Genomic DNA, 128633 nt, shown 5'->3' with positions numbered 1-128633 from the left:
TCTCCCTTCTCAGGGCTGGACATGACAGAAGAGCAGAGCAAAGGAAAAAAAATAAAGAGAACAATATAAAACAAAAGAACCACCTTGGGCCCCTTCATGATTCCATACAATTACAAGCTTGTTATTCAGGTTAGCCAAGCCTGGCGGCCGCAGCAACACCCACCTCATACCAGCATGGTGGCAGCGCTGGCCCCATCCTCCTCTGGAAGGCAGACCAAGCACCTGCCCATACCATGCCGACAACAGGAGTCTTTGCTTTTCCATATCTTCCTCAAAAACTCTTTCTTCAGTTTCATTTTGCCAGTCCTTTGTTGTCCTTGAACAGTTACACCATCTGAAGATCCAACTCTGAGCTACACACGCTTTGAGGTGAGCCATGTGTTGGTACCAGACGAGATGTACTTTCAGAAGGAGCCACAAGACAATCACTTTAAAATTAATTTTATTCATTACTTCTAGGCATCTCCTTTGCTATCAACAATTTCTATCTTGAATTCCAAAAACTGTAGAGAATCAAAGCAAAACACGCAAGGGATGGATCCTCTTCTCATGAAGAAATTGTTATTTACTCAAGAAACTGTTTTCTACAACGAGCATGGAACTGTGAGTTTAAAATTAATAATCAGCAGAAGTAAGCAGTGAGCAAAAGGAGATGAAATATTAGTTCACCTCCGTCATTCAGATAGTCATTTGTTGTCTTCTCCTATGATGAACCCTTGCTTCTGACCTCATCCCTTCAGTAAAGACTAGCTAGAAAATTCACTGACGCAGTTTTGAAGCCTTGCTTTGATCAACTCCAATATGGATTTCCAACAGGAAATCATGAATCAATGTATTGGATTATATTTATATATATGTATAAGTATATATCTATTTGTCTATGTGCGTGCATACACACAGAGGATTCTTCTTATTTGAAGAGTCTTTCAAACTTTCATTCAGATCACATTTTAAAGCTTCTCTCTGACATTATGAAGACTTAAAAGATATTTTTTTGCCTCACTCGTTTAATGATCTTAGATTTGAAGAGTCAGAAAAGTGCTCTCCACAATTACTCTCTGAAATTTCACTCAAACAAAAATTTCCACTCAGATTTTTCACAATGATGCCTCTTTACTGCACAGTGGTATGCTTTCCTAACTAAACTCTTTGCTTGTGTCTCTATTACCTTCTTATGAATGCTGAGTGGGATTTCACCTTCTGAATGCAGTCACAGGTGCCCCATGAGCCCTACACCTGCATGGTCAGATGCCTGTAAGATGTGAACTGGACAAAAACCACTTTGAGGCACCTGACCACTGATTCACCTGATGGCTATTTGGTTCTGCAAGAACATACATTATTTAATTTTGGGGATGTTTAGGCTGTCTCTGTATTTCTGAGCCTGTTCTTTCTTCTTTTGAATTGTAGCATATGGTGTCTGGGTCATAATCAGCCCAGACGGCACACAAATATTCCAGCCTTCATCCAATCTCTGGACCATCTGGATAAGAACTGGTTAATTGAGAACCCTAATGCCATTTTGAGCTCAGCATAGTTAAAATAGCATTGTGCCTTCTCCCACAAGTGCTCTCTACTTTATCTATTACACTATTATCTGCCTGTACATAATCACCTTGGACTCAGACTTTTCCATAGTCCTTTATGTTCAGACTGTGTCCAAGTGTGTCCATATAGCTAAAACTCCCATCTTCTCAAATCTCAATTACCTCAACATCCTTTCCTTTGCCCTTGGAAAATATAACCTTGTCTTGCTCATACCTATTGAGAATGCTGCTACAAAGCCTATTTTTCTTAGTCTGTCATTTTCACCACATTATTTCTCTCTTTTCATCCCTCTACTGGCTCAGCCCACTCTATCATGTCAATCCTTACCAAGCTGTCTTTACTTTGAAAGGCCTGATAGCTGGTCTTCACCTTACCTGCCATTTCCATTCACTGCTGAGGCCTAACTGCAGCTCCCGTCAGCTCGTGACGTCAGTTTTCACAGCCCACTTGTAACATGTTTAAACAACTTATTTTGTGCTTTCTTTTACCTGCCTTTTATTTCCAGGGATGCTCTAAACAGCCACAAAGTTGCTGATCATTTGTCTTCAAAACATGGCTTAAAATTTCTCTTTCCTGTAACGTCTACAGTAGCATCACATTTCACTGTGCTGCCTCTCCTGTCTGTTTTCCTCACTTATCCCATTTCTTATTTTGACTGTAAAGCTCTTCAGGGTGGGAATGTCATTTGTGTCGATTCTGATCCATAACAAGGCTTTGTAGCACTAAGGTAATGCAAATAATAAACACACATACAGAACTGAGATGCCAGGGAAAGCCTAGGTACTTGATAGTAATATTAAACTTGTTTTCCTACTATTTTAGGGGGAAGAGGAACAAAAACAATTGGAAGTAGGAATTCTCTATCTTTAAATCAAGCCCACAGGCCAAGGTAAAGATGATTTATATCCACCTACCTAGCAAAAAATTTCATTTGGTAATAGTTGTAACATAAAACAGAAAACACAGTGTAGTGTTAAATGTGTCATATTTTTATATGTATGCCCATATGTTCACGTGTACATTTCCCCCCCACACACACTTTTACAAGTTAGATATTAGAAATGATATGGTACATCACTGATTCTTTTGCTTTCCTTACACTGCACCATTTACACCCTTTGTTTCCTGTTATTGTCTTTTGTTTGCTAACTTGATGTTTATTTTTGTCCCTGCTAAATAAAGACTGCCAGATTTAATTATTATAAGCTGTACTTTAAGACCTCTTTAACCTATTTCTATCTAGCTTTTCCCTTCAATTAGCCTAATCATTTCTTTATCAAGTAGCATGTTACCAAATAAAACACCTATAGCACCCTAAAAATAAAATAAAAAAAATCTGCCCCTTGCTGCTTGACTCACAGTAGCAATAAGGTGAGTTATGTAAGACGCCCGTTGTATTTCTGGATCCTGCAAGTCCCGAGGCTGGAAATAGCAATTGTATTTTGGGAACCATTTTCAGAAACACTGACTGAATGTACATACTTGTTATTGTGAAATCAGGCAGATGCAGGCTTTCAGATACCTAGGTTTTGCAAGCACAGTACTGCTGATGCCAAAAGTTGACACATACCAACTAAAGGATATATGTACATATAACGTATGTGTACACACACACACACACCTGCTGTGACTAGTAGACAGACATCTCCTATTAGATGCCAATTCTTTGTCTTCAAGGAGAGAAAATTAATATTAGGCACTTGCTGTTCCCGTATTCATGTTAAAAAACACACATTGTTTTCCTCATGCAAATATTAGAAGCTGTTAGTATGTTTTATTTGAGACGTAGCTGCATTTCAGAGGAAGGCAAACTCATTCTCACATATTTCATAACTAATTTGCATAGTAAGTAAAAGGTTTTAAAAGCACTGGAATGAATTTGGATGAAAGGAACCAAACAAATGGAAGTTAGTAATATCCACTGAATTACCAGAACTATTAGTGGAATTAATTTTAGTACCATCAGAACAATGCCCCAAATTAAGAGAAATAGAAGAAAATCCTCTTAAATTAAATAGCACACAAAGGAATAAGCTTCCAGTGCACTTAAATGTAAATTGCAATAGAAAGTGACCTGTTAAATGTGTAAATATAGCTCATAAAACAGAAGTACCTTTTAGACTAATACCCATTAAGTGTTTTGCTTTTGGTCTGTGCAGAACTGAATTTCTCTGAAGGACTGAGGTTTTACTCAAATCCCCAGAGAATTTTAGTGATGCCGAGCAGCTGAGACTGCAGCAAAGTGGTTAAAGTTAAAATACCTTGTAAAAGTCTCTCACGGATCCATCAAACAGTTTTATCAGTGTAAAAAGTCTCTGTAATATGGGACTGCCACGTCCCCTTCTATTTTTGTCAAGGTCCACACATGTACAACTTAAACTACAGTAGCATCTGTCTGAATCTCTTAAAATTCAGCATGTAAAAGTTATTTTAAGCATTATTTTAAGTATGCCAATGGACACAACATGGGCTGACAGAACAGAGTTCATACGTATTCTAAACAGAAATATTACTTGTTTTATAGTACAAGAGTCACATCAGCTGGTGGGACAGGAAGGGGAACATTTCCACCACCATTTACTCACAGTGATATATTTGTGCATTTTGGAAACACAGCACAGCCCCTCTCAGCTGCCATCCCCACAGAAGAGGGGTTTGCTTTGAAATTCAGTCAGGCTCCGGGCAGCAGTGGCTGAACAGTGACGAGTCCAGAGATCCCAGGGCTCAGCCAGAGAGTCTGTAGAAAGATCAGTACTGGGAAAGCCCTTCCCTCTTTAGAAATGTTCTTCTATTTAGATCAGAATATACCAAACACTATCACAAAAATCAAGCAAAAAGCTCACATCAGCAGCAGAAGTAGCTACTTATGCAGGACAGGAAATCAATGAGCTGGCCAGCTGTCCTGGGCACCACTACCCACCAGAACATTACTGATTTCCCTCTCCAAAAACCAGGTGGTCCATTACTCTCTGCACTCTCAGATGCTGGTGACAACCTTTAGATTGGATTCAAGCCTGTGTCGGCAGAGACTCCCAGTGCACAGTCTGGGGAATTAAGAACCTGGTTTCTTTTGGCTTCTCCAAAAACTCATGCTGGATTCATTTCGGTTTAATTCACATTTCCCCTGACTAAGTTTTGTAGGGAAAATAGATCTAATCTCATTAGATTAAGGTGTTATTCTTTATAATAAAAAGAAAAGAAAACCCTCCACCATAGTCAGTTTGCCTAAATATATCACAGTGGGTGAGGAGAAACCAGGTTTCAGATGTAATTTTCTTTCCCGTTAGAGGAAATCGCCATCTATTGGCAGGGTTAAAAACAATCTGGCACTCAGGGTATTATCAGGCATCTTCTTGGGAGCAGTGGTTCTAGCCCACCAGACGGAGCAGCTCCATTTACATGGACGTGCTTATTCACAGCTATATGAGAAGGAGATGAAATTTAAATGAAACAACTAAGAAATCGGTGTACTTTACTTAGCCTCAACTGAGTAAGTGATCAAAGTTTTCTTCAAGATGTTCTGCCAGGGCAAACACCACCCCTCCCCAGGAATATTCAACATAACTAGGTATGGCTGGAGTGCTGAACAGCAAAATGGGGAGCACAGGGAAACTTTGATACTGTGAGTAACAGGAAGGGCCCCAAGTTTGATGCTTACCTTTCTAGATGGTGCTTTAAGACCTCAGGTAATCCGTTCAGACTGCTGCGGTGTGCAATGGAGGTTTTTCTGTTAACTCCCACGGGACCAAGAGTCATTCCGGTGGTACTGAAAGAGCCAAGCTGCTGTGAATCAGCTTGCCTGCCTCATCTGGGCACTCCGGTGAGTAGGAGAAAATCATTTTATTGCGAAGCAGAACTTCTTTGGTTGATCTAATGAGTAAAACAAAACCCCTCTCAGCTCTGCAAAATCAATGGGACAAGCGGGGGCTTGGGAAGCCCTGAATACCGCATCAGATGCTGATATAGGTTTCTGCAGGCAATTAGCAAAGCTTCAAGCAGCCACCTGAAAGAAATAATGGCTTTTATTGGAGTTAACGCAGTAATTTCTTCTACGAAGCTTCTTGTGAATAATTCTTGCTGGAAAAATTGTACATGATTTCTTTTCATTTATATTTTAATGCAATTTATTATACAACAGCGACCTCCATTCAGGGTTCAGAAGATCAGAGTACTTACAGTAATCTTCACAGCACTTTGTATCTCCAGCTACAGCTTACATTCACAGCATGAAAAGAATAAGAAGTTAATGTACCAAATCAGAAAGTCTCTCTGTGACAGTGTTAATCTCTGTGTTGAGTTATTATTTATTAGTAGTACTGTGGTAGCGTCTGGAGACCAGGGCCTCATTGTGTTGGGCGCTGCATAAAACACACAAAGAATATATTTGCTTTCTAGAACAGCTTACAGTTTATGTTTGAGGATACGGACAAGAGGTACTACAGCTATCATTATTGCCACAGCCAGAGGCAAAACTCTCTTCATGCTTATTGTGGATGCTGACACCAGGAATAAAATTACCTACAGACAGACAATTAAAATGAAAACATTATTCTGGGATCAGAGCTCAAGGTGCAAGAAGATGAAAAGAGCCTCCCTGTCTGATTTCATGCAAGGCCAAGCACAGCTGCAGATAGTATCTCGCTGCACTCCTGGGTACATTAGCCATCCATAGGAAGCTCAAGAGGTATCGGGCATTTGAGCTTCTAAACTGGTCAATCAGAGAGATGTCTGCAAGCTGAAGTACTGGGTAAATGGGGACACATTTGCGTATCCCCTTGAGCTAGAGAGTGCTGGGAAAGGAGGCACCTATGATGGCAGAGCTACACGGGGCTTGGCGTGTCAGCTTTTGGCGTAGCAGCTGGAAACATAGGCATGTTTTTTTTGGCTTCCATACTGGTAACTGTTCCAGGATGCAATGACCTCTTTTTGCTCCCTCTAGTAAATAATGTTTAGTTCTCTGTTGAAGGCTGTATTTTCATCACGACTAACTTGTAGCCAGTTTCTGAGCCTGATGCAATCACTTTTGAGTGTCTTACCCATGACCCCCCCCCCCCCCCCCCCTCCAATTTTGAACTGCTGGCTAATTGTACCAAATTCAAAAGACAGTCAGACAGTAGAGGTGTCAAGATAATTAAGTTTCACTGAGTAGACAGGCAGGGAGAAGAGGGCACCTTCCAAATACTCACAACTGCACCTCTTACAGCCCTGGATTCCCATCAGCCTTCTTTACAGTCAGACATGTCAGTCCACGAGTTACTGTCTTGCGTGTGAAAGACTTTGTAGAGAAAACAAAGGAAATGTAAAGGTGTGTGAGGAGATTTAAAACAAACCAACCCTAAGCATACCTTAGTTAAAAAGTCAGAAGAGCTGAAGGACAGATCTGTCAGAAATCACTTCCAGTGTTCAGAGAAAAACTGGTCAAGGTAAATGTTAAAGCAGAACAGGGACACCAAGAGCAGATGCCCCCCTGATTTAAAGCGAAGAGCACACCTCTGGGCTGTAAAGCCTCCCCAGACAAAGGAGTGGGTTCTGCAGAGTCTTATGGCAAATCATAAGCCAAAAACCTTAGCAAAGAGCTGTGGGTTTGAAGCAGAAATCAGACACCTGCTCTTCAAGACGCACAGGTGGCAGTTTGTTGGCAGGAATACCGGCGGACAGGAGCAAAACGCCCAGGTTTCTGCTGTGAGCCCACGGCCCTCTGGAAAGGCGAGGTGTGCTGCGTCCCAGGTTGCTGGAAGTCAGGTGGCGAGGGAAGAGCAGAGCTTGTGCGGAAGACGAGTGGAATCAATGGCTCATCCTCCACTGCCTACCTGTCAGGCTGCACGCTCTCCCTGGCCAGGATGAGCCGACTGGCTCTTGAGGTTGGAAAATGAAGACACCAAGGGGCCTGACTCATGGTCACATTTTGGCTGCAGCAGGCCGTGCTGAAACAACCAGCTTCTCCTCCCAGGTCTGTAAAACAAAGCCCAAACGTGTGTACAGCCACCGAGGGTGATGCAAACCACTGGCTGCAGGACGTGGCTACTGGTTCTGCTTAACTACGCTTAAAAAAATCCCGCCGGTGTCTGCCTGCCTCATTAGGTACTTAAACATCTTTGGGATTCGAGTCCAGAGCCTTTTGTGCTTCACAGTCACCCACTGCTAAGTGGACATCATAATCTCCCTAAAACGGCACAGGAAAATATATATATTTATAAAAAGATTGTGAGGTGTAAAGAGGGGGTTAATGGGAGCCTCCGAGACAAACCGCACAGCCAGCTAATAGGTGAAAGAGAATAAGAATTTATGGGCTGAGAAGAGGAAAGGAGCACAGGTCCTGGTCTGCAAGTTAATTCTGTTTCCCCTGCTGCCATACAAAGCAGGCAGGGCTGACAAGGAGCAGTGTGTAAACTGGAAACAAAGCATGTTTCTGCAGCTGGACGGAGTCAAGCACAGCACTATATTAGCGAAGAAAAAAGGGATTTCACAACTTTATAGCTTAGGGCTGATTTCCCCTCAGGGAGTGAAAATAGGCTGTCTCACCACCTCCTGCTGCTACCCTGGTCTTGTCTGTCCCAGCCATCCATCAAAGGCAGCATGGCTCAGGACGTGAAACCAAGCAGGGGCAGAACCGGGTCCCTTTGCTCCTTGAAAATGGATGAAGGCAACATCAGAACAACCGAAACATAGCATCTTTCTTTGATACAAATCCAACTTTGAACATAAAATGACGTTTTCTTTTTTCCTCCTACCAAATTACTTAAATCGCAGACATTAAATTGCAGCATCGTAAACCTTTGTAAGGATAAAAGACGTGATACACAAAACCCGGGAGCTCCCCCTCTGCTTTCTGGCTCTGACACTTGTGAAGCTGGCAGCAGAGTTCAGCTGCACGGCGAAGGGCCCTGTGGGCTGGGGGGACACATCTCTGCTGTAGCTGTGGGTTATTTTAATTGACATGGAGCCGTGATGCAAGCCAGACCACTGCCATGCCAACCTCCAGGAAAAAAAAAATAAATTAGAAAAAAATACAAATCCAATCCAATCTCTACTTCCTGAGCACAGAAAAGCAAAGCAATTGGGCTCCGTGTCCCCACCGCGTGCACGGTCATGTGTTCTTGGCCGCGCAGCGGGCGTGCAGCACGGCGCAAACTGCACGACCCGAAGCGCACCACGCAGGCGGCGCGAGCCCTCCGTAGGCACATGGCTGCCACGGGCAGAGTGGGGACGAAAGCCAAGTCCCAGACCTGCCGCAGAACGGGAAATGGATTAAGACGTGCATAAAACAGCGTATTTGTTCTGAGCAGTGCTACGAAAACCAGCCAGTGAGCTGGGAGGGAGCAAAGAAACCGGCTGTGATTAACGGGAGCTCTCCTGGCTTGAGCGGGGTGTCTTTAATCAGGCGCCTTTCCCCAGGTCTGTGTGGGATTGTACACAGGAGGCCTCCTGACCAGACAGAGCCTTAAGTTCTCCATAGCTCCTGCAGCTGCCAACCTCTGCTTGGCTTTTACCTTGCCCAGGAGAGACCCTTAGTGGTATTTAAAACATTCCGTCTTCTTCCAGACTCTTCTCTTTTTTTTGGATTTGATATACACGTAGCAGGGAACAGAAGTTGAAACAGGCATTCAATTGCTGCTAAGCACCACAACCCGAGCTCAGCCCGCATCACTGGACCAGGCAGACGTGGCAGGGACAAGTGTCCCCCCAGGGCCACGAGCCACCTGCCCCCAGCACACACACGGCAGGAGGGGCAGCAGAGCTCTCCCTCGCCCTTGCCTGCCCTGCAGCTGGGCACCGCTCCAGGCCCTCTCCCTGGGGCATGGGCACATCTGCAGCGCCGTCAGCAGGTGCCAGCCCCCTCGCCAGGTGCTCGCTCCTGCTCCCAGGCTCGTATAAATCAGGGTTTACCCTGCCGCAGGCAGTGGAATAGCTCCTGATTTACAACATCCTACACAAGAGGAGAACTTGACCTTACACTTCAGCATCAGTGCGGCTTCCTTTGTTGAAAGCTTCTTAAGCAAGATGTGTAATCAATCCTGGAGAGCCACCAAGCAGCACGGCTCAGGTTCTGCATAAGTCAGGGCTAGGCTGCCTGGGGAAATTGCCTGATATGGGCTCCCATGACACCTATTCCTAGGAGCTTTCTGGATGCTTTTTTTTTTATAGGAATGAGCATGTTTTTTTCTGTTTTGCCTTTGTCAAAAACGGTCTGGTTTAGATTAATACAATCCACAAAGAGAATTTTTCCATGGTAAGCATAGAGTTTTAAAGTCTGACTTACCTATGCCACTAACCTTTAAGACAGACAAGCTCTTAGTGAGCTCGTCTTTGGAAATTCTGGCCTTTATAGGGACTTGATGTTATTTTAGAATCCAAGAGGAAAAATCTTACTGCCTTGCCTGTTTTCACGGCCATAATTATGAGGGCAGTCTGGTGACGTAACTTGTTTGGGAAATAAATGATAGCTTTCAATAGTGAGCGCTGTCAGACACTTCGTTCCTTGTAGCTATTTTAGACATCTAGATTCATTTTGCGCTTCCACAGCACCAAATGCTGCTCTTATTTATGCCTGTGTAAATCCCGCGCTAGACCACTGACTTCAGTCGACCGAGTCCATGTTTACACCAGCCCGCAAGGCAGCAGAATTTGGCTTGTAGCATAAGTCTACGTACGCCTTGTGGTGTGATCCTCCTGCTCCAGTAAGCGTGGTGGGTAAGTCGTGTGAGGTATTTAGCCTTATTCCATCACTAGTCACAACTATTTGCCTTAGCGATACGGACCATGAAAGCAGGATCAGGCTTCGGGCATTTTCACACTTGAAACAGAGAGAAGAAAAGGGGAGGGCAAAGTACAGAGAAAGGTATTTTTTGCAGAATAAGCCAGGCAATTTGCTAGGATAGAGGCATTGCTTGTTACAGCCTGATACTGACCATAACTGCAGTACTAATGCCGCAGCTGCTGAGATGTGCCACGTGCTTTCACCCTGCACTTTGTGCCCTGGTCGGAGCCACAAGCCTCCCTGTGCACCTGCCCCGAGGAGAAAAATCAGCCCAGCTCTTCAGCTGCAACCCAGGCAGGGCACTTGCCATCGAGATTATGTGCCAAAGTCCCGAGAGGTCAGCAGCAGGGGATTCAGCAGCTACAAGTACCACCAGAGACATCAAGAAAATAATAATAATTTTCCGTCTTCAAAGCATGACACAGCTGTGACTCCTCACAACGCCCCTGTGAGGTAAGGCAGCACAACCGCTCCCAACTGAGACACGAGGAACGAGAGATGGAGAGGTGAAGAGCTCTACCAGTTCAAGCACTAAACAAAAAAAGAAGAGTGAAAACAAGTGGGTACACAACTTGGGTACAAGACAAACAGTTTTTCATAAATTCAGTGGCAAACAGCTGGCTTTTGAAGACATCCCCACCCAGTGCTGGTAACCCAAACCCCACAGACCTGAGAAGCTGAAAGGTTCATTGCCAAAGACAAAACGAAGAATGAAAATGGGGTATTTTTGTAATATTTATTAATATCCTAAATAAATGTGTGTGGCAGCAGTCACCCCTTCCACCTGTGACTGCCGTGCGGCTAACCCAGAGGGGGCCAGGCGCTGGCACTGCCCAGACCTGTGGTCAGAGCTGCTGCCCCGGAGAGGACCCAGCTTGCAGCAGAAAAGCTGCTGAAAGGCTGCCAAGTTTCATAGCCACACAAACTCACCTTTGTCCCCACCACAGACGTATTAAGAGGCATTTATCGCCTCTCTGCCGTCTGGAGGCGGGTAGGCATTTCTGTCTCATTCGAAGACTTGCAGGGTTTTACAGCCTGTTTTGGGTGGTTGTTTGGCGAGGCCGGTTTCTTTGGCCTGAAAAACTGGCTTCTTTCTTCCTCGCCCTGGTTTCATGCTCATACGTATCATTCTTGGGATCAGGCCTGTTGGGAGTTTACTTGGATTAAGCTCCTGCCTTCACCGTCACGAAGCCTCAAGGATCTCCAAGAGGTGCAGGGTGGTGGTGGCTGAGAGAGGCCTGCTGTCTGCAGAGCTGCTACCCCCCTGCTTTATACACTGACTGCCTCCTCATGTTTTTTCACTTCAGAAACTCTTTTCTGCCATCCAGCTCTGTAGAAAAAGGTTCTGGAGAGGAAGGGCTCACACCAGGGTGGGGACGACCTCACCCAGCCCCTCCCTCCAGCATGGACCATTTTGAGGAAAATCCTCCCCAGGAGATTTCCTCAAGCTCATCATGCCCACGGCGTCTCTGGGATGAAGGGCAGCACTACATCTCCGCCAGCCCTAGAAAGCTGGGGTGGTGTCTGCTTGTATTTAAACAAGGCAGTTCTACCTACAGACTCTGTTTGTGCATTTATTTACGGCAAAAAACGTCCTTGTTCCTCCTGCTGTTCCTTGTGCCCAGCTCACTGCCCCAGAGCAGGCACGGGCTCTCCCCTCAGACCTGTGTTCAAGGAGTGAATGCCACCGCAGGCACTGCTGAAGGAGCAGTACAAGAGCCCCAAAATCTAGATTCAGTTCTATTTCTGAATAATAAGCACTGAAACCTAAAAAAAAATGGAGCTATGTAAAAAACCAGAGACTAATTTGTTCATATTTGCCCACAACTGTACTGGAAACGGAGAGTGGGCCTAGGAAAGCCCATCTTAAAACAAAACTGAGGCCCACTTCAATTCTTTGTCTAGCTCATTTTGTCTATTAACAGCACATACACATTTGTACACGTTATTAGATTGACGTCGTAGCATCCTGGACAAATCAAATTAATTCAAATATCTGCAGGTACAAAATGTTGCAGCTAAGAAACGAGCACATAAAATATATGCAATTTTCCCCTGGCAGTTTATTATGGTATGAAGAAAAAAACATTCTGTGCTTGAAGCTGACGTTATATTACAAATGTATTGCGAAGTATGATGTGACTATTAAAATATGATTACACAAAGTATGAACATTTTAAGAAGTTTACAGTACAGTGAATCTTTTATAAACAGACTCTTAAATATACATAGGACAATAGTAGCTGACAGAAAAACATCAAAAATTAACTATTAATGTTTATAGACTTTTCCCCTGAAAAAAAGTCTCACATTAAAACAGAAATTATGAAAAGCCTTAAAACCAGGAACGAATCACCTGTACACTACAAATATACATGGCAGAGGTGTGCAAACCAGAACCGCCTTTTCGCTGCGGGATGCAGTGGCCAGGAAGCCTTCGCGATGTCGGGCCAGCGCCTCTTCTTCAGCCTAACTCACGTCACACCGCGTGTTCCTCAGCTGGCTGCGACGCATGGACACGCACACACACCGCAGTGTCACATCCTCACTGCAGGACACCGGGCGACGCGCTGCCAGTGTCGCATCAGCGTACTGGAGTGTATCACGTCGAGAATTTCCACCTGATCCTGCAAAAGGATCCCTGCCGGCAGGTCCCTGACTGTGCTGGGAGCCCTGAGGGGACCGACACGCCACCATCAGGCTGCAGGATTGAGCCGTGAGTCAACCAGCAGTTCCTTTTATGGATTTTTTTTTTTTTTTAATGCAACTTTTCAACCTTTCCTCTTGATATGGGAGAACAGATTTCTGCCTAGTCTGGCTGCAATGACACCCCTAGTTCATGTGTTAAGTTATGTCAAAAACATAAGTATTTTATGCTGTAATACACAGTATTACTGAAACTAACAATATTATTTGCATATTTATAACAAGGTATAATGAAATCCCTATAATAAAACCAAAAGTTATGCTATAGATTTATTTACAAACAGTCCAGCAAAGAAGTATAAATACTTCTACATTTAAGGTTTAGGAAAACATAATTTACAAAATATTCAAATATATACAGTCATCTGAAAAACTGCCAATATTAAACTTTGATGCAGGCAAAGAATTGGCTGAGTCTAGTCTTTCTGTACGGAAAGAGGTGGCGGTTTTCATGGGCCACCTGTTGGTTTTAAAAGCCACACACACGTTATTTACAACGCGACCGCTTCTCCCCGAGCTAAACGTGTCCGGAGCTTTGAGCGTGCTGTCCCAAAATGTCATCTATCATTGTCAGATTGTTCAACCACTCTTCGTCGTTGCTGCTGCTGCTGCTCTTCATGAGCGAGTCAAGGAAGTCAGTGTCGCTGCAGTTTGCGGGCAGGATGGAGCCGCTGTGCTGGGCCACGAAGTCGTACTGCGGCAGCTCGGAAGCCGCGCTCATCCTGCTGAATGCGTCGGGCGGCTGGCCGGTGGCCGGGTAGCTCGGCGGGCCGAGGCCCGAGGCAGGACTGAGCTGGTTAAAACCAGACACTCCCTGTGGCATTGATTTCATAACATTCATAGCTGGCAACGGTCCCCTGGTTAAATTGTGTCTCAAGTTCTGAGTACTCATCGAGCTCAAGCCCTGGCCAGCCTGTCCCATGCTTAGTTTTTGCATCTGTCTGACCTGCACTCCGGGAGCGATCTGATTTGGCGGCACTACAGCCTGCTGGGAGAACTGCTGACCCGACGCGTTTGGCCTCGCGTTCTGTTTGGGGAAAAGAGTGTTACTGGAGAACTGCTGCATGCTGGTATCCATTTGGCTTTGATTTGGCATTCTTGGCACAGCAGTTGGCGTCCACATCTGGGCAGACGAGTTGGGATAGACGTTGGGGATTCTTGGCACGCTCGGCTGTCTTAAGTGCTGCTGAGTCGCGGAGTGATTCGCCAAGGACCCAGAGCTAAAGCCGGCCATCGGCATTCCCGGCCGCACGGCCGCGTGGCTGTGCACAGTTTGGCACCCTGAGTTCATGCCCAGCGAGTTCTGGCTCGGCCGCAGGGGGATGTTAAAGTCAGAATTAGGCGGAAAAACCCCCTGCTGCTTGCCAGGGTTGTGTGGAATCATCACCATGGTCCCGCTGCTCTGGCTGGCAGTGGCTGGGGCGATGCCTGCGCCCAAGGTGCTCTGGAGCATGGCTGGGTTAGACGGCAGCATGCGGTGGTTGGGCGGAGGGGCCGGCATCGGCTGGCTGCACTCGGTGGGAAGGGGCTGCTGCACAGCTGCACACAGAGAGACACGTTAGCCGGGAGCACCTTCACCCTGCCAACACGGCAGATCCTTAACAGGCTGCCTCGCCGTACTTATCTTTCTCTACATGGGCCTCTGCTCCGTGGGCTGTGTAACAGCGTTGTTACCGGAGCAATAAGGAAACGGGTGAATCTCATGATACGTAATAAAATGGGAAATGCTTTTATTTCAGGGCAGAGAATCATTAAGCGCCCTGTATTTAATCAGATCCTAGGCCCTGGCTCCTCGAGGCTTTTAATAGCATGCCACTTCCCTCCTTACCTTGAAACTGATTCATCTGCTGAGCCGCAAACAAACTCCTCTGCTCAGACGTTACTCCCAGCATGTTTTGTCTCTGCTTTTCCTGGAAAACAAGGGGAATAATAGTCAAGTTGCAGTCTCCTGACAAACAAGACTAGCAGCAGGCACTTGAATTGTAGCCACTGTCATCATTAACAACCTCTCCAGCGCACGCACACACACATACACACACACACACCCCTCTGACGAGATTCAGCCCAGACAGTTCATTTCAGAGCGAATCTTAATTGCTCACATGCCCTTTCCTGCAAAGGTGCCCTTACAACAGCCCCGCATTAGGAAGCGCAGCCTTCAGCAGACGCTGTGCAGGCAGCCCAAGGCCAAAGGGGGAGCTGGACAAACATGCAGCCCCTCGTGTTCACCAGCTTACGAGTGAAGCGCAGTGCAGCCAGAGGCTGCAGGAATCCTGGCGTCTCCCCAGCGCCTCTTGTGCTGACTCTTTGGACGTTCTCTGAAGTACCAGATCCGGGGACAAAAGGTGCCCGAGAGTCCATTAGTGAACAGAATCTGTGGCAGCATTTCAGGGACACGGTGACAAGCAAGGGACTGCTGGTGGCCATTACCCTGCCTGGCTCTGCTCATGTGCATCACCTATGGTGCTGGTTGCCACTTCTCATCAGAACACAGCAACGAACCACAGGAAGCCCTGGATCCTGGATCCTGCTGGCTTTCTCCAAGTGACCCGATTCATATCTCCAGCCATTTGACCCTGGAACCTGCCACCGCACTTGCATCCCTGCCGCAGACAGCAGCTGTGACCTGGGGAACTTTCCACGCGTGGTGCAAGCTGAGGCCTGGCTGAATTCCTGCTGTGCTAGAGCAGCACAGATAAGCTTAAGGCTAACGGATGACAAAGAGGTACAATTGTTTTTGGAAGGGAATTTGATCAATGAACAGGATAGTATTTGGTTAAGGGTTTTACTGAACTCCTTCTCACACCATCTCCTATCCAAGGAAACGAGCCTGCTTGCCCCAAACCCAGCAGCATGCTGAGAAAGTCCGAGGCACAGGCTCGGTGATGCCTCACCCAGCTTGCCTGTGGGATTCCCCCACCCTTGCTCCTTCACACAGCATGTTTCAAGCCTCACACAGGGACTTCTGTCCCTCGAGAGACCTGCCAAGTCCAGGACAAACTGGAGTTTATCATCTGCTCTGGGATATCCCTGGGGAACCAGGGAGAAAGGCGAGCATGGAGAATCTCTCTCCTGGGGCTGACTCACTCTTCAAGCCTCCCTTCTCAGCGTCTTCCCTCCCAGCTCTGAGGCTGACCACGGATGATGGCAATGATACGGAGGTGACTGAATTCTTCCCTTGCACATGAGTGGGCAGAGCTGCACTCGGACTTGCTGAGCAGCACTTGATTGTGGCCTCTCTTAGGCAGGACAGCCCTGCTCTGACTCAACCCAGCAGCTCCTGGGTCACTCCTTAGTGTTTGCTGACTGTTCATTTCCCCATTCCTGTTAGTCCTGTCCCTCCTGGTGGGGTGGACGGCACAGGAACCCACAGAGGCTCTCGGCATCATACCTGCATCAGCTGTCGTTTCATAATTTGCTGCTTCAGTAAATGGTTCCTCATCGTGTACCCATTCACTGTGGCTGGTGCCGGCACAGAGCCTCCACTTGGGATGGAGCCCGGCTCCTGAAGTCTGGCAACAATTCCAGGATTTTGATCCTGCCAAGAAAGATGAAAAAAGAAAATTAATCTCATCAGGGAGATAACAACAGAAGCCTTTATCCTCTCTGCTGATGCCCTCTCTCCAGTCTTCGGCTGTCCCATGCCAAAAACACCTTGTGGATCCACATGGACCCACATGTCATGGTGGGCGTGGTGAGGGGCAAGGGGACTGCTCCGATTTCTGAGGGTCAGCACAAGAAGAAATGAGAGAAGCAAAAGGTTAATCCAAAATTCTTTGTGACTAGCCCAAGGCTACGGGACTGATTCACTAAGATTACTGGTGTCACATGGCTGCCTAGCTGGCAGGAGGGATGTGAGTAAAGCGTCACATTTCCCACCAGTTCCCCAACTGTTACACTGAAAGACATAAGGAAAGAAAAGTTGCATCAGGGTAGGACTTGGCAATTGGATATTATGGAGAATCCACAGTAAAAGGAAGCAGCAGACCAAAGGCAAAAGGAGAGAAAAGGAGGAATCAGGCCAGGGACCCAGAAAGATGGGGAAGATGCGGGCCTGGATTGAAATGCTTCTCAGGGGTTCCCCAACGGGAAAATGAAGGAGAGCTAGTTGTGAAAGTTGAGGAGAACATGCGATAACACGGGATCAGATCATGGCCAGGCACAAATCAGAAATGCAACCGGCTTGATTCACGGCCGGTGAAAACTGGCCTTGCTGTAAGCACCCAAAGAAAGATCCGTGTTGACTTTCACCAGCTGAGGACTTGCCTCCACAGAAAGAGCATTGTGGGGAGAAGAAGAAAAAAATAAATCACAAAACCACCATGAAGACACAACCCAAAAGAGAAAAAGAATTAGAAAAAGTCAAAAACATCTGAAGAGCTGGCAGGCAGTCAGGGAAATCTGAGAGAAAAAACAAGGGAAGAAGTCAAGGCCTCGAGGAGGCCAAGAAGGCAAGCAGTCCCCCAAGTGCCATGCTCAGGCACAGCAGTACCAGCGCATTCCCCTTTCTTCATTTTCACATCCAGCCTCTACATTATTTATGATGTTTTGTTATTATTGGCAGGGAGAAGTATGTGTATTATATCCAGCAATCTTAGCCGGGCCGTGCTTCCTTTGTTTTCAGAATGGAAGCCCACATCCTTTGTTTGAGAATCAATGTTATCAGGAGATAAGCACGAAGAAAATGGTTGTTGCCTTTTGACATCTGACAATTAGAAGCATGCTCAGATGGAGAAAACAGGATACAAGCCATGCTTCAGAAAGCGCTGGGAGGCGTTTGTCACCAGGCGGGCTCCTCACGCCTGGGGCGCCTTTCTCCAGCAGCTCGCCACGAGGCATGACCCACCACCTTCCCAGATACTGCTCGTGCGAGCCATTACCAAGAAGGTCACCGAAATTACTCATTTTTATGGTGCCTCCTTTTGTTGTAGCCTACTTTGGCCTATTATGCAAAAGCCCAACTGATGAAATGTAAATGCCTGCTAGATAATTTACTAAAAGACACAAACCTGCAGCTCATCACCACTCATTATCATTCCCATTCATGGGCAGTCTCATAAGGCTAGGCTTTATTAGTGGTGCTTTGCTTACAATTCGGCCGGACATCTCTCCTCCTCCCTCTCCCCTCCTACCCATTTTATTCCCTCTCTCCCACAGAAAAAAAAAAAAAAAGGAAAGGAGGGAGGAAAAAAGTAAATATGATTTACTACAGATGTAAATAAAGTTCATGTAAAGCTAGCGTTCTGCTTTCATGTCAGACAGTATTCTGCAGCCACAGTTAAGCTCTGAATAATGCAGATTGCCTCTAGGGGAATATTTGAAAGTGCAGGGATTCAGTTTGTGTACTCTACACATGAAAGACACTGAAATGTTCATACCACCAAAATCCCTGCCATCTATCCAATTTCCTCCCAACTTGTCTTGTTGCGTGCAGAGGGTCTGTGCTTACTGAAGCAAATGAGTTTAGTGCAAGGACGATCATTCTGATGTCTAGCTCAGGGCTATTGCATTAACAAGTCATAACATTAAAGGCTCTTTTCCTAATCATGTCCACCTCATTCCAATTCTTCCTAAACATCATCAAGAAAATAATGTTGATTTTTCCATATTATTAATGCTAAAGAAGTGTAAATCACACTACTATTTGTGGCTCTTGTGCTGTGGCAATACAACAGCTTAATTGTATGGGATTTTCTGCAGGCACCCTATAGCAATAATGACAATCAGCGAAGTTCATTTGCCAATACAGAGAATGGGCTCCCGAGTTTTTCAGAGCAAAGTTGTATAACACTTCATTAGCCGGTAAAGAAACAATCTATAGATATAAATTTTGCCTTTGGGGAAATTAGGACAAAATAGCCTAGATGGGAAGCCAAGGAATGAATTCAAAATCTTTCTGTCTACAGTTCACACGTAGGTTAATCCAAAAAAAAAAAAAAAAGTTCTCTTTTCCTCTTTTCACCGCTAGTGGGAACTACTGTATTCCCTTACAATGAGAAACACCCGTGTCAACGTCACGACTAAGAATAGCTCTGGTGTAGTCTAAAGGACGCTGCTATCTGTACCAAAGGTTAATGAACTTTAAGCATTTTTCCTTTTCATCACTCCCCTAGAAAAGTCACTTTTCCCATAGTAAGGCCAAGCCAAACATGCCAGAGTCTTAATTTGTCTATAGTTTGGACTATCCCGTTTCAAACCCCGAAGAGAGCGAAGAGAGGGGGGTTCTGGTGTCAAAGCTGGGAAGGATGGAAGAGGGTGTGCACACTGAGGGGTCGTAAGGCTGAGCCAGCTGCAAGCTGCACGGGGGCATGCAGGTGTCTGTAGGGGATTCTTAATCTTTGACATCTAAAATAAATGCATTTGCATGTTTGGATTTTTTTTTTTTGGTCATTTTCCCCTCGAAAACCTCCTAACAAAACCTGAAATCGGCAGAACCCCCAGCCCAGCAGCAGGCTACCCGGTGTGCGATTTGGGCCGTGCGTTTGGGAGCACGTGCTCGTGTTGCGGGGTGAATTGCCGCACAGCGGTTCGGAGCCCCTTCCCTATCTGGGGGCTTCCCAGCTTGGCAGCTCCACCCGGGAAAGCACTGGGGCTGCTATCCCAGGCACCAGTTTCACGAGCAAGGAGAAAAGAACTAGGTGCAGGGTTTGCAGGAGCGTACACTGTCTGTGTCAGTATTCAGGCACCGACTGGTTGCAAAGCACACACCAGTGAGACCCGTCCTTCCCGACAGCCTCGGGGGCACACAGTGGCACACTGTTGGGACAGCACAAAACGCATCTGCAAATTACTGTGTCTGACTGTAGCCAGCATGGGGCCGGGCCAAAAAAGACATTCAGGCACACACTTAATGCAAAGTGTGCAAACAGTCCCTCTGGGACCTACCGCGTGTATTTATGCATCTACATCCTTCTAAAATCCTTCGCTGCTGAGCTCGACCTACCCCGCCTCAACATCTTATCACACACGAGATGCACAACTGCAGTAAATAAGCACGGTGATGAATTGTTCTGTGTGAATACAGCTGATAAACTCCAGTCCTTACCACTTAGTTATACATCCAGTAATCACTTCTGTGGCTTCACTTAAGTGAGAATGAAGAAATTTATGGCCCCTAATTCCTCTGAATCCTCATTAACAAACAGTCCAAAAAGGATTTAAAAGCAAGACTTTCTGAGGATCTGAGTTAGAGCTTTAATCTCCCTTTGGCAAATATGTAAAAATCCCTCTAATCTTTAATAAAGAGCATTCATTGTTTTTTAGGACTGTGTGAAAACAGTAAACTCATTTATCATTATCAAACTTTCCCATCTGCTCTTACAGTGCGACTCTAAAGAATATAACAAAGAAATGTACATGTTAAATTGTATTGACTTAAGCCCAGAGCTATTGGAGATGTACAATTTATTTCAGCGAGGGCATGAAGGGGACTGCAGGCTGCTAGACAGAGTCATTTGTCCAATGTTGAAAAGACAGTTATCTGCACCAAAATGGCTCTTGGAAAAGCACATTTGCTTTATAAGAAATAAGCTGCCAGGTGAGACCATTCAGCATTATGTTACAGACCCAGACAATAAAACTAAGCCATGAATTTCAATAGTTAACAGATGGACTAATTAGAGACGGAATTCTTTGTGGTTCTAACAGATAACCAGGTCACAGCAAGGTTACTGAGAGAGAGACATTCAGCTTTGCAAATTTCAGTAGATATTTGCAGAGTAGGTGAAGAACTGTACTTCCTAAATGAAAGCGTTAGCAGCAGTGGAAGAATGGAAATGCATCTAATTAAAAATGCATATCGTAGCTGCATTCAAAAAGTTTCTGCCATTTCAGAAAGCACTACTGATCTGAGAAATATTCCCTCCGCTTTAAATGGGGAACCCAGCTGACTCCAGTAATTATATATCTGAAAACAGAAGGATCATTGAAACGAGCCGCAGCACCGCAGAATAAAAGGAAAAGACAAGCCATGGGCAGGTCAGGGTAGATGTTTGCTGTAAATAACAGGAAGGGACAAACTGCTTCTTGCCACTGGATTTTTTGCAATCAGAGATAACTTAGCTTGAAATATTTACCGGGATATCACACAGAAAAATAATAAAATAAATAGCGAAATAAAATTAAATTAAAACAAAAAAAAATGGAAAAACGTGTCTACAAGACTTAGGGGTAGCTTGTGCTGCTGATCCACTCAGAGGCCGTGGCTGCACAGCCGGGGATTTTTGGTGGATCCGTACTCACTGCAGGGACAGATACTCTCTAGGGGTGGGGTGAAGTTTCATTAACTGAGTTTTGTTCTGTATTTTAAGAACATCTGTTGTGTTATGTATGGGGAGTTCTGTACTCTGCTGAGGAAATGCAAATATTAGTTTCAAACTCCTGCTTTGCTGTTTCCCTGTGCTTCCGCCTGCCTGCCCTATGTTGTGATGTTCTGGCGGGGCTTTCATGGCGGGGTCGCCCTTCCCTCTGAAGTCCATGACTACGACTCCTAGTACAACCACTCTACAAATACTACAGACTAACCAAATAAAACACTAACACAATTAGAGTTGGCTCACCCATAGAATTGCACGGCTGTAAGAGTTTTGTGTCTTGATTCACAAAGCCACGTGTAGGCTTCTGGTGCCTAATAATCCCGGGTGGCTCCAGAGCAAACCGTGATGCCACCCTCACTAAGGAGAACCACTGCCTCCACAGCTGTTAATACATCTTGCTAGTTCAAACTGTGAATCTGTTTGGCCAAGGCAAACAAAATTCATGTTCACGGTTTAGCAGGACGACCGTGTCGCTCCATTCAACAGCACAATGTCTGTAAGGTGCCACGATCATTTGCTTCACCCCGAAGTCATGGGTTATGTATGCTTCTGGCCTCTGCTTCGTGCCTTTACAAAACTCTCCGTTTGCTCTTTGGAAGTTTTCTTTCTTTTTCCCTCCTCTATTCTGCTCCCAGTTCAGAGATGCTCTTTAAGATAAAGCTGAGCCTTTCAGTTCAGAAATGCTCCACAGCTTTTTGTTTGCTTGTGTGTTCTAACACAATGTACGAACATTGATAAAACAAACTGTGCAGTTCAGTGGATCTTTTTTTTACCTGTCTTTCACCCATTTACTTGATACACAAGCATGTGAAATACTACCAGCCTCAGGTTTCTAAGCTTATCTTGCAGGCTGTCAGTCAGGAATAGGCTTTGTTTGAAGGCTGTAAGTGATCCACGAGTATATGGCTTTGTTTTTAAAAAAGTTCTTTTAAGCTTTTCTTTCTTTTCATATGGCACACACATCTTCCTTCAAAGGTAGTCCTCCTTCTTCGTGGGAGCAGTGACAACATCACCACAGCTGGCTAGCAATTATACCAGGAACTCCTCTCTTCAAGTGAAGCAGATGAAATGCTCATTTCCCTATAGCTGCTCCCACCCTGCATGCTGTTTGGACTCATCCTCCTATTATATCTTTATATCAGTCTTTTTAACACCATTCTTTAACATTAACTGCACCTGTTGTTTTTACGTGTAAGGAACCAAAGATGCGGAGACAGGTGTTTTGTAAGTGTCTATATAACATATAGCCAAGATCCAGAATTGAATTCTCTGCAAAGAACAAAATATTTATATTTGCTTGTACAGCCCTCATGATTCTCCAACCCTTGACACCCTGCTCTCGTTCCCATGGAGGGCAGCTCGCCTATAAATTCAATGAGATAATCTAAAACTGTATTTATCTCACCCAATTTCGGCTGGTAGTCCTTCTGACTGTCTCTACAAGGTTGCACTCGCTGCGATGACAAACTACGATGTCTCGTATCTATAAAGTGGTTTGACTCAAGTAATCCTTGTGTTATGTCAAGGCACGCTCTCTAGCAGAGGTGTCGATGAGATTCAAAAGTCGGCTGAGCTCAGCACCCGGCGGGGGCTGCCCCAGAGAAATGCAACAACCGAGTGGCGAATTTGAGAGAGAACAGAAAAGATCCAATCACAAAATAACAAAGATTTCACTCTAACAGAGTGAAAACCAGGAAATCTCGAGATCTTTCCTGATTCCCAGTGAGATAAATCAGCTCTCCGCCTGCCCATTTCCGAAAAGCTCTGCAAACTGCAGGGCGGTGGTCTGGAGCACAGAGCTTAGCGAACACTTCATTTCTCTAAGCTAATGTTTCCATGAATTCCTTCTTCCCTCTCATGTAAAGGTTCGATTTGTAGAGGCAGATGCCTGAGTCTCATCCCTTGCAATAGCAGTTGGCTGCCCGACCGCTTCTGAGAAGCCCTTTGCATGAAAACCTGCCCACATGCAAAAAACAACAGCACATGCTCCTGGTTTCTCAGGCAAGCCCATGAACACAGCATGCTCTGGCACAAAGTATCACATCACTTTTTCACTATTAAACCTCTCGCAAGCTTGCTCTTTCCTGACGGACGAAACCATTCAAGCACCGAAAATGGTTACATCAGATCATCTGCCCAATCGGGTGCCAAAATCCTCCCCCCAACTTACAGAACAAAATCCAGCGACAGCAATGAGCTGACATAATGGATAGCAAGCGAGCTGTGACTAGGCAGTCCTCATCATCAGATTTTTAAAACCAAGATATTGACATGTGAAAAAAGAATAATACATTAAGGTGACCTTGAGTGTGGGGAACAAGGAGCTATCCCATTATTTTTTTTTAAATTAAAATTCTTATTAAAGCACCCAAAGCTGAACTGCTGTAACCAAGTCAGCTCAATCTCCCCTTAAAAATTCCTTTTCTCCCCTTCAATTCAGATTGTATTTACAAACTGTAGATGTCTCATTTTTTTCTTGTGTCATTTCATTATTACAGAGTTGAGATCACTAGCCATCTGCAGCTTCATTTCATCAAGCTCTGATTTGTCCTTGGAGCAAGGTCATCCGGGACAAGAACATAAAATGCTGCTTTCCTCAACTGACAGTTCTTTATGCCTTCCTGTAAATATTCCCCACTAATTTTAAATAATTTTACCACTTCATACTCCCCCTCACACGCACTGAAAAGGCTGATATACACGCATATTAATAAGGATCTTGTCATTTAACCACTGCATGACATATTAGAGGCAATTAATGGTGTTTATTTGCTGATAACACAGGCATTTCAAACTCCAGCTCAAGAATCCTCGATGGCTTCATGTGACTTGTAGGATATTAGCGATGGGTCAGAAGTTGGGACCCCCCCGCTCAGTATTAGCATACGGTTGGAGCGACTGCTTTGCATCAAGCAGAAAGAACCTGCAGTCGGTGCACAAAAATTACTGGCTGTTATGTACCCTATGGTGGGGGCCTGATAATAAAACATTGCTAGGTGTACGTGGGTTCATTCATCGAAATCAATAGAGCGATAAGGAACGATTTTCAGAAGCATCGCACAAAGTTGCAAGCTAAAACCAAACACAACCAGAACAAGGAATTTTTGCTCAAATTAGATTTGACACAGCAGAAATTCTGGAGAAGCCTTCTCCAAAGCAAAGGCTGCTGCTCAAGATCACTGCAAAGCCAAACCACTGCCACCACCCAAAAAAAAACCACAAACAAAAAATACGACCAAGGTAAAGTAATTTGAGAGTCTTCATTAGTAGAATGAAGCAACAGGGAATAACTGAGCAACTGAGAATAGCCAGCACTGGGTCGGGGGGTCCTCTTCCCCCGGTCACCGGCTGCAGATACTGGCGGCAGCAGCCAGAAGGCCCAGCCCTGACCCCAGCCCGAGGTGTGTACCTTCTGGCACCTGGGGAGCTCTCTGCTGGGCTCACGGCGTGGACATGGAGATACGCTCTGCGGTGTGCAGCCACCTGGCTCACAAGTAACAGTGTGAGAGGGTTTTTTTACCTGCGCGCCTTTATTAGCCCCAGCAGTCCCACACGTTAAGATGTGCACATCACGGAGGTCTCTTTGCAGACGCCGCTGCACGTACCATGTGCAGGGGGGCACACGAGCCTCTGATGATTTTACTTGCACAAGCAGACATCCCTTTGGACGGACAGCAGCGCGTTTGGCTCGTGAGACTGTGAGCATGCATTTTGTCAGAAGGAGATGCAGAAAATGCGATCATCAAGGGTGAACTCCCAAGCCACCCCTAAAGGAGATGATCTGGAAAGGTGAGTTTGTTTCATGACTTAGTCACAGGATAAAAGCTGGCCCTAGGGACCAGGAGTCACATCACCAGGTTCGGTTTCCAGTTCCACCACACATAGTTTCTTTATGTGACTATGGACAGGTCGCTTCATTTCTGTCTCAGCTTCCCCAAAAAGGAATAAAAACTCCTGCCTGAATACAGGAGGTCGAGGACCAGTTCCTGGAAGAGCTCTTCAGCCTCCTGGGACGGTGCCTCCACCACGCTGCGGGCAGAGCCGCGCTTCGTGCCTCTCCCCAGCGAGAGGCAGAAGGGGCTTCGCCTGGCTCACCGCGCAGACGAGGTTTTGTCGCGTCCTCCTCTCTACATCTGTCCTCTGGGTCCGGCCACAGCTGGTTGCATCGCAGAACGGCACTAAACTACACCGACCTGTAATGGTCCCCCGGGGCCTCCGACCTGGCTGCGCGGCTCAGTGGAGCGCGGCGTGTCCCGGCCGCACGCCCCGCCGGCCCGCACTCACCCCTTGCGTGCCGCAGGAGGGGCAGCTGCAGCAGCCACGGACATGAAGAATCCCTCGGTGCCCAGCTGGGAGCTGGCGGAGGGCTGTGTGCTGCGAGAGGGCAGCCCCGTGCGCTGGCTGGTAGGAAAAAGCAGAAGAGGCTGGCTGAGGTAGCTGTGGGTGAGGAGCCTAGGGTTTTACTGGAAGTCCTGCTTGATATTTTATTGTGAGAGCTTTCGTTGCAGCGAGGACAGTCCTGCTTCGCTCCGTGTCCTCTCCTGCACCTCTGGCGTCTGCCCGCTTCCACCCCTGTTACATATCATACTCTATCATTTACAAGGTAGGAGATACCCTCAATTAAAAATCTATCCACGATGAAAAAAAAAACATTCAAGTGCCTCCAAATACCCTCTTCTCAAGTCAGCCAACACTTCCCTGACATTTTCTGGGACCTGGAGCCTCTGTCACTTAAGAGAATGGGCCTCCATGAGCACACTTTGACCGGCTGGCCCACCACACTTCTGTAAGGCGACAGGAAAGCCCACAAAAGAAGCAAGCTGGCTGGAGCTGGCCCGTGCTCCCATTTCTTCCGCAGAGACACCGCATGTCAACAGTTAACTTCCCTTTGTTCCCATCCGAATGATTAAGGTTAGAAGCCTGCCTGGTGACATCACCAGAGTTTAAACATGCTGGATATGGTCCAGGGAGCCAAAGTTATTGCTGACCCCATGGTTACTGATCCGCTCTGCAAGTAGCTGATGTGTGCTCTCACTTTATGAATTATTTAATGGGTTAAAGATTGGTCAGGTCTTCTTTATGCAACATACAGCTACGGAGTGGGCAGGAGGACATAAACATGCACTAACAAGGTTAAAGTCATATACTGTAACTACACTGTCTGTTTTCAGCTTGCAGCTTTATTGACTTAATCATGCCGGCGCTGCAGCCAACAAATCATTAAATCCATTCCATTCTTCTGCTGGTTCCCAACCACAAAAACAGAGGCAGGCAAACACGAAGCGAGTCCCGAGGGGGGGTGGGGAGCGGTGGGGTGCGGGGCCGGGAAGAACAGTGGGATCACTATGGAGTGCCGCGCCGGCCCCTCGCTGCCAGCACAAAGACGCCAAATCTGTCTTTACGGAGTAAGTGGTTTCATGGTTTAAAGTGACACACTCGTTTGTTCCTGTTTTGTAATGATTAGAGGAAAGAAGAAGGGGGGTGGGGGTGTAAAAAAAGGAATAAAAAGCAAACCGAGCGTCTCCGTGCCGTACCAGCGCGTGTGCGTGGCCCCGTGCCACGCACAGAGCTCTCCCGGGAGCGAAGGGCAGGGCCAGCCAGGAGGAGATCCTGGGCGCCCGCTGCACCCCAGGGGGCTCGAGCGCTGCACCGCGCCCGCTGCTAATCCGCAGCCAAATGCTGGCGTAATGAAGAGTTCAGCATAAAGGAGAGAAGACGTGCAGCATTATAACAGTCCTCCCGCTGCCCTCCGGGAGCAACTGCGACCACTGCAAGGGATGGAAGTCCCCGTTGGCAGAGCCAAGTAGCAGCTTCGCTTTCAGACAAAGGCTTTCCTGTCTGACCTGGTACTTACGGCAGCTTTTCACATCCATGTTTAGGTCCCCAAGCAGAAGTTTGTGCTCAGATTGTCAGCAGGTGTCCCACGGAAGTCAGCAGACTGCCAAAATGCTGGTTCGAGGTCTGAGTTATCCAGGTTTGAAAATGGAGCTGTCATCTTACCACTTTTGAACATGTAAGATCCGTATTTGTCACTGCTGTCGTCCTCATTCATTTCTTGCTGGAAATAATCTTCTTGATCGCCATAAAATACAAGCGGATTGCTCTGTGCTAGGAGAACATTGCATCAGGACGCTGCTCCTCTGCGTTACAAGCAGGCTACAGAGGAAGAATTTAGCATGAACTCTTGGAAACCTCCAGACAGCAGCGTGCTTTGCTTCTTTTAGAGATGCTAGACACAGCCTATTTGCAAGCTTCCCTCCACTGAGTGAACGTGCAATAAATTCCCCTTTTCTGGGAAAGACTCAGCTGCGGCAGGAGAGATTCCTGGCCCATTTCTACCTATTCTGAAAAGAAGGAGCAGCCAACAAGCTCCCTTTTCCTCATCTCCTGGGTACAAGATGCTTTGAGTGCCCTGTAAGGATAAGTCAGGTTTCAGTATGAGATGCACCACAACAGACCTTTCTGAACGCTGTCATTATTTGGTTTTACAGTTGTTTTCTTTAGCCCCAAACAATCCTTCTTACAGTTTGAGTTCCAACCTCGCCTTCTTTTGTTTACCAGTCTCCAGATCCCTGCCACCTAGAGATGTCTCCTGGCTCCACGTATTGCAAATAAACATATCATTACTCGCTGCGGGAGTCAGCCAGAATTCGCTTGGAGGAGCTGCCAGAGAAGAGCCTGTCCCCAGCCCTGCGCTGCTCGTGGTGGGGAGGCAGAGGAGCACCGCCAAAGGTCCTGCTTCACAGCCACCGCGCTGGAAAACCAGCACAGGGCTGAACATGTTGTCCGAGGCAGAACTCAGCTGTTTCAGGTACCTGTACGGCTTTCAGCTTCGTGGACTTGAGTGCACTGCAGTGCCACAGCTGCTGCTTCCAGCGATGGGAAGTAAAGGCCCACCTAGCTGCAGACGGAGCAGCTCCGCCACATCTCCAGGTGTGCGTTCGGGTGAAGATTCCCTCTCAAGAACCTTTTCTCCATCGGGAGGAGTGGGAAGAAGGATGGCTGACAATGGGCAGGGCTAAACCCACGGCTCCCAAGTCCCAAGCCAGTGCAGAACCACACTTTTCCCTTTTGGCTGGAGCTCAGCAGCCTGTGCACGGCACGAAGAGCTCCCCTCCGTCCCGCAGCGCTCCCCACCGCTCTGCCCCCATCTTTCCAACCGTGCACACTCGCAGGCCCTGGATGGCAGAGCGAGGGCCAAGAGGACACGCACGGCCGCCCAGCGAGCACCTTATCATCATCCTGCACTTATCAACAGGACGTGGAAATGCAGAGGAGGCTCCGGCACCGCAGAGACAGCCGACACGCTGCCTCCGAGGGAAGCGACAGTTGCGGTGGTGTTTTAGGAACGACACACCCAGCCAGGAGTAACACCAGCCAGGCTATTTATAACCCCCGGTTCCAGAAGCTTAAAATAGCTCTGCTTTTGTTTTTACACTTTTAGGCAGATCCACGCTTGTATATCCATGCAACTCCACTGGCGGGCTCCACATAGGACGCAGCACAGCCGGTCTGGGCAGCGAGGGAAGGTGCTCCTTGCCTCCCTGCTGAAAGTAGACCTCAACTCCCCTCTGCTCCTTTCCCCTCAGCCAAAATGATCAGAGCTCCCAGGCCTAATTCTGCTTATTTTCACCTGCAGACAGGCTCTTCCAAGCCCACAAAGCCAGGGACAGGCAGCTCTGCCCGCAGCAGAGCGGAGGAGCTGCTTCTCCCAGGAGGCAGCGCGCGGCCCCACGTGCACTGCCCTTATCAGCAGCCGCCGCCGCGTCTCTGAAGGAGTTACTGGGTCCTCCAATAAAGCAATCCTGACTGCTTGGTTTTGTCTGGCGGTGGTGTTTTGTTTTGTTTTTTTAAACAACAAAGGTCAATTTACAGAAGTAGTCAAACAAACCACAGCTGTGCTTCTGAAATGAGAGCTCTCTGTGGCCTCGGCCCAGGCTTTGCTATTTGTTCTCTGCTCCCCGGTGCCACCGTGTACCCCCCTTGGCATTTCTTAATGACGGGAGCACCCGTGTGCTCTTTGTAAAACAATTATAAAATATTCAGGGCAGGAGCAAAACTCCTCATCAGCCAAGGCTCCAGCAGACTGCATAGGTGTCAAATGGTAAATCGTCAGGCGTTTGGTTTTAATTGCAGAGTTATTTATACCCTGGAACTTGTTATTAACATAGGACAAAACAGAACCTACTGTTACCCCTAATTAAAGGGGCTATTATGGGACTGCAAGAGCACGGATGGCCCCAGCCAGACCACCCCTCATTTGGCAGCGGTGACTGGTGCAGGGAGGGACTGGAGCCAGCGGCCCCATCTCGAGGTAAAACAGCCAACAGCTCCAAAGGGGTCGGTCCCAGCACATGAACGTGGGGCTGCTCTCACCCCAGCCCTGCACCCCTCTTCCTCCAGCCCCTGAGACCTGGCACAAAGCAGGGGTGCTTCTGGAGGAGGTGTTGCAGGGGCGCGATCCCACCTTTCTTTCCCCATCAGCAACTCCTCTCTGGCAAAGGGGCACACGGATAGGGCACATCCTGGATTTGGCCGGGAGTTGCATAAGCATCCTTGTTAAAATTCAGGATTAACAGGTTATATTTTCATTCGCGAGATCCTTATCGGCACGGAGAGAGGTTTCCGATTTCACCAGCACTAATCAGGACGCCACAATGGATTTCCGGTCCCAGCGACGAGGCTCAGGAGCCTTTGTAGGCTGTGGAGCCGGTTTTAATTCAAATCTAGCTGGCAGAGCTATTGTAGGCTGCATGTTGAACAGATTAAAAAAAAAAGTCACTTACATGCTACTGCACCTTATTTCTAAATCCATTTGGTACAGACACAAATCCCTCTGACCACCGAAGCATCTGGTAGCTGCTCTCCCTGTCCAGAACGGCGCCCTCCATCCTGTTCGCGACTCTGAGCGGCGATGCCCATTAGGGTTTTGTGCCATAAAAGAAACGTGCCAAAATCCTGCACCGTTCCCCACCTCAACTGCTGGTTTATACCATTAAGGCTACGCAAACATAAGCAGCAAATGTGTCTCGCGTAAAGAGATCAGCGTGCCACGAGGGGCTGTGCTCCTGACCGGCGTGGGGCTGCGCGCAGCGCGTCGAGCTGCCTCGCGCGGGGCCAGCCCAGCAGAGGAGAGGCAGCTGGCCTGCCAGGACAGTCAAGAGCAAAGCTGCCGATGCCGTAATTATAACTGGGAGGCCAAACAGAGTCCTGAGAGGGAGTATCTTTGTGGACAGAGAGGGGAAAGGCTCATTGACAACTGGCTTTACCAGATGAGTAAATTAGAGCCGGGTTATAGCCTTCTTGTTCTCCCCCTGCCTCCACCCCCAAGGACTCTGTGAGTCAGTGGAACTGGAGAAAAATATACACTAAATTCTGCAAGTGCAGGAATTAAAGAGACATCTACACAGCTCGCCTCTGGCGCTTGATACCAGCTGCAAAATTGGGTTAGCTTGACATTGCTGCTGGAGGTGACCAGACCCAGAAAGGCTGGCTGAGCAGCAGGCAAGCAAAGCCCCACTCCGCAGAGCAGGTGAGCTGGAAGCTGACGGGCGTCTCCCTGCCGAGGCACGGGGATGCGTTTTTAATGTTTTAAATCTGGGAGCGAAAGCAATTAAGGAAAAACTCTGCTTCCTGCACAAACATGAGCTTCAGACAGTTTGGGATTATGAGATAGATGCAAATCTCCAAGAACGGTCTGAGCACACGCATGTCTGAGCGCCTGAGACCCTGCAAGCTCCCCGAGGTGCAGGAAAGCCTTGCTGGGGTTTGCCAGCTCAGGCACACTTTGGTGCCGGATCTTTTACAGGTGAGGACACCACCAAATCAAACCCACTGCCAGCCACCAGTCCGGGAGATGGACGCAAGCGGATATCACAGCTCTGAAGAGGAAATCTCAGATGTCTCGTAAATCCTGCTGCCCGGAGCCCTGCATAGCAGGGGGACTCGCTCAGCGCCTCGCCGGGTTCATCCGCTCAGCAAACGTGCGAAGAAGCCTGCGAGGTGCCACGGCCCGGATAGCAGCCGGCTGCCCCTCTGAAAGGCCCCAGGAATTGTGGCCTCATCCCCCTGGCACCTTAAAGGTCAGGACAGCGCAGAAATTAAACAGCGCTGGGGAGCTGGGAACTCCTCCCAGCTTCGCTGCACGTGGCCCAAGGTGCGACTTGAAGGCCACATTTAATTCGCTGCCAGCCTTTGGCTTCTGACTGCCCGGGCAGGGCTGTGGAGAGGTCACTGCTCTGCCTTGGCTGAAGCTGTCCCTCTCCCCAGATTTCTTTCCTTCCCCTCCCCACTGGCTGCCCTAAAACTGAGATACCCCAGCCACCAGCCACAGCAGGGGAAGGCGGCGTTCAGAAACACACGTCGGAACTGAGCCAGAAGCAAGCAACACATGTCTGGGTTAAGCTGCAGAGTCCTTTTTCCTTAATACTTTCCTTTCTCTCCCCGTTTGCTGTGGGCGTACAGGGAAGGGCAGAAAGGCTGCCACAGACGAGCCCAGCAAGCTCTGATACTTCTCCCAGCTTGGCGAGGTTCCCTCAGGGCCGGAGCTGCGGTTGCTGCAGGGGTCAGATAGAAGGAGGGAGGACAGGGGAGGGAGAAGGGGAAAAAATGAACAGCTGCAAACCAATTACGGCTGACTCTGCCGTCCTGTCCAATGCAGCCCGTCAATCTAATTCAGCCTGGTGCCTCTCTTCCTTCAGCCGTCTGGTGCCTGCCTGGGATTCAGGAAAGGGGCTGTCTGACTGCCCACTTTGTCTCACAAGCCAAAGGGGCCCTTCCCAGCCACAATTTCCAAAGGAAAGAGATCTTGGCTGGCGGTGTCTCTTCTCTTCTGAGAAAACAGGCGCTGAATGTAGTGGCGGCAGCTTTATAACCCTCTCCTGCCCTTCCTCAGCAAACAACCCGAGTGGAGTTTGAGCACGAAAATGACCCTGCCGGCTCCTCCGCTCAGCAGTTGTCTCACAGCACAATGAATCAATTAGCGGCCGATCATTATTGCGGTAACTCTATCTTGCACGAGCAAGATTTTATACACAGATAGAATAGGATGTTTTCTGCTCGTTTCCTTCCTGTCATTCCAATCACGAACTACTGTTAAAAATACATCGCATTTATAGACTGGGATATTTGCAAGCATGTGCTCCAGCTGCCCAGATGGACGCCTGGGCACTGCGCTCTGCATGGCAAAGGTACGCAGGGACGGCGATGACGGGGGGCAGAGGCCACAGCTGGGTTAGAAACTCGCACGGGGCGCATGCAGAAGGTCATCTTGTTTTCAAGCTCCTAATTTAAGGGATTACTTTAATTCCTTATTCTGGCCAACTGTTTCGATTTATAATCTACAGTGCAGGATTCCTTCCAGCGTGTCTAAGGTGGTACTTGTCTGGGTATTTCTTCAGAAACTGGCAAAACTGTTTTGTCTGGAAGGGGTTAGTGTAGCACTAAAAACCTTTTGGTGCCCAGTCAGAAGAAGAAAATGGGCTCTGTTAAGAGACCAGAGCACAATTCAACCTACTTGTGGTTAAGGTTGGCAGTAATCTAGACAGCAGTTAGGTACCCTCCCTCTAGTTTAATCAAGAGGGAAATAGGCAAAAATGTGTATTTTAAATGCACTTAGGCAGCATTTCATCTTATGAAAAGCCTCAATATTGTTCATTACCATAAGCAGAAAAAAAAAAGAATCACAGAGAGAGCAAGATTTTAGCTCATCATACTAAAAAATTCTTTATAGAGTATGAAATCTGAGGAAACTCAAACAGCGCCTCTGTAAGCTCAAGCACAGCGGTGCTACCTACCTATGGCTTCAACCTCGAATGGAGGAGCACAACCAAGCCAGGAGTCCCTTTTTAATCTTATCCTACACAGGATCTCTGATGAAGGTTACAGTTCTTTTTAATTTAAAAAAAAAATAGAGAGAGAGATAGGAAAAAGCTCAGACTCTGAGCTTTTGGACTCTAAGATTGTCCATTTCACCCTCATTGCCAATATTATTTCTTAATAATAAAAAGATCTGATTAAATTGTCAGGTTTTCTTTTAACAGATGAAAAATAGAACATAAATAAATGTTGGGGATTTTAGACAAAGTCTGGAACTATGGGAAAACACCAATACATCTACCAATATTTTTTTTTTCAGCTAAAGGAAGATTTACTTACATTTCAGGACCATCACACAGGCTATGGTGATGTTATCAGCATTTCTCTGTTCTTGCTGACCTTAAGTACTCTTAAACCATTAAATGCATAACATTTTCTGATAATAGAATGCCATTCACATTTCAGTGACAATAACTCACTTTAATGAGATAAGAACCTACACATCAAATGAGTCCATCTCTGTTTGAGAAATATTAGCCCACTTTTGGGAACCGCGGGATCGCAGCGAGCGACCTCAGGAGTCCACCAGCGTGTTCCTGGAGAAGCCGTAACTCCCACCTACATCCAGAGGAATTTGAGATGCGTACGGATTGCACAAGCAGATGTTAATCTGCCGAGAACAACACGGGTATGGGCAGTCTGCATTTTTGCTTTAAGCAAACAAGAACCAACAAGACTATTAATGACAGCAAACAGCACAGGTTTCTAGCTGCACGTAGAAATAGGCTTTAAAAACAACTGTATTCCTTAAGTGAGTCATTGCATCGTAAAGAGAACTTTTACAAGAAACTTCTCGTTGTTTACAAAATTCCCCCCTACATATTTTTTAATTCATTCCTTCCCACTCACACCACACGTACTAACCCGGGAAAGAGAGCCGTACGAGACAGAAACCTGACGCTTCCATCAAAAAAAACCACACCATCATCGATATTTACTCCGGGCACCTTCACTTAACAGGCTCTCCGCTTTTTCTGCAGTCGAACAGCAACCGAAATCTGAGCAGAGACTTTCTTATCGAGCTACCAGGAGGTCTCCCAGCCTTCCCCCGGCGCAGGGAGCCGCGGCTCGGTGGATGCTGGAAGATGCCCTCGTGCTGCCGCTCTGCCCGCAGCGCTCCCCCGGTGCGGCGCTCGGCGCAGCGCTCTCGCCCAGCCAAGGACGAAAAAATACAGCAGGAATAGCTTAATTCCAGCTCTAAATGAGCTCAGCGGGGAATCTAAACAGTCAAGTCAATTGCCAGAATCTGCACTTTTCAACCTCGTTCTGCTCCTTTGATCAGCCTGAATTTGGAGCTGCAGCGATTAATGGACTAATAGAGGAAGTCACAGGATGCCTCTCGGGAGGAGAGGGAAAAGAGAAAAAAGTAGCTCATCCCTGCTCTGCATCTCCTCTGCAAGCACCATGCTTCCGCACAGAAAACTGAAGTACCACTGCAGAAAGTGAGCCGAAAGGAAGGAGAAAAAGGGGGCTGTCTGAAATAAATGATAATAATAAAACCCATAATTCATTAATTGCTTAAACACGCCCTTTGAAGCAAGGGTAAAAGAAAACAGACTATCCAAATACAAGTGCCTTGTAAACTGCACTTCAATCCAGCAGAGTAACAGTTTATACTTAATAATGCCAGAGAGCACAGGAAATATTAAACACATTCATTAGGCAAAGAGAAGCTTCCAAAAGCCCTGAGTCTTTAAGTACTGGGAGAAATTGATTTGTTTATGACAGGGATGTGTACTACTGTTATCCCAGGATAGCATGTCCTCATCTTCCTGCAAAGGGAAGAAACACATTCACATAGCAGCCTGAAATCACCAAAGAAAAAGAGGGGAAAAAGGTCTTTGGTGAGATTTTTTTCCCCTTGCTTGCTTTTGTTACGCTGTGCCTGACAGAAGGGGGCACTTGTCCTCCTGCAAGGGGCAAGTTGTGCTTCTGCTCCTTGTGACTAAAAAAGCAAAGTCCAGAGAACTGCAAGCAATCAGTGGACTGATTAAAATATGAACTTCTTCAAAGTTTGGGACATTTACAAAATGCTGGTACTAGCCCCAGAAAAAACAACAACACAGCCAAAAATCATTCAAACATAGATGTGAACTAAGGTAGGAACACCAAAGCTTCCAGCTCTCTCTTTTTTCTTTTTTTCTTTTTTTGTGGCAGAACTAATATGCCATTGCCAATGATTACGTTTGCCCTTTGCTGCATCCTTTTCCTCCACCTCTGGTCTTGAGCACACAAAGACGTGCATACATGATTCACTCTGCTCTCAGAAATAATCCTGCAGCCGTCCTGGGATGACCTCCCGCTGTGTAAATTTAGGTGTGTGCGCTTGAATCTTTACAAGATCAAGCCGTTGAAGTAAGGTGGCAGTCTGGGATATTATACGTACTGCTCTGTCTCCGTTACAGGGCTCCCCCTCCTTGTGTGGGTCCCTTAACAATTCTGTAAGGGGGAAAAATAGCTCAGCACAGCTTGTCCATAACCCGCGTTCAAATCTGCATCTGTCTGACTCTGATTTAAGGTATCTCATTTTCACTATTGCAATGAAAACTGTTAAAGCATTATGTCATACAGAGAACACTATTCATGTTACAGCAATGCATTCCTATCTTGGTCTTCTAACATCTCCATATGCAAAGGGTTAAATTGTAATACAGGATTACTTTTTGTTAGCAGTCAGCAGAGCTTCTAAGAATTACATACTGATATGATAATTTTTGCCTTTAGATATGCTATAAAAAATTTAACCTAAAAATGTACATGTAATAGAGTGATTAGCCTTCAAAGCCCTAAGAAGAGCTGCTTCGTTCTGATTGTGAATTTCTATCAATTATTAGTGCAGGCTGCTTGAAATAGTCCAAAGTGCTCGAGACAGAAATATTGCAAAGCCAACACGGCAGACTGATATGCTTCCTAAATGGCCAGAGTTTTTGAAGACAGCTCGTAATAGTGTTTGGCTTTCAAACCTTAATGTTAACAGCTTTGATGGGACTGCTTCTAATTTGTATTTAAGACCCATTACCTCTTCCTCTAAGCAATCTTCGTGAGACATCATTTGTTCCAGGGGGATATTTGCCATACAGAGCAGATCTGTAATGGCCGTTAATTCACACCATTTTGCTCGCTCCTATATTAATCAGCAAACTGTGAATCATCCCAGTGTTTCCAGACTCGCAGATGTACGAGGGAACCAACGAAGCCAGTTCAGTTTCTCTCCCCATTCAGACACGGAGACAATATCAGTTCCTGTTTACAGCCACTGCTTTGTTTTCCCCCACCCACACACTGAAATTTCTCCAAAATGCCCAGAGAAAAAGAAAAAGAGACTGAGTTCACTTTACCAGGAAAGTTATTTCTAGGTATTGCATCTGAAACAAAACATGTTTGTACTTTTATTCGTGTGCAGCCTCGATTGCAGGGAGGCAGAAATGACAGAGGGACAGACCCGAAGGACAAAGTGGGCAGCTCGTGTCACCCCACCCTGCCGAACAGCCGTACACGATTTATCGCCAGCTGAAGGACTGTTTCATTTCTCTGCCTGCTTTTTATTCTAATCATTTGAGTAGCCTTTGCTTCTCTAAGTATTTCTGCCTTGCGAAGGGCAGATGCAATTTTGGGCTGCTGCACGGCCGTACTGGGTGGAAACAACCCCACAAGACAAGGGCACAACCCACGCAATCACAATATCCTGGCAGAAATTATTAAAAATAACTGTTGATTTGGGCATCGAATTTGAGAGAGTCAGAAGGGCATGGTCTGGGGGAGGTGAGCACGTTTTCTGAAAGCCAGGCTGCTTTTATCTTGAAGTGAGTCCCCCAAGCCATGGTTTAGTAAGACAGAAAGTACCTAGCCAGTGAACAAACAGATCTTCCAAAAACGTGGCAAAACTTGGCATTAAGATGTTCTGCTGTTGATGGGAATTTACAGCACAGATGAAGCAAGAGTTGGGGGTGCAGTAAGGTCAGGGAAACCTCATTGCTGCTCATCAGCTGGCCGTGCTATGAGCACACCTTGTCAGTGTCAGAATTAGGGGTGCCCTGACTTTTAAATAAGGATGCAAGCAGAGGGTCTCAACTACATGAACAGTGCTCAGGGTTGGGTATTTTTAAGACTGGGACACAGAAAGGAGGTGCATTCATTATGAAGCCGTCAGTCACAGTGAGAAGGTCCCTGAGTCTTTCCCCTTTCACACTGCGATTTCTAGGATGTTTATAACTTCATTGCACCTAAGGGCACAGTTGAAAAAAAAATACATGTTCAAACTCTTTTCTCAACTGCTTATAAATTAAAGATTTCTGCATATGGATTTTTTTTTTCTCTGTGGTAATAAAAAAAAAGAAAAATGGGTTACTTGAAAAAAAAGGAAAGCAAGAAAATCTGTAGCTGGGGCCTGATTCAGCCAATGTTTAGCCCAGAAGCAACCAGGGAATGCGGCTACCAAGTCAACCAGAAAACCAGGGAGAAGCTGTCCAGCGCGGCTGGCGGGATCAGGGTGGTTTTGGTACAACCGGGTGTCAGAACACGGTTTCACATCAGATGAATCAGACACTTCAGCACGGTAGCACCACTTTCCCTATACATGCGAGAGAAGAGGTTCTCTCCTACCCCCACTGCAGAGCAAAAGGAAACAACTGTCTGTTGCTTAAAGCTCAAAACCACAAAAGCATTTTTTTTTTAAGAGTTGATGCAGAAACTGTGCGCAATGGCACGCTGCTCTGCTCATCCCACCGCTGCACAGCACCGCGAGGACGGGACGCACGGGATACAGCAACCAGAAAGCTCTTTAAAAGCAGCCTGTCCGGCTGAAATTTGGTGACTTGTCCTAAATTTCTCCAGGATAAGTCATGTTTCCATCTGTGTTCACAGCGCATAAGCACTACTACTTCCTCTTTTCTTTCGCCACCAAAAAAACGGACGCTGCCAGGTCAGGCCGTACACACGCCGCTCGCTGCTCCTGCGGGGAGCGATGAGAAATGCCCCCAGCGCCCCCACAGGGGTGTCTGCATCCTAAGCACTAAACAGCGGGCAGAACGTCCTCCATTTTATTAAAACTTATCAGCTAACAAGGGAAAGACTGGGCTGCGCTGCGCTGTACAGCCCCAGCACATTTCGGAACCACGAGGGGTGGGGGGCTGCCAGCCCTGTGCTCGGGATTGGGTCTATTTAGAAACTTCTCTGCAGATTACTCCCCCTAGGCTGATGTGCTACGTGAAGTCCAAACTGCTTTCAGCACGACAGATAGCTAAACTGGAAGGAATGGTGAGCGCATTAGGCTGAGCTGCTGGAAATAATGCCTGTAAACGTCTTAAAACACACGCCAAAGAACGGCGAAGGTTAAGACATGGCTACAAAGACTCAACTACACCAGAGAAATGCTTTGAAATACCTGCAGTCTAATATAAGAGGACACATGCAATTTAAAAAACAACATGAAAGAGCAATAGGGTAAGAAGATCAGATCTGAACTGATTTATTCTTTTTTTTATCTTGACTCCTGCAGTTCTGAGAATACTAGATTACTGTTGGCGTGCTCAGGCCCAACACCCTGCTTCTTTCCACAAGTTTACTCCTTTCTTTCCCAAACTCACCCAACATTACTTACTTGCAGGGGAGGGCAGGGAAGGGGAAGGTGGCAGTGCAATCGTTTCTGCCAAGCTCCTTTGCGGCTCTCTTGAAAGAAGGGAGGAGATTTGAAAAAAAAATACCAACCCCGTTGCAACTGCACAGCTAAATATAAATTCAGAAATGACCATTCAAGAAGATGTTTTTACATCTGCAGAGAGGTCAAACTCCAGGCTCAGCCTTATTGCTCTCTGTAATCCAGATTCATCACCAGCTTCCTTTATTCGCCTAGTCAAAGGCACTTAATTAGCTGAAGGGCTTGTTGCTGTGCCTTCAAAAGCTCTCCACTCCCTCAAAGGCTTTGCTCTGGTATTGTGCTACCATGGCCCTTTGAAATCAAATCTGTTTTTCTTTTCCACAGTATTAGTAAAAGAAAAAAAAAAGTAATATTTTAAAAACTTTTCTTCAGTGAAAAGAAAAGGAAAAAGTGGAGAAAAAAGAGATGATGAGCAGGAAAGACCACGCAGAACTTCACTCAGAGTGGCTTTAAAGAAAAGTTTGACACTTAAAGAAAAAAGGGAAGGGTCAGGGAGGTGGGTAGAGGGAAAAACAGATAAAGCTGATAAAATTTGTTACTTCTAGCCTTAATAAGACACAATACTGCAATTTGTTTTATGTGTTAGGAAGACTTCTTGCGACATCTTAGAAATCCCAAATAAAGCATAATTTTTTCCCTGTATTTACAACATGATTGCATGTACTCAGAGGCTGGGGGCTGAGATCTCTGCTTTTCCAAACTCTTAACCAATCTGAGCTGATGAACATAAAATTCTGCTGAATCAGAACAGTCCCACCTACCATTCATGGTGTGGTGACTTTTCGTGGGCAGAAATAAATACATAGCAGAGAACAGCCAGGAATCACTCCGTAGTATTAACATTTCTATTAGTATTATATTAATAAAAGCTGTATTTTGTATTCCATTATATTTATTTAACCTTTAACATCTAAGCTCTGGGTCAGTTTGCTCTTTATAACAGTGCACTTCTGCAGTTTTGTTTCTATATTTAGAGTGCTCATGCTCAGAAACAAGATTTTTTTGTTTATTTTTTTTCATTGCTCCTAGTATGTTTAATCCAGCTCAGGGGTTTTGGTGTATCTCCTCAGCCTATAATTTACTCTGCCAACCCAGATACTGTATTGCTGCTTTTACCACAGTTAAAGAAATACTATCTAGCCCTTTTCAGAGCTTTTTGATCTGCAGCATGTTCTTCACTATCTCATGCAGTCCACATATAGTAAAATATAGCCATTTTTATTGCAAATGATATTATTTCTCTCTGTTTCTTCTGCTATAATTTTTCTTCTTCCATCATTTCTGGCAATGGAGCTGAAACAAGCATACCCTTCAGTGACAGCCCAGTATACAGCTATCTGGATGTCAGCAGGAATGCGGCGAGCTCTAAGAATAGCACATTTGGTTCCTACAGAGCAAGTGCAGCTCAGAAATGCACAGCGTGTCACACCCAAACAATGGCTATTTATTATCCATGGCCCCTCAACAAAACAAGCTTTTAAATTGTGTTTGCTTTTAAGCACGTTACGGAGCAGTGGGCAATGCTGCCCTCCTCCCCAGCGCCCTGAAACTTTAACTTGGGCAGACTCGGGCTTGGAAAACTAGCGGTCCCCCAAAAGGTTTCTTTTATTCCAGCCTGTGTAAAATGCAAAGATCAGCAGCTCCCCTTCCTAGCACCAGGAGAACCCTCCTTTCCATTCACAAGGACCCGTCTCTGTTTTTACACTGGCAGAAATAAAAGAGCTCTTCTGAAAGTGGTGTGGTAGCAGCACGGCTGAAGGCAGAATTGGGCCCAGTATTTCTGACATGCCAAAAGGGACGACCTGCAAGTACAAACTGCATTTAGACATGAAAATCAGGGAGATGCCCAACTACTCAACCTGCCTGGGCAGATGCAGCCTTCCACGCACCCAGAAGCAGCCCACAGAAAGCCAAGTGGCTGAGCTGAAGCCCAGAAAGCAGCATGCGATAGTTTAGGAGACTCCTTGGCTCTCTGGCATTTAATACCGTCTTTATATTGGGGATTTATGAGCCCAGACCTTTGAGTGTAATTTCACTCAGCAAGCATCAGTACTACATGAGTAAAATGAAAACCTGCACATATCCACGGGAGCACTGCGAGCACCACCAGGCTTTGCAGTATCACACAATGCAAGCTGTCAGTGCCTAAATCAATATCTGTCAATGCTCAACAATAAAGACATAGTGCTTCAGATGTGAAAAGATTAGACGTTATCAGATTTACCAGTTGTCCAGGCAAGATGGGCTGGGGGATGCGGACTGATTACACTGAAGAGACGTAACATTAAGTACAAAAAGCATGCGGCTGGGAGGCACCGGGAGGAACCCAGCTAGTGCAACGTGGAGTCTTTGCTTTAATACGCATTAAAACAACAGCAAAAAGCTCACTCTGGGTCTATGTCACAGCCGCTGCTCTCTTCCCCATGTTGCTCTGCCTGCTACAAGGATCAAATTTCATGGTTTATTGTTCTCCCTCCAACTGGCCACCATCCACATTCTTCTTCTGCACAAAGCTGCACCTCTCGCTCAAAAGAAGGGAGCACTATGCCTTCGTTTTATAAATTTTAGTCACATTTACAAACACACACACACACCGAGTAAGGAGATGACTTTTAAACACTAAACAACATTCCAGGGAACGCTGCTATTTTTCTTTCAGCATATTTCTGTGAATGAGGCTAAAAAAGGCAATTTTCCACCAGGCAGTTACTGATTTTTGAAGATGGAGAAGTTCTCTCTCGTCTTCTGAGTCTTTAGCTTCTTGCCTTTTAATGAAACAATTGCTCTATGTTTGAGGAGTCCTATTCATCACCAGCCTTAGGAGAGGGTTGGCACTGTGGTTCTGAAAAGCTCAAATTCTGCTCAGACACACTGCTGGAAATCAAAACCGCAGTCACTGAAGCTACTTCGTTAGAGTGAACTAAAACTGTTACACAGCAGGCTGGGTCCCAAATTCCACTACGTTTCAATGTAGATAAGAGATCCATTGCAGACAAATAACAGATCTACGTGCTACGTTCAAACAAACAGCAAGTATCCCAGAATTTTAAGGTTTCATACCTCAAATAGTTTTCCGTTTTCTGTCATTCTTTCACTCAATAAAAATCATCTTTTGTCATTTGCTTTTAATTCAGCACTCAAGTTCCACTTTCTCCTATGAGATTCACAGTAAATTATGAAAACCTAGCAAAATGTTCTGCTCCTGAACATCCACCATCCTTCTTAGGCAGCTCAGCAGACTGTAAAACTGAAGCACTGTCATCTGGTCTGTAATTAATGTAATAAGTCTTACTTGTAAAATGAGGGAGGCACCATGAACTTACCTAACTCGTCTGAAAATGTAAGATGCTCATCACCTGTAATCATTGTCTTAACTGTCCTTGATCATTACTGATAGTTGCCAAATTATAGTAACTCTCTGACACTAAGAACCAGCTAAAAACGCAGCCCAAGCAGAGCAGTGGGAAAGTTGTTGAAGAGGGGCGATTTTGGCCAGTTAAAGAGATTCACTGCAGGATTTTTTCTCCCTTTTTTTCCCTGGTTAATCAATGATGTAGGGGTTCAGAGGTGCAAGACAAAAATGCAAAGCAGGGAAAACTAGGGCACAGGAAACCTCAGGAATCCAGCAGGGACGTGGCAATTCCACACACCCAGCGGGGAGCCAGAAAAAAAAATATATGCTCAAAGGTTATGGACATACGATCAAAAGCGATCATGTTACTGCAATTTAACAACTTACCAGCCATCATCTGAGGTGCAGTAAAACACCGTGAATGTATTCTTCACCCACACTGCCTCCAGAGTAAAACGTCTGATCGGCAGTAACTCATGGAGCTGCAGCAACTCTCTCACTTTCAGTTGTATGTCCACGCTCTTGGATCCTAAGCCCGAAAGGCTCTCTGTGTTGTGTGCAATTTGGGTCCTCACATGCCTAAAGCAACATACCGGCTTCAGGCTTTTGTTGAATTAGGGGCCTCACACTGATAACTCTTTGAAGTGAACGACATATTCTGTATCATTACATGCTACATGTTTGGAAAAGCAATTTCAGCAAGCCACCAGCTCTTCCCACCTGTCTGTTTTCGGCTGTTGCCTCAAAGCAGGGGAGCACCGAGTGTGCACAACTTTGGGTCAATCCCACAGCAGCACAGTGGAAACGCACCTCATTAATTTACCACTAAGAGGCTGACATTTAGCAACCATCCCCTTATTTCTCATTGCTGTCATAGGAAAAGGTTACACCAAGCCACCCACACTGAGGAAGTCCACCTCTGTAAGAACTGGACACTTGGCAGGTAGAAGAGCAAAGAAACCCAGGGCCTGGACTGCATTCCCCAGCTAAGCACAGCTCTCTGGAGCAGATCGCTGCAGGGTTTTGGAGATAAACCTCTGTTTTGCTGGGGGAGAAGCATTCTGATGTGTCACAAGGAGTCAATGTGAGCCTGTGTACGTGGCTGGGCAGCTTTAAAGGTTCTGCTGCCAAAGTGCTGGCTCTGCCTGACAAAGTGGCTGGCTTCGGTGGCGAGGTTCAACTTCTTTCCTCCTATTCTTCATAACAAAAAGACAGATATTTATTGCTCCTACCTGAGCTCTCAGACCGAGTCCCCAAGCCCTTCCTTGCTCTGAAACTTTCACAGTACATCTCTCTTATCTGGTGTAGTAGCAGAAAGTGCTTCGCACCTCTCTTTGGGTCTCAGGGAGAAAGTTTCTAGAGGGAAACCGTGGCTGCTCTCATTCCTGCCAGCTGCATTTTCATGTTTACCAGCTCAGTTGGTATCGAAGATCAACAAAGGGTGGGGAATGGCCCTCATCCAAAGCAGGGCATTGCTTCTGGCGAATGCTGGTAACAGGTATTTCAAGTCTGCCTCTTTGCTATTCAGGAGCTGTACTGTTTGACCTGCTGTCCATGAAGCAGTCATATTTTAACTTCACTTCTCACCCCACCTTATCTTTTCTAGCCTAAGAAACATAACGCGGAGATTAATTTGGTCAAAGGCATCAGAAAAAAAAAAGACTCCCACAAAAAAAGAAGACAGGAAACAAACTGTGGGAGCACCTCCACAGTTAACAATATAAGCTAAGTAAGAACACAACCTATACATTTAAAAATAACTTATTTCAGTGGTGTGAAATGTGTTTTGCCTAGCAGGACAAAGTTCTCGGCTGGGCTGGAAGTGACAATGGATGGTGGAATTACATTTCAACCGAACAAATAAAAGAAGTTACTTTTTATAACTCTATGATGTTGTTATTGCCTTGCTGATGCAAACACTGTGCACACCCCAGAAGTTCAGTGATGTCACATTTGAAACACAAAGGAAAGCAAAAATAAGAAAATGCATGACTCAACGTCTGCATGTAGGACCTAGAAAACAGCAGAAGCGCTCTTACCTGTCTGTTTTGAGATGGCAGCGTGGCAGGCTGCATGTGTCTCTGCATCCGATGCGGCTGCTGCATCAGCTGTCGAAACTGCTGCTGGAGAAACTGGCTGTTGTTAGCCTGCTGGGACTGCTGGGCGGCTGGAGACTGCTGCTGCTGCTGCTGCTGCTGCTGGAGATAGTGAATGAGCGACTGCTGCCCTTGTCCTGCTGTCAGAGGTGACATCTTTTGAGTGGCTGACTCTGAGGCAAAGTGAGACAGTGGCTTGGTGTTATTGAAAGAAAACTGGTCTTGGCTAACAGGGCTCTCATTCACTAGACCTGGCTGTAAGCTACTGGATGGCTGTTGCATAATTATGTTCATATTTTTGGACTGGTTTGTAGTCATTGATTTAAAAAGCGAGTTCTGCATACTTGTGGGGTTGTTGGTGGGAGTGATATTAGAGATTAATGTACCTTGAGGACTGAACGGCTGCTGATGCAGAGCTGGGCTCGACAGCTTCTCTGGCCTGTACGGTGGAGAGGGTCCAGTATTCGTGGAAGCCATGCTGGCAACCAAGTTGTTCTGTGGACTTTTGATATTGCTGGCTGGCAAGCTGGCTGCCGTCAGGGCAGGCAGCATGGAGCTCTGCGGGCTGAAGGGCTGCTGGTTCAGAGCTGGACTGGAAAGCTTCTCAGACCCGTAAGGAGGAGAAGGGCCGTTGGATGGGGTGCTGCTGGAAGTCATGCTTGAAAGCAGGGTGTTTTGAGGACTCTGAATGTTGTTTCCTGGTAAGTTATTAGCAGGCATACCAGACACCATAACGTTTTGAGGACTGAAAGGCTGATGGTGTGGGGATGATCCTGCCCTATAAGGGGGAGAGAGACCAGGAGGAGACATAGTTGGCCAGCTGGGAGCCTGTACTTGTTGCTTAGTAGTAGACACCTGCTTGCTAGCTGCCAGCTGCTTTAGCTGCTGAGCGTGCCAGTTGGAGCCAGGTATGTTGGGTAAGGGTACTGGAAGCATGGGTGGCGGCTGGTTCTTGCTCTGAGCCGCTGTAGAGATGGGCGATGCAGCGGGTTTGTTTGAGGGAGGAACTTGGAAGTTAGCTCCAGCAGATGACGGTCGCATCTGAGGAGATCCTCCACTGGTTGGGTTGCAGCCTGGAGAAAAGTCTTTGTTAGCAACATGGTTCTCCAAGTGGGAAGTCTGCGGGGAGGACTTTGGAGTGGTACTTATGCTTGGTTGAGAATGACTCAGCCCAAGTGGTTCTTCGGCCTTGCTGCCCAGAATCTTCTCCAGATCCAGGTCATTGGGAGAAGGATCAGGCATCTTTGTCAGCTCTTCCAACAGGTCTTGCAACTCTTGGTCCACAGACTGTAAGCTGTTTCCTTTCTCATCATAGTGGACAATGTTGTTAGCCTGTCCTCCTATTGACCCCTTCTGATTTATTTCCGTGTTGGGCGGCACAGAAAATGGGGAGCCGATGCCACTGCCGTTCATGTGATTGTTTTCGAGGAGCACTGAATGACCCGTGACTCCCATGGAAGAGGTGCTGTGACTAGTGGAGAAGGGAGAACTTTGCATTTCTGGACACGCCACATTGGGATTGGTACCTTGGCCCATGGAAAGGGTTACGTCATCAAGACAAAGTCTTTTGCTGTCATTTGGGAAAATGACATCAGGCACACCACTGGAGGCAGGAGAGCTATCATCTTCCAGTTTTCTTTTAATGGATCCCTGTAACTGGGAAAATAAAAAAAAGAAAAAGAAAGAATCTGTTATTGACCTTACTCGAACACCCTCTGAAGCTCCATGCTGTAACACTGGGTTGGAGATACTGAAAATTAAATCAGACAATTAAAAAACCAATCATGTGAGACAAATTCAATCAGGATTTAAGTGGGTGCAACTTCACTGAAATCAGAAGAGTTATAGTCAGACAAAGGCTGAGTCTCACATGCTGGCCTTAAAACAGATGTTAAAACTATAAAATACTGTCTGTCATGTGAACTGTAATAGAAGTTTTTAAAACAGTTTCTGGTACCATTTCAATTAAGACATTATACTCCCTGCATAACAAACATGCCAGCATTTTTATGGTAACATTTTTTAGGTCGAAACAATGGCAGATCTGAATGAAACCCTGGACTGAATTTAGCGACCTTCTGCCAGTGACTCCGATTAAATTCAGACCTGAGACAACTAAATTGTTTTACATTCTTTATAGGCAGAGCATCTGAAATAACTGGCATACTTTCTAAACAAACCAAAACAAAGAAACAAAAAATCTCAACTATCTATCTAAACAGACTTTCAACTCTCAAGCTCCCTAATCACAGATGTTTTAGATTTTACAAGCCAGTAAATAACTGCTAAACTCTTAATTTTTGTTTGTTTTTCTAAGTCTATGGCAGCATGGGACTTGTTATTTTAAAGGATTGCAACTCATTTGTAAAAACTGAAATATTTTCAAAATACAATGATAGAAATATCTTGATCCTCAAGAAATGGTAGAGTTGTAAATCCGCAAATCCCAGGGAAAAAAAACTTCCTTATACAGAAAATGAAACCGAAAACAATGTCTCTAGCACTAATTCAGTGAGATATGGCAATCTCTTCCAAATATAATCATCTGCGGCTTTCATTTCTAACAACCTTGACCTGTATGTCATAGGATTAATCAAACATTAACATTGCTGCTTCAAGTTAAGGGAAATAAGCCTTCTGTTCTTGTATAACAGTAGAGGGAGGTGGCGTTTACAAAACTATCTTGTCAGCAATGGGGAAACCATAGAAAGTCACTGTTCCTCTAAGCCAGCTCACGATAAAACCTCTCCCCGCCCTGACCGACACTTAAAGCACTGCTAGTCACCTGGTACCAGGAAAAAAAAATCACATCTAATACCACCTTGTACCATTACAAGAGAAGTGCCAGCATAACCACATCCACTCTAGTGCTGCAGTGGGTATGAGTAACTTCTAAATTTTACACTAAATATTAAGCACAAGAGCCTCTACGTCAGTGCCAGAGGAAGCTGAAGCATCGGGGATTGGATTATTCCTCTGGATCGGGGAGGCCAAAATTTGCCTAGCTTTAGGAAATGGAACAAGGCCTAAATCTCCCAAGTGTTGGTCTAATGATGGATCAAATCATCATGTTTTCCCTCATTTTCTTTGATAAAACTAAGCCAGAGTTGCATGTTTCAACAGATGTTGCCCCGTGTAGGCTGAAACTTGTTGGTAGAGCGTAACTCCATGTATTTAAACCCAGACACGTATAGAGAATCTTTACAGGGGCTTCGCACGTCCAAAACAAACACAGCGCGTTCCCAAGTTGCACCCTGGGAACCTCGAGGCAGGCGCTGCTGTGGGATCTCTCGCACTTGGCCAGCTGACATGCTGGCATGCACATCCTTGCCAGTGCTGCTTTTTGCCATAGGACATTCCTATGCTCTGAGTTACTGGGGGAAAAATTGGGCTTTCTAAACACTTCAAAGATATTCTTTAACTGTTGCACGGGGGAGTAAATGTGATGGGCAAACAAAAGCCCATTCCTCCAAGACTATTGCTACATGTAAACAGGTAAAATAAGGCTGTGGCGTTCAGAAGGTATGGGCATACCAAAACTGGGACAAGATTTTTAAATAGGATTCTGTTCCTTACTCCTCATGAGAAGTCTGTCTGGAAGAGGCACAGTGATGTTAGCTAGATGTTATGTCTTCTTGAAAAGCAAGGCTCCTGTTTCCCATCTGAATATTTGCAAGGTGACCATAAAGACCAGAAGACCGATTTCCCCCAGTGCAGGCAGGTACAGCTCCACAACATTTTGTAGTATTGCACTGGCTTAAGATATGTTTGACTACAGCCCCAAATTTGAGAAAGATACTATCCTTAAAGCGAACTAAAGACATCGAAGAGTAACTTTGGTCAGAAGGGAGATCTGGGTATCATCAAGCACATCACAAATGAAGAAAATAGACGACAGTATTTCACCAGGCACTTAAGTGTGAAGTATTCAAACAGAAATCTCTTCTTGGGCTGGATGGACTAGCTGAAAGCTTTGCTTAAATACTCCCCACTTGAATGCACATGACTGCTCCTCCCATACCGCACGCTGTGCTGCTGCGGTCTCTGCTAGGAGCCAGCACATCTCCCTAGATCCCCTGTGGATGCTCTCCATTCGTATGCCCCTGTAGCAGCATGGACAAGTGCTGGACAGAAACGCAGTGTCTCAGGGACACGGGCTCACTCAACCACGCCATCACCACTGAGGCACGATGACTTTTAGGACCAGGATCTCCTGACCTAACTCATTCAAGCAGCAACTAGTTGCAGATCATTCCTCTAGCATGCTCAGACATCTCAAGACCACCATGTCTGTAAAGCACCTCTATCCTTTTCTGGACTCTTCCCTTACAAAAGCCATTTTTATTGCACATTTCCCTCATTTGGCCCTCGATTTCCCTAGGAGGGAGCTGATTTATTTCAACTTTCTCCCCTTCTTTTGAGAGGGTTTATGCTATTTGACAAAATCAGGAGAAAAGAGGAGAGCACCAAAATATGTTCTTTCCCTTTCTCTGCAGAGTAGTATACTGGGCAGCTTCGTTCCAAACTGAATACTGGGAAATGAATATAAATATTACATAAACATGTAACACACACACAGTTAGGGTGGCTGGGAGCTGTATATGGCTGCATATGGGAAAGCCCCATACGTCCAAACACGGGCTATGCAGACAAGCAACAAGTGGGCTCTTGTGACCTTGTCAAAATTCACTGCACTAAATTAGCATGCACATGCTAAATTCTACTAGGGAATAGCTGGGAAATGAAGGCAGGCTTTCCAGTTTGGGGAACATCCGATTATGAGGTGTCCATGTTCTCAGGTTTGCTTTGGAAGCAAGCATGCCACAACCCCGGCACTGCTACCCTCTCAAAGCGAACAGGCGCACTTCTGGGAAGGCCTGAGTTACAAATGTGTCGCGCTGCTAGCTCCTAATGGTAGTATAACAATAAATAATAACTGTTTACACTGCTCCTTCCCAGGCAGCTATACAGCGCGGTTACAAACATCTAATTTGTCACACACTACCTCTGCGCACAGCAGCGAAGCCCCGTGCGTGGGCAGAGCGCCCACAGGCTGAGGGCCGGCGCGCTGGGCCCGGCTGCCCGGGCCTTGCCTCGCTGTGCGCCCCCGCTGCATCCTCTGCCCGCTTCTTCCCAAACACAGGCGATGGTGCCAGCCCCCAGCGCCTTGCTGCTTCTCAGCAAAGGCTGGAAGTGGCAATAAATGAAGCAGAGAGATCGAGTTGTCTATAGATACACACCGTGGTGGTGCCATCAGATTTTAGTAACATACCGCACGAGCTTCTCCCTGTTGGCTCAGAGCCTCACCAACACTGTGTTTCGTTTCTTACTTTAATCCCAAAACTGTCCTCAGTTACCCTGCCAGCTCTGTGTGACCCAGGTTGCCCCATGGCCCTGCTGCCAGCCCGTGCTAACTCTCTTGTCCCTTCGTGCCTTTGCCTGCAGGGTGGCTGGGAGGAAAGGGCCACTGCGGCCAAGAGCTGGGGAGAGCCTTGCTGCAGCTTTCGTCTCCCTTCCACCAGAAAAAAAAAAAAAAAAAAAAAAAGGAGAATCTAACAGGAGATTCCTATTTAGGACAGCGTAAAGCAGAAATGAGAAAGGAAAACTGTTAGGTGAGGTATTTCTGTGCCTCTTCCTGGTTTCTGCAGCCTCTGTCAGAGATTCAAACCTTGATTTAGAGCAACCGCAGGGTGCTGATTATTGATCTGCAACCACCCCACCCCACTCACTGCCACTGAGCGATCCAACCTACAGCAGCGATTCCCACACCTACGCAGCCTCTTCGCACAAGAACCAAGCCCAGTGAGACACTGCCATTTTGAAACCACTTCTGTAGAGCCCTCACGGCGTTCTCCTTCGATGTCTATTCCAGCTCCCTCCATCCCCAGCACAGGCCATCACTGTTGGAGACCCTCTTGACTTCGCATTAAATATATTGATCTGGGATACCCAAAACGGGAGTCAGATAACTTTCTTTCACCAGGAGTCTTAGGACCCTTGTAACTCCTGGGAAAACCCAGGTGTTGGCTTCTCCAGCATCCCCTTGAGACCCCACAGCAGACTGGGTCTCCAACTCTCCTATTTTTCAAGATATATTGCAGACTGTTTTTTCCCCTCTGCAAAGTAGAAAATCTGAGATTTGCTCAACTGAACTGACCAGAGAACCTTTCACTCTCTGTCTCTTTCAAACACTAGACACTGCCAAAACTGGAAGCATGTATTTGCCAGAGGCAAACTGTTTGCAGCATTCAGCCATCAAGACTTCAGTCTCTGTGGCTTCAACAAGCTTCAGCGAGAGCTATCTGCCCATCAGCCCAAAATGTTTCTATCTGTTCTGACAAAAACAGTCATGTAATGAGAAAATGAAACTGGCAATTTTCCATATAAAACAAGAAAACTTCACAATTTTTCTCCTGTGCCTTAAATATACAAGTTGAAAGGTCTGTGCTCTATATTGCTCATTTCTCCAAAATCTAATTTTAATGACCTGCTAATCTTTGCAGACAGATTGTGAAAAAGGTGAGAATTCTACTGTGCGTTTGGAGGCTGGAAAGTGGATTTGATATAACATTACCTTTTAAATGGCAGCAGTTACTTGTAGCCCTGCTTGAACTATCAGACCTGCTGCTTTCAGTAGCAGGCTGGCTTGCACATGAGCAGCAAAACCCAAATGCTCGTGGGCAAAGATCCCATTTAACAACAGCAGAACCTGGCACTGCATTAAGTGCATTTAGCACATCTGCAGATTTGCATTCGTGCATGCTGGTTGCCGTTTGGTAACAGAAACTCACATTATATATCAGAATCCAAGAAGAAATGCCTCCTGCTGAGGCACACAGTGAGTAGCCAAAGCAGTCCATGACTACCACCAAGAAGTATGCTTCCACATCTCAGGCTACAAGGAGAAGTCAAGGGGGCTTAAGCTACTGAAACCACCATTCGCTGTCTTCATGCTAAGATTAAGCATAAGCTAAAACCTAATTTTTCCTACTGCTTTAGGCTGGTTGACCCTTCTGATTTCAAGTGATTTCAGCATGGGTGGACTTAAAGCTGTCATTTCACATTGTCAGGAAAAGATCAGAATGTGATTCCAAGCTACCAGAGATGTGTGCTAGGCTTAAAAACAATAATAGCCCAACTGCTCAGCTAAGAAGTACGAGAGAAAAGTCTGCTTTGGGGTCTGTTGGGTATTTGCAAGCTGGAAAGGTGGCAGATCCATTCACAATGAGGTGTGGTAGCGAAGAAAAGATTATGAACAGGGAAAATGCACAGGGCTGGATTTCCTTCTATTCATCACGCTCATGGAAATAGGCAATTGGAGGGGAGGATGTAGGAAGAGGAACCGGGGATGTAAGCAGTCATTTCAACCATGAAAGCACATCGGTTATTGGCTAGCTTGCATGTATTATGTGGATAATTTTTACCTGGAACTAGGGCTTCTCCCCGGTGTGTAATTTACAGTGGCGATATGAAATCTGCCATCTTTAAAAGAGGCATATTAACATAGATTGGAAATTGCTGCTTAGGCTATTTAGATGTAGAATGACTCCCAAACACTGCTGCTCCGTGTGTGTAACTACATCTCCCGTCAGCACAGCAAACACCAGTTCACTTGACACAAGCTTGCTGTGACCCTTTCCCCGTGACTGCCACCACTCATTGTGATCTTCTCACGTTATTCCCTCAAGACATCAGTGCATATCTTTGAAGGAACCCCAGACTACGCTGAAAGAGAAAGAACAAAACTGCTCCTACTTAATGTATGTGCACTTTTAAGTGGTGACTGCTGATCTGTCACTTTCTTTCATCTTTTGCCTCCTTTCCTACGTAACCATGCAGTGTAGGAAGTAATCCTGGCTGCCAATACCTAGAACTGCACGCTTTGGCTGGTAAGCACAAAAGTCCAAAACATCATGACAATACAAAAACAGAAAGATGTGATCTTACAATAAGTTTAAACCGCAGAAACTAACAGGAAATTCAACCTGGATTACGAAGGGTGTTACGTATCACCTTTTCTATAAATCTTAACCAAACATTAAAGGGAAGGAAATACTACAAATATGATTTTCTCGTACTGATTTATGTGAATACAGTTAGGCTCATATTGACAGAAATACAGCTGATCCACATCCTGCTCTAAGTTGGAAGATCTCATGGGCTACATAGCAGCAAGTTTGTGAACAAGGTTTTTCTGATGACCCTCGTCTAAAATGATGGGCAACATCCCTAATGTGAAAGTAAAGATATCGATGTAGGGTCAGTTCCAAGGAGAGAAAAAGTACATAGGCAAAAATATACCTATTTCTCCATCCCAGAAAAACTGGCCACACAGAAGAGACAAAGTAGCATTCATTGTAAAGAAATATATACATATATTATATATATATAAAATTAATATATTATATATTATATAGTATATTATGTATATTAATATAAATATATAAAATATATTATATATTATAATATAATATATATTAATATATATATTTTAAAAAAAAAGAAGATCCAGCAGTTAGTTTTGCTACTTTTCAGGGCAGACAGAACTACCAATCTCATTTAAAAGGCACTCAGGGAGATCTGCCTTATCAAAACAAACATTCAGCATCTTCCTATCTTGTCTTTCCTTAGCAATTCATCTGCTTTCAGTATTAATGGCATTGTTAAAAATGGAAATTTTTCCAGGGGAAAAATTGCTGTTGACAAATGGATCTGGAGGAACAGGACTACTGCCTGCTCCTGTGTTGTACTGCTAGCAGGAGATCTCTGTGCAGATGCCTCTTAATTAGTCATCCGAAGACTTGCAGCAATCACGCCATACATATTGTCTGGCTGCAGTTTCCACATTCCATGTAATGACAAGTGCTATTAATGAGACAGCTGAAGACAGAAGAAGTTCTCTGCCTTTCGGGTTTTAAGCTGTAGTACAAGAGCGTTGCTTTCATATCTGGCCGTAAATCAAGATCAATCTGAGGCTCAACGCCTTTCCATCAGTATTACCTCATCTTACCTCTGTTTTAATACCAGCAGTATTGTTTTATATCTTTTTTTATAGTCCATTAATTTCAAAGTCCTATGGAACACTTTGCAGTAATTTTGTAGACTACATTAATTTCTCACGACAATAGCTAAGTTGAAGAATTGCAGATCGTCTCCACTGAGCAAAAAGTGATGGTTTTGCTACTTGGGTCTTTCGGGATTTGAAAAATACTTTTCCTTCTTCTTTTCTAGCCCCAACACTGGCATGGTTATGCAATGACCATAGGTTAACAGGAGCTAAGTATAGGGGACTGTATACGTTCATAAATCATGAGGTAGGTTTACCATTTACTAGATAATCAGATAAAATCCAATTTGTCTTTTTTTTTTCCCTTTTTTCTGCTAGATATTGCATTATTTGTTCAAACCCCAGAAGATTTACCTCCTGTATTTCTCTCAAGCTGCAGGTTCCATTTTGTCAAAAGGTATCGTTGGGGAATTAACAGCCTGGAGGCAAAGCCTTCAATTAGGTCAAACCTGGGGCCAGAAAGCTCTCAGGTTCTCAGAGCAATAAGAAACAATGGGATTTCAGTCTGAAAAAAGGCAGCTCTGTTTCAACAGCTGAAGTACTTACACTTACTCCCCCAAAGAATAATAGCTCCAACCTTACCTGCGAGGCCATACTTGAATGCTAATGCTGCGTGGCCTTATATCAGACCGCTAAGTGGCCTGCTTGCTTTCTGTACTGGGAAGTATTGCATTATTGCATCCAGAGCTCTCCACTAGGCTTAGCAGGGGACAAAACATCCAGAAGAGCAGTTTGAATTTTTTCCTAAGTGGCATCAGAAGCAGGAGCACAACTCTTAGGTAAGATGGAACAAATGGGTAAGGTAAGGAAATGTTCCGAATGGCTCCTCCCTGACCCATTCACCCCATGTTTTTGTTCCTCTGTGCTTCAATAAACTAAACAATAAGCAGGATATTGATTAATACAGAACCATAAAAACAAACCTCAGTTAGAGTAAAAAGCTCATGAATCTAGTGAATCTCCCGCTGAAGCTGGGTGTAGAGAGTCTGATACAGCCAGGAGCAGGGATGTTTGGTAAAGCAGAAGAGTCTGGCAGTGAATATTTGTCTCTGACGGCTTCCTTTTGAAGGCTCCGTCTTTCCCTGCACAGCAGCTCCGCCATTCTCAGTGTACCCGCTCTGGAACAGGAACACGGCTCATAGGCAGCCTGTTATTTGCAGCCTTCTTTCCTGCACCAGTGGGATGACCGGACCAGCCTGTGCCTCTGGCTCCTACAGCACACGCTCCTCCAACGCTACCTCTTACTTACCCAAGGACCATTAAAGGGCTTCTGCAAAACACTGTTGCTAAAAAAACAAAACCAAAGGCACCCCAGCCCCGAAGCCCTCATCCTGTAAAAAAGCCGTTGAAATCCTGGCCTCACTTAAATATTTATTTTAGGACACTGGCTTCTGCAGGGATGCGATTTCACTCTTTGCTCTTTTATTAACTAAAGGAGTGAATTAAAAATACGCAGGATTTGGAAGAATTCTCTCCAGCAGAACATGCGGTGCTTCAGTTACTCAGATTTTTAACCACAGAACCTCTCAACTTGTTACAGATACCAGTTCCCCTCTGTCCTAGATGCAGTGTTAATCACACATTCATCACTGCAAATTGACAACATAAATGCTGACTTGTGCAAACAATGTTAGAGAAAATGGTGTTCTTGCTGCAGAAGTGAATTACACAGCCTTTCAAGCTCTCCACACTTCTCGGTTTTATGTAAACTCTAATTCCTAAGCCTTTGTTCTGCCTTTAAAGGTCACACAGTTGAAGGCTATGAAGCATAGCATGTGTTCCCACTGATATTAAAACAATGTTTACTATATCATGCATATAAACGTAAAGAAGAAACAGTTTGCAACCTGCTGTTAATAAGAGATGATTTATGAGAGAGCATTGTTCTGAGTATCAACATGTGGAATGTACAAATCTGATCTTAATCACGCACAGTGATTTTTTTGGTGTGTGTTTTCAAGTAAAGCCTCCACAATGCCCTACAATCACACGAACTTCTGGTGACACTGTGTTTGACTGATTAAACTCTTAATCTCGCCAGGGCTTAACTTCAGGAATACAAGCAGTCTCTTCAGATTCAAGCATATGATTGCACATTTGCAAGATCAGGATTTCATTTGCATATTCAAATTGCAGAACTGCATCTTCCCTTTGTCTGCGTAAGGCCAACTATAGCACTCCAAATGCTAAACAACAACCGTAGAGTTGGACAGTATTTTTAGCATCTCTGTGGTGCACTTCTATCTTTAGCTGCTGTGTTCAAAAAACAATCCCAGAGGACACTGCATAGCTAACATAGCTCAGGCTCTTCATCATGTTCAATTTTTCTCCTGAAACACGGTGAAAGCAGACTATATGAGAGGCCAATCCATGGCCAGACAAGGTTTCCTACTGTCCTGAGCAGAGCAGAACTGTATCGAAGGATTAAAACATGCAAACATGAGAGCGTTCTGCCCTGTGGAGGGGATGGAGGTTGCTGTGACTTCCTCGGGGGGAAAATACAGCTCTACACCCTGACTGTGCTCTGTGCAGATAAATCAAGGAGGACAGTGAAGGATTTCTGCATGTTGTTTCCTAGCAGGATGTGTCCATGGGTTCATGGCAAATTTCTGGTCAAAGTTTAACCCTGCAAGAGAAGTTAATAATTGAACTTGCCAAATCATCACAATTTCTAAATCCAACTGCATCTTGTTTTTACAAAGAGGCATCTTAAACCAGTGAGCCATTTTATTAGGCTCATGCTCGTGAAACAAAAACATGTGTTAGCTCTTGAGTGCCAAGTATCATCCTGGAGGGTTACCAATCCCTGTTACAGATTTTGTAGCCAGACTGTAGTTATCTGTCATAACAGAAGAGGTAGTTTTGAATACACAGAATGAAGCACGTTGCTCGGTTTGGGAATACTTTACGTGGTGCTGGTCTCTGTGTAGAACTATGAAGGAGACGTATTGTGGGGGTGTAGGGGAGGAAGAGCTTAAACCTGCCTGCTGACTGCACTCAGACTGTCTCATGGGAGCCTCCTGGAAGGCTTGGGTTGCCCCCAAGCCTGTTCCTTCATTCTCTAGAGGTATTTTTGAAAATGTCTACGGCATCACCAGTTCCAACATGCAACCATAGCAGCTAGGTCAAGTCTGAGTGTGGAGGAAGCATTTTAGAGTCATATGGATGAGGTGTTTCAAAACTACAGGTTTACCACAAAGAGAGAAAGAACTCATCATGGGAATGGCTGTACTAATCAGATGATTGATCTCTGAAACTTCGAATCTGAAATGGTTTCCACACAGAGCTGGAGCAGCATACAGAGACAACAGCCTCTAGTATCTTGACATACAGAGGGAGCGCTTCGGGAATCCCAGATATTCTGTTAAGGTGAAGGGAAAGGAACTACGTAAAGGAACTATTTTTTTCATGAAGTGCCTTAGCTGAGGTTTGCAGATGAGCCTAGTTGAACTAGACACTTGGCTCCAATTTAATTTTAAGGGGACAAGATAACATGAAACTCCTTAGAAAACCTTAGACCTTGTGAGTGCTTCACAAACAGGCTCTCCATCTCCCCATTTACACTTCCTTTCTCTCCCATTACTACAGGCTTTCAAATGCTGTTATGAAAGTTCTTCACATGGTAAGGGGGCTTTCCAAATAAAATTGCTTTCAGTAGTTCCCTCTGCCCTGCCGCGGGTATGGCCGTGCTCCTGGGTGGTGTGTGAACAGGGGAAGCAGCCCCAGGGCCAGGAGGGTGGCATCAGAGCAAGGCTGAGACGCGCAGGCAGCAGCGGCTGGGCAGCAGCACTTACTGTGTGTTAGGTCTGCAACACACATCTGCAGATTTCCTCCCCTCTCCTCTCCTCTTTGCAATCCTGCATGTGTATCAAGAATATCAGAGCTATTCATCTGAAGTGCTCACATTATGTAACAGCAGCGCTGGCTTAAGAAGAAAAGAAAAAAACACAGTTTTTTTTTTTTTTTTTCTGAGCCCTTTCTTATAAGACTTAATTTTTAAACAAGTGGAGGCTTCCCCACACCCAGATGTGAGGCTGACATCCCATGCCCTCCACCCTGCTGAGGGCTCCTCAACTCGGGACTGTAGTTTGCAAGATTTGGCCTTCCTAAGCAGTAGTGATACCACAGGAAAACTCACTGCATAATTCTGGTCATCAACAGTAAATTACCCTTCCATTTTCTAACATAGACATGCTGTCTAGAGATGAGCAAACATGTTTTTTAAAGGTCAGAGCATTTGAACTACATGAACCTAGTTTAGGATGAAAAAACTGTTGTTGTCTTTTAGTTATGACATTTCAGTTTACCCACAAGAATTACACTACTTCCCCTTAAAGTTTTCAAGCCCATGAATGTATTTTTTCTTCCAGTGTTGGAAATCGATGAAGGTAAAATGCTAACGCTCTTTTTCTGTGTTAACTTAGCCCAGCTGTCACCAAATCCACCGATTTGTCAAGAAGACAGCTATTTCTCCCCCATGGGCTCGAGCTGCCCACGGACATGTGTGTGGGGATGCCCTTTGTGCCCCCTTGGGAAGGGGCAGAAGGAACCCGACTTGCCTGGGAAGCAGCCCAGGAGAGCCACACGTGGGCATTCCCAGCAAATTCTGCAAACCTGAAGGAAAATAGAGCTAAAGGGCCAGTAACTTTCATTTTTTTTCTGAAAGCATGGAAGAAACTTCCTCTTTCAGTTACAGTTAGGCGGCCTGGTGGGGACATAACTGCTGCAACGATCAGGAAACGACGGTCACGTCGGATGGCCCTGCTGAGTGCCGCTGGAGAACTGCACGGGCCTCCAAAACCGGGAGCAAACGCCTAGATTTGCTGGAAGTGCTCCGATTTGTCACAAAAGCCATAATAAACAGCGGTGTGTCCACGTCCACCTTCGAGATGAAGGGCGTTAAGGGAACTGCAAGAGCGCCAGTTCAACCCCAGGCCAGGGAGCAGAGGGTCCCTTTGTCTCCAGGGAGCCGCCTGAGGTGACTGCAGCACTTCCGCCTGGAACTGCTGGCAGCGGCGGAGGGTAGGGTAACACCTCATTTCGGTGGCACAGGGGCTGTCACGTACTGCTCTGTAGCAGGGAATGTAGCTCAGGGAAGCTTCTGCAAAAGGACTAACTCGATTACTTCCAAGCGCCTGCCGTGGCTGTAACCCCTCACCTCCATCCCGATCACTATGCGAAGCTCCTGCCAGCTCAGTCTGGGCCCCGACAATATTTCCAGCATGCATCATTAAGCATCGACACGTGTTTCGTAAGTCTCCCGTTCCCAAGATCCCAATGGAGCCAACTTCTCAGTTGCAACACTGAACGTCTGACCCAGCACCGGCTTCAGCAGAGCCACCCCTGGTGTCACCGTCACCAGCCTCCGTCGCGCTGGTGGCACGGCCAGCCCGGCGCACCTCAGCCAGCCGTGCGGCTGCTTCGGGGCACAGAGCTCCAGTTCTTCAAAACGAACCTACTTCCCACTGAGGTTGCTTGCGGGGACTGCAGAGAAACTGTACCTGGTTTCCTCTGCTTCAGCCACCAGATTCGCCCGACGTGATGTAGGAAACGGGCAGGAAACGTCAGCCTCACGTTTCACGGCACTTCTCCCCCTCCACTCCGTGCCGTGTCTGAGCAGCACCAGCACCTGGCCTTGCACTTGTACAGCCTTTCTTACACACATTTGAAGCTGACACAGGCCCAAGTACAAATAAAAAGCTGAATGCCTTACCTATTATTTTTTTTTTTTTATGAAGGAGGCTTGACTCCTGCATCATACCTATTTGTACTCAATGCTGAAACAAATTGCACATTTTCAACCACTATTTTTTTTTTTAAGAACCACAAAAAATTAAAAACCTCAACCTATTTTGTACTCCTTCTGGTACCTCTGCTAAGAACCGATATTTCTGGAGCTCTGTACAGACATGAGAGGTGCTGATGCCCCAGAAAGGCGTACTATGATTAAACCCAGGAGTTAGGCTTCAGCTATTAAATTTCTCCCTTTCATGTTCATCTTAAATTTGCTTCCATTAAAAAATCCAAAGCAGAAAAACAATGAAGACAGAGTCCTTCACCTTGCTTCTTTGTACAATCATTTGGATAATGGATGTAAAAAAGCACATTACTAACCTGGCAGCATTTTATAATCACAGGTGAAGATCACAGCATAAGGAGTGAGGAGGTAGAATAAGACACAGCATGCTTTTCTCTAATAAAACTACCCCTCTTTTCTTCAACACCTTAAATTGAAATGCAGTTTTCCTGTTTTGCCTCCCCATTAACTACATGAGAACAAGGAAAGATAAATGTCAAGTGTATCTTTAAAGGAAAAACGCACCACAATTCATCAGTCCTCAAATGAAAAAAAAAAAATCATCTCCTGCTTCCTGGATTACTCCTGTCTTTGTACAACAGTTATCTTACCCTTTTGTGTTTTCTATTGATTGCCAAGAAAACAGCCAATATATCATTATATAGATTATATCATTATATCATTAGCGAATTTACAGCTCATAAAAAACCATCTAGCATCTTCACCATGACATTTACGCTGCTGGTCATTTCTGAAGAATCCAGCCCGTGCTACCTTTTGTCACGACTGTCAGAAGTAACTCCCAATACTGAACCCACGTTAAAGACCTGCGTTACTGCTTAACCAGACACCAAGAATAACAAACACATGGGAGAAACAGGGTTACACGAGGGTGGACTTTGCATTTAAGGAAGTTTCTTTTCCCAGCAGCACACTGCGTGTTCCTCTGCATGGCGTTTCCTTATTTTCGCGAGATAAATCTGTTCTGTAGCGAGACAGACACCAACTCAGAAGTGTCAATATGAGCAACTCCCTGAAAACAAACGCTGCTCGTTTATTATACAGCATTTCTAACGTGGAATGTGAGCCCGAACTGCGGGGCAAGAGCTGCAAGTACCGATGGCAAAGCACGCGGCCCGATTCCAGCACAACCTGCAGCAGGAGCCGGTGGGAGGACGTTGTGCTCTGTTAGTCTGGGGTTTCTGAAAAAAAGAGATTCAACTTTTGTTTCTAAAATCTCCACGAGTTCTTGCCTTGAGCAGGAGGGAGGGAAGGAGAGCTAACTTCTCTGCTTAAGTACCTGCCCTTAACTTGCTACTGGTTTGTGCTCAACAATAAGGGCAGCCCAAGAACAAGGAGGAATTTTTGTTGCCTCTTAAAAACGTGTTCATGCTTTTCTCCAAGTGAGAAAGCAACAGCAGCCCTCACCAGCACATAATGCGGTCCTGGTTTCCGAAGCGCACCACTGCCAAGCAGCTGAATACTTTTAATGGAAACCTGCTCCATTACCGAGCTGAACCACCAAACCGTCACGTGAGGACGGCAAACAATCCCAGGAAGAGCTGCTGTCTTTCCATGCTGAACAAAAAGCTATTTACAGTAAGAGAAATAATGCAACCTCTCACGCTGCTTTGCCTCCCTCTCCAAAACACCTGCATACAACTTTCCCCTGGTTCCTGCTATGGATTTAAAGGAGCAGAACTTGCCTACTTCTGTGTGCACTTCTCCTGGTGCCCTGTTGCACAGCTGTACCCTGAAGCCCATTTTGCCACCTGATGATGCCAACGGCAGGTCTCAGGTCCAGGCTCTCCACTGCCTCTTGGATCAAACGCGTTTCTCTCAGGGTATCTCAGTGCTCATCAGTGATATTTTTTAAATAAAAGCATGACCCGGTCTTTTTCTCCCTGAAAATCTCTCTTTGCTACTGTTTTTGCAATATTCCCTATCCAGAGTGATCTCTGCTCTGTTTTACACCTGGACCTGGACTGCAGAAATGGCTGGAAACTTTTCTGCTGATTTCAGCAGGTGTTCCTCTGCCCATCTTCTGGGGCTCTTCTGAGAAAGAACTATCACTGCATCTTTTATAAGCTCCATACCTGTGTACATAGAGTTTGCTGCTTCTGTATTCACAGTATTTGACCCATTTAAAACCCCCATGCAGCACCGCTGGCTGCACTACACACAAAGCTGCGTCTAACACCAACATTTGTAATCCAAAGCCTGAGACAACAATCAGCAGCAACTGCGGCGCAAGCTGTGCGGGGAGATTCAGAGGGGGCCCTAAAGCTGCAATTTGCATTTAATGTTTTTGCCGTTAGCTCAAGCTTTAGGTGAAACAACAACAAAAAACTCATTAGGTAGAATAAACTGAAGGTAAAGTCTGTGGCAATCCTAACTTGGTGCTCACTCGACTCACTTGTGATGCCACCTCCCGTGCTGAAGATTTAACTTCTGTAATTTTGGCTTTGAAAAAAGAATCAGCACCCCCACTTTCAGTATGTTCATCAAGGAACTCCAAACAACAGGAAATCTGCAGGCAATGATTTCCCCAAATCTTTTGCCTTCCATGTACAGGACAGCTGGTTTGCACCCAAAGCGCTGGGCTGTCGAAGTGGGCTGCTCTGGTTTACAAGCGAGGTGTTTAAAATCAGGCAATCTAATTATCGACCTGATAGTCCACAACGTCTGCAGTCAGCAAAATTTAAAAGATGCAAAATATTGACAAGATCAGACAAATACATAATGAGGGAGTTATTAAAATGCAAATTGCCTGCCTTCTGGTACTGCCGTGGTGCACGGCACAGGACCCCAGAGCCCGCAGCGAGCTGCAGCCGCCTCCGAGCCCTGCACTGGCTACGTGGGGGGAGCGAGATGGAGCTGGGGGTAAGGGGAGGGCAGGGCTCTCATACACAGCCAGATGGGCCCCCACCTCACGGGGACCCCCAGAGAGACACAGCGACAACGGGGAGCTGTTTGGGGCCAGGTCTTTTTTGGGTGAGCAGCCAGAAGGGCAAACTTTTGACAAATTGGTGAAACTTGACATAAAAATTCACTACAGGCACCACAGTGAGATTTAGTTAAAAAGAAGTCCAGAGAAAGGAGGTGAAGGAAATCTCTTTCCAAGCTTCTGCGGGATGCTTGGACCAGGCTCTAAGAAGAAAAACCCTGGTCTGGCAAGAGAAGTCCTAACTGAGGGTGGAGGAGGGTGTCAGTACAAGTCATCTAATTCCCTCCTTTCCCTCCTATCCCCCCAAGTTTTTCTTGTCATTTAAATAGGCTTATAATCCCACGTCTAGTATATGCTTATTATTTCACCTTGCAGACACATTCTTCTATGTCTGAAGGCTGCGTATGCGTCTGGAGGTCTATAATAGAAGCAAAACAACACCATTCCCAGCTGTGGGCTGGAAGATCTAAGCCCCCACCAGGAGAAAACATTGATGGATATTATAATTTCAGGCGATGTGTTTCAATCATGTTATAATTGCTGCAACAGTCTCTAAAAACGATGCCAATGTAGATGGTGACACCCAATTAACAGGCGAATACTAAGGGGGAGGTTAAATGCTAATTTTATGTTGGCGTTTAGCCTGAGAACTTCATTATGCCATCTTCTATTTTAAACTGTAGCGATCCCACCTTGTGCTGTGCTGCCATCCGCGCTCGTTCAGTGCTGCATGCATCACAGTCACTCCTCCTGAGGCAGACACGGTGCTAGGTACCTGCCCCAAACTGGGTAAAATTCACGTTCCTGCCCAAAAGAGCTTGCAGTAACTCTCAAGCTAAGCTTTATCGACCCAAGGAGACCTAGGGCAGGCTGTTAACGTGGTGGTTTGGAGGTTTTCTTACTGCGTTAGAAGGCAGGAGGCTGCTGGAGGCCCTGTCTGGGTGGCATGCAGGAGCCCGGGGCGGAGGGCATGCGTAAGGCATTACGGACGTGCAGCACCGTGAGCAGCATCGATACAAAGCCGGGTCTCTGTCTCACCTTCCAGATAAAGAAAATCTGAAATAACGGAGCTGAACACATGCAGGTGACAGCAAAGGTACAGAAACAACTCGAAAAATAGTACAGCATACTTGAAGCTACAGCCACAACTGTGGTAAAGCTGGATTGAATTTGCAGAGAAATTAGCTGCCTCGTTAGCTGTGGATAGATGCACAACTGCCCCAAATTTAAACTTCCTCCTTTCCCCAGCTCGCAACAGTCATTACAAACCATGCAGCCGAATGAAAGCTGAAAAAGCATTTCGAGCTGTGCAATTTTGCTGCAGTGAGTCCAATAATAAACGAAGGGAAGAAGGGTGGCAGCACTGATAATCTTTATATCAAAAACACATTTTCTGCAAAGCAACCCACCATTGTTCGTATGTAAAGTACATGGTGCTGCTAGCAGGGAACGGACTGGCCTGCGTTTTATAGACAGTCATTATATGGCAGATTCCCTCTGACTGCGACCCAGAACAAACACTTCTTGCATCCCTGCTTTTTAATAAATTCACAAGATACACAACATGGCTGCATTATGCCACTCCAGACAGCAGTTTAAAATGCAGTGTTAGATATTTCTACTGTGTAATATCACACATAAATTATTAACAAAAGTTACGGCGTGGAAGCAGAGCAAAGCTTCATCTGTCCAACTAAAGGCAGCTCCTGAAACGCGCCGAGCATCGTCCCCCGGCTCCCAAGGCAAAGGGGATGGAGGCAGCGCGGTACCCAGGAGCCCTGGTCTACCAGGTGCCTGTTCTACCCCTTCCTGTCCTCCCTGAAGCAATTAAAGTCCTGAAGGCTTCTTGGCAAGGCACATTTTTCTCTTCTCTCCCTCATGCTGGAGCAATAACGGCTAGGTGGGGTTTGCTGTTTTACGTGCAAGGTCTTTTTCCTAAAGCTAAAATGTTTGGATAGACGTGAGCAGCCTTGGTCACATGCAAGGAAGCCTAGTCTGTTACTTATCAGTCAATTTGGCTTCACACCAAGAGTAACACACTGCTATGAAGGGCCGACACGGTGTGAAAAAGGATCCGTTCTATGAGGCTGCACTCCACTCATCCGGCTGAACTGACGTTCTCCTAAGACAGGAGCTCAAAATGAACGTAGGCTACTGCACCAAGCATGGCAGGGAAGGGAGCAGCAGCCTGGTTTCTCTCTGATGCCACCACTACGAGAGGCAGACAAAAAAAAATACAGGATCTCCTGAAAGTCAAATGTGAGGCAAGCTCTGTCACAGCATCATCTTTCACCAAAATAATATGTCAGGTTTGAGAGAGAAATCCCCACCGCCAGAGCAGGAAAAAAAACACATTGAAAAGTCAAAAATTCCAGGCTCGCTACACTTACTGTAATTGTCCTTTATAAGAAGAGCCCTCTAGTTATGTGAAATGACATTACCTCAGAGCCCCAGGCTCCCAGTTCTATGAACAGGAAGGAAGCAGACACACATCTCTTTAAGAGCCGTTTCCTCTCTGCTCTATTAATTTCGGAGATTAAGCAAGCCACTCCTTTGTGGCATAATAGAGCAAGATAGAGCCATTGTGTTTGCCGAGGCTCCTGCTAACTGGTTTGCTACCTTGGAGGTGGGGGGATGCTGCAGCACTTGGTGCTCAGATGAAAAGCCAGAAAACTTCTGGCTGCGTTAAGCCCCCCCTTCTTTTTTAATGATTATTTCAGCGCAAACGAAACCAGCACCCGCTTTTCTCCCCCCCACCTCTGAGGAAGATTTCGGTGTCTCACAGCCACAGCTCAGTGTCAGAAAACAAGCAGTCGCATCAGACGAGGAATTCTCTTTTCCAGGGCCACAAATCAACAGCACTTATTTAATCAGGATTTTTTCCTCTGGACACACACACCCCTCACCTTCCTGTCCCTCCCTCCCCGCAGCTTTGAAGCAGAGGCACTCAATTCCCCATCACTTTTATTTTATTTTATTTTGTTTTGAAAAGAAGTCACACACCCCTTTTTGCTCTCGTTCCTGCAGAGCACAAAGCCCTTCAGCTTCAGCAGCACACCAGACCGCCGACACGTCGGGAGCACGGCAGGGCCTGGAGCTTTCCAAAGGAACAGAGAGCAGCCGGAGAAGACTCGGATGATGCCAGACCAAGTCGGGTTCCCCGCTCCCACCCTGGGTTTTCAGACCTCCTTCGAATGCTCATGCTTATGATTTGTCCATAACTTTCCAGTTTACTTTCCGGACTGTTAGGCACACGAAGCTGGAAGCTTGGGGCAGGAGGAGGAAGATGGCACACGCTCATGGCCTTCAAGCCCCAGCAGCAGCAGGAGGAGCAGAGAGCTGCTGGCTGGCACGGAAAGGCAGCAGCCCCGACGCTGCTCCTACTGTACCTTCCCTTGCAGCACGGAGCCGGGAACACAAAACCCACCCAGATAAAACAATCTGCCCATTCAGCAGCTTTCTTTTCACAAGCTGCTTCATCTTTACAGCCTGCCCCCCTGCCCCCCGCCTTCCCGGTCTGCGATTGAAAACTTCAGAAAGAAAAGAAAAGGCGAAAGGAGTTCTGCAGACAAAGCCCCGATTCTCCGCAAGCACACCAGCAAACACGGTCACGGTGCTCTGGGCACGGTGCTGGCAAGTTGCTGCGCTGTGGCCTGGAGGAGTTTGCTCCCCAGGCTTCGCTTCAGGTTTTGGGGCCCTGCCCTGATGAAAAAGGAGGGAGCTGCAGCTCCTGAGCTTTCCTGGCCGTGCCGGGGCCAGGGCTGCCAGCCGGGTATGTGCAAGCTCCGCGCCTTCTCCGGCAGCTCCCTTCTCGGGCTGCCCCACACGAGAGTGCTGGGTTGGCTTCTTGGTGGTGTGGTTTTTTATTTTTTTAAATGAAGCTTTTGACTATGAGATGGAGGTACTTTTCCAGCGTTTGCAGTAGTGTAGTAGTTCCCCAGCTCGTACCTCGCAGGTGACTGAGCAGCATTCAGATGCCAACATGTAGCTGTTACTTCTGGACTGAGCAGGGTGTGAATCTGCAACTACAGGCAAGTAACACTCCATCCCTTGCGGCCTCTAAACTCCTCCTTAATAAACTAAACTAAAACTCAGTTGTTTTTCACTTTGGTCTTTCTTTTCCTACAGTTGCTACTGATCTACCCGACGCACGCCCTTTACCCCCTCCTCCAGCACTGAGACTTGCAGGGAATCTCAGCTGCACCACGCATCCATAACACATCCCTGCACTTGGCATCACATCGGTCACAGTCTCTGAACAGCTGTTTTCCCTGTATGCTGAAAATTTCACCCAAAATGCTGGCCCCAATGGCTCCGTCAGGGACACCATCATCCTCCATCCATACCCATGGTCCAAGAGCAGAGAAAAGGCAGCCACAAAAGGCAGAGAAGCACTGCGGTGTTACAGTGTTCGCAGCAAGGTACAGGCACTGGCTGGCAGCAGATGCAGGGGGTGCACATGGGGGCTGTGGGTGCCATCCCCAGCTCCTGGTGGGATGCTTCCAGTGCCTGGACATGCTCCCGGGCACCTCCACTAGAGAAGATGTACGTGTCTGCACTGACCTGTGTGAAAACACGCGCTTTGGTCTTCACAAAGTGCTTTGCAGGAAGGATGGCAGGGGGAAGCAGCCTACCTGAGCAGTCTTGGAAGATCTAACAGGTAGGATTTATTAGTTTTAATATTAAAATATTAAAAAATCTACCCTGATCATAAACTCAGGGGCTTTGAATCACTGGAGAAAGAGACATGGATTTTTTTTAAATGTAATTTTGGAGTTTAGAAGCCCAGAATAAGTGGCAATATTAAAATCATCAGTCAAAGCAACCCTGTCTCCAGCACACAAACATTTTCTCACATCTTCTATAAACGCAAATCTTATTCTCTCATTGCCGTTATGCCAAACCTGAGACAGCAAACAAGCACGTTGTTTGCCACCCTCATCCTCAAGGGGCTGCAGAGTTGCCTCTCCACCCGCTATCCTTGTCTCGAGGTGGGCTCCCTGGGCTGAAAAGGTTATGTATCACTTCCCTGATTTAACCAGAATTTGGGCGCAGAGAAGGTCTGGAAGAGGACTTTGCATTTGAGGAAATACCATGCTTATTGGAAGGTGCTGCAGCTCCCAGCTCAGGCAAACAGCTAGCTATCTCCTTAACACCCTATCTGCACAAATAAAATCTGTGTCGGGTTAGTTAAAAATGTGAAATTCAGCTGTTTGGATAGGAACATTTTCAAAGTATCAGAATGGCCTATTAGCTTTCATTTAAATTGGTTCTTAATGGAGTAAATAAAATGAAAAGGAATGTTTTTACACAGCCTGTCGAAACCACAGCATACACCAGTTGATAATCAGTGTAATTACCTCGTTCAGACCTGAGTCCTCCTGGTTTCAGCAGGATTTAAATTCTGCCCTTAACATAGCTTCCCTTTCAGATGTGTTAAATCGCAGCTCTGCCATGGAATAGTTACCTTCAAATAGCGTAAAAGAAAAACACAATAGAAACAAACTGCATGAACAGCACTCAGCTCTCCACAGGCACTTTGAACGAATGAAAGAAAAATGAATGTAAATGAATCAGAGCATAATCTCTTCGAAATCTGGTACTTCATAAAAAATTACCAGTCTTTCTTTGCACAAAGAAATATCTTTGTAATGCTTTGCAAGAAACAAAAGCAGGCGAAGGCATTACAGTGATAAGCTAAAAATTGTTCAACTCTAAAAACAGATTGTAAAATGAAGGGGAAAAATCCCAGTGAAAGCCGAGAATAAGGCTTCCTAATCTTACACCGAAGGCTTGTAAATGTGCAAGCTCAATACCTCACGACCCTTTTTGAGTAAATAAAGCTTTAAAATGTTCTTTCTTCGGCGTGACTGAATTCCTTCCCAATGTGACCTCAACATGCCATTCCTCTGTCTCTATCTGCCGACACAGCAGAGCTGCTGACCTTTCACCACTGACCTGCGCAATCAATACGCCGCCGACAAACTCTCGCAACAGAAATGCTCCACGTGCAAGTTTCTCCGTCTCCCCATGACTTCAGGCAGGGCTGTCACTGAACTTTTCCCAGGGCCCTGGGCTGTGCCTTACCAGGCAAGATGGGGTTCACAAAATCTTCGTGGGAATTCCCTGTCCAAACCTCTGAAACCCGCAGTGGTTTTGCTCTTGCTTGCAGTCCCACGCACTGCTGTCATGCTGTGCGCAGGATCGACAAGATCTCTACCTTGTGTTACAGATTTTGCGTTGACTGTCGATCCAAGTTCACCTAACTCTGCACAAACTGTTGGAGAGTAAGATAAATGACATCAGAAAGTACAGAAGCTTATTAAAGACTCGCCCAAACACCGATTTGCAAAGTCTCATCTTAAAGGACGTCATTAACCAAAAAAATGAACACAGTCAATCACAAATGCCTGGAAGAAGATAAGAGATGAAGATGTGTCAGAAAATGATAGCGGTATTATGGAAATGTTTCAACTGCCTTCCAACGCTATAAATTCTGCTGTATTGTTACACTACACCTAACAATAAAAAAGTATCCAATGCAATGCTTATATAAATATGATTCAAAAAAGAACTGCATGCCCTGTTTTGAAGAGATATTTCGACTCAAATGGATCTATAATTTACAAGTGTTACAATACAGTGGACCAGCAAAGTGCTGCAATGTGTTTTAATGGGGTACAAAAAAGAGAAAAATCATTCCCTGCAGTGCTCGCAGCAAACACACTGAAACATTGATCTGGATATGAGAAGCCAAAAGAATGAAAACTATTAGAGACCAGCCGTAATCAGAAACGAAACTAGTCCATACAGTCTTTATCAAACTGAGTGAACACAAAGGTAAGGCAGAGGTTCAAGTACTGAAAAGGAACTTAAGGGAATTAAAACTGAAAGAATAACAGTGCAAATTCCTGCTCCTCTGAGCCTATTCCTCTGATGTCTAAAATGCTTAACAGAGTTTCTCTCTATAAACATATATACTAATTTAAATTGCATATATATTCTTAAATAAATATAAAATCTAAGGAACAGTTGCAGTGGCTCTGAAAACGTTAATAGTAGCTTGCTAATGCAAGACACCTGAAATTTGAACACCCAATAAGCCTGCTGAAATTTGTTCAAAATGCTACTTCTCATATGTTTCACATAGTCCAGGAGAGTGATTTATTGTTTCTCCCCCCACCATTTAAAAAGAAAAAAAAAAGGTAGTATGATTGCAACAGTATTTTGGATTGTTTTGCAAAATTCATAATGCAGATCAGGATCGAGAGGAGCAGAACATGACATTCTTTTATACAAAATACTTTTCAGTTGCTCCAACTTGAAGGCACATGCACTTTCTGTGTATTTGTAGGACCCACTAGTGACAAAGACTAGCTTTTTAAAGAGCAGCAAAATTTTAGTAAAAGTGATCAAGCGATTAACCTGCTCATGACAGCAGTGAGAGTGTTTGTGTTACTGTCTGCACAGCAGAGAGCTGAAACATGTAGAGCAGCTCCGACTTTTTTAAATATAAGCAAGTAAGCGTGGTTCACATCACGTTCCTCCACAGGCCGCACCGAAGGACTAACACAATACCATGCCAAACTTAACCTACGAGCAGCCAAGAGCTATCCAAGCCTTTCAGGAAGGAACTTGGCGCTGCTGATGGGTGCCCCGGCCCTGTAGCCCACGCTGCCAGCCGCGCTCCTCGGGCTGAGGCCGCTGCAGCTGGCGGTGCCAGGCCCGCTGCTGCCAAGCTGACGGTGAGTAACTTGGTGAAGTGAGAGAATGCACGATTGGGATTCCTACCCATTACAGGTATTTCTCGGTGTAAGAGTAGGAGTCGAACCTCCTGTCTGGGAGGAAACCACCACAGGTTTACAGCCACGGGCCCGTGCAGCTCAGGACCGGCAAACACGGCCTGTGGAAAAGCTGGGCACCCCTCTCAGCTGGTTTCAGCGCGCAGGACACGGGTGTGGAGAGGCAGGTGCAGGTCAGGACGGCGGGCAGAGATGCAAGCAGGAGCCCTAGGCTGTCAGCCCTGACCCTCACCAACCTCACACCCTGCCCAAGGCTGCGTCAGCCGTCGGGCTGTGTGGGCATGGGGCTGCGCCGCGGGGACGGGCCGTGGCCCATGCGGGCGGAAGAAAATGCAAAGCCTACCTCCCTTGATCTCTTCCCTCGCAGGAAGCCCTGCGAGACCTGATGAGATGCTTTGAGACCCTGATGCTTTCCAGGTCAGAGTTGTGTGGGAATACCTGAGCTGTGCTGGGTTGCTTTGTGGTTTTTGGTTTGTTAAACCTAGATGGAATGAACTGAAAGTGATGCTTCAAGAAGAAAACAAGAATGGAGCGCCAGAGAAGCGCCGTAAGTAGGTAGATTAATAAAAAAGGGCTCCTAACTTCTTATCTTTGATGGTATTCAGTACTATTTTAAATATTCTCAAAAGAATCACAAACACACAGAAGGTCATATGTAAAATCCCTGATGAAGCAATTTAATGCTAAATTAAAGCAGAAACTAGGTAAGCCCAACTCTTGGGATCTCAGGTATTTTTAAAGACTAGAATAGAGTCAGCCCTACCCAAGAACACCGTGTGTTTTCAGCTTTTTAAATATTTATTTCCAAAATTAAATAGAGTAGGTTTAGCTGGTTCTTACAGCTTAGCAGGAAACAATTTAATTTCCAAGCCAATTGTATATTGACAGTTGGCAACAATGGTTTTACTTTATAAAAAGAGAATGGGAAAATAGTTGTGCATTTCTGAAACGCTTCCAGAAAATTTCCTTTGAGAACACATTCAGTGAAAAGTATACAAACAGGCATTAAACATGAATGTAATTTAATAAACATCCACTCAGCTATATGGTGTGATAAATAGGTAATAAGAATGTAATACAGGCATTTAGCTTTCAGCTTCCAAAGGAGCTGGAAGCTAAAACAATAATACTTTCATTAGACTCTCCTGCCTGGCATCAAGAGCCAATTTCCACCTATTAATATGGATTTCTATTACCCGCCTTGTGAATACTGTTAACCCATTTATCAGGCAAGAAGCCATACTTTTGTCACTTATTACAAGCAGAAGGGGAGCAGAAGGATTGCTAAACCATGTCACATTAAAGTATCAGATTAAATCATTTGACCTAGAAGATAAAAAACATTCCACTTACATTTAAAATGAATTTAAAAAAAAAACAACAAACGAACCAAACAACCCCAAACCTGCTCGTATTACAGCTAATAAGGCCTTTTGCAGGATCAAATGTCTCCTTGCTGCATCAGAAGAAAAAAAAAAATCACCGTCTGCAGACTAATTGTAAACTCGGTGCATGTGTAATTAAACATGCCTCATTGGTTCTCTTGATATGTCAATAGTGGGTAGGAGGAGGTTGATTTAAGTTAAACGACTCAAGTCTTACTGAACATTTGCCCCTTTCTGTGTCCTCTAAGCAAAGCATCATTTAACAAAACAACCTCAGCCAAATATGAGGAGCTTGGAATTAAGTGTTTATTATTCAGATTACAGCGGTGCCCCAGACACGTCGGGACTGATCCCTTCCTTGGCAGAATCGCTCCTGATTTCTGCCACGAGCAAACGTGCCCTGAGAGAACGGAGCTGCTCTCCCCGCCGAGCAGAGGCCAGGGAGATGAATGGAGGGACTGCGGTGCTATCGCAGAGATGACAGGCACGCAGCGATTAATCACGTGGCTGCTGCTAAACACACTAAATTCCTGCTTTCCCACAGTGCAGGAGTCTCCTTTGCCTCCTGCCCGGCTCCCAGCTGCAGCCAGCCCCGCTCAGTGGGTCCAGCCGGGCATGCAGCCTTACCTCCTCTGGCACCCCACTGCTCCACCACTCACCCTCCTGCCTGGGCAGGGAGATCACAGTGTTCTTCTTGCCCTTCACACTGGATCAGGTTATAAAGATCTATCCTGCTCCAGGGACAGCCCTTTATCTAACAGGTCTGCTCCCATGCCTACGATAAAAGCTCTGCAACAGCCACCTCACCCACTTTCCCTGGAGTGATGACCCAAGAGAAGTATGTGTATTCCTCCCACTCTACACAGCTCAGATGCCAAAAATACTTAAGACCTCAATCCACAAGGGAGAGTCGGGATCAAGTAAAGCAACAGAATGTAAGCAAACTTTCTGAAGTTACAATACTTATAATTTTTCTGGTCTCCGTTCAGAGGCGGCATTTAAGATATGCGGATTCTTCAAGCGGGATGTCTCAGCTTTCCTTGCTTTATTTCTACATGCTGTAGGTCAGCAAACCTAGTTCACTTAACTTCATCTGACTGCTGCTGGTTTACCCCACTCACCTGGCTGTTCTTGTTTTGATTGAATTCTGTAAAACTATAGAAATCTGCCAGCATATTCCCTTTGCAAACAATTCCGTACAAACTTCACCCCTCCCACCACCACAGTGTCCTGTCCCACGCAGTTTGAGCCAAGGGACCTCCAAAACTCCTTCTGAAGAAAGAACATTTCTCCTTTCCTTCTTGAAAATCTTGCAGCGAGCAGAAAGCTGGAGAGTTACTCAGAAGTCATCAAGCCATCAGGCTGCTCATTATAGTCCTGAATGCAATTATTACCAAAAGTAATTCTCTGGGGGGTACTATGGGCTGGCCAATCTTACAGCCTTTTCAAAGGACTGGAAGAAGTACTGCGGCTTTGTGAGAGATTCTGAACGCCTTTCAAACTCTTGGCTAGTCATTTTATCCCGTATTTCACCTTTCTGCACGCTGCAAATTCATCCATACCCATCTCTTTCTCAGTGATCCTTTAATCCTTTTCTGTTCATGTTGCAGCTCAGCACAAGGATGGGTGTATTTCTGTAAGCCGAGTACTCAGGAGGCTCTATCAATATGTATGCGTGACGCAAGGAAGAAACATATTTCTGCTGAAGAAGAATCAGAAGTTGAGGTCAGACGTTTTATAGTTTGGCCAGATTCTGATAAGACATATTAGGAATTCATAGGGCTTTTATCATTTTCAGCAGCAAGAGGATTAGACTCTATGCTGACAAGAGCAAGAACATCAATTGTTAAGAGAAATATGTGCCATACCGAAACACAGTAAAGCACCTTAAAGACATAACATACTGCCTGATAAACACACTACAAGCACTTTCAAATTCAGCCCAGTGATGGCTGGCCGAGACAGTGCTTCATTGGCTTGCCAGAGCCAAAATTACAATGATTTCAGTGCTAATGCTGAGGAACGCAACAGAACTGCAAAGGGATGCTATGCTTTAAACCACAGCCTCGCGTAACAGCATGCATTCAAACTATGGATAGTAAACTAAAGCTTTGGCTACAGGACAGAAAGAAACATTATGAATCTTTATTTGGATTCAAAAATTGTATCCAGTAAGCTGGCACTACTGATGAAAGGACTCAAGTCTTAATTCCAAAAAACAGTGAGTTTTTTTTTTCCAAATTCACAGAAAAGTAAAGATATCAACTAATAAAAACGATCTCCCGCCTATCTGAAGAAAGATGCCCAAACCAAAAAGCATCTCAAATTCACCCTTCTTCTCCCTAAAATATTCAGAGCACCATAAATGTTTACAAACTAAGAGACTTTTTGTACTGAACTTCTAAAACCCTTGCCTTTTGATAAGGTTGTGCATCATTTGATTTTAATTACAGATTTTTTTTATCCCTTAAATTTGACTAAAAATGATGTGATTTACAAAGCAAACAAGCCAGTTAAAGAAAGCTAATTAAATTCACTAGAGACAGTCTTGCTTTTCCCCTCAGTGAGTGTTTATTTCAGCTCCCAGTGCTCTGATAGCTCCTGACAGCTTGCTGGGACACAAGAAAGAAGTAGGTCAGGGTAAGCCGGAATCAGCAACAGAGGATCCCATTAGACAGGCTTGTAGGGTAATACGGAGATCGAGGAAGTGTGTGATGTAGTGACAGTGTTAGAGACACATAACAAACAGCCTGAGGACAGCCTCCAGCAGAACCGGTACGTTTATCTTCTCTCTGCTGTAATGACCCCTCGTACAGCTTATCCAGTTTGTGATTTCTCATACAAGAGGTGCTGTAGAAACCTAATGACAAAAACGTACTCACAGTTTGCTAGATTATGCAAAGCCAGAGGCAACGCTAGCACCGGCTCCCTTCCCAGAGAGCCCCTACCCGCAGGTTACGCCGCCTGCCAGCCTCCAGAGCAGGCAGCACCGACACGAGCAGAATACGGCCAGCCTTGCGCTAGCTGGGAATGCAGCAAAGAATCCTCCTGTGCACAGAGATCAAAGGACAATGAGACTGGCTTCTCCTAACCAGCTTCTAAAATATTATCCCGGTGATTACGGTTGAGGTGCCTACAGTGAAGCTGGAAACACCGAAGAGCCGGTAGTGAGAAAAGCTGCCTCAGCAGCGAGGCAGCACAGCCCAACTGCGGCGGGGCGCGAAGGATGCTGCTGCTCTCTGCGGTGGGGCCACGGAGAGCTGCTGCTGGCAGCTCCCGACAGCAGCCCCAGCTGCCCTGGTGCCATCCAAACTGGCGAGGCGCAGCGCACGTACGGCTGCGGATGTGCGTCCCCGTGCCACAGCCCTGCCAAGCAGACAGGAGCGGCTGCGAAACCTGTGGTTCGTACTGGGGATCCCAGCTGGGGCTGTTGCACAAGGAAGGGACAGCAGCAGAAGCAGGGAGCAGAGCAAAAAAGACAGAAGCGATCAGTGTAAAATATAAAGTGCTTTATGTTTCTTCCACTATATTAGTTTTTGTTGTTTGTTTTTTTTTTAATGAAAAATGTATTTTACTGGATATGTGAATATACCTGGACACTTGCTAGTGTAACAATTCCCTCCTGAAGAAAAGAATATGAGTTTTTTATTTTAAAGTGCCTTGGCAATAACAGCAGAAAGCACAGCACCATAAACTCTGCAGCGTGATGTTCAGTTAGAGGCAGGCTAGAGCTCTGCTCTCCCACTTTTCTTGTTCTCGTGCCTATTGCTCACACCACGGAAAGTTCAAAGTCTCTCGGGCGGGATCTGACAGCCTGCACATACCCAAACATTTCAATTACGAGAGCCAAGTTCCCAGGCTTACACAAAAGCCAGAGATACTCTCCCCAACTCCAAACTGTGTAACCTGCATTAAAAAGAGAGCGAGTGTGTGCTATCCTAAAAAATAGGTAAGCTTGACAGGAACAATTTAAACCGCCATGGGCATAAACAAACACAAATGGAGAATGTTGTTTTATTCTGTTCAGAGCTTGATGCATTCCCTTTGCTTGGAGAAGTCTCCAGCAACCACTTAAAGTAAAGCGCGTGAGTTACTTCTCCGAAATGCTGGAGTCCACGCTGACAAAGCAGCCTGCATTATTTTCAGAGTCGCATTTTGGTCCCATTCGTTTTCATGTTTATTCGATCAGAGTGCGCCATGTTCAGCGTTTCTCCCACTCTTTGTTTCCAGTTGCAACCTTTCTGCAACACAATTCATCTCCTGTGCTAGCAGCGCTTCCTGCTCTTCGGGGGGTCACTCTCTCCGGTCATTTGTACCCACCCATTTTCTGACACAACACATCCCTTTCCTGCAATTTTGACCTCAGCAGACAGTTCCAGCGCGTCCACAGAGCTCTTGATCGAGTGACGTCTGTTTGCTCCAACCCTAAGCATGCGTGTAAAATCCCCACCCGGTCAAATGTCTGGAGAAAAGTCCTAAAGGAAAATATGCACATCCTAAAGAAAATACACATTAAGATAAAAGCACTAAAATCAAGGAAGAAGACAACGAGAATGATCAGAGCCCCACTGCCTGCAAGGAAGGAAGGAAGCTTTTAACAGCACTAAAATATAAAATTGATTTGTACACATATTTGATAAAAATCAATACAATTAGCAAGTAACTGAATACTAGAAAGGGAAATTGATTGCTCGAGGGCCCAGAGGACTCAGGGCAATCAGTCCATTCTTCTAGCTCCTCCACTCTTAATAAAAATTTACTTTTTCATAATCCTGCCTGAACTCTTTGCCCATTAATAACGCCACTAAATAGCTCTTCTTTTAGCACTGTTATTGCAGACCTGCTCGAATTACATTTGGAGGCAGTTTAGAGTGGCATGGTCTGGCCATTTTGCTATCTGCAGCACAAACCTCCAAGCAATAGCATAAAAGAATACCGGCTAATGAACAGGAGCACGGGAACACTTGAGAAGAGCTTATAAAATTAAGTACCAAAGTTTAAGTAAACGGATTACCATAGAATTGATTTGCTACATCAATTTGGTCAGCTTTTGCTGATACATCATTCCTCCCTCAGAGGAGGCGAGGCACCGTTTCGAAACAACTAATTAAACATTTTGAACCGTGGCCTCGCAAGGAGAGTGGGGTGGCACCGCTCTGCTCGCCCGCTTCCCTTCCCTCACCACCGCCTAAAAATCGTTACTCCACACGGAATGGGGACGGGATTTATAGCCAGTGCTAGACTAAACTAAGCAGCTTCTACAGCCGCAACCTCAAAGCAGGCTCCAGTTTTGGACAAGGACAATCTCCTTCTTCTTTCATGAGGGGCCGGAGGGACGAGGGGCGGTCGCTCTGCCGCGTGCTTCCCCTGACCAGGCCGGGCCGTCCACCGCAGCCAGCCTGCTGGCAGGGCCGCACGCCGCCCCGTTTCTCTTTCAAAAGGACAGATGCGTGCTCAGATAAGAACTTTCTCGGATGTTGAGCTTGGTCCACTGACTCATCTTGATAGGAAGCTCTTTAAACCAAGATCTACGTGTGGGCCCTCACCGAGTGCTCTGCCTGGCTGTAGCTCAGGCTGGCACAGCACTGCTGCTGACCCAGGCCCTGGCCCAGCCCTGAGCTCTGTGAGGGGCCTTACCCAAGTCAGAGGCAAAAAAAAATCATTTTTCCATATTAATCACTTCACACATGCTTAAAATTCAGTAATATTATTCAATCACATTCTACTCCATCTCCAAGGGAACATCTCCAGAAGCCATCCAGAAATCTCAACACATACTTAGGCCTCCAATGGCCCGGCTGGACCAGTGGTTAAACTGAGCCATTATATCAGCCTAAGGATGGTCTACGGATGCTTGGTGACCCAACCAGCACTCTGTGGTGACACCTGGGTGGATGACACACTGCAGTTCCAGGGGAGGAGAGCGGCACATCACTTGCCAGGCACCAGCTGAGCGCCACAGGTGCAGTTGCAACAGCTGCTGAGTTGCCTCACCACATTCTTACGATTTTCTTACTCCGAAGTCTGTCCTACTGCTTCTTCTCAGAAAGAAGAGACACGAGTCTGGAGACACGGATAGAAACCAGAAATTACAGTTTCCGCACTCGCCTTCTTTGTAACCATGAGCAAGCGACTTTAATCTAACTGCCTCAGTTTCCCTGCCTACTAAAGTAAAAGACAGACATTAAAACTTATTTCACCCAACGCATACATCTTTTGTGAAGATGAAATGCTTGTTCTGTGTGAAGTACTTGGGAGATGAAAGGCATCAGGCACACATTAATCTTAGTCACCACACCTACCAAGAGGATCTCCAGTACATAGATTGGGATTTGTGTTTAAAGAGTCTTTGTGCAATTCAGGAAGTGTATGTTCCTGGAGAAGTATAGCTAAATTAAAGCTAATCAAGAATTCCCATGTTAATCAGCCTTCTAGTCTTTGGGAGATCACAAGAAGGGTGCTGCTCCCATTTCAAAAGACAGCACAGGGCCACGGAACGAGTTACATCAAGCTGGCTGAAGCCCATTTGCAGCATGGTCATGGAGGAAACTATAGGAGTTCATCCACAGGCATTCATCTCCGAGCACGCACACTGGTAAATCAGCTCCTATTCGGTAATGAAATGCAGAGTGACTCATTTTTCCTACGTGTGAGAAGAGAACCAAAGAATCTTTTACTTTCCTGTCTGCCTTTATAAACACTGAATTGCATCTCCTTCCTTCGGAGAAGCTATAAAAGAGAACATGACTCTCTCTTCTGGTTGGTGGAACCCAGAGCCAGGTTAAGACCCCAAATTTCTGTTGAAGAAGGATGTTTGGGAAGTTGGCTTGCCAGCAGCGGGCTCCGCCTTCAGCACCCGGACGCGGCGAGGCACGATGATCCTGCACTCGTGCTGCGGTCGCGCAGACGTCCTTGCGAGCTGGCCTGGGGACAGCTCACCACACTGCTCCGGGCACTGCGGCTGCTCCGTGTGGGCCAAGCGCCAGGCTGTTTACTCAATGTCTGAAGCAAGTTCTGCAGCTCAGACTTCGCCCAGCACCCGCGGCTGTCCTATGGCAGCAACCAGGTGGGCTGGGAGAAAGCACCAACCATTGAATTTGCACTGCAAGGGCAGCAGTGCAGGCACAATTCGACGCGTGGCCCAGTGCTGGCCCTGGCTCACCAAAAGGCAGGCAGTACTTCGGCCAGGCTAGCTGGGCTGCCTGAGCACTCAGCAGGCCCAAAGAGAAGTCCTTCGGACCAAATCAGCTGAAGTGATAAGGGGCCGCGATCACTGGCTCCCCCCCACACCTCTGTGCCACTGCTGAGAGGCCGATCTCTCTAACAAAGCGATGCGAACAAAGGTACAAAAGCAGCAGGGCAAGAAGAAAAGAAGAGTCACAAACTTGAGAGAACAATAATACAAGAGATAAAGAAAACCAGCACCCGTAAAGTCAGTGCTGAGGAAGCACTGAGTGAGCTGGCAGAAAAAACATTCTCTGCTTAAGTGGAAGCCACAGGAGATGCCGATCTGGCAGACATGCCCATGAGGAACCATCTCCGTCCATCTCCATCCTTTTCCCCCACACCACCCTGCCCTTGATACCCGCCCAGCTTCCCCAGCCCGTGGCTTTGCCCTCCCTTTGGTCCCAGCCCGACCCAGGCTGCCGTGCTCCTACCATGGCCTCCTCGTATCCTGGAGCTCTCCACTAGGCCGGGAGGTCCCTGCCTCTCCATCGGCGGCTCTGGCAGCCCCAGCCCGTGCAGCTGGGCTAGCCTGTGCCGCAGAGCTGGTCCACCTCCGCGCTGGGAGCCGGTGGTATGCATAAACAAGCAGCTATGCTGCAGACACAGAGCTACGCTCCGAAAGGAAATGACCACTGGATGTTATTGCACAACCTTTCTTAATAATGAACGTGCATTTCTTGAAAATGCATGCCACCTAATCCCCTTGGCATTGCAAACACGCCCGACAGGAGGGTAATTGGAGTTAATCAAGCCATGCGCTCCATGCGAAGTGTAACAGTTTGCCTCACTGCATTTCAGGGAGCAGAGGGCAAAGCATGCAATGCTGCTGCTCCTGCAGCCCCAGCACGAAGACCCCAACCTGCTGCCACTCTGGGCACAATGGCCAGCAAAGGGAAGGCCTTTGGGGGCTGTAAAGTGGGTGACCATTTTAAATCATGAACTAGAGGACATGCAGCTACCAATACAGATCATCCAAAAGAAGGACTGGCAGGCGGCCACAATCGGTCATTTACTGGTCGCTCACTGTTGCTGCTACTCTTAGGATAAAACCAAAGCCGCCAGCTTGCATAAGACTTGCAATAATTAGCTCATGCCTTATCTTCACAAGTAACAACATCCAAAATCAGTTCCACGCACGTGGGTAGCTGGGAGTTTCTTACACAGCAGCATTTGACACTGTTGCTGTAGCTCAGAACATTTCTTTGCATGCTGTCCTTGCAAAAGACTCCAGATTGTGTGCGGCCAGGCATGCAAGCGTCAGCAACCATTCAGAGTGGCTAACTTGGAGTTCAGACTCTCTGTGTGGACAGTCACTCAAATGCTCTGTATCTGGCTGGATTTTTGGGGGTAGGGTGAAGGGTGAGAAGAGCTGTCAAGAGGGAAAAAAGAATTTGTAGAAGATGTGTAGAACCAAAAGGATTTTAAAGGAAGGACAACGAAGACTGCCCAAGTCAAGCTTTTCCAGATGTATTGGAGTGACTGAGAAGCATGGGGGAAGAAATAAATGGTTCAGCCTGCAACATTCAAGATTTTCAAAATTTATAACCAATGGAAGGCACACATTTCTCTCAAAACATATTGCACACCCCACAGCACCCAGTTACTGGTGGAGCGCAGAGAGAACATCCTCACACCCACTGACTGGTCCAATGCCATGGCCAGCCCCAAGCATTTCTGGAAGTAGCATTTCTGCAGCAGCAGCGTGCAGAAACGCTTCATGTTTATTAACTTGTTTGGTTTCGATTGTTGGATCGGTTCCCCATTCCCAAGGCACTCAGATTTATTCTTTTAGCTTAACACTACAACGTAATCAAATCACTGCATTAAGCTGACAGACTTTGGGAGCCCTGAAGGGGAGGGGAGAAAGGCATCAGAAGAAGTATCTACATTTTTTCTTACATCCTTCACACTTGCCCTGAACTTCAGATTCTACCCATCTGCATCTCTGGAATTCAAGAATATTGAACTTTAACTGACACGAGAAGTTATTTGAAGATGCACAACTTTCACTTGAAATTAAGGCTGATCTACCTTCTGGGATCAGGGACTAAGATTCATTTCTCATGAAGACTGAAGAGCCCGAACGCGCTCTCTTTCTGCTTCAAGTCAAACACAAGTGTTGCTGCAACCACGAAAACATCCTTCCGATGCTATGTAAAGTTCAAACCAACCAATCCATAAATAAGATGAGGAGATAGAGATGGAGGATTCAAACACACCTTTGTGCCCTTCCATTGAATGTGTAGAATAGGTAAGAACAGGAAGACAATGGAGATGGCTCAAAGAGTCAGGATTAATATGAGAATTGAGAAGAAGGGCGCTCTTTTGGTTGGATTTTGACTCTTGACTCTTCAGTATGATTTATTTCCAGCTTTACGCACTGAAATACTAGAAAATATTTAGCACACAACACTTAATGTGGAAGACAAAAGAAATTTTTGGACTTAGACAAACCCCAATGTCCTCATCTAATGTTACCCAACGCAAAATTAGAAAGAAATTAGTGCTTGCATAGTGCTGTGTGTTTAAAAATAATTTGAATGAGCCACTGCTTGAAGTATGGGAAGGGTCCTCTGTTATTATAAACCAAACATATTTCATTTTAGACTACGCTCAAACTGACACGATAAAGCTTAAAAAAAATCTATTTGGGGAATTTCTTTAACAGAGAAAAAACAGGAAAACAAACTTCACAGAGCCTGTGATCAAATAATCTTACAGTTTGGACTTAAAACACCAACAATGTCAGGCATTTCAGTGTAGTAGCATCAAAACTAGATATTTACTACTTGGTAGTGAGTAACCCTTTGAAAAGGGAGGAACAAAAATTCCTTTTTAATGAGTCACCATTTGGCAGTCAGAGATCAAAACCTTTTGCCTGTATTTCTGACTGCAGCATTGTATATACTTGGGGTTTTCTCAGTCTGTGTGACTTTATTTAAATCAACAGAGTTAATTAAGAAAATAAGTAAGTTAAAAGAACAGGAAAAGTGAAGTCCTTCAAAGTGTATGACAATCAGCACGATCTACAGGGTTACTGAAATACCAGATGAATTCAGAAATTATTTCCATATATAAACTTGGAATTGTGAAGATCCTAGTAAGATTTAAAGCAACTTGTCAAAGCAAAATGAAATTATACTCAGTATCCATGCTGATAACCACATCAAACACGTTGTGTAATTGTACTTAAACTAATGCAACTGTACGGGGAAAAAGCTTCTAGAGCCAGAGTGGAATTGTGTATGACCGATGCCTTCATAAAATATGCATTTGTTTAACTTTGCCCAAAACTTAACCTATGAAGGGCTGGGACTGAAAATGAAACATTAAAATAACTACTTGGATGTTGACTCTGACTCTTCAGTACTATTTTTACTTCCAGCTTTATGCACTGAAATATTAGAAAATGTTTAGCACATGACCCTTGATGTGGAAGACAAACAGAAATTTTTGGATTTAGACAAACTCCAATGTCCTTGTCTAATGTTACCCAATAGAAAATGCCGTTTTTGTCTTTTTTTGTTTTTACCTCTTTCTTCTTATGTCAAATTCTGAAGTTTCAGCAAAAAGGAAGATACTATGCCATGATGCCAGAAAACAAAACAAAACAAACACTTGCTTTGGCATTATAGCCAAAATCAAGCATAAAACTATCATTCATAGGAGGGTGGAGTAGGGGTGTCAGGGCAAGATATACTGCCTTTATTTTCAAGATACTTTCCAACTACGTGGAAAGTCCCTAAAGAAAGACCTTAGCTAGTTACAGGCACTTATGCTTTACTAAATATTTCAGTCATTTTACTGATATTTCCCTCACCTTCTCACTAAGCATCCTTAAGGTAAAGCGCCATGATCCCCATTGTACAATGGACAAGTAAGAACCTGAGGACTGTTTACTCAAAAAATTGCCTCCACCTCCGGAGGCCTGTGGGGCTACATGCATTCAGACCCTCTGAAAAAAGTCTGACAGTTTTGAAATGAGAGAAGACATTATTTGGGCTTGGCTTTTACTTTAGAAAATCTCCAAAATTATGTTTGAAAATTCACATCCACTAAAAGTTAGAACAGGGACCTACAACTGGCTCCACACCGCTATCCAACAGCCACCCCATGGAGCTGCTGATCAGCAGAAGAGTCTCCATACCTTGCTGTCACTTCACCGAACCATCCAAGCCCTTACATCACTTGATCTCAATTTCTGTTCAATTTACTTGTTGATTAGAAGTTATTAGAGTAAATAATTACAGTAATTGGTTACAGTTTGGGAATTCAGAGTATTGAAGAAGGAATTTGGAGAAATAACCTGATCTACTACAGTAGAGAGAATCAATCATCCATCGCGTTCCATTAGTCTTTTTGGCAATCTCGTGTCACTGTTGTCACAAGCCTGGATAACGATGCCACATTAATTCTCCTTTTGAGAAAGGGACTACAAGATTTGACTCCGTAACCATGTCCTACCTGACCTTGGGGAATCTTTGGGGAAAGTTTCCCATCAAACGCAGTTACAGCTTTTACTGAAGGAGAATTACCAAGTTGAGCTCATGCTCTGTAACTTGAATGCATGACACAAAAATATACAACCCGTCTTCTGTTTCCACTAAATATAAATCACCAGCACATAACCAACAATTCTGCACACCCAAGCCTATGTGAGAAATTACATTTTTAAAGCCATTTCTACAAGTCTGCTCAGAGGTGGTGGACATGGGGCAGAATGAAGAGGCAGCTGCTGGATCTGGCCCATGGAAGAACAACAGCTCTTTTAACAAAATTGGCCTAAACTGAATATAAGCTGCATTTCCCAATCCAAACTTTCCTGATTCAAATGAAAAAAACATAATAAAAAAGCAGCAACCTACTTTATTGTAAACATTACAGAACACAGGACTTGAAAAGATGAAATTTATTATATGTTTCATAACATATCCAGACTCCTTCCCTTCCTTCCAGACTATACACTCCTCTCGGTGCAATGTGCAATACTGTATTTCTGATGTCAGCGTGAGCAGACAGAAGAGGACATATGGCCTTTTGTACTGTTCCCAAGATGCCGCATGTTAAGAAAGAAAAAAAAAGTCATTATCCAGGCTGGAAGAAACCCAGGCCATCTTAAATGTTTGTTTATTGCAGTTTGGAAGACCTTTTTAGAAAATACAACAAACTACTCTTGGACACCTAATCCTAACCCAAAATGGGGGCTGGGAACCAAGCCACAATTTGGGGGAAACTTTTGTTGACATGATCATTTGAGCATTTCTCTGTAACTGGATATCACTTCTATTCCTGTGGCTAAGACTAACAAGTTAACAGCACTATTTACACTAGTACTGTTGTATCATTAGAAACAACAAGATTATGTACTTTAATTCTAATGCCAGCACAATTATTTTAACACCAAGTGTGTCAGATCTGACTCTATACCCCCTAAATTAATTTCAGAGTAGTGGCTAAATAAAATGACATACTTCTTTGTGCTTTTGTTATAACACGCTCATGTGCAGCAAACTGTGAAGAAAACGTAGTAATTAGAGGTTAAATTAATCCCTGACAGACAGGCAGTTTAGGAAAGCTGGGCCCTCTTCAGCAAACAGAGCAGAAAGCTTGCCAGTCTTCCCCAGCGCTGCACAAAGCCCACGCGAGATTGGCAAGCGCACCCCAGGGCAGCAAAGGGGAGCGCTGGAGGTCAGAGCAAGTCTTCGAGTAGCCAACGCCGCCACGCAAATGGTGCGACAAGTGAGGTGCAAGGCTCGAAGCAGTCGCCACTACAGACGCTCCAACTGCCTGATCAGGATCAGCCACTTGAAATTAAAGACAGGCTTTTGCACAGCAGAACAGGCTTCTAACCGCCGGGTAATCCACCTCTGGATGTTAATAAAAGTGAACAATGGCATTATATTTCACAACATAACTAGAAAGTTACCTTGCTGCCTCTGATTTTAATGCAGGCAATGGATTTCACTGCCCACAACACAGCGCATGCGCTGTGTTGTTCTCAAGACACTAGCTAGGCACGTCCTGGGTAGCTGTCACTCCCAAGCCTGCTACGAGTTCTCAGGTGCTTAATTCTAGAGAAAAAGAGCATTCCACAGAATTACAAAAGAAAAAAAAAACAAGACTAAAGAGGCAGCCCAGGCTCTTTGCCCACACAAGTGTGGCCTGCAGTCCAATGGGGAGCCCCTGAGCTGGTGAGCCCCGGAGCCCCCAGCAGCCCCCACCTGGGCTGGAAAACGGGGCAGGCACCGCAGTCACAGCCACAGGGAAACTCAGTGGGAGAAAAAAAGAATAAGGAAAACAGCCTGTATTACAACTGAAGTAAAAGCCAAACGTGTGGGGCTGGCAGGGACTGCAGATCGGTGTGGGAGTGCATGAACAGCGCTGGTATTTCTGTACTACCCAGATCATCAATTATTAACAAATTAGGACATGCCTGATGGGGTGCTTATGTAACGCTTCTTTATCAATAAAACTGCCAAGTCCCTTGCAGAGGAAAGTGAAGTGGATTTCAACAAATCATTGCCTGCCCTCGGCCAGGGCCCGTTGCTGATCCTTATTTCCCCCTCACAGCACAGCCACCAGTCCCCAAAGAGCAATTTTGGTCAGCCTAGCGCCCCTGTGGCCTCCTGGAGCAGGGGCCCTTGGATCCAGTCAGTGCCTGCTGGTGCCTTATTGTACTGAGGTGGCAGTGCCGGCGGCAGGGGGCCATCCCAAACCCCGCATACCCCTGCCTCTCCCCGGCCTGGGCCCCAGCAGAGGCCTGTGGGTGCGCTGCCGGGCACAGCTCACGTTCCCCGTCACTCCAGCTGCACGGCAAGGCAGGGAGGAAGGCACCCGCAGCTCCTTCCTCTCCTTCACCCCTTGGGCACAACTGTTCTCCCACAGGAGCAAAGGAAAAGCCAAAACGCAGCCTGCCATGACACCATCCTTCACACCGCTCCCTTTCTATTTCACTTCTCCAAACGGGGTTGGGGGCACAAAACAATCCCCTGCCCTATTCGACGGTCTGATCCTTGAGCCCTCAATGCTGGGATCAAACGCGTGTCTCACTGCCCTCAGAGGAGCGAGGAGCACTGCGGCCGCTCTCCCACCGCGGGGCCTGGCAGAGCCCCTCCTGGCACATCCCCCATGCTCACCAACGCAACTCCCAGGCAGCTTCCGCAACTCCACATGTGCACAGGAAAGGCAAAAGGAAAGTGTTATCCATGAGGAGGCTTCCCAAGAGGAATTAAGACTCTTCGTAGCTCGTTTGCATGTGCTAGCTCTCCCCTCTCTGATGGCATCACTGCCTGGTAGTGCAACCGGTGACTCGGGAAGTGCCAAGTCCCAGGGCCCCACTCACCCCGCCACCCGGAGGTATACCTTTATTTTGATCAGCACTAACAGTCCAGGCCATAGCAAACTTCAGGGAAAAACAGCCAGCAGAAGAGAAGGGCATAAAGTGAAACCTTTAACTGACAAAGACATCGGTTTTCTGTGTGAAGTGCTAGCAATAACAGTAACGATCAGGGGAAGGAGACCACGATACAAGCACAGACTGTTTTGCAAAGTTTCCCTTGAGCTTCTGGCAGCCCTGAAACGGGTTACAGAAAGTCAGAACTGTATTATTGATCACTGCCTGTTCTGCAGGGTTGGTTTTTTTAATAAAACAATATTGTGCTTTTGCTATTTTCACTTAGATAAAAAACAATGTTCCAGTATCTTCCAATATCCCATACAACCAGGAACAACACTAATGAGGGCAGTACTAAATGCCTAAACAGTTTCTTCACATATTTTTTAAGCAATTGCCTGTAGGAGTGAACCCCTTTTACGGGTGAAACAAAACAAAACTTACTACGAGTGCACAAGAGCATCGCACACATTTGGCATTTTACAGCAGCGCTCTGAAGTTCCCCTTCAAAATTACTGGCAAGGAAGGAAGTCCTGCACAATTTTAGCACCCACCATCTGAAAAAAATGAGAGCAGTCCCAACTGTTCTTTGAGATGTATAAAAGAACAGTTGAAAAACTTACAGTTGACTGGTGCTACCTAGGTTACCCGTCAATGGCATTGAAACTGGTATATTATTAAGAGAGGTGTATGATGGGAATTGGTTTATTGTGCTGATCCATAGTAACCAACTCCTGTTCGTCCATCATTTATCTCTCTCACCAGCGACATATGGGTTTGTCTATTCACACTCTCAGCATTCTCTCTGCTCCAACAAACAGTCAGCCTTTTCTGCTGGGATAAGGAGATTTTTTAGTTACATCCATTATGTGCGTATCAACATTTATGGCAGGAAGATAATTGCCAGAGAGCTCAGGGGGATAAAAGCTCCCTCTTTATAACACAGACCCCCTTAAAAAATCAATATTGATATAAAACAGCCCAACGCAAAGCCTTGGTGTGTCTTCTTCCTACAGTCTGCAATACTTTTTTCCCCTTTTTTTTAATAGCAAGTCAAACTGGAACGTCAGGTAGAAAGCCTTTGTACCAACTTACACCACTGCTCTTCCCAGAGAGGGAAAAATAGCAGCGTACAGTATTAATTGTTCCTCAAAGAAGTGAGTGGCAAACGCGTCAGATGTAAAGAGGGTTCCTTGGAGAGGCGCCAGCATCGCTTAAACTGATTTAGCTATCTTTATTTGGAGACCATACCGATTACTAATGAATCGTAACTTATAGTCACCTTCTCCTAAATGTGGAAAAACGCTGACAACTCAGAAACAGCCAGCACAAGGGAACAATGAAAACCTGGGGATCCTGCCTTTCCTCCTACTTAAAAAGCTCAGCCAACCTTCGACTATTCCACCCCCCGGTTTGGCTAAGTCCATTTGTCACAGCTTCTGCAAGATTTACTTTGCCTTCCCATGGCTACGCGCTCATAAAAGTTATTTTAAGGCAACTTTCATCAGAGTAGCAAGTAAGATAGAACATTTATTGATTAAATGACTGGGAACCAGTGAGTTGCACTGTACTTAACCTACGGGACGGCTCTGGGAGTTTACTTACTCTTGTCCTTGTGTTACCTTCTGCCTCCCTAACTTTTGTTTCGCTGATGAAGGCAGCTTGGGCTGAAGCCTGTCCTGCAGCTGCACGGGGCAGGTCGGTGGGCATTTCGGGGCAGGTTGGTGGGCCAGCCCGATGCCTGGGATCCTGAACTCTTTCAGTACATCTTCCCGTACCATCAGAAAGCATCTAGCACAGTAGCTCCCTGCTCCCACATAAACTCTCTGAGTGCTACCATATTATGAGTAACAAGATCAGTAATAAACAAACAAACAAACAAACAAAAAAAAACAAACAAAAAAAACAACCCCACCAAACTGGCACACTATATTTATAAAACACTTCTACCTGGGTAACAGGGAGCCATACAAAAGAATTAAGAATATATGTAACTGCCGCTGTAACCACTAATCTCCCCCCAATCCTTTAACAACTGTGTTAGCTTTAAAAAAAATCCAAGAGACTTTGCAGGTTCAACCTACGTAGTTACAAGGGACTACAAGTGAAGCCCTGTCAATATTTGCTTTTCTGATTCTGAAGCGTTAGTTAAAGGGATTAAAAATAGAGACGAAAAACCTGGAGTTAAAAAAAAAAATCTGAAAATAAAAACCTAAATTAAATTTGAGCTGCTCACTTCTGAGCATTGAACAGCTCTTCCCTCACTCGAGAGGAGCTGCTAGCTGCATGTACCTGCCTCACAATACATACTATTTGTTTTTTATCCCTGAGCAACAGACTATTTCCTGGTTCAGTTTAAAAACTCAGTGACGTTCCAATTTCAGCCCACACATGTGTGTCACTGTCAACGTCAGTGGCAGGAAAACATTAGAAGTCACCCCTTGCTAATGCTTTCCTAACATGGAATTTCCTCCTATCTCGCTCCCCCAGCCCACCTCCTCCCTTCAGCTGAGAGCATCTTTCCCAAATTGCCTTTTTTTTTCCTCTCTTTCCCCCTTCCAACCATATGGCAGCGGGAGCGAGCTGCAAATGGGCAGTGCCAGGAGCGGATGGCTGCTTTTTTAGGTGCTAGCGCGGAACTTACTCGAGCTGCGCCTGCAGCCGGCGGTGCGCGGCCGCCCTCATGCCGCCCCCCCGGCGCTCCGCGACCCCCCCGCGCCCTCCCCCCCGCCCCGGGGCCGCCCCCCCCGCCCCCAGGACCGACCCCCCCAGCCCCCCTCCCAGCCCCGGGGCCGCCCCCTGCCCCCTCGCACGGCCACCGGCAGCGCTGCAGGGGGGCGGCCGGGCCCCGCCGGCCGGGGGGGGCCCCGAGCGGAGCTGCGGGGAGGGGGGGGGGGGGCAGCCAGCAGCTGCTGGGGCCGGCAGGTTCAAGGCCGTTCGCGGCTCCCTGCCTGCCTCCCTCCCGGAGGCACCATATGCTCCAGCTCGCACACCGGCAGCTTGATTTCCCCATCACCGGGGGGGGGGGGGGGAGGACACACCGCGGGGGGGGGAACACGCAGGGATTAGGGGGCTGAGCGGGGGAGCACCGGCGTTATATAACGGGGGGGGGACACACACACACAACTCGCTTCGCCGCCCCCCCGAGCCGCAGGGACTCGAAGGGGGGAGCCCGGCACCGCCCCCTCCCCGCCGTGCCGCCCCCCTCGGGCACACCGGGGAAGGGAAGGGAAGGGAAGGGAAGGGAAGGGAAGGGAAGGGAAGGGAAGGGAAGGGAAGGGAAGGGAAGGGGGGAGGACCGGCCGCCCGCCCGCCCGCTTCCGACGGGGCGAGGCGCGGCGCTCACCGGACTGCGGCGCCCCCGCGGCCGCTCGGCAGCGCCGGGGCTGCGGGGAACAAAAGCGGCCCTTTAATTTAGATGTGGCCCGGGGGTGGGAAGGCGGGGGTCCCGAAGGGATGCGAAGCCCCCTGTTCTTCCCCCAAGCGGCCGCTCGTCCCTCTGACAGCCCCCTCGCCGTGCCCGAACAAAGCCGCCGGGCACCCCGGGGGGACCGGCTGGGGGTCCCCGGCGGCGGCGGAGGGGGGGAAGGGGCCGGGGGCGGCCGGGGCCGGGGGCGGCCGGGGCCGGGGGCGGCCGGGGAGAGCCGAGCGCCGCGGTTGTGGCCGGCAATTGCTCCGAAGCCCGGCGTTAATCGCGGGGGGCAGAGCCCCAAACAGTTGGAAGCGTGAGTCAGCACGGGGTGTGCTGGGGAGCCGCGCACCGGCTGGGGGGACAGGCGTTCGCGGCAGCTCCCGCACTTCGGGGTCGTCCCTGTCCCCGTCCCGGTCCCGGTCCCCGTCCCCCGGCGAGGAGGCAGCGCTGCCGCCCCGCACTCTTCCCCGGACCCAGCGGCGGCTCCTCCCGGAGCCTTTTGTTCAACACCCTGCCTGGGGACCGCGCGCTCCAGGCTCCCCGAATCACCAGGCACGGCGCTGCCAACAGCGGCACCGGCACTTTTTTAACACAAAAACCCCAACGCGGAGCGGCAGCGGCCCCTTCGCCCTCCCAGCGACACCTTCCCGGCGCTCGCAGCCAAGTTTGCAGGCGATGCCCGGCGGCGGGCAGCCGGGGGGGGGCACCGGGAGCTGGCAGCGCTGCGCACCCCGCTCCTGCCCGGCCCCACGGCGCCCCCTTCCCTTCCCTCCCCTCCCCTTCCCTTCCTTTCCTTTCCTTTCCCTTCCCTCCCCTGCCCCCGGTGCACGGTCCCCCCCGGGGACACGGTGCCGCGCCGGCCCCAGCAGAAAGCCGGGGGCAATCCTTCGGGCGAGTTTGGGGGGAGGGTCCCGGGGGGGGCTTCTCCGAGGAAGGCGCCCCCCGAAAACTTCCCCGGGCCAAGTCCCCGCAAGCAACTCGTGCCGCGCCGCTCCGCGCTGCCGCTCACCGGAATGTGGGGCTCCATGCGTGGTGCTTCTACCCGCTGGGAAACCAGCAGCATCTTGGAGGGGGGCTCAGCCGGCTTTTAGATCCACTTTGGCTGTATGGAGCAAAACCCAGCGCCGCGGAGGACTCGGAGGCTGTTTGCTCCTTTTAGGTTCCAGACAAGTTCATCCTGGCGTTGCAGTTTGCTAATGATTCACTGTCTGTCTCAATCTGCTCACTACATTTCCATCAACCCACAGCTTCCTCACTTAGAAGGTGGAGTTTGTGGGGTTTAAGTTACTGATAGGCATATCTAAGTGCTGTGTCACTCAAAGAGGAGGAGACACACACGCTCCCGCACACACTCTCACACACACCAGCCGCTCCGGGCTTAAAGGGGAAGCAGCGCTTTCTTCTCAGAAACCGGCGACCTCAGAGGTCCAAGGGTTTTCGATTTTTTTGTTAATTTTTCCGCCCACGCGCGGAGGCGAAGCCCGGCTGGCCCGCGGCCGGGCGGTGAGCACGGGGCGCGGCGCGGCGCGGCGGGAGCCTTCCTCCACAGCTTCGGCTTCGTTCAGCGCAGGAGCCTCACAGAAACACCCGTGGATTTTATTCTCTTCCCAAATCAAAGGGTACAAATCACAGAAAAGACAGCCCTGGGTACGAAGAGCAAAGGGTTGAGTTCTCCCTAAAAAGTGGCATTTCCCACCTCCTGACTACACCATAGCCAACGCTTGTAGCGCTCATAAAAGGGTTAAGCTCACCTCGCACAGGTGAACCCAGGTTAGCGAGAAGGAAACAGCAGAGCTGTTTCGTTTTCCCCCTTTGTGCTAGGCACATCTCTCTCCAAAGACAAACACAAATCCAAGCTGAGAGCCGCCATAAATCCACGCATTTCCCATACAGCCTAAACGTGTTTCTTTCGAGCCGCGCTCAGACAGACCATCCCCAAAAAGCAAGAACCTTGGACCGCACGTAAAGGGCCAGAACAGGGAAGCTGCAGGCAGTTAGGAGAGCACACTGAGTCCCCAAATAATTGCTGGTAGAATTTCCTTTCGTTACCTTCCTAAATCGGTGTGACTGCCACCCTGCTCCTGGTGCTGGAAGACACCGGGCGCCCTGTCCCGGTGCGCTGCCTTGGTGGACGAGAGGTGGGAGACACAGCACCACTGTTAATGAAGTGTCTGATTTCTCATCAGGCACAAAACGGCGATGTTGGTAAATTATGCTCTATAAAATTAAGAACTTATTTAAGGAAACCCAGTTATTATGCCCAAATACATACTCATGAAGTCAGAATCTGGCTTCACTTTCCCCAGCGATTTCCACACAGCTATGATCCTGGACTTGCATTAAATTTAAAGCCCAAGCCCATCTTTGCACATTTCGTAGCAACCCTGAGGTAACAATATCAGCAATATCAGCTCAGCAACAGAGAACATTTGGTTTCACCTCTGCTCAGAGCCCAGCTTTCCAGGCTGCTGCAGCAACAGGCCCTCTTCCCGGGGCAGCATTTGTGTCACGTCAGTTTGGATTCCTCGGCAGTTTTTTAGTTTGCTTTTCTGATGATTTTGCCTTCTATATCATTCAAAGTGACTTGAATGTATTTTTATACTGGGAAAAAAAAAAAAGCACAAAAGTAAGAAACTCTGTGGGTTTGAGCACCCTGAATTCTACGGACTCCAGGGGCCAGAGCTCAGAAGGGATCTTGGTGCCCAAGGGGTGGCGTACCGACAGCTGATGTTCAGGTTTGATGGGCTGCCCAATGCAAATCCACAACCCTTGATGAAGTTCCAGGGCTCAAACCCAGCATTAGGGCATCAGCACAGGATCCTACAGAGCCAACGTGCTGCACAAGGGTCACCAACCGAGGCGGCTCCGTGGAGATGTGCATTCATCATGCATCAATCAGGCTCCACCTGCGCGGAGGTGCCGCTGCCTGCCCAGCATGCAACGTGTGGAACCCCTCCCTTAGGGCTCCCATCTTTCCCCCTGGAGGTTTTTGGACTGAAACACACGTGTATGGAATGCATAGGACACAGGGATTCACAGTATGCATGGCAGGACCGTGTCACATTCTCTACCAGCAGTGCATGCTAGTCATTTGTCCAGAAGTTTTGGAAAACCGTGTCATTTGAGATTCTTGCCAGACATCTGACGTTCCCGACAAGCGGTGAAAGCCCTAAGGACTGTCATTCGCTTTGGTCACGTCACAAAACTAGACCGAAGGACTTCCCCAGAATGAAGACGACGCGAGCAGGTGTCGCAGCAGGGACGGGTTTGGGCGTACAAGGAAGCCTGACCCTAGGCAGCGTGAGCCTTAACAGAAAAGTAACAGCCTTGCAGAGATCACTCACTGCCAGCAAGAGGTGGTGGCTAGGCAGGAGATTTCCGGGCTGCAATTTGGGCCTTTGGTGATTGACTTATGCGCCTTTTCTTTAGGCATGTTTGCTAGAGCTGACCTGGGGGAATCCCTGGCTGCTCCGGCGTCAATGACAGAACTTTTGGTGGCTTATCCGGGGCAGTGTTTTATCTTCCCAGATTGGGCCTACCCTAAGCGAATTGCCAACTCCTGTTATTGGACTTCTGCCTTGTTCTGAAAAGGTGAGCTGTGGGATTCTGCATAAAAGAGGCAATTTTAAAGGTATCAAGACTGCTGTTATGGCCACAGGCTGAGGCTGGCCGAAATGTATCGTGGTACCTCAAACGGTACAAAACCCAAACCCTGGCTGGCTGGCAGGGATGAATCCTGTTCTTTAGAAGTTATACGGTAGTTTGCTGTATTTCATTTAGCAGCTTTAATATTCATAGAAAAATATCATTTACTTTGTTCATTTCACACAACTAGGGCCATTGCTTTCCTAGTTGAGATGTCTTACTCAAAACCTAGAGCCCAAGAGCTAAGTTAGAGTTGTAGCTAAAAAATAACCAGCTGATGAACAGAGTGCACTGAGCTGTACATTTTCTGAAAAACACAAACAGGACTAATCCTTGTCTGCACAGCTTTTGGACAAGCAGTATCTTGTAACCTGCCTAAGGAGAAGCGTTAGTTGGCCAGGTGCAGGTAACCGTATCGCTGGGACTCTGCTCTCCCAGGAGAACTGTGCCCGACTGAGCTGGCCTCTGGGTGCTCCCCAAATCCGTATGGACAAGGAAGCCTGAGCAGCCAGGGGCTGCTCTGCAGCACGTCCTATACACTGGCAGGGAGCAGCAAGTGAGCAGCGCAAGGACTCATCACAGATTCACTGAAGGATTCACAAATTTCTCAGTGACCCATAAGGAGATGGATGGAAATCATGTGATGCTTGCTACTTGCATGTTTTTGACCTGGAAACGGGTAAAATCAATGGATTTGGCTGAAATACACTTTGAGTGTATGTTTACTGGGAGCTAAAACTCCAAGCAAAGCTCCTGGGGAGTGAAAACACATGAACTGCAACATAAATACACAAGCCTTCAGAAGCTAAAACAAGAGCTTGTCCTAATTGTGCCCAAAACACAAAGCCTTGGCATGTGAGAATGAGAGACAAAATTCAAGGGAGATACGTATGAACTAGATGTGGACTGCTCCCTCCCAGAGCAAAGATAATTATTAGGCTGAACGTAAGCAGGGTGATAAGGAAGAATATATTAAAAAAAAGATGAAATTATTCCGCTGATAGAAAATTAGAGAAGAAACACACGGGTCCATAAGAACTCCCATTCTGCATCAGATCAAGGTGCACCTAGCCAGCATTTTTCTTCTGGATATCAGTGATGTCCGTCTTCAAAAAGCACTCAATGAAACTGTGGAGATCATCACCACAGATGGATGTTTCTGAATAAATGGGATCGAAAGGGATTGGAAGCACTCATGGAGAGCAAATTCATCAGTGGCTATTTAGCACAGAGGTCTGGAGGTGACCCTGGTCACATCACAGAATGAACCTCTGGGTGCTGGACGCCGGCAGGCGGCATCGGGGGAGGAAGGACTCTCCTTGTCCACACCTTGGGTACAAAGCTTGTTCTCTCTGAAAGGTCTGGTAGCAGCAGCACAGATACTGGGCAAGGTGAACCTTGGGTCTGACTGGTCAGAATTGCATTTCTTATGCTAGATCAGATCACAGAGCTGTCTTGTTTGTTATCTTGTCTCTGACCACAGGCAATAGCTGATGCTTCACAAGATCGAAAAGAAACCTTTACTGAACAATCGCAGGAAAAATTCCCTACAGTGGTGCAAAGTTCTTATAAAGTTTCCTCCCAAGCACAGACAATCTGCAGCAGACTGATGCTCCCAACCCAGCAGGCTCAGACCCCTTCACCCGTCTCATGCTGTAATATACTGGGGGGAGACTTCTAATGCATGCAAAATTTCAATTCCTTTCTGAAGCCCATTATACTATTAGCAGCAATGCCATTTTGTTCTGAGTTAAACAGCACCTCAGGTCATTGCTGAATGTGTTTCACTGGACGTCCTCCCCTCCACCCTCCTCTTCTAGTAAAAGTGTATGAGAAATACCTGAAAATAGGTAAACTGCATCAATAAACAATTTTAATTATCTCAGTAATGCTTCTTACATTAAGTAATGTTATAAGTCATGTAGAAAAGTATGTGTAATTGTTAATATATTTAATATTTTTTTTTTTTTTTTTTAAGAAACATTACTTGTAGAAAAATAGGAAGCTTCAAGGAAAAAGCTTTCATCTGAGAGCAGTTAACTACACAGTTTCCACATGCCTTTCATTGATTTGGACATGAAAGAAGAGCACTGTTGATCAAGCCAACTTTTCCTTCACTGGGTCATTACTTACATGAGTGTCCGTGGAAGAGCGGATCAGTGAAAGCATCAAAGGAGGCACTGACACACTAACATTTCAGTGGGTGCCTGAACTAGTTCAGGAAATTATATAAATCAAAGTGAATGCTGATTTTGTCTCCTGCTTGCAAAAATACACACGGGTCTAGCCAGAGTCTCTGTGCTGAACAGTTAAGAGATGACAACGCTGTTAGTAATTTCTTCATGCTTCCGTAAAAAGTTGCACAGCACAAAGTATGGAGCTTCCACTGAAGTATAGGTTAAAATCAGGTTGTTAATGTGTGCTCGCATGCCAAATGCTTGTTCCAAATCGATCTACTTTGAACTTATATTTTAAATATAGAAATCAGTTATTTGCATAGCTCAGAAATACACTTAAGCACATGCTTAACATTATGTATGACTCTCTCGGAAATGGAAGGGATTACTCGAGTGCTTAGGTAAGCACACAGAGTAATGTGGTGTGATCCAGTCTTGCTTTCAGGAGGCAAAATCCCACAGCCCCACTGACATCCCAAACTCAAGACCACTACTCAAAATCTCCTGGACAAAAGCCTGTTGATCTCGCCCAGGCATTTCATTTTAACTCGGGTGAAATCTGGCCCACAGATTTAGCTCTGCAGTGTTTTACCTCCCCTCATCTCTGCTTGCAGTGGGACCATGCAGAGTTACAAAGAGCGGGTGGCTGCAGCGGCGTGGGGCGGCCGGGACAGACTGCTGCCTTTCACCTGGAGCCTCGGATGCAACTGGGAATAGAAGCTGTGCTACGCTCAGCTGCAAACGTACAGCAAATGCACAGGCATCATTTAAATGAGCCTGTGTTTGCGATGCCTGTCACTACCTGGGAGATGCCTCTTCTCCAAGCGGTACATTCGGGAGCGTTCTCATGTTTGTCAGCTGCTGCAGAGCTACAGCAGCCAAACGGGCAAGGACGCAGCTCGCAGCCCATGCACGGGGTATCAGATCAGCAGCAAACAGAGGCAGGTGTCGTTTGCCGAGTTTCCTAGTTAGCAAGAGGTCTGTGCAATCGGGCAGTTTTATTTGACTCTTGTGCCCGACTGCAAGTAAAGCATCACTGAAAAGATGCAGTAATGTAAAAAAAAAGGCTTAATAATAATTCCAGCTTCATTGTTTTCTCACTGCTAGATCACACAGGTCATACATACGTGCAGTGATCAGGGATATAAGGACCTGACTCAGCTCCTAATGAAGTCGACAGAAAGGCAGATTCTGGCCCGTACCTGATGCAACAGACTCCAGATTACTTTAAATTCCTAAGTCTGCAAAAATTGTTCTGTATTGGTTTTAGGAGATGGGATCACACAGTTTTGCTTCCCTAAGGAAATATGCACCTTTCTTCCTTAATTTTCCCTTTCACTCCTAGAAAGGTCCTCTCTTACTAGAGCCGATGCTACTTTTTGAAGTATTCTCTATTTCGTGACTGTCAACTATTCTTCCCATGCCAGATACATGGCAAAGTTATATATTCTTCAATTCAAAACAATTTACATGAATATTCATAAACTACCTGATGGCAGAATTGGCCCTGAGATTTAAAACCATAAAACCCACAGAAACAAATGTCACCCTTTTCCCTTTGTCAGAGATCCCTTGGATCAAGCAAAGAAATTATACTTTTATGCTGTTGCCAAGAAAATGCAAAACCAAAGCATGAAGCATCGTATGTTCTGTTTATTAAAGAAGAGTGTCTGTAATGACACGGATACTCAGCCAGGCTAGGATGTTGCCAATGTCAGTTTGTGATTTACTAGAAATTATTGATTTCAAATCTTGGTTTCCCAGGGCTACCGAGCATATCCTGTCATATGAATATGCATCCATTTGCTAGCGGCTGCAGCCTTGTGTAAGAAGTGTGTTGTCTCAACTGGTGTCAGATTTCTTGAGCCAAAAAACAAAGCTCTACTCCCCTTCAATTCAGGAACATGTACCAGCTTTTAATTTCTGTTTCTATGCCCAATACAATATCAGCACGACTTAAACAGCCACAGCACTCATCCAGAAGTTTACACTTTGTTTTTAAAATGAATAAGAAAGCACTGCCCTAAGAAATTGCATCCCCCCATAAAGGAAATGGCTCACAAGATTTCACAGAGCATCTCTAAGTTATGAGATAGTTACAGCCTCAGACTTCTGAGACTTCTGCATCTCGAGAGGCAAGATGGACCTTAGCTATGCTGAGGTACAGATGCGCAATGAGCAAGTTACAAAACGTGTGAGTACAAAAGGCTGGCAGGGAGAGCAACTCACTGTTCATCGGGGCCAAGAGCGACGGTTGAATTGCCAGCACTTGGAAAGATTTGTTGTCTTCTTTCCTCCTGCCCTGGGAGTTTGGGCACTTGTGTCCTCTCAGCCTGTCCCCCTAGGTCCCGCTGTTCTCCTGCCCATCTGGTCCTGGCCCCACCTGCCCAGCATTTTCCCTCATTTTTCCTTGGGCACTGCCACTCCTTAGCCTTTCTCTTGTCCTTCCATGTGCCCGCACCTCTAATCCCAGCTGCCCCCTCTCTGCTCCTTCCCTTCCCCGAGGAAAGCCCTCCTGGTCGGAGGTGGCCCCGTCTCTGACCTGCTGCTCGCTGAACGCCGCTGCCCCTGCTGCCAGCGGGCTGCCAGCCTACTCACGGGGGACTTCAGAGACCAGCAAGAGAGTCCTTGTTTTGTACCATTGTGGTTGTCATTAGCTGCTTATGAAAGTTCAATGGCATCTGTGGGATTTGGTGAAAGGTGCTGACAATTCTGCTCTTTGGTGCTTACCCATCTCAGTGCTCACAGAATGTTTTTGTTTTTACGTTTTCCTCCAAAACAGAAATCTCTGTTTTACCATCCCTTTTCTCAAGTCACTCGCATGTCATAATGAGTTCTCTGTTTACCAAAATACAAAACCTTCAGGGCTGACAGCAGCGGCAGAAACGACAGAATCAACAGGACTGCTTTTCTTTTGTCTTGTCACTTCACCCTCCCTTGGTTTTGCACAGTGCAGAATAGATTAACTTTGGGAACAGCGGAGAAGGGAACAGCACATGGGAGAGCGTACAAGGAACCTCTCTCCCCTCCTCCCTGTGCCTCCCAAGAACCAGCCAGAGGGGAACCTACACAGGTAAGGTGTGGGAGGCACGCACCCCTGTGCCGGGCTGCAGAGCGAGGTGAGCGCCTGCTCACCCAAAGACAATTTTCAGCTGGCTTGGAAACGAACCTCTAAATTCCTTTTGAGCACTCCGGCTCTTCCTAACGAATTTGAAAACAATTTATTCCCAGATCACAATGAGATCTTCTTGCTCTTGCAGGAAAAAGAAAGGAGAGAGGGAGAGAGAAAAGGAAGCACTGCGACTTCCCAAGGCACCCGAACGCTTTCAGATCCTGGTTCAGTGCAGAGCGGCTGACGGCAACGATAAACGTTAACCGCTGCAGTGAAGGGGGCTATTTAACCTGGCTACTAAAAGTTATGGCTGCCACAGCTATTTGAACAAAACATTTGGCAATTAAATTAATTCAAGCATATCCTCTCTTTTCACGGGAAAAATGCGGGAGAAGTCTAGGCAGAGAATGAACGGCATCTTGTTTAATGAGGAACTGCACAAAAAGAGAAAAATAATGATCTTCTCAAATCTATCAGTATCACATTCTGTGGTAGCACCATATGCTAGTTTCCTAGATGCTGGTAATCCTGATGTATTTTTATCTTGGCTAGTACCAAAGAGGGAGCTAGATGAGGCCAAGTGCTTCCCACATATCACGTTGAAGGCAGTTTACCTTCACTCCGTGTTGTGAATCTGAACCAACAGACAGTCGTGCAACTGCTTAAGATCACTCCTTTATTTTCTTCCTGTATCCAACTTTGGCATTTAAATGTAATTCTCCATATCTTGAATCTTTGGAGAAGCCTTTTTTCAATGATAGAGCCTGGAAATCTTGGTCTTTAAATCACAAGCCTCTACTGCTTCAATGTGAGGATCAGATCCACTAATTAGATGCAGCAGCAGACTATAAATTGCTCACGTTCCAGACAGAGGAGAACAACAAAAAGCCATTCTGTGTTAGTGGGGATGTATTAACATATATGTAGGACTTCATTCTTCTCTAAGTTGAAAAAATATTCCTTAATCAGTCCTTAGAAATCACTTTTGGAACTGGCAGCATTCTTCCATTATTAGAGAGGGAAGAACAGCTATGGCTATTCCAGAAAAAAGAACCACCAGTAATTAACACTGTTTAATTGGATGGATTTGAAATACCTATAGCACAGGTGACCCTAACCCTAGGCTGCTGGCCAAATTATGGTGCTCCCTTTCCTGTGTGAGGTAGTCATGCCGCTCTTATAGCTGCATCACCCTCTGGGTGCTTATCACAGATCCTAATGCAATTTTGGAGCAATGAGTCTGAGGCTTTTGGAGAGACAGACAGTCCTAGGATGAAAACAATCACACATTCAAAATTCACCAGGAATTCACGTTATTTTGAAGGCTTTTTGTAAGATGCTAGTATGAACATTTATCACAGTTTCTACAGGGGCTATGGGAAAGTATTTTCAAGACAGCTGAATTGAAATCAATGATGATGAAACCTAGCAGCATGGAGGTAAGAGCGGTTTTCTCAGTTGGGGCTCATCTGTGATACAGAGATGATGCCAGCTCTGCTGCGATACAAACACGGTGGGTACCATTTCCAATTATCACATTTCTTTCTGTAGAATCTTCAGTGCATCTTCAGCGTTAAAATAATTGATCCCTGGCTGACAGCTGTCTCGATTCTGTCCAGACAGCTCGGCCAGCTGATCCTCCAGCCACCTCCACCCCAACCTGGGCCTGCCTGGGCAGCCTGCGGAGAGGGGAAACAGGTACGTGTAACTTTGGGCACAATGCATACGATGTGTGCTATGTCTCAGCAGTGCAAAGAGAGCCAAGTGACAATTCACCCCCATATTTTTAGTATAGAGAAAGAAAAAAAAAAGAGAGATTGGCCTTTTTCAGTTAGGGATTCTGGGATGAGAATTCAGGCGTCCCTGAGCGTCTAGTTAGCAATTCGCGCTATGCTCATTGTGATGGTATGTGACACCCTGTGACCACACTGCCTCTTGGTAGCTTTTAGCCAGTCTAAAGATAGGTGTGGTAGCACCCCAGAGTCACTCTGGAAACCAGGAATACACGTTTGGGAGGCATCTTTTATAATTGGCATGGCTAAGCTGCAGGTCTGCCTCAGGCAGAGGGTAAGCTCTGTCTTGCTGGGGGTGGTGAAAGGAAATTTCTTAGTGTAGAAAGACTGTGGAGCTCCTGGGAGGCTTGCAGGAAGGGGGTGTTACCCAAGGCCATGCAGAACCAACTTGAGAAGTGACTGGAGGCAGTTTTTTTCCCCAAGTGAGGAGCCTGTGTGAAGGACATTGTTGCCCAAGTCATCTGTGAAGTTGTGGCAAAGAAGGACGTCGTGGGCTGCAGGAATCCTTCTGCATTTTGGCAAGATCTGAATCCACAACTTTTTATTAAAATATAAGTCGTAACCTGCAAACCATTTTGAAGATGTTCCGAGTGCTAGAAAAATCACGATAAACTTATCTTTCTGTGCCTCCATATCCTGTGAGCAATTATTCAATCAGTGGACTGTTAGTGGGAAGACTCAGCCAAACAATGATCAGGCTTCTAAACTATTCAATTACCTCTAATGAAGAAGGATCAGGGAAACAGCCCTTAAACACCTTAAATAGAACAGCAGTCTAAACAGACAAAATGACTCTCCAGAGAAACCCCCAGACACTTGCCAAGGTTGGCTTTGGAGCCAACTGTGATACAAATGCATGAAATATTAGTTGCTTAATGGTTGTGAAGTGTTGCTCTTTAAAGGTTACTGTCTTCCTGTCCAGACAGGGCTGCAGCTGAATGATGAATGAAGCGATCCCTGTATCTGAGAGGTTTTCAAGCACCTGCAACTCCCGCTGGTGTCGACAGGAATTTCGGGTAACCAGCATCGGACCAGTAAAACCTGACTCTGCACGGTACTGAGAGCTCCCAGGGCTATCAGCCTCCTCGGCCCTGGCCTTGGAGGCAGCTTTCAAGCTGATGGAGTATACTTGAAGTGGGAACTCTGCAAATGCTAGTTATTTGGATGCACATTCCCGATGGGAGATTTGCTCTCTAAACCACAGGGACCAGGGGGGTTGGGCCAAAGAGCTCGGCCACCTGGACAGGGAATTGGGAAGAATGCTGTCTGTGGCTGGGGAAGGAGCACAATGATCGCTGCAAAAAGTGCAGCACGACAGGACTTTGCTTCTGAGGGAATTTCCTTCTCTTCTCCACTACCAGTCTCACCATATACAAATAGCTGACTTGTTACTGCAGCTCAAAGGAATGAATGAGCTCAAAAGAATGTGAAGAGGAGAGAACACTACAATTCCACTGGGAAGAGCTGCTCCTTTTTATTTAACTTCTCCGTTTGGTTAATATTTTACTGTGGTCTTCAAGAGCAGCCGCATCAGAATGCCTCCGTCCAGTGCTTTAAAACTGGACAGTCATCTGAAGTGTAAGCCCTGCACCTGCCTGGAGCTGTCGAGAAGTGTTTTGTGTGTCTGCATTTTTGAAAGTATCTCACGGTTTTGTTTCCTGTGAATGTGCATTCAGCCCTGCACGCTCACGAAATGCTTAGCCGAGTTTGGGAGCATGTACATAGCAGGCCATGGCTGGGGGCGGGGAAAGGGGAAAGAAAGACGGGGCTGTAAGACAGCCTGAGAGCCGATACGACGTGGTGTGAACCTCCTTTGTGAGGGGAACAACATTGTCAGGTTTGGGCTTAGAGAGGCTCGAACGCTCCGGCAGCTTTAGAGGCGTGCACGTGCACTGGCCTCAGCTGCTCACAGCTACCGCAGCACAGCAGAGCCTTAGTTTCAAATGGTGCTGAGCACTCCCACAGCTTCTGGAACCCCAGGATCAGGCCTGAGAAACAACATGCTTGACCCAACACAGCCAGTGGAGCCAGATAAGATCATAGACTGCCTGCACTGCATAGTTTTCAGCCTGCCTTCCTAAACTGCAAAACCATTAAATATTTAGGTGGCCATATGCAAATCATTTAAATTCTGTTTCTCCGAAGCACACCACGGCATACAGACATGCTTTGTGCCGAGATCCTCTTCCGATGCTTTCATCAACTCTATATTTTAAACCTGTAAAGGACTTACTTACTGGCTAATTGTTGACCACCTTTTTTTCAAGGGTATTTATATGTGAGGGAGGAGGGGAGAGAAACAGAAACACAGAGACCTGGGTTTCTGTCAGAGAAAACAAACAGAAGAAAACACATTTTTGTGCACGTACCAAAGAAAACCCCAGGACTGCTCAGCTGTTTTCAACCCCCTCCACGGGTAACAATTTGATAATTCAACAAATAAACAGCCCTTTATTTAGGAGCTGTCTTGTGGACACTGAACACTTCAGAGACTAGGGCCCCAGATCTTCTTTTCTTAATGTCACTGTGAATTTGCTTGTGGAAGTGTATGACACCATGCATGGAGCCTGAACAGCTGAGCTCATGCTTCAGGCATTCTCCCAGGACCGGAGGGGGAGGGGGCTCTCCGCCAGCTTTCGGCCGCCTCTCCCCTCGCGTTTACACACACACAGATCATGTTATCATAGTGAAAATATGTAAGAATTCCAGGAAGCAGAGGAAGTTTGTGTGTTGACCTTAATTTATTTTTTCCAGAGGAAGATCACTCCAAATGTTAAAAGGATGGTGGATGCTAGCAGAATTGATTTGCAGATATTTTAATTCTTGTTGCAGCTATTTCTTCTGCTGTACTTTTTCTTTTAGCATTAATACTGTTTGTATTTTATCCTGCATGGGTAGCTTGACCAAGAGAAGGAAAATGGCTTGGTGAGAAGCTCTGTGGGACCTGTTTGGACTGTTACAGGAGGCCCAAGCATGCTCTGGTTCCTATTTTCCATTACCGTACAGTAAAATTGGGTGAGACCGTTTCTGGAGGGGAGGGAAGGAAAGGGTGGATGAAAGAGAGGGCTAGCACATCAGGCTCTTGTGCAAGAAGACCTGGGCTTATCCTGCTTCACAGGGCTACAGCTCTTAAAATGCTAATCAATTTGTCCCCAAACCCAATGGCACTTTTCAAAACAGAGTTAATTTTAAGACTTTGTCTTTCTGAAGACCATGGGGCCTTACATGAAAGCCGCATGTGGCATGCTCAGCCCCTCACAGCAGCCAGCAGGAGATGAGGCAGCAGCCGAGCCCCAACATGGCGCCGCTGCCGTGAGGCCTAGGCCTCGGCCTTGGCGGCTCCTCAGTGCTCGCGTGGCTCTGCACACCCGGCCTGCACACCCGTGTGCACAGGGAGTCGGGAACATGGGACACGAGTCCTTGGACACTTGACTCTCTCTGATCCCACACACTGCGAACAACATGGTCACACACACTTGTCAAATGGCAAAGTCAAAAGACAAAAAATAAACAAAAACAACAACCAACCCCGCAGGCCTCCTGACTGGCCAATGAGAAACCCAGGCAGTGAAAATCTCTGTGTTTAGCCACACGGCTCAGCCGTCCCTTAGCCCGGTAACCTCAGCTAGGAGCTTGTGCCTCCAGCGCTCGGGAGCCAGGTGGTTATTCTGGCAGAACCCCACACCCTGGCGTGTGCTAGGGCTTGCACAACTAACCATAAGCGCTTCCAGCTTTCATGAAATATGGTATGGCCAGCATGAGTTTAACTTGCAAGATGACTGGGCATGGGTCCTGGACAAGTTTTGAAGAATTCGGTTGGTGAATATCAGACTACTTGAGACTTCTTGCAAACTACTCCATTTGATATGCTTCTCTGTAGCAAGCATAAGCTCAAAGCCTGATTCAATTTTAAATGAGCAAGCCTGTTCTTCTAGCTAAGAGGCAGCCTATGATGTGTCTTAGGGCAGGCATCCCCACCCAACAGCTATGCTGAAACAAGTAAGGCCATCTCAATGAAACAGTCTGAGCCGCTTAGAGTGTCGGAGGGCTCACTGAAATCTGTGACAGTGTAGGTCTTGTCCCACAGAATTTCTCTATTCAAAAATTTCTCTATTCCTCTCTTCGGGTTTTCTGAATTCACTTGTTTCTCCCTCCCTCTGCCTGTCCCCTCTTTTACTATGCATATTTCAAATGCATGCCTTTCTTCTCTGCCTCTTCTCAGCATAAGGCAGAAAAAAAAATAAATATTTGAATTATATTTTGGTTCTTCAACTACCCAGACATAGAAGTAGGCAACACAAACTTGTTACTTTGAATGTTTTGGTGTTGAGACTTTTTTTAGGCATACAACCCCCTACCAGCTGCAGTCTAGATTTATACCATGGGGAAGAACACAGCAGAAACAGACTGAAGATTAATCAAAGCAAATTCTGGCCTCTGTTCCATGTGCCTCAAAGACTTAACAGTAAAAATAAAAAATGAGGGGGCTTCATTTTGGTAATAAACATTACAACAAGAAAGGCCTAACTTTCCAAATGTGCTGTGAACAGACAGATGCCTTTTGAAGCTTCTTGGTGTCTCCAGCCATCGCTGTGAGCTGGCGGCCCTGAGCTAAGAACTCGGGTGCTGTTGGATCCTTCCCGAGCTGCCTGGAGCAGCGGGGCTCGGGGACGGCATCGCACCCAATGGCGTCGGCTGCCCCGGCAGGGCCCAGCTGTCCTGGCTCCTGCACTGACTGCAAACGTGTAGGAAGCTCTGTGGTGTCTCCCAGGCGGATTACAGAGCTCAGTTTGCCTGCCTTCCCAGCCATCAAGCAAATTAATTTTCCAAAGGTTTTGATGTAGTATAACCACACTGCTCGGGCAAGAGCTAGAGAAACACCTAGCATCTTTTCTACACACAGATCCTTCCTATCCACCCATTTCTCTTTCTAGCTTGGGAATTTAAAACAACAACAAGAAAAAACAAACAAAAAGCCAACAAAACACATATATAATGATGAATTACAAGTTATCCTGAAATGGGATAAATTCTTGAGCTTTTGGGGCTATTATTATTCTATAGGGATTAGAATAAACAAAGGTTCATAATTAGCAGTCAATAGAATAAAAGCTAGTTTTCATTAAGAAAATAAAGTTTTGGGATGCAATCCTCAGTTGGCATAAACTGACATAGTTCCATTTAAGTTAACACAGCTGTGCCCAGCTAAATCTGCTGGGGAGCCAGCCCTTGCTCTCTAGTGAAGGAAAAGAATCAGCGGTGTCAATATTTTTGAGGGAAATGCATACACAGGTAACACAAATAGTATTTAGATGCAGGAACCAAGAAGGTGCCAGAACTAGTGAAAAACCACCTGTATCTTGCAGAAGGAAATGTTCCCATTTTCACGGCCTGTATGAGGTGTTTAAAAGAATTAGTGGTGTCTTTAAAACAGCCTTCTGAGTACAGACATGACTGAACTGCACACTGTGTGTAATCGGCAGTCGCTATACAGCAAGGCCCCAGTTCAGCGAAGTGCTCAAGCACACCTTTAGCTTTTAGTGCATGAGTGGCCTCATTGAAGTCCTTAGTAATTACGTGTTTTGCTGAATCAGGACCTGAATTTATTTGGGGCAGGAAGACCTTAATATCTTCCAAGGAATTACACTTATTAAAGGGGACAGTCTATAAATTAGTGTTTAAGTTAAAATCAATTTCTAGATAATACATATCCCTAAAAGACAGATTGTTAGTTTGTATGAGCTTTGTAACAAAACTTTAATTAAACCCTTTTTAAATAAAACCTGTCATACATTATACTGCTAATTGACTTGACCTGGTACAAAGAGGACTCTGCCAGCTAGAGGAGACTAAAGGAGATTATTCTGTCTGGTGCTGCAGTGATTGTGTGTTAATAAAATTTATTTCTGCAGTCTTGCCCAACTCCCTATTGTGTATTCAAGAAATGTGTGGGCTCGAAGCCAGTCATCACAAAGCAAAAAGTAATAAAACCTCAAAAGCCGACTTTTTCTACCTCACATTCTGCTGCTTTGCTGTAGCACAAACTGCTTGGTACATTTGGTTTTCATGCACACCTCAGCTACATTTCTCTCCTCCCTTTTTTTTTTTTCCCTAAATTTTCAAATTATGTAAAACCTTGCACCTTATTAATGTGAGCATAGTAACAAGGGAAGGACAATTATAGGATCCAAAAAGCTCGGTGATGAAATATTCTGGGTGTGGCAACCATTTTATTGCCATTACACTGATTACATACAATATAACACATCTAGCAATTAGACAAACATGCTTAATCCTCCTGGCTGAGACCTCTTTCACACAGAATTCATTTCGATGGGCCAAATTCTTCCTTCACTCTCATGCAAGTAAATCTGCAATAACCTCATGCCAATCAGTGGAATCACGTTGGATTGACATTCATGTAAACGACAGCAAAACACAACCCACCGACTTCACAGAGTTACTCCTGATGTACACTGGGAGCAATCGCAAAAAGTAATCACACGAGCTCACGCAAGAAATATAGGGAATAAACAGGAGGACTTGGAAGTTTTAATACGTGATCAAAATTATGAATTAATTGGCATGAGAGACTTGTTGGGATAATTCACATGACTAGAATACTAATATAGATAGCATAGCTTGTTCAGGGAGAAAAGGGATAAAATGCTGCCGATAGACACATTCACTCCACAGCATAAAACGTGGAAAGAAATGAACTGGTTGAAAACCCCTCACTAATAACAATGATGGGGCTGGGGGGTGCCTGGGGTAAAGCCACAAAGAACAGATGGACAGAGCTACTTCTTGTGGAGGGCAACAAGATGAACCACACATACAGCACAAGGGCTTGAAGATGATGGAGGAACAGGGCTGGGAGGGATTGGAGCTGTCTGCAGGCACACAGGGTATCCCAGGGCGCAAACTCTGTGCTGATGACAGTGAAGCGGGCTGGAGAAGCAACTGAAGGGAAAGCTCCTTACTCTCGATTTTAATAGACAAGAGAAACAAGTTTAGAAATATGAACGTAGAAAGTAATTTGGGTGATAGTTATCATGGAATGAGAAAACTCACAGCTCCTGGAAGGGAAAAAGAAGAGACTTGAAGAAAGCCAGCTTAAATAAACTCAGAGAACTGGGAAGTAATATCTCATGAGGACCAAGCTCAGAGTGGCTGACGGTTCCTTAAAATAATTCTGTTAAGGGCACAAGCACAAATTATCCCAAAGCAGCAAAACCATTAGAAGCGTTGTAAGAAACCACCTTGGCTAAATCATGAGCTCCTTGCTGACCTCAAGCACCAAAAGCATGTAGAAAGTTGAACTTAGGTGAGGATGAAAGCAGAGAGAGGATGTAGGGCCCAAACCAGGGAGGTCAGGTGAGAACGGGGAACACATCCAGCAAGGTGCTGAAAGCAGAATGAGAAAACTTCTGCAAACATACTTCATAATATGAGGAAGATGAGGAAAAAGCCTGCTATTCAACAGACAGGGAAAGTTATTGACAGGCGACGCTGAAAAGGCTGAGTGCTTAATGTTTTTGTTTTTTTTTTTTGCTGCAATCTTTACTAAAAAGGTCAAATGAGATCAGGCAGGAAACAGCACAAGTGGCAAAGGGGTAGAAACACAAGTGAAAACAGGGAAAGAACAGATTAAATAGTGCTTAGATAAATTAGATCTTTCAAATTGCCTGGGTCAGATACAATTCATCCGCAGGTATCCTACTGGACTGTTTGAAGCAATCTCAGAGCCATTAGTGGTTGTCTCTGAGAGCTTGATGGGTGAATATCCAGAAGACAGAAAACTGGCTTACAGTGCCTATCCTCACAGCGAGGGAAAAAACTGTAACGGGGAATTAAAGTGCAGTGAGTGAAGGTCAGTTTTTGGAAAAATACGGAAACAATCAAATTATTTGTAACCACTCAGGAAATAACAAGGAGATGAGTAACAGCTAGCATAGCTTTGTCAAAAACACTGATTTGTTAAACCAATTTAATTTCCTTCAGTGGGAATAGGGGGGGGAAGCAGTAGATAAATCTCAGCTTTATTAAAGCTTTCCAGTATTGGCCTTCTCATGAACATGGTCATAAGCAAGCTAGGAAAAATACAGTCTACCCCAACCTACAAAATTCTCAGTCAAACTGGAAGGATGTTGTAAAGTACATTTCTGCAGGCATCTGCCCTGGATTTGCTTTTGTCAAAGTACTTCCACTGCAGTCTTGTTTGTCAGAACAGAGTGACTTACTTTCTGCATACAGCAACGCTGAGGAGGGCTGCAGACGACTGCAGGCTATTCTGAGGATGTTTGCTCAGAATACAATGCCTTAGTATCCGGAGCCATGTATGCAGTTTGGGGGAAACACATTTCAATATTTCAGCTTTGAAAAAAAAAAAAAAAGAAAAAGATGTGGATCCAACAGAAAAGGTCTAGCAGAGAGCCAGAGCTCTGGGAAAGGTGAGCTGCGGGGGAACCTGGAAGAACATTCCCAGCCAGCCTGCAAACAAAAAGGCTGGGAACGACTACATGTGTAATACACCTACACATGAAGAGGAAAGGAATAGTTTTCTTTATTCACTGTGGATAGGATAAGTAGTATTGGGTTAAACAGCAGCACAGGAAATTTAGGTTAAACATTAGGAAACACTCGGTAATAATATGGCTAGTTAAGCACTGGAATAGATTGCCTGGGGAGGTTGCAGAGCCTATCTCCGTGGAAGTTTTCAAGAGGTACACCGATCAGAAAGCATGCTTTTAAAGTTGCAGGTGGACTTGGATGGCTTTTCAAAACCCAGTTCACTTTGCTAGAACCTCCCCTGCCCCATTTGAAAGCAGTCACTGTGGTGAAGTGGGACCCTGCCTGGCTGCTAGCACAGCACAGCACTCCGGCCATCCCTGCCCTCCGTGTCACAATCTCAGCAGTGTGTTTAAGCAGGTGCTTCACCTCAAGCCTACAGGCAACCCTGCGTGTATTTACGTACTTGAGCACACGTTTTAACACTTTAGTGAACTGGGGACTATGTTGGCAACTGCCAACTGCGGCTAAGTTGCAGCACAACCGTCTGGACTTTTAGCACCTACCGCTGGGCCCAAGGCCGCACGCTCAGCCTGGAAGGACTTTTTGCATTCCCCTCCTATATAAGCCCAGATACAGAGTTCTTAGGGTGGCTGTCAGAAAGGAGGTGGGGTTGTTGTGTGTGTGTTTCTTTGTTGTTGTTGTTGCACAATGTATTTCATCAGTAACAGTTACACGTTAATAAAGCATGTATTACAAGTACATCAAACTAATCTGCTTAATCAGAAATCCTTTCCCCGTTCTGCTTTAGCCTGGACTGGAGTTACAAAGCAATAGATGCATTAAATATTTTGTTGTTTCAGTCGATTATTTTTCTAGTGCAGCAGGCCAAGTTTCTCCAACTTGTAGCAGAAAAGAGAAAAGCCACAACACATGTGCATGCACACACAGCCCCGCAGCAGGGAGCCGCCAGCTGATGTAGCCACTGGCAGGATGTGTCTGCTCTTGATTTCAGTGCCACCCAGCCCTCCGCTGTGTTACAGCCTGGTGGTTTGGCTTTTTTTTTTTTTTTTTTTCCCCTTCCATGTTATTTTGTGTCTCAATGCCAGCACTGATTGTAGTGATTGATTGACTTAGCTGGTGCTGCAGGATTCAAAACAACAACACTGGCAGAAGCAGCTCAGGGAAATACAGAGCGCGCTGGCTGGGTTAATCCAAGGAGAGAAGAAACAACACTGGTGATCTGCCAGCTCTGAGAATCCTACAATAAATTAAGAGCAACTATATTCATTGTTTTAAAATAAAAGATGCATGCAGAGCCTGGCAGAAGCATTTTAAACATTCTGCACCATGCTTCATCCCCAGGCCCCAGAGCAAAAGCCCTTTTCCCTCCTTGCTGAGCTGTTCCTACCCACCTCATCTCACCGGCTTCAGCACATGGGCTCCAAATGCCATTCCCTGCCTCTGGGGAAAAGGGGCTCTACCTGAGCTGAGAATTAGCCTTTAGTCACCTGTTCTGACATGTAAGAAGTGCTCCTCGTGCAGAGCCTCTCCTCCCCTCCCAAGGCCACATCCCTTCCACCAGGGCCAAAAAACCTCCCTGAGACTTCCCTCCTGCAGCGGTGCTGTATGGGGTCTCCTCCAGAAGTAATGTCAAAAAGCCACAGAATTAGAAAAGGACCCTTGAGCTTTCCAACTTTGTTACTTTCTCCCCAGTTCTCCTGTCCTGTGATTTTCCATCTCTCCCCTTTCCTACCCTTGCTCACTCCACTGCCTCTTAGTTAAACACTCGCATTTGTCCACTGACCCTCTTTTCATTTATCCCTTCAGAAGAGAAAAGCCCCAGCAACCTGCTCCCCATTCTCCTTCTCCCACTCGTCCCACAGCAGTAGCTGCTCGCCTGTCCTCCCGGCAGCAGCTCCGACTTGCCCTGGCAAGGGGCACACAGTGAAGGTAAGTCCATGCCGTGAAATAACCCGCTCCTTCTTCTGCCCAAGGAGCTGCTAACGGATGGGTCCGGGTCCTTGGCCCGGGGACGGTGGCTGTTTTTCGGGACCGTTCCCTAACACAAGCAGTTCTCCAGCACACCCCATAAAATACCCCTCATTTATGATCGTTGGCATGCTAGTAGGGCTACTGGGCAGCTTTTTTTCACAAGAGACTGAACAACTCGCAAATAGATGGACCCAGACACGGCTCTGGGTAGAGACAATGGGAGATTTACTATTGCATGTATTTGCACCCAGATCTGGTGGCTTTGTATGAACAAAATAGAAACAGAAAATAATTATTTGTTTGCCAACCCCCTGAATATAGGGGAGAAGCACAAAGTTTTATTCATCTGCAAGCTCAGCAGATGTCTGTGTATGAATGGCCTGATTTCAGTCTCATTTTTGAGCTAATGGAGATTTAATATAGCTTGCAGAGCTACGAGATAATTCTGGTTTTGAACGGAAAGAGATTCCATATCATCCTATAACTTGTCACCACTAAACATTAACTAAGTCCGTGAATTTTGTTGGTGGCATTTTGTCAGCACAGCTTCTGAGGGAAGCGATAGCTCAGTCATTATTTGAACGGCTGCTATAGTGGAGTCTACCACCACTGAAAGCCTAGAATAATGGCCCGTGTTATTCTTTTGCATCTTTCTCTATACAGCTTTTGAGAGAGCTGTAATTGAAGAGAAATGAAAGGGCAGCCAACCAAGAGACAATACTGCAAGGATCAGTACTAGAATGTGAGACAACATCCTTTAAAAGCCGAAATTTTAAAACTCCTGCTATGTGTGTGCTTTTGAAAAGGGTAACATCAATGGCAAAAAAATAAAACAACTGTTTTCCCCCTGATTAAGAAATAAACTAATTTTATTTCCCAACTTCATGTTTATAATCTGATGGCCTCCTACGAAGGCATGAAAAGAAGATTAATGCCTTCATTAGATACCTGTTTTTAATTGCTGTTTTCTTTAGCAAATGCGATTAACTAAAAAGGTGAAAGAGAGACCAGTGGAGCAGAGACATGAAAACAACAAGGTTTTGAGAAGCAGGGACCCTCCGGCGATTTACAGAAAGGTTACAAAATATGAACTGCTGTTTAGCATCAGGTCCCGTGTCAGCTCTCTCCAGTTATGTCAGTGGTGTATCTTGTTCCTGGCCTTTGCAGAGCTGAACCAGAGCAGACAGCGCTTTCCATATTTAAGTTCCAAACTCCAGCACTTACAGGATTGCCAGAGGCTTACCGTTGTGCACTGACTGATGTACCAAGCTTAAAATTTCCTCCTGTTTCTACAAATATTAACAAGTAGAAGCTCTCTAAGGGCCTGATCTAAATCTGCTGAAGCCATTTTAAAGCCATTAAAGTCAGTGGGAATCTTTACATCTGGCTCTTGCACTCTTGGATCCTCCAAGTACTTATATGCACACTTCATTCTGACATTAGCAACCCCATTGAAGAAGCTGAGTTTGTCTTAGCCACAAAGAATGGCGGAGTTCAACGTGGATTTAGCTAAATCTGTTCATGCTAAGCCCAAACTCAAGCTTTTCCCCCATCAAAGTCAATTCAACAAGAGATTCAAATTCAATTCAACACAGGTAATTTCATCTCTGAAATTATCTGTGCCTGTGAAGATATTTGTGATATGTTTGCGAATGTTTGTGTTCAAAACGTAAAGTGGTACAGCTGAGGACTGGGCTGATTCAGAGTAAGTTGGGTCACAAACGCAGGAATCATTGGATCACAAATGTAAGAATATTTCAAGCTGCAATAAACAATGTTTCTTCCAGTGCACATCCCAAAAAGATTAAGCAAGTTTATGTTGCTTTTAATGATGGAGAATTGAACAAAAGCATAATTTGGAACCGGTTCTCAGTATTCTTGCCAAATTCTGAGTAAAACATCATTTACCTCCTAAGTGAACATTTTTCTGGCAGTTTTGTATGAATTAAACATTTTGGTCATTTAAAGGAAAAATGTTAAAAATCTGGAGTGTTCTTAAAATAGCTGATCAGCGTACTTGAAATATCTTTTCTGATTTCAGGGAACTCCCCCTATGCATGTAACTGGCTATGAAAACCACAGCTCTTTTGCACTAATTTCCAAGGAAGCTTATGAAAATAATATAATGAGGCAAAGCACTCAGCAATGCCAGAGCATGGGGACCACAACGCTGTAATAGATGATATCAAGATGATGGCAAAATAATGTCACTGCAGTCACTGGAGACTACATTACTATGTCAAGATGATGGCAAAGTGATTTTGATGCAAGTCTATTGAAACTGTTAAAATATCCAGATGATTGCAACATATCAGGCAAATTCCCCAGAGAGAGCGACTGATAAAGTTTTTGTTAAAGTATTTCAAATACACCACTCCAACCTACGGTACATGGGCAAGATCCTGCCTTGCTAATGCATTAGCCTGACCCCACCACCATCAGCCGGGGCTCTAAAGGGGAAGCTTTGCTCTGGTGTGGAAAGCTCTGATGGTCTTCTCAAGCATTTTGGGATGTGTGGCTGATTTGTCTTCTGTGCAGGCACAGCTGGAGTTTGAGATTGCAGGGACATGAAAACACGGCTGGGCAAAGAAGCTCACTTGCGAGCACGGCCTCAGCTGAGGCCGAGCAGTCCTAGGAGTTTATGCCCCAGAGAGGTGAGCTGTGCCCTGCTGCTCCCCAAGTGGAAATGCCAGGTGTCAGCTGAGGATCACAGCCAAACCAGGGCATAAGCTCTCCTATCCTGGAGAATCTTAAATACGTCAAAGGTAAGGGAGTGTAAAGGAAGCTCTAGCATCTTCCCACCATATAAAATAGTGAGTTAATCAGCAGAGGGATGACATCTTAGATGCTCTCATCATTTTTCACCCAAGGGTGCTCCTCCCTCTCCCAGTAGAGAAAGACTGCTCCTGAAAGTCACAGCTGAGCCCACGGAGGCAGACAGAGCTGAGGAGCTCCTCATGGAATCAGAGACGTTTACCTGAGCAGATCACAGCGACAAAGTGTATCAGTAACAAGCGATAATGCTTCTTCTAGTTTTTATGGAGGAAAAGCTTGCAGAGCAGCAGCCAGCACTGCTCCCTGTTCTTGCCAGCAGCCCCTGCGCTGTAGGAGCAGCGTGCTCAGCAGGAACCCTACGTACAAACGGCAGGGCTGAGCCCTCAGAAGGTTGTTAGAGCAATTAGTGCAGAAGCAGCAACATTCCTGTTATCAGAACTAACAAGAAGCTGCAAAAGCTGTTTCAATAGAAATAGTCGAAGCTGCTCTAATTATATGTTCTTTGCATAGCCTGGCGAGTACGATGATTTTAGAAACTGGGTTATTCAAGCTTCTGAGGTTACAAATGCTGCTGTGCCAGCTCCACCCACTAAGTAAAAGGTTGCACGCTGCAGTCAGCGAGCTGATTTGGTCAGCGTAGCCACAGCTGTAGGTAACTCAGAAGGTAAAAGGCTGTTCAGAGCATAGCCAGTCAGATTTAGGTCTTGCTAGACTTTGGCTGCTACCACATGTATATTTCAACAGAAGTAAAAAGTGTTTTCTGTCATTTTCCAGAAAGAAGCTTTTACCTTCTGCTTTCTAATCCTGCTGCTCTGACCCACTTGTTCCCCACCTCCAGCTGACAGCACTGGGCTAACCATTACATTCAGCTGTGCCCTGGATCTTGGGCTCATCAAGTCTATTGTGAACAGATGGGGCTTGGGGGTCCTACAAATCCCATCTGCTCCTACAGCAGCCAACGTTAGTACTCCTTTAGGAAGGAACTGAGGTTCCCCAGAAATCCCAGTTATTTTTGTTGCTTTGCTTTGTCACTTACAGGGGCACATGGACGAGTGGAAGGAGTCGCATCAGCTGCATGCCTGTCAGCAGTGCTCCCAGTACCAGGCACATGGGATTTTCCCAAAGGAATACAGTCAAGGGCCTTCAGATCCAGCTCTGCCAATGTGGACTTGTGGCTACTTCTTCCAGAGCACTACCTTGATGTAGTGTAAATGCAGCTAGAGAAGTTAGGAGCAGCAGGAGTTCACTTTGCACGCAGCTCCTCAGCTCGGATGTTATCCCACGCTTACACCACTGGCTCACCTGGAAGATGCAGGAGCACGTTCCCCTTTCAGATTCCTGCCTCAGCTGCCTTGCTAGCCCACAGCAAGGGCAGAGCCACCAAGCCACCACCAGCTCTCCCGGCTTCCCAGGGAGAAACCTGGCTGCCTGGGCAGAAGGCAACTGACCTGGGGGACCGGAGGAGCAGGAGCCACTGGGAACTTGTCCAAACCATTTGGTCTAGGTGCAGCCCTGATGCAGGTGGCTTACAAATCTTAAATTAAAAAGTCAGATCCTGTACAAGAGACACAAAGAACAGGTATTTTGCTCCGAGTGACCAGAAGCAAACCCTCTCCGTGAGGGGATAAAGCCAAATGGAAGAGGTTTCTGTGCCTTTCCAACCTTGTTAAGGATTATAACTGGGAACAAAACAGTATTTGGGATGCTCTGCTCCAGCGATTCTCCACTTCATGAAAAATTAATTCCAGCAATGTAAACTGGATTGATCTCATGGTCATTTAAGTCATCCAGGGTCAGTCAGTATAGAGTGATCAGCATATAGGAAGTTATAGCTGCATCTTTGACACCTTCCCCATTCTCCCCAGTAGCATGATTCTATTCAGCACTGGAAAATCTGATAAAAGTAGTTTTGTTTGTTTGTTTGTTTTTTCCTTTCCCCTTTTGGCTTTGGTTCCCACAGAGGAGACTCTACTTTCAGTTGCTCTAGCTGAATACAGACTCACCAAATTCAGTGTTGATAGCTGTTAAAATTAACTTGTCTGGCCCTCAAAGCTCAAAGATGCAAACCAGCGGTTGGAATACAGGCATCTCTACTGTTGTCACCCTGACACCCAGTAGCAAGGAGCACCTGTAATGTGAACACTGTTCTTTTAACATGAAACTAGCTGAAGTAGCTCAATTATTTCCTGTATTTTTCTACTGTCACAAATACAAATCAATATTTTTCCATCTGCTGCCATTTCTAGACTTGAACTGTGAATTTGAACTGTATCGCCTTTCTAACCATTATGCAACCTCTTGACAGAAACCCATTATAAACCTTTCAATTTATTCTGCAGCACAGCTCTGCCAGTGATATTTACATCTATAACATACACATCTCATGCTCTTTTCTTTCCTGAAGCCTCCTTTATTGCATCACAGTTGCACACTGTACTCACTTTAGCCTCTAGCCAAGGAAAATACAGACAAAAGTATACTTCTTAAACATTTTCATTTTAACTGCAGACTTCAGTATTTCCAGTGGGAGGCTCATAAAGATCTGTCAACAGAGAAGGGAGTCGATCTTAACTTTTAATGCCTTTGTGATGCAGGAGACTCGCTACAGATCGTGTTACTGCTGTGGACGTTGATCTCCTTCCATCAGAGCGCACAAAGCTGCTCCATGTGTGAGGTGCAGGCACCCGCACCAACGGGTTGAAGTGGGGCAGGTGGCTACTACAGAATCGAGACCCTGCTCAAAGCAGGCCCCAGACCGTACCAAGGAATTTCCCAGTACAGAAGAAATACACATTTTTCAGTGTAACTGGGAACTCCTCTTGAAATAATATTCTGTGTAGGCCACTACTTGGTCTTCAATAACACCACACACGTACACAAGCACTCCTTCCTCATACCAGTTACTTGCTAATTGCATGTAACATCAGATAACACTTCTTGGTATGTATCTTGATAACTTGAGATACTTCACAGTATCTCAAAGGTTTTCAACCAGATTAATTGGGAAGAAGCTTAGAATGGGGAAAAGGAAATAAGTGGGGAAGAAATATATAAAAAAAATAATTGCATGATGAAAACCAAAAACGGACTCTACATTAACAGTAGTCACATCTGAGAGCAGGGCTTGTCCGCCACAGGCATCACCTTGCAGGAAGATGTGCCAGAAGGTGACTTGTCCTGTCCCTGTAGCTTGGGATCCTGGACCAGAGGAAATATACCTGCAATGGTTGATTATGGAAAAGCTTGCCCTAAAGGGAAATATTTCCTTAAGTCTCATCAGTCAGTACTTACATATGCTGTGAATCATAAGCATTTAAATCTCTTAAGATTTTTATCCTAGTTAATATCACTGTAGATAAGCTCATGACCTGTTTCTGAGCATTTAATTGTCCTTTCTTGAATACTGGTAAGGTCTCAGTAACACTTTGTTTCCCTCATTATACATGAGCTGCAAAAAAAAGTACTTCATGTCTGCGAGAATGAACTCTGAGCAACTTCCCTCAGTGCTGGAGTCTTGTGCAAGCAATACCCAGCTCTGCAGGCAGATGCAGCAGAGCCTCCTGCTCCTCTGACTGGGAATAACTTGCCAGAATGAGAAAAAGATCTTTCCTTATCATAAAAGAAAAATCTCTTTCCATATCTCTTTCCATATCTTGCATGGCTTTTGGTTTTGTTATGATGAAAGGTGTCTGAGAATTCCCTGATGCGCCTTTTGTCTTACATTCATTATTTTAGCTATCACTATTCTGTCAGATCTAATTTGCCCATTTCCTAAAGTATTCTAAAATAGTCAGGTTTTCCTCAGCTGTTTCCATGTGTTCTCAACGAAAGAGGAAGCTTCGCTTTCAAACAAGTACAGCACTGCTCGCCACACTCACTGCAGCTTTAGCTGTAGCTACCTTTCCAGCCAACGCGTCTATGTTAGCTAGGACCAGGCTAAGAATAGCCTCCTCTCTTGTGTGCTCTAAAGCTAGTTATTTCAATTGTGATTACTGAAGAGCTCAAGAACTTGTTTTGCTCTGTCCCATTTGACCAGTTTATAAGAAGGAAGCTGGACTCACCAATTATTACTGTTTTATTTAGTTTTGACCTCCCTCTTTGACCTCCTTCAATATTTTAGTCATAATGTTTTCTTGAGCCAAAGAAATAAATACGACTTTATTTATGTAACAGTATTCTCACTGACTTGTCATTTTTCTCTCTTGCACGTATATAACATAATTCAGTCTGCACAAAAGTGTGATCTGTGCAAAGACCCTTGGCTATAGTACCAGTTGTTGTGCTAATGAACTGCTCTGCTCTTCGTATGTGTTTTATATCTTGGCATCGTGGCTTTCCACCTTGTAGTATTTCAGTACCACATCCAGAAAGGAAATAGGACTGTGCATACAGAGATACGAGAGCTACCCAAGGAGTATGAGGTATCTCATTGCATGCACATGACTAAGAAATGAAATCATGTAATTTTGGTGTGGATGACACTGTGCTAATAATTATACTAAACTGCTAAGAACGTCCTGTGTCTATTGAAAAGGTGAAAGCCTGGTTCTGCTGAAGTACAACTTCAGAAGTTTCTAAGTGCCTGGGTAAACTCAGACAGAGCTGACTGCTTGTGCACTTAATAATAGGTAATCTCTCCTGGAAAACTTGCCTCTTGAGCATTTATAAAACATTACATGGTGTTAGAAATTAGCTTGAGCCAAAGATGGAGCAATTACTTCCTCCAAGCCTGCTGGATTTATGAGGGGAGCTTGCAGAAAAGCAGTGTCAGTTTAGCAACAATTTGAAATTTTTGTTTCTACCACAGGGCTACCGAGGGATCACCCAAAGGGATCACCCAAAGGGATCACCCAAAGGGATCACCCAAAGGGATCACCCAAAGGGCAAGCTATAACATTTCTTGGGGTAGAAGGTACACCCTGCAGCCTCTCAAGCATACAGTACATTTGGAAGGGAGGAGACACAGGATCTGACACAATGAGGGGTGCTAAATAAAAACCTTACAGCAGTGAGGAAGAGCAGCCAGATAAACTTGCATAGAAATCTCAAAGCAAGAAGGCGGTGAGCTTCAGGATCAGTGGCAGATACTGGGATGTTCCTCCCATGCGTAAGTAACAGAGAAGTACACACAAAGAAAGTAATCAGTCACATACACATTAATTTCAATGATTTCTATCCTTCTGACAGCACCTGACAGCTAAAATGCAGTGCCAGAGTGGCAAACGTACAAGATCAGGTTTGCAGTCACAATCTGTTTTCTTTGTGCCTTTACACAAGGAAAAAGGGGACACAGCAGCTGATGTAACCCAAAAAACAGCAGCTTTACCTAGCTCTGCTCTGGACGGAGCTGACAGATTTGGCTCTGCCTCCTTCTCTAAGTTTTGCTCGTCATATTTCCCTGGTGAAATGAGCCCCACCAGCCACTGTTGACAGTAACCCTGTGGAGACTCCGGGCTTGGCTGGAGCCACGATGAACTTTCTGCTTCTCCTCACTGGGTGTGCCCTGTCCTGCTAAGGATAAAACGGAGCATTCAGCTTGCATTCACCACAAGGAATAAATAAAACCAGGAAGGAACTGAAGGCTAGCAGAAGAGCAGTAAGTAACAGTGACGTCCGCACCGAGCGTTTGACCCTGGTGGAGCTGGCCCCGTGCCCTGACTCCCTCACTGTGCACATTGTTAAAGCGTCAGCCCCAGGCGCCCGCTGCGGTGAGAGCCTGATTGCACAAGCAAGTGCTGCTCGTCACCTCGGCTGCAGGGACACACGCCGCCGAGCTGGACGGGGCACCGCGGGGTGGCGGAGCCCCAGGGAGGGAGGCCCAAGCTCAGGCCTTGCTGTAGGCAGCCATGCCACCGTGTTAATGCTGGTCCACACCTGCCAGAGGGCTTCAGGAAAGCACAAAGCATTCGTTTTTATTATGTTTAAGAGGGAAAAAAAAAAAAAAAAACAAAAACCAGGATTGTTTCAGAGGCCCAGGCAAGCATGGCAGCACCCTGCTCCCGAGTTAGCACCAGCTGGGCAGGAGGGGAATGTTGTGTGTGGAGCCAGCCTGAACGAGCACCTTGTGCTGCTGCCAGAGGCCCAGCTGTCAGCACCACCTTTCACCTGAGGCCACTGCTGGCTAGAGGAGGAGAAGGAGGAGGAGCATGGAGGGTTCCTGATCACACTGGGGGAGCAGCACTGCTATTACTTGCTGTCTCCTCTGCTGGGGGACAGCAACACTGAAAAGGGGTCAAGGGAGGTCCCAGTAGCCGAGAGCTGCCATGGCTTTCTCAAGTGTTCGCCCACCTGCCTGCTGCTTCACCTCTGCCTACAGCTCATCGACACTCTGAGGTGTCACCTTGGTGCAGGATGGAGTACACGGAGCCCAGTTTACTGGCCACGGGGGCTTTTGACAGGTCATGGCTGCCCCCGGTGTGGGCACAGCCCATGGGGCCTCACGTTGCTGAGGCAGAGCCCAGCAGGCAGGCACAACATGGCGCGGCCTGTGAAATCACCACAGCGAGGCCCTGTCTCCTGCTTCTTTGAAGCCAGGTTTCAAAATGACTCAAGAGAAGTTACAATTTGCAGTATTAAAATGAGATTGCTTAGACAAGGCACTTTCAGATAATCCAAGCTGAGACCATACTGGCCTTCTCTGGGTAGGAAACCCCTGTGAAGGATAATAGAGATATTCAAAAAAGTACACAAGTGCTTTACCAAGCAAGGTGAGGAAGGAATCTGTCACTAATATCTGGATTCAGTATCCGATTTTCTGTTACCTGCTAAAATGCAGATTTCATTATTTCCCTGATTCAAAGTTAGACACTTGTTCAATCTAAAACACACTAGGTTAATTCAGTGCTCTGGTTTGTATTTTAAAAAGGAAAAAAAAAAAAACAAACAACTAACCACTAAACACACACACACACACAACACTACAAAACTAGGAATAAGTAAGATGGCTTTGGTTTATATAAGTACTTCCAGGCCCTCAAAGCAAAAAAAACCAACCAACCAACAACAAAAAAAACATGGCATACAGTTTTCTATGACATAGTTCAAATCAGTGTCTTCAATAACCACTGTATTTCAAAGGCATACGAAACCAAAAAATGTGATAAGAAAGTGAGAAATTGAGTTTTTAGCTTCAAACAGAAATAAAACCTTACTTCCCACTTCTGTTCTGCTGTTCTACATTACAATTAAATGACTATTTTCATTCACAGTACTGTGAGTTATCATTAGTCAGAACGTAAAAGCTAGCTTGTACTTCAGCAGAAAGACTGCTCGGTGTGTAGAAGGGGGATGTATGCTTCTGTGTGTATTTGACTAATAAATGGAAGCTGCTCAAGAAAAGGCATGAACGAACCTTCAAGATAAAAATCAGGGTGAAGCATTAAGAAGTAACAGGGCTAAAACAGCTCAGGGCTGAATACATTAACTGAAGACCTGCATCAATCTTCCAATTTTCGGTTAATTTTTTATAATATAATGCTAAAGAAAGTTAGCCTTGAAAGCCACCAGTGGGAAAACATACTGGTAATCAGAAATATAGGAACTACACCTACAGAGTTAAGTTGTTATTTTCAGGAGTTGGCATGCCTGTACTCTGCCCTGTTTAAAAAAAAAAAAAAAAAAGGCAGGAAAATCACCTTTTCACCTGCTGCCCTCAGCCCCACAGAGGACTAGGGGAAAGCAGGCAAGCAATGGGCCTGCCCTGCTCAGTGCTGCCCGCGCAGCCCTGCAAACGTGGGATGGGCACATCTGGGGCTAGTACCTGGCCAGTGGGAATCCCATCCCGGAGCAAAGGGGAGAAGGAGCTTGGCTGTGATCTGGGTTCCCTGGGTTCTTCAGGGTGCACTGCCTTTCATCCCCGGCTTGTGGCACCTCCACAATCTAGAGCTTAATGCACGTAAGTTCTACTTTGCAAGTGAAACATTATTCATTAACAAATCTGATTAAACTGCTAATGCAGGGAGCACTAGCACAAGTTCAGGAAGACAAATAGTCTCAGTGGTGCAGTGTTTGTGAGGAACGTTACCCGTAAATGGATTTTAACTATTTAAATTGGCTCCTGTTCAGAAACTATGAAAAGACATAATGGAGCACAGAACACTTCATTTAGCTCACTGTGCTTAATGTAAGGGAAAATATCCACAGATTAAGACTTTAGAACGGTAATACACACAATTCTGCAAAGATACCTGTGTTGTAGCCCCAATCTGGAAATTAAAAAAAAAAAAAAAGCCATACCTTTTTTTTTCTCTCCCCCAGCAGCATTTTACTGATTATTAAAGATTTGTCAGTAACTAGTATTTCTGAGCATGTGTAAGAAATTTAAGACTCATTCCTTACAGACTAAGTCATGTTCAAATCCTGGATTCCACAAGTGTACATTGTGGCTTTGCTGCAATACTGGTAAAATTGTTGTGCTTTCATCCCTTTATAAGAGTCATGATACTTTATATTGTGGAGACAAGTTATTACCAGCGAATTTTAGCTTTTATCTTTTTACTAAAGCTATATTTTTGCCATTTTGGCTGGATAAAAAGAGCGAGGAAATAAAGGCTCCCACTGACCACAAGACATCGATGGCTTTCTCTCATCACACATCCCTACTTTTCCCATTTCTCAGAAGCCTCACATCAAACCCTGTACACAGGTGACTCTGAGGTTAATCCATGCAAATAAAACAGTCTTCTCCAAGCTAATAGCTAGTCTTGCTAGATCATGCCCCTGCTAAACACAGGTCCACACTGAGACCTTTGAGAGGAACCTATTCCTTAGCAGTCAGCCAATAACCCTGGTACCTCCAGCCCCTTCATTCCCCAGAGAGCAGCTGGAGGAAGGGGCAGCAGCCCGTAGCACGGTCTGCCTTGGGAAGATCGCTGCATGTGTCTTACTGCCTCTCCTCGATCCCTATTTGTGTGGTGGTAGGTGCATGGCATTGACCTATTGAACTGAGCTATGCCAACACAGAAAGAACACTTCAGAAATTATTTCATTGTATGACAGAGAGCTCTGATGGCTTCTGTACAATGCCAGCCCATTGATATGCAAGTTCTTATATAACCTGGAAAATAAAGAGTTTTAAACCACAGGTGTTTTTTCTTTCTTTCTTCCTTTTTTTTTTTTCCCTCCTATCATTGATCTTTTATTTCATTCCCTGGAACTCAAGACGAGTCCCAGACTAAAAGTACTGGGATCAATAGGAGTGTTGACTAAATCAGAGCTGTAAGACGTGGCCCATAAATTCTAGAACAATTCTTGGAGCTCGAGAAATATTGCCAGTCAAATCTCCCAGTGATAACGAGCTGCATGAACCAACTGTTTACAGTGGCCCAATATGAACTTTCCAATATAAATTCAGTCTCTTTTCTTCTTATAGAAGATTGTTTGATGGCAGTCACAGAACCAAGCAGTTCAACATTTCTGAAACATCTAGGGAGACAGAAATCAAATGGTGCTCAAGCTAGTTAATTAAAACATTTCAGAATCTTTCACCTGCAGTGTCAAGCTGTTTTGTTAAGTGAAGAATTGAGAAACTAACTGAGCAGGTGCTGCTGCAAGCACAGATTGCCATACAAAATCACTTTATAGAAGCCTATCAGAAGTAGTCTGACTACAGGATCTAATAGGGAGGGCAGCATACACTCATTGCTTCTCATTACCTGATTGTGAAATCTTTAGTTAAAGAGCGCTCTCATTGAAATCAACAGGGACTTTCCAGAGTAAGGCTGCCGGATTGGGACCACACTGTGCCATTATGGTAGGTATCACAAAGACCAGGCCGCTTACATTATGGTTTTTCAGCGGCAGCATCTGATCTGAAGCCAGATTAATTTAATAGAGTACTTCCCGTTGATTTCATTGCAGACCAGATCAGGAGAAGAGTCACCACGTGGCTGCCTTGGGATGAAATGGTAGAAGGAAGTGTCCTTGAAGTTGTTTCACAGGTTGTATATATCTTTTTTTCCCCAGAAAGAATAATTATTTATTTAAGGAACTATTAAGTGATAGCACAGAAGGAAAAAAAATCTAACCTGCAGTTGGCTTGGATAAGGTGAATAGACTCATGTTTGATATTTCAGGATATCATTTATTTATCCTTAATGGAAAAGAACGTTAGAAAGGTCAGAAGCAAACATCTGCACACTACTGCACACCTGAGCAGTACTAATGAAGTCAACGATGCTCCATCCACATACATAGAAAGACCAAGGACAGAGCTTTTGATACCTATTGTCCAAAAATCTGTTCTTCTGGAAGGTGTTTTGAGCCTTGGCTCTGGAGGACCCCCTTAAAATCACTGCCAATGTATGCAAGAGTATTTGCCTTAGTCAGCAATTTCCAGGATGGAAGCCTTAGTCTGCATGATCCCTGGGGCAAACACTGTCAGTTACCTGTTATTTATGTAGTGTTCATGTGAGGAGGCTCCAGTCCTAGCTGGAATTGTAAGCAATAGCATAAAAACAAGCAATACATAAATTACCTCAAGGCTAATGACTGGACTATTTAAACAGTCAACCCTTTTCAGATAAGCTAAGCAGAGAGAAACTGGAGAACATTCTAAAGGACTTCTCAGAAAACATTTACTTACAGAAAAGATTATCTCACTGAAACTTTCACTCCTGACGTGCCATCCCAGTTTCCTTACACTAATAAAAGTGATAACTAAGATCAAACAGTGTACCAAGGTGAAACTTGTTTTTCCCAGGCAGCTAGCCTTCTCTTGGAGGTCCATATTCTCTAGGATAGAAGTGCTACCTCTTTCCCATTGGTACAGATCTGTGTTATAGTAGGCGATTAAAAAAAAAAAAGTTACCCCAGAAAGCACTCATTTTACATGGGGAGGAAAGATAAAGAGAGAGAGGAGAAAAAGAAATACAGCTGAAAGATGGATGTGCAATGAAATCTTTTTCCAGCTTATCTCTGTGTTGCCATAAGTGAACCAAAAACCTAGAAAACTGCATATCTAGTCTCAGCTACACTGTCTCATATACTTTTGCAGATATAACTACAATTTACAAGTGTTATTGTGTAAGATAAAGGATTATTATTTTTTGCTTAATAATAACATGAAAAGATAGTCCTACCCCAACCCATATTCATTGCACTGCTGTTTGATACATTAGTTTCCCAGGCTCCCTAGGACACATTGCTGCCAGTTACCATCTCCCAAATGAGCACAGCAGTCAAGACGTGGCTTTGCAGATGACCTTCTTTATTTTTCAGAGGCAATCTGTCCTTCCAGTTCCCCTGTGCCTCTGTTTCCCCACTTATGCCACAGTACTACAACACTGAACCAGCTGCCAGGCTTCGTTCATTCAGCTCTGGTCAGGATGTGGAAGTACTTTTATGAAGAGCGGGAGAGGCACAAATATTATTCTGATATTAGAGGTATCACTACCATTGTAAGACAACTCAGCATGAGCTTTTCTTTCCTCTCCTGAAAAGGGAAAGGATAAATATAACTGTCCTTCTGGAGGGGTTTTCCTCAGGGAGCAAACCTACACTTTCTGCACCAGAACATCTAAGCACTACTGCCTCATAAGAAAGGACCCAAAGTATTAGACGGATGAGAAGGAATAGCAGATTCAAGCCTCTGTGCACATATAATTGGGACAAAGAGACACACTAGTCAGGATTACACATGCATGCATAATAATATGTTCACCCAGCGATTACCGTGGAGAAAGCACAGCCCATCTAGATCTGTAACAGCTACTGTGCACGCACACAAAGCATTATTCTCTGCCTTATTGATGAACAGGAATGGAACAACTTTTTTAAAAAAAAAATCACTGAAGAGGACAAAAAAGCATATGCTAAGGTATGATTGACAGCCGCCATAATGGACTGTCATGTCAAAAGAACTGCCTTGCTAATTCTCTTACATAATGAGCTAGATGCTAGGCTCTCCTTGCAAGTTTGATTGTGCACCCTTCCATCAATCTTACCGACATCTTGGCATCTAAAATACAGCAAAACCACTTAACAAGGGCTCTTTAAACAGGCAAGAGGAGGGATGTCTCTGTGTATTAAATGTGATGTGGAGGTTGCTATGGTAAATTTGAGCATGTGAACATTGCAGTGCAAAATTCCACACTGGTGGCTAGAGCCTAGGCTAGCCATGCCTCCAGGTTCTTTAAGTGTACTTGGACTGCATTATCTCAAGAATGGAAAGAATATGGTTCTGGTGCCACTTTCATAGGAGGGAAAGAGAGTGCCTTTGTCTAATCCTCATTTTTTTTGTGTATGCGCAGATCCCTGGGGTGTTGATGAGGAGTATTTGAAATGGATTGTAGTATGCTCTCTCTGCAGCTTTCAGATATGGGGCTCCATCCCCCAGACTCCTTCACTAAGACTGGAAATGTATACATGCATTTCTCTTTCACTTTTTTTCCGCTTCGGCTGGTTGTCACAGTTACATAATGCTGCCAGTTGAAATCGCAGCTCAATGGCGTTGTTAGGCAACTCGGTTAGCTTTATTTATTGAATTGAAAATTGCCATATAGGTGTTGATTATCTGCCCTAGAGTCCTGATGATTATAGCTCTAACTATTGGCACTTCCTTTATTACCAGTACTCTGACTTCCCCTTTTGCTTGCTAAATTTATAATCCACAGAGCCCCTTCAGCTGTGAACTGCTCCCTCCCATGCAATTGTAGATTAATTGCCAGCTCCACCCTAGGGCCCTGTAGTGGAGGGGGATTGAACTGCACATCAGAGAGCGAAGTTTAGTGTACAAACATTTACCAGGATTTACTGTTCTCTCAGTTATTTCATGCTTTCCTTTTAGAAGAAGGTCCCCAGGAAGCCTACTTGTTCCCCAGCTCCACAGTGACATTTCTTAGACTTGTTCTGTTGTTACTGCTCATTTATGATCACAAAGACACTGCAACGAGTAAAGTACTACCAGCTAACTGGTATCTCCACTGTGGCCCAGCACCTCAACAGCATATAGAAGCCACGACCATTATGCCTACTATTTTATCCAACAACTCTGCATCTGTTTATTCAGGGATAATTATTGCTTCCCTTTGTTCCATGGTTCCAGTTCTTCCTATTTCTTCTTGCTCATAGGTATCAGCTTTAAGCATCAGCTCTGTCCACATTCCCTACTTCCATCCACCCTTTCCTTGTGGTCAGACTGCAGCGTTCCCCTCCACAAAGAATCATTTTTTGCATGCATGGTCCCATTGTTCTCACTTTGAAAAAAGAACTAACAACTCTGAGTGTGAGGATCATACTGAACAGTCAGAACTGATCAGCATTAGTGCTCAGTCAAACCAGGACTTGCCTGCCAAAGGATTTGATTTTTGCAGCCTTCCCCCAGACTTTCCTCTTCTAAACACTAGGTAGGTTATGGCTTCCAGAGCTCACGCACACTTATCACCCCTCACTAGAGGTTTCCCTGATCTCAGTAGCACCATGTTTTTGTTTACGCACATTTAGTAGGACTCTGAACTTCCTGCAACCTGGGAACATTTCCCTAAGGCACCCCAGTAGCTCCAAAGATCCTCCCCCATCTAAGCGTACCAGCTCTTTGGTAACGACACCAGACAGGCCTCATCCAGTCAACCAGCCCACGCATAAATAACTATGAAGCATCACTGCCCTTCTCAAACAGCTTGCAGTACAATACTTTTTTCACTATGGTTTCTTACCTCATATTCCTCATCTTTCAGGCTCCTCCAAGCTCAGGACCGCTCTTGCTCAGCCGTGCTCACCCCACTTCAGGCCTGCAGCCTCTCTCCAAGCAACAGCACCCAGTCAGCCTCAAGAGCTCTCCCTCCCTGCAGGGCCCTCACTTGTTCCATATTTGCTGCAGCTGTTGCTAAATTGAATCCCTTGAATGTTCAACTCGTAGAATTGCAGGGTATTTACAAACTTGTGGCTGTATCTGGTAAGTTTGTGAGGGGTACAGATGAGTATAGCAAGCGTTTTGAAAGCATGAATAGAAGAGGTCAAGTTTTCAAATCCATTTCTTTAACATAAAGCTCTGTTTGCTATTTGTTGTTTCTTGACACCTGTGGTAAACTTTCTTCAAGTGTTTCTGTATGGATTTCTCAAAGCTGTATGCTCAGTTCAGTTGTGAACACGTTCACTTCATCAGCAACTGACCATCCTCTCTGGTAACAAACTCATCCCCTGGGCTCCTGACTGCTGCTCCAGACAATCTAATACACACCAGCAGTCTTCCCTGTCCTGCTCTTATCTGTTCGACAGGGGTGAGATGTTTGCATAGGAGTGGAATTTGGGGTGGGGAGAATATTTATATGATACAAGCATGTGTCTAGGCCTTGTTCAGCTCCTGACCCTAACACAGGCTTTCTTGGTGATCTTCAATACCTCTCTTCATTCCTATATGACTCAACTTCCTAGCTGTTAAGTAACGAGGGTTAAAACCCATTTGGAATCACCAACGTGCACACATATGGGGTTGCGAGGGACCTACTGACAGGTAAATAAGCAGGAAGATGAGAAGATATTTGCTGTCACAGGTTGAAGCTGTTTTCCTACCCACCTCTCTGCAGAGAAATTGAAAGCGAGAGAAGGATTGCACCTTCTCAGTTGGCCAGATCATCGCAGAGACCGATTCTCCATTTTTTTTGTTAGAGTCTCTCTCACTTCAGTTGTCATTCGGTGAATATCTTATTTATTTATATATATATATATTATTATTTTTTTCACTTGTATATCTATTCTACTTCTAGCTTTGTTATTCTGAGTTCAAAGATGTTTCCACTTCACTGTATTGTTGCTTTTGTGTTTATGAACTCCACACATCAGCAGTACGTGCCTTGTAGTGTGATATTTAATGTATTTTTACATGTAAGTTTGCTTTGTGGGACTTTCTAAATTGCTTATACTGAAGGAAATCTCAAGAGAAAAAAAAGGTTCACAGCCATCTTGCCTTGTGTTAGCATGTAAAACCACCTCTCTACTTCCTTGCAACTCTGTGGTTTCTTCTACAACAGTAGAGATTAACGGTAGCAGGTTATCTATTTTTTATTTCTTGGAAAGAGAGAATCATGGCAGGGAAAGAGAAGAGAAGCCAGCGAGAATCCCCTGATCAGCCAACTCTCCCTAGATCAGATGCTCTCTGTCTGTGAACATCTGCCTTAAAAGACAGCACCTGTTCAAAAATATACCAATAATTAAGTGCTCATATGTCAAATATTGCATGGGATGCTTAAAAGTCGGTAACAATTGTTCCCTCTAAAGTAACCTGGCTATAGGTTTCAGCTGAAAATAACATTCAAAAGCCAAAGCTAGTGCATCTGCTTCTGTGGTTGGAA

At 45.8% G+C, this 128633-nt stretch overlaps 1 protein-coding gene and 4 long non-coding RNA genes across 7 annotated transcripts; 2 read left to right on the top strand and 3 right to left on the bottom strand.

Annotated features, from left to right (window-relative positions):
* Positions 1-9062: 9062 nt before the first annotated feature.
* Positions 9063-11560, bottom strand: LOC308177194. The gene is made up of 2 exons (XR_013938935.1): positions 11237-11560; positions 9063-10837 (listed from the first exon to the last, which is right to left on the bottom strand). It is a non-coding gene; the product is annotated as an uncharacterized lncRNA (long non-coding RNA).
* Positions 11561-12349: 789 nt separating this feature from the next.
* Positions 12350-91013, bottom strand: MAMLD1 (mastermind like domain containing 1). 3 transcript variants are annotated; one of them, XM_080553985.1, is made up of 6 exons: positions 90348-91013; positions 44695-45964; positions 44252-44481; positions 16404-16550; positions 14841-14922; positions 12350-14551 (listed from the first exon to the last, which is right to left on the bottom strand). In XM_080553985.1, exons 1-6 carry the CDS (start codon positions 90399-90401, stop codon positions 13530-13532), a joined length of 2805 nt encoding a protein of 934 aa, XP_080410111.1. In that variant the 5' UTR covers positions 90402-91013; the 3' UTR covers positions 12350-13529. The 3 variants fall into 3 exon arrangements, with proteins under 3 accessions (XP_080410111.1, XP_080410109.1, XP_080410110.1); XM_080553983.1 differs by having other exon boundaries at positions 44252-45964; positions 90348-91011; XM_080553984.1 differs by lacking the exon at positions 90348-91013 and adding an exon at positions 78965-87413 and having other exon boundaries at positions 44252-45964.
* LOC308177200 lies at positions 16562-29142 on the top strand. The gene is made up of 2 exons (XR_013938942.1): positions 16562-26732; positions 27207-29142. It is a non-coding gene; the product is annotated as an uncharacterized lncRNA (long non-coding RNA).
* Positions 91014-114299: 23286 nt separating the features above from the next.
* LOC308177190 lies at positions 114300-127130 on the bottom strand. Its single transcript, XR_013938930.1, has 3 exons — positions 126999-127130; positions 114795-114901; positions 114300-114648 (listed from the first exon to the last, which is right to left on the bottom strand). It is a non-coding gene; the product is annotated as an uncharacterized lncRNA (long non-coding RNA).
* LOC308177203 lies at positions 118707-127149 on the top strand. The gene is made up of 4 exons (XR_013938946.1): positions 118707-118942; positions 123048-123097; positions 123205-123284; positions 127020-127149. It is a non-coding gene; the product is annotated as an uncharacterized lncRNA (long non-coding RNA).
* The last annotated feature ends 1484 nt before the right edge of the window (positions 127150-128633 follow it).

Source organism: Anser brachyrhynchus (genome assembly GCF_964034855.1).
Source record: "Anser brachyrhynchus genome assembly, chromosome: 13".
In the NCBI taxonomy this organism is placed as follows: domain Eukaryota; kingdom Metazoa; phylum Chordata; class Aves; order Anseriformes; family Anatidae; genus Anser; species Anser brachyrhynchus.
The sequence above is the reverse complement of the archived record's forward strand: the minus strand, read 5'-3'. Positions and strand labels throughout refer to the sequence as shown.

Bases quoted from the DNA above. Each gene is read 5' to 3' on its own strand.
- MAMLD1 (XM_080553983.1), bottom strand. From the start codon at position 90,401: ATGCTGCTGGTTTCCCAGCGGGTAGAAGCACCACGCATGGAGCCCCAC. The intron at 45,965-90,347 runs GTGAGCGGCAGC...TTATTTTCCCAG, and splicing joins GCATGGAGCCCCACATTCCG to TTACAGGGATCCATTAAAAG. The intron at 16,551-44,251 runs GTAAGAGCGCTT...CTTTCTTGGCAG, and splicing joins TGCCATCTCAAAACAGACAG to GATCAAAATCCTGGAATTGT.